Source organism: Bufo bufo, chromosome 7 (assembly GCF_905171765.1).
Source record: "Bufo bufo chromosome 7, aBufBuf1.1, whole genome shotgun sequence".
Classification (NCBI taxonomy): Eukaryota; Metazoa; Chordata; class Amphibia; order Anura; family Bufonidae; genus Bufo; species Bufo bufo.
Genome location: NC_053395.1, coordinates 59,638,542 through 59,782,720, shown reverse-complemented (window position 1 = coordinate 59,782,720; position 144,179 = coordinate 59,638,542).

The following is a 144,179-nucleotide window of genomic DNA, read 5'->3' as shown; positions in this document are numbered from 1 at the left end:
TGGATTCCTTCAACTTCTATCAATTTTTATCATGCTTGGTATATGAATTTTTATCATGCTTGGTATATATGAATTTCCTATTTTTAGCAATTATTGTTCCTACTTTTTTATGTTTGATCGACCCCTGTAATTTTAGATAATTATTATTTTATATGTATGTATTTATTCATCCTTTCAAAGTGTCTCCCTTGTGTCCACAAAATATATGTTTAGCTAGTGGGCCATATATACTATTAGCACCATGATACAATTTAGGCCTCTTAGCAGCCCAATTTCTCCCCCCTCTCTGTATTCTATTCCCCTTAACTAAGTTTTGGCCTCCCCCTTATCATCATAATTTTTTTCAATAACTCTCTTGTTTTCCCACCCAAAGAACGAGACACCAACTTGTGATCTTATCATGTGACCTTCCCTAGCGGTGGCCGCAAGCGCTCCCTGGCATTTAAACAACAAACACGAAATCGGTGATCCTTTTGCAGTCCACGGATGCGTTCCACCTACGAGTGGACCGGAAATGCACTACAATACTCCACTGGAAGTCTGGTGCGTTCCACTGATGCGTTCCACCACGAGTGGGACCGGAAGTACTCCTCTGTCCTGCTCGATTTAATCATTAATACGCTCCCTCCTTTTTTAATACCTCCTGTACCCCCAAGAAGACCAGAGACTTTTTTATAATTTACATATGCACCACTCTACCTAGAAAACATCACCAGCCCTCTTACAATAAGTGATTTATGTCTAAAATATGCATTCCATTCTGGAACGCACCCTTCCGGTTTCTACACAGAAAGTGACGTCCCTCTCACCTCCACCGCAGCACATGGTGTTGTAGGATCCAGTATATAAGGCCCATTGTTAAGCCTAATTACTATGACTGTATTTGTTGTCTGTGCACTTACTTTTACTGCTCCTGAAGAAAGGGATATTTATTGTTAATCCCCCAAAATGCATTGAGCCCATCTGTGATTTTTTTAAAAAACAAAAGGAAAGTACCAGAAGTTCTGGATAATGCCGTGTTATTCCCACGAAATTACAAAGGATCCTGGCAGGGGGGGTGTCCTTGGGTGTCTTCAACTTTATCCCATTGATCTCCTCCTCAGTTAAGTAAGTTAACTCTTCTGATTTTATTGGATTTTATCTTCATTATACCAATGCCGGCCCTTTGCTATATTTATTTATTTATCTATAATACATTCTAATCCCTCTTCTAGGGATTACACTAGGTTTGGCGCCATCTTGGTGATTTGCCACTTTTTCTCTTTTTCCCTTTCTCTGATTACTGAATAGCCGTGCTTTTAGAAGCACGCTACCAAGGCAAAATAGCGGAAGGTTTCTCACAAAAAGGGAGGCCAAATTACGTTCCAGGAAGCACTGTGTACGCAGCTTGCCACAGCTTATGGAGCGCAGATGCCTGCTGCCAGCATATCTAAAAGAGAGGCCCCTCTCTGCCTCCTTCAGAGTCACTCCCTTCCCGCCACCACGAGCAGCAGAAGCTGCAGTAGCAGCAGCAGCAGCCATTTCAGTTTCCTCAACATCATGGAGCAGTTTTTCCAGGTGCCGCGCCAGGCTAAGGCCACCCAGCAAGCCGACAGCTCCCGATTCAATGCCCAGGTTCAGGTCTACCTTAACTCTGGGCAGTCTCTGGTGCATACACTGTTCCCTGAAGCCATGGTTTTCTAGGCAGGCCAACTGGAACTGTCTTTTTTCTTTCTTGCCCTGACTCCAGTGTCATCTCAGAGAGGGTTTTCAGCACTGTGGGGGTGTGCTGGCACCCAAGTGGACCAAGCTGACCTTCGCCAGTGTCCAAAACATCACTTTTGTCAAAATGAACCAAGCCTGGATTTAGGAGGATTTTCACACTCCTCCAGCTGATTCCGATGAATAGATCTAACATTGCTGGCGGTGCCCCATCCTGCCACTGTTGCTTGCTGCCTGCCTGCCGCTATCATTCCACTTCCGCAACTTGCCTACTATCACTTTCTGTACAGCTGATGCCGCCTCCATTATGCCACTGCTGCAACCTGCCCACCATCATGTTCTGTACAGATGCTGCCGCTGCCATCATGCCACTGCTGTGGCCAACCTACCACTACTACTACTACCACTACCACTACTAGTACTACTACCCATAGACAGCCGACCCACTGCCTTGTATGTTTCATGCTATACTGCTTCTGCTGCCACTACTTTTGTGGTCGCATGCCACTGTATCTGTACCTTACCCTTTCTACATCCACACTGTACAGCTGCTGCTCCCAATTAAAAGAGAGAATTATTTTAGGCTTGTTCACAATGAGCCACTTTTTCTTCTGACAATCAACATTTGTGCGTGTTGTACCGGCAGGCATTCCTACCTTGTCAAGGCATAATTTCTGGTTGCTTGGTCACCCAAGTCACTTTTGTATTTATTTATTTTTCATCCCATAACACAGTTTTTTTAAACACAATCTGCCCCCGATAAGGTACAATTTTTGAAAGCTTTGGAATATGAAAAAGAATAACATATGTGCCGGCACGGTGTGTTTTTAAACACACTGTATGTTAACGCCATCAAACATTTACCCACAGCTATGTAATGTCACTCAGACATCATTTACTATTTCTGTAAATTTTCTTTTTCTTTTTCACAGCCAAGTGTGTCTAAATCCTATGAAACACCTGTGGGGTCAAAACACTCTCTACATTCCTCGATTAAATTGTTTGAGGGGGTGAGGTCTTTTTAGGGGGCCTTCATTGTAGAGGTATCTCAGGGTCTCTGCAAATGTAACACAGAGCCCAAAAACCATGGCAGAATATGTCATATATATTGCCAATGTTATTACACACAACCCAAACCCAAACACATTTGGTTATACCTTATTTTCTATTTATTTAAAATAATACACAACACAGAGAGTGGAGTTAAAGGCCAAGGCCTGTTTATTAACTTAATAAATAACATTATAACTCATAACATTATAACTCATAACAAAGTCCAGTCATAGACTCGGACTTACCTTCAGCAGTACAAACAAATGTACACATAAGCAAGTCCATCCCTATATCGGGGACGACTATCCTTACCACCCACAGCGCCATGACCATTTACCATATTATCATACTTGACAAAAAATTGGGAGGGCGGGCGGGGGACGAACGCTCCACTTGACACGCAGATAACTCCAAAAGGCACCGCTGCCTGCAGCTCCCCATTTTTATCCGAAAATAGCGGCCTCCAGAGACCAATCAGAGCCTATCTCCAAGTCCCCTGCAAAACTGCCCTAGCCCTAGCGTCCTCACAGGCCTACCTAAAAACCAATCATACTCCGGTTACTGGGCAAAGCACCTCTGCCCAGTAACCCTAATCAAAACAGCGGGAAAAAACTCCCGCCTGAATCCTCCTAATCTGCCTAACAACCTCAACCCCAGCACCCAGGGTCAAACATAGTTCATCTGGCCTAATGCCAATTCAGCCATGGATCCCCCTCCTAATGGTCCGGGGGCTATTCATGGCAGAATATGTCATATATATTGCCAATGTTATTACACACAACCCAAACCCAAACACATTTGGTTATACCTTATTTTCTATTTATTTAAAATAATACACAACACAGAGAGTGGAGTTAAAGGCCAAGGCCTGTTTATTAACTTAATAAATAACATTATAACTCATAACATTATAACTCATAACAAAGTCCAGTCATAGACTCGGACTTACCTTCAGCAGTACAAACAAATGTACACATAAGCAAGTCCATCCCTATATCGGGGACGACTATCCTTACCACCCATCCGGCCCGCAGCCGCTTCCCAGAAGTGGCAAGGGCCCCACCCCACCCACAGCTAATTCAATCATAGCCTGCAGGTTTAAATTAAAAATATCATAACCAATGTCCGACAAATGAACCCCGTCCCGAAAAAACAGACCAGCCTCTCCACTCTCAAGATCCACATGCCTAAAAGAAAAACCCCCAACTGACGGCATAAACTTAGCCATAACCCTATTTATCCGCTTCCTTACTTTGTCCTTAAACTGCTGCCCAGCACTTAACCTCCAGCACCTCCTTGGAATAATTTCAGAAAAAATTAACTTAGTGAGGGGAAGAAATCTGCTGAGTTCCAACATGGACTGCTTCATCCGGAAGATCAGGTGCATGGTATCTCCTCCACCGATGTCATTCCCTCCTAAATGAACGATTAAGACATCTGGCGGGGGAAGAACATCATATAACTGCAGTACTAAATCCAACAAACCTGACCATCGAAGACCCCGCACACCGTTCCAGTGCAACTTGACAGCGTCTCCTTGCAAAGACAAATTGAGTCCGTAACATCGATCTGCGGCCCTCCTACTCGCCCAGTGTACAAAAGAGTGGCCCAGAATCCAAACCGACAAACCTGAAACTAGAATAAATTATTCAATTAATAAATGCGGTCTAACATACAATTGATAACGATTGGAAGACCAACGCCCGATCCGTTGTATTACGGATTCATGCAAACCTGCTTGCGCTGCTGACGTTGCTGCCCCAATCCGAAAGGAATGCGAAGAAAAAAACCTATCATTCAACTGCAGCATCTTTAAACATTTTGACAAAACAGCCCTAAATTGAAATTGCAACAGCGGTGACAAGTCCTGATGCGCAAAAAAGGATGTCCCCGCCCCATCAGGGCGATAAGCCAGATAGCGCTTCACCGCCTCTACTGGACATATACCTTTTTCCTGGATTGCCCCAATTCTCAACCTGCAACCCTTACCATCCCGATCCGTTTTTGACTTACGAATGAAAATCAATAACATTGAATCAACAACTACCACATCCCTCCGTGACAATCCCCCTCCGCTATACCTGGACCTGGGCAACAATTCCCCAATACGCAAAGCCGCAAAAAACATTACCACAAAAGCTGCCTTAAACAACACCGATTTGAACTGATCAAAACACAACAACTCAGCCGCATCACATAACTTCAATAATATCCCTGGCGTAATAGGACACCTCCCATCCTGCAAAACACCGCCAGCCTTATACCCCTTCAACAACTGCCGCACCACGAAAACATCCGATAACGCCTTACGCCCACATGCCTTAAGAAAAAACGAAACTCCCGCTAAAACCTTGCAAACAGACGCATAAGCTAACTTTTCTTCCAACAAGCTCAAACAGAAAGACAACGCCACAGCATCATTAACCCCCAGAAGCGACCAAGACCTACCGTTCATAAAACGCTCCCACCTCTGCCATGACGACAAATAACTCCTCCAAGTCGCACTCGCCACCGAACGTCTCAACAGCTCCCAAACTACCGCCAAATCAGCCCCCATAGGTGCTCCGGACATGGAATCCCTAAAGCATCTGCCCACGGAACCAAGCTGAAGAAACGCTGCATCTGTGAACGGGATAACGCATCAGCAATGTCATTATTAATGCCCGGGATATGCACTGCTTTTATCCAAATATTCCAACGCAAACAAACAAGCACTAAATGCCTCAACAGTTTAACTACTAGCTGATTCTTTGACGACAGACAGTTAACCGCAAACATCACCCCTTGATTATCCGTATGCAACCTGATGCGCTTATTCCTAAAGAAACTACCCCATAAAACCAACGCCACCACCACCGGAAAAAGCTCAAGTAACACTAAATTTTTTAAAACGCCATTCCTCACCCAGGACTCGTGCCAAGCCTCTGCACACCAAAGCCCCTCCCAAAATGCCCCAAAACCTACACTCCCTGCTGCGTCCGTAAATAAATTCAACTGAGGGGCATCCACAAACTCCTCCTGCCACATAGAGCGACCATTAAAACTCCCCAAAAAATCCAACCATAACTTCAGATCATCCTGTGCGTCACTGTCCAAACTCACATGAAAACTAGGATTCTTGATACCTGCAATTCTCTGTGACAGCTGCCTGCAAAATACCCGCCCCATGGGCATTACCCTACAACAAAACGCCAACAAACCTAATAAAGACTGAACCTCTTTCACAGTAACCGAACGACGCAACAAAACTCCTTGAATCAAACCCGCCACCTTCTGCACCTTCTCCCTTGGCAACCTCACCTCCCCTAGACCCGAATCTATAATAATACCCAAATACTCAATACAACAAGATGGCAAGACAGTTTTCTCAACAGCTAACGGAACACCAAACTCCCTACATACCTTAAAAAACTCCCCCAAAACCTCAGAACATGCCGAATCCCCTGGAGGCCCCACAAATAAAAAATCGTCTAAGTAATGAACTACACCTCCCTTCATAGCCCGGACTGAAACTACCCACTCTAAAAAAGACGAGAATGCCTCAAAATAAAAACAAGAAATAGAGCAGCCCATCGGCAAACATTTGTCAAAATAAAACCTATCTTTAAAATAAAAACCCAGAGAATTGAAAGCCGCCGGGTGTATTGGCAACAACCTGAATGCGGACTTGATATCCGCCTTGGCCAAAAGAGCCCCCACACCAAACGACTTTACCAGTGACACAGCAGCATCAAAAGTAGAATAACACACTCTAGATAAAGAACTATCAATTTCATCATTCAAAGAACCACCAAACGGGTAAGATAAATGATGAATCATTCTGAATGAATTAGGTTCCTTTTTAGGAACCACCCCCAGAGGAGATAACCTCAAATCCTCAAAGGGGGACTCCACAAAAGGACCCGCCACTCTACCTGCTAAAATCTCTGCCCTCACTTTCTCCTCTACAACATGCGGGTACTGCTCAACTGATGGCAGATTCCTCACAATCTCACAGCCCTGCCCAGAAAATGGCGGAATAATGAAACCTTCTGAAAAACCTGAAATTAACAAATCAGCTATCTGCCGGTTTGGGTACCGACCTAACCAGGGTAGCATGCTCTCCAATTTTACTGGAGTCAACGCTTTTTTGAAAAAAACTCTTTTGCCGACGGCTGCGCCGGCAAACTGGCTTTCTTAAAACATCTAGACATTGGGTGGCCAGCCCCACAGAAAGCACACTCGTGCTTGTATTTACATGTGGCGGGCCACTTACAATGTGATTCATTGTACGCAAAACATACCCCACGCTTCATTACACTTGTAGAAAGAGAAGCCGTCTTTGGCACCGCAACCGGTCTCTGCGGTAATAATAAATTGAGCCATAAGCCCACATCTTTAGTACCCCAACGCAACTGCGGATATACTGCCATTTTTTGCCGAAAATTTTCATCATATTGGAACCAGCCAAAACCACCAAAGTTCTTGTATGCTTCCAATACTATATCCACATGTTGAAACAAACCTGAACACTTCTCCGGCTGCTTCTCACCCACCACACTAGCAAAAATGCAAAACGCCTGAAGCCAATTGTGAAAAGATCTAGGAATGGGACGGTTCCTCTCCTCCTCTGATTTATCATCCCTGCGCTCCATTTTAACAATAAAATCCTTAGAGGCAGGGAGGAGAGACAAAATATCAATGAAATCCCCATTCCAGATCCTTTCCCTAACTGCTGCAGACAGGTGAAAACCCAGTGGAGAGATAGAACATGGCATCACTTCTCTAAAACAGCCCTCCGCTATCCCCTTAGCACGAGCCCGCACAGGGACAGACAGAGGCTCTATCACGCTATCCCCCTCCCCCATCCCCAAACCGTCAGCTGGCAGCCAGGCAGAAGAGACATTACCCAATAAACCACCAGCCGCAGCAGGGGACGAGGGGGGGTGAGCCCGGGGGTGGCCAGACACCAGCCCCTGCAAAGAAGACAGCACTAAAGACAGCGAGGATATTACTGGAGCAAGTTGCCCCGGCCACTCACCAGACTGTTGCACCGGTCCAGGTAGGGATGCCACCGCTGTCTGCGAACTGGTCCCAGGAAGTCCTCCTGCCGCACCTCCAGCCCAGCCACCAGCCGGCTGGCTCTCCACGATCCCGCTCCCAGGCTCCTCCGCACCCTGAGACTCCAAGACAAGAGCCCCCAGGGGGGAGTTAGAAGCCTGCGTCGCCGCCACATTTCCAGGAGCCGGAAGCCGCACAATGGGTGACGTCATCTCCCGGCGCCCTCTCGCGATGCCGTCCACCAGGCTCCTGTTCCCGCGAGATCTCGGCCGCTCCTGCGCAGACGGGGAGGGAGAATATCTTCTGTTGGCCCGCCGGCTCCTCCGCAGACGCGACTCCCGGACCGCACCAGCTTCCACCGGATCCTCCGCTCGCATCGCCACAGGAATCACCCCGTCCACACTCCGGACCGCTTCAGGCACAGGTGGCAGCATGGCAAACGGTACTGCAGGCAACCCCGACGGAACCAGCTCCGGACCTCTCAGACGCAGAAGGCATTCCCCGATCCAGGCAGGAGCTCCATCCTCCACCGCACGGCTCGCCAATTCCTCTATTAACGCCTCCATCAGGTAACAGCAGCTGGGACGAACGCTCCACTTGACACGCAGATAACTCCAAAAGGCACCGCTGCCTGCAGCTCCCCATTTTTATCCGAAAATAGCGGCCTCCAGAGACCAATCAGAGCCTATCTCCAAGTCCCCTGCAAAACTGCCCTAGCCCTAGCGTCCTCACAGGCCTACCTAAAAACCAATCATACTCCGGTTACTGGGCAAAGCACCTCTGCCCAGTAACCCTAATCAAAACAGCGGGAAAAAACTCCCGCCTGAATCCTCCTAATCTGCCTAACAACCTCAACCCCAGCACCCAGGGTCAAACATAGTTCATCTGGCCTAATGCCAATTCAGCCATGGATCCCCCTCCTAATGGTCCGGGGGCTATTCATTCCAGCAAACTCTGCTCTCCAAAAGCTAAATGGCGCTCTTTCCCTTGACAAATTGTGAGGTGCTTTATGAGGGGTACCCCTTGTTATAATGAAAAATTTGGGGCTAAAGCAACATTTTATTGGAAGAAGTAAAATTTTTCATTTTCAGTCAAGTGTCTCTTAATTGTATGAAATGCCACACTCACTACTCCCCACAAAGTGGTGTAGTTTCCAAAATAGGGTCATTTTTGGGGTTTTTCTACTGTAGGCGTACCTCCTCAAATGTGACATGTGATTAAAATACAATGTAATTTTTAATTTCATGTCCTAATCTTAAGAAAATATGTGAAGCTTCTGTGTGGGGTGTTTCTTCTGTAGGGGTACCTCCAGGGTCTCTTCAAATGTGACATATAATTGAAATACAATGTAATTTTTTATTTCATGTCCTAATCTTAAAAAATTCTGTGAAGCACCTGTGGCAATCTGTCAATCACTATACCCCTAGGTGAATTCTGTGAAGGGTTTACTTTTCAAAATGGAAATTCTGGGGGGTTTACACTGTACTAATACCTCAGGGGCTCTGCAAATGTGACATGGCACATGAGAATAATTTCAGCGAAATCTGACCAAAAATCATATGGTGCTCTTTTTCTTCTGAACACCACGGTGTGCCCATACAGCAGTTTATGACATATAGGATGTTTCTATAAACTGCAGAATCAAGGTAATACATATTAAAGTTTATTTTTCTGTTAACCCTTTCTGTGTTACAGGGGAAAAAAATAGAAAATCTCTACAAAAAAATTTCCTTTTTACATTTAAAATCTTTCTTTAGTGTGTTAACAAAGTACCTCAAATCAGATTAAACAGTGTAAAGGATGTAGTTTCTAAAATGGCCATTTATGGGAGGTTTCTTGTAACCTACTTACCTGACCAGGCTCCAGGGACGTGAGTATCAGCTCAGGCACCTGCACGCGAGGAGAGAAGCGTAGCGGGTTGAATGACAGCCCAGCTGTCCAGTTACTACGCATTTTGTATCCTCTCCTATGGAGTGCCAAGTCCATGGACCTATCAAGTTCTGATCCAGGAAATCGGCGCTCTACTTAAATCCCCCTGGCCATACACCATTGCCAGTGACAGACTTTGGACTCACTAGCTGTTCCTGGTTTTTGTTCCTGTGCTTTATTGGATTGCTTGTGCTTCTGACCCGACTTGTCTTCTGACCACTCTTTGTCTTCTGCTTGGTACTGAATAGTCCGTCTAGTTCTGACCTCGGCTTTTCTTCTGACTACTCTCGGTCTCTCATTTGGTACTGCGTAGCCCGTCTGGTTCTGACCCATTTACGTACGACTCTGGTATTGTGTTTTTCTGTCTTTGTTTGTTCCTTGCTGGCTTACATTCAGACCATTTTATGCTCCTAAAACAGGCATAGCAAATGATGAATGAGATGGGCCTGCCAGCCCATCCCGTTCCCCGCCTACGCCACACCCACTTTTTTTAGACCTGGCGTGAGCGGGGAGAAGTCGCAGATTGCAGCACAACTAAACGTTGCGTTTCAATCTGTGTCAGAAATACGCCTAATCAATGACCCCCATAGTGAATGTTAATCAATGACTATTTTGTAAGGTATCACTGTCTGTCTTTAAAGCAGAGAAATTCAAATTTAGAAAATTGCTAATTTAACCAATAAATTGGGATTTTTATGCATAAAGGTAAAACATATTGACTCAAATATAATACTAACATGAGTACTAGAGATGAGCGAAGCTTTCAAAAATTAGATTCGCCTGCTTCACTGAATTTCTCCAAGAAATTTGCTTTGTTACGAATTAATCACGAAGTGCGTTATATCAGGTCTATCCTGGCCCTTTAGGGAGAATTTATCTCAGTCTACATGACTGTGCGTTGCGGCAACATGCATCGCTAGTCCATTCTGGTAGCGAAACCGGACAGGCGGGTCATATACTGTATATGGATACAGCAGCCTTCAGTAAAACAAAAAGAAAAAAAGAAAAAACAATGACTCTTTAGTGGAGCAAAATAAGGACATGGAGGCAACGCCAATAAAGTAATGAAGAAAATAAAGGTTCTTTTAATCCATATTGTGGCAGTGCAAACACATGCTTTTGAATTCCTTCTGCCTTCTGTTTCTGTAGAATGACTGTGTGTCACTATTAGGCTTGGTGAACACTTTTCCTTTTTGGTCAGTTATTCTGATCAGTTATTTTCAGCCCAAAGCTGGTGTGGGTCAAAACCACAGAACAGGTGCAGACCTTTTCATGATACCTCATCTGAGCGTAGGCTTGGCTCCGATGACGTCTTCTCTTTCGGGTTTAGAGGTGACGTCATTGGCGCAGGCGCACTGAGGGAGTGCTGAGGAAGCGAGCATCCTTCTCTCAGAGCGCCTGCGCCGAATGAAGACACGTAAGGCGCAGGCATGGGATTTGAAATGCTGACAGGGCCAGCCGGAGGAGGAGAGCGCTCGCTGGCCCTGTCAATTTTTAAAAGGAGGATGCGGCGGGTACCAGCAAGTAGACGCCCTACTTGCTGGTAGTGAAGTAATTTGCATATTTTAAAAGCTTGATTTTTTTTATGAAACGAAGCCACAGAACAAGGTAAGAGACCTATATAGGGAATAATCGTCCAATAAGGATTTTAATATGCCCAAAAATGAAAAATGAGTTTTGGGGGGTGACAGAAGCCCTTTAACTTTGCAGTGGCCCAAGATTCAAGTAGTGGCCCGATGAAAGTGGGGAGGATGTCAGCAGTAAGGCTTTATTCACATGACTGTTTATTTTTCCGTTGTTCTGATCTGGTATTTTGAGCATTCAGTATTTGGACTAGTAGGAGTTGGTCCAAAACAGAGATAGCATGTGATGGAAATATTTTCATCTGTTCTGTGTTTTGGACCCACTCCTGCTTTTGGCTTCCAAATCATGATCAAATCCAGATGTAAAATACTGACCAGTGGCGGATCCAGGGGGGGGGGGGGGGCAATGGCCCCTCCCAAGCAGGTGGCGGAGGCGGCGGGGCACAGGGAGATGAACGCTTCGTGGAAGCATTGTGGAAGCGCTCATCTCCATAGTCATCTGTATCGCCTATCAGAGGCCGGCGCAGGTTGCGCGATGACGTCATCGCGCAGCCTGAGCCGTACAGCGCGGGACACAGGCCAGACATGGAGGTAAGTATGTGGTTTATTTGTGTTTTTTTTTTTTTTTTATATATATATACAATACTTTTACTGGCACATGGGGGGCTTTTATCACTGGCACATGGGGGGGCTGTTATTACTGGCACATGGGGGGCTGTTATTAATACTGGCACATGGGGGGGCTGTTATTAATACTGGCACATGGGGGGGCTGTTATTATTACTGGCACATGGGGGTGCTGTTATTAATACTGGCACATGGGGGGCTGTTATTAATACTGGCACATGGGGGGCTGTTATTAATACTGGCACATGGGGGGGCTGTTATTAATACTGGCACATGGGGGGCTGTTATTAATACTGGCACATGGGGGCTGTTATTAATACTGGCACATGGGGGGCTGTTATTAATACTGGCACATGGGTGGGCTGTTAATACTGGCACATGATTGGGGGCACTATAGGGGCATCTACTGAGGCCACAAAGAAGGGGTATTTTATATGGGCGCTCTATACAGTACAATTTTATACTGGGACACATTATGGTGGGTACTATGGGGAAGGGGGGAGAGGAGTACTATGAGGTCATCTACGGGGGGCACTAAGAAGGGGTATTTTATACTTGCAAATTATGGGGGACACAGAGCATCTACAGGAGCATTTTATACTGGTACATTATGGAGGGCACTAGGAGGAAGGAGGGTGTGGAGCACTATGGGGGCATTTACTGGGGGCACTATATAGGGGTATTTTATACTGGCACATTATGGGGGCACTATGGGGACATTAGCTCACCTGGGGGCATTACAAGGGGGTATCTTTTGCACTGTCACATTATAAGGAGAATTATTTCTACTGGGGGGGGCATTATGGTGGGCTTTATTACTCCCCCATGGTATGACCCCCTAGTAGCAGCACAATCCTCTCCCTTCTCTGCTATTCCTCTGCCCCTTCTCCAAATCCTTATTATGAAATCTTTCTCATTAGGATAAAACACATCAGCTCCACCGAGCCCCCCGGTCAAAGTGTTGAAGTGGTGTCCGAGATCCCCAAGGGCCAAGTCAAGTAATTGTAAGTTTTCATGTGAAATATGTTTGTTATACACATATAGCCTACACTGTGTAGTCTGTTCTATAAGCACCATTGTCTTGTGGCGGCAGACACAAATAATCTGAAAGTGCCCCTCCCAAGACCAGGCTCTGGATCCGCCACAGTTTCAGACCCACTCCTGCTTTTGGCTTTCAAATCATGATCAAAACCTGATGCAAAATACTGACCGTGAAATAGAGACCTTATGGATGCTCAAGCAACAGGACCTGTTTCTTTTGTTATTTTGCAGATAACTTCTGACGAATCAGAATGGAAAAATAAATGGTGATGTCGACACGGCCAAACAGGGACACCACTGTCCCTGTAACAGAGTGGTGATGGTGGCAACAGCATGAAAAGTCACAATAGTTGCCCCGGGACAGAGTGGTGAGGGTGGCAACAGCATGATGAGTCACAATAGTGGCAGCAGAACAGGGTGGGGAGGGGGGAGCAACAGCAGTGGCATTGACAGCACAAGATGGTGGCAGATCACAGTAGGAGCAGATGGCAGTACAGGCAGCAGATGTGTGGCAGCAGCACGTAAGCAGAAATAACGGGCCATTTGTCATAATGTTCCGGTGTGGCATCACACTACAATCAGATCATTACTGCCAGAATGATCTAGTCTGTTGCATTAGACACGGTGTCTGAAAATCCTGGTTAATTTAAAACTATTCATCTTTATAAAGGTTAGTCTCTCAATATTTTGTGTTGAAAGGTAAATTCTCTTTGGGGTAACTATGCCACCCGCTGCACTAAATACCCACTCTGATGCCACCCTACTGGCTAGCCAGTTTCGGCCACAATTCAAGTTTGGCTGCCCAGTAGTTCAGGGGATCTTGTATCTGGGGTGACAGGGTGCAGTCTACGTATGCCACCACCTGCTGGTTCAGGTTCTTCTCCATGTCCTGCTGCTGCTGGGTGGCTTCTTCAGAAGGAGGCAGAAGAAAACTGCTCATCAGAGACTTAAGACTTAAGTTGCTGCTGATGGAGCTGGTTGCAACTTCTACCTGCCCACCCACCTACAGCAGTCATAGAAGTGAAGCGTGAGCTCAGAGCGTCCCCGATCAAACCTTCGTGAGAATGGGCGATGGCATGTGTAGCCAGCAACCAACAAACTACAAAGGATGTCTCGATAGTAGTTGAGTTTTTTATCCCTCTCAGAAGGTGTAAAAAAGGCCTCCATTTTGGACTGGTAGCGAAGGTCTATCATTGTGCAGAGTCAATAGTCATCCCTCTGCCTAATGGTTATAATGGGGCTATCACTACGCAAGCAACTTAGCATGCATCTTCCCATTTGCGCAAGGGACTGGGAGGGACTCCCTGCCTCTATCTCCACTGGTTACTGCCATGGTCTGTCTGGGTCATCTGTGTCGTCTTCGTCATTGCCCTTTAGCTCCTCCTGCTTCTTTCCTGTCGCTTGGGCAGATAAACCACATAGTTTTGTATAGAATTCCTTATTCTCGTCTTCGTCCTTCTCCTGTGCCAGTTCAGCCTCCACAGGGCTCAGATGGCCGTGAGATGTAGGCACCATGTCTTCTGTCCACTAGCCAGTCAGAATTATCAACATCCCTTCCAGGACGTGAAGGAGTGGAATGACACCATTCATCCCATAGTTCTGCCGACTGACAAATAAAGTGGCCTTCTCAAAGGGTCTGAGCAAACGGCAGGTGTGAGACATGAGCTGCCAGTGTCTAACATCAAAGTTACACTGGGGAGTAGTCCTTTCTGTCTGCATCTTCAAGAGATCGGTCACGGGTTTCCTCTGATCATACAGTCAGTCCAACATGTAGAGCGTGGATTTCCAACGTGTGGAAATATGAGACAATGTAGGGTAACACCATTCTGCCTTTGCATGTCAAGGAGGGCATGTTTTTCATGGTAAGAGTGGCTGAAGTACACGTATAGTTTGCTTGACATTTTCAAGATATCTTGCGGTTAGGTGGAAGACTTAAGGAACTTGGTGACAACCAGATTGAAGACATACACCTTGTAGGGTGCATGGGTCAGCCCTAGCTGATGCAGCATAGACAGCATGTTATTTTCTATATCGGTGACCATGGTTCCTATCTCCAATTGGTGAGATGACAGCCAGGATTTTATTTCTTGGTTGATGACAGGGAGCAGTTCCTCCCTGGTGTGACAACGTTAGCCCAGGCTGACCAGCTGCAGAACTGCGTGACAATGTCGTGCAGACCAAATAGGGGATGAAGAGGCAAAGAAGGACATTGCCACAGAAATCCCACAATTACAACGCAGAGGCAGCATTGCCATCACCTGGCCAAGTTGCTGGGGCGCCTGGGTGGCAACCCCCTTTACACAGTGGGCTGTAAAGGACATATATTGTCCATGACCGCAGTTACAGCTCCACACGTCGGCTCTGGCAAAAACTGTACCAAACTGGTCAAGGACCGTCCCACCTTCTGCTCAACATATGTGTACAGGGCTGGTACAGCCTTTTTAGAGAAGTAGTAATGGCTTGGGACTCTCCACCTTGGGTGGGTACAAGCTATTAGTTCTCTGAAATGTGCAGTGTCCATGATATGGAAAGGGGGGGACTGTAGTACCAGTTACTTGGCCAGGTGCACGTTCAGCTTCTGTGCAGTTGGATGAGTGCACGCATACTGGTGTCTCTTTGCAATTGCCTCGATTATCAATTGCTGGCGAAACACGTGACGAAGAGTAGGAGGAGCATCAGGAGCTATAGGCGATAGGAAGGAATGACAGCTTCGTTCTCCTAAGGTTGAGGAGCCCTGACTGTTGTAGAAGGGGTGCAAGACACTGGAAGATGCAGCGGTTGCTGCATCAGGCTGTACCACCACATTAGTGCCATGGTTTTCCCAGGCCATTTTATGGTGATGCTCCATGTGTTGACACAGGGCTTTGGTGCCAACATTGGCACCCTGACTGTACTCCACCTTGTGCCCACATATTGCATACCACCATGTTAATGTCCTCCAGTGACTTGATAAAAAATTCCCACACTGCCGCAACACTCCTTGCTGACTGCCTGCCACTTATGAACCTGTGCACAGCTAGTTCTTTCCTGACAAGTAGGCTCCTGAGAAGCAGACGGTCTACCCGGGCATGTTTGGCTCCAGATTTCGCACTGAAAAAGGCAGTTGCAGGACAGGTGAGGGAGGTTGTTCCTGGGCCATGCCAACCAAGTATGGTGTCAGAGGAACCCATCAATTCCTGGCTGTGTGTATCTGATGTCACTTGAAATGATGTTGAAGACCGAGTCAACCATTCCAGTACAGATGGATTGTTGGTCAAAACACGACTGCTGGATGACAGTGGCAGCACTGGCCTGTTGCTGCTGCTGCTGCCACCACCACCCCTTCTTCTGCTGCTAGTTGTGCTGGCTACAGCAACATTTTTTCCACTGCCGGTTCTTTTTTTGGGTCCAAGCAACTGTCTGTTGGCCATGGTGCAGCAGGTGAACTAGATAAACATGCCTATATATTAGACTGCCTGTTGAGACTAAGTCTGATACACAGTAAGTCTATGTATAACAAAACAGATTAAGTATAAATGGCGCAGCAGCTGAACTAGATAAATGGCCTATACATTAGACCGCCTGTTGATAATGAGTCTGATGCACAGTAAATCTAAAATCTAAATCTAACAGAGCAGATTAAGAATGAATGGCGCAGCAGCTGTACAAGATGCACAGGGCGATTACACTGAGCCTGCACTGTTCCTGCAGCCTCCCTAGCCCTATGCTCAGTTCACAGTGAAATGGTGACCTTGCGGGATGAGGCTTTTATAGGGCTGTGACATCAGAGGGGATGGCTATCTGCTGATTGGCTGGCTGCATGGCATTATAGGTGATCTCGCGTACATGGTGTCATGGGAAAACAATCTCAGAATCGGTTTGATAATTAAAAGCATTCCTAAGGTATTACCACTGGTGTTAAGCCAATTTGGTTTTGAACCCGATTCTTTTCAAAAATGTGTTTATAATATGCACTCCTCACCACAGTAAAATGTATGGGCTCCGTTGAGGCCCTCTTCTTCTAGCCACAAGTAACATGAGACTTGCTTAGGCTCTTGCCTGTCTCGGCTTCATTAATGAGGCTTCGGATTTGGAAACAGTAATGTATGCGCAGAACCAAACTGTAACGTCACAGGCACTTGACTAAGCAAGTCTCGCGTTACTTGTTGCTAGAAGAAGGCCTCAGCGGGGCACATACATTTTACTACGGTACGGAGCGCATATTATAAACAAAGTTTTGAAACAAATCGGGTTCAGATAGAACATGATTAGATCAACACTAATTACCACATAAAGTGACGCATGTCAGATTTGCAAAATTACTCTCGGTCCATAAAGTGAAAACTGGCAGTGTCCTGAAGGGCTTAAACAAACACGTGTGAAAACAGCTAAACTGTGTCCTGAAATCCAAAATTACCCCGGGCTTAAATCAAGAGTTACTCTACACGGGAGATGAAATATTAATATATTAATAACATTACAGAAGTTTATCCTTTCATTTGCTTGTACAGACAGCACATGGCGCTAAACTGCTGAATCCAGGCAGAGGTTTTATTATACAGAATTGGCTTTCTCCGGTACATAAAAGTGGCGGCGGGTATAATAGTGACTTTTTAACAGCACAAAATAAAAGTATGTTCTCTATACATAACCACACATCAAACTAGACTAGGCGTGATGCTACCCCTCCTGGTAATGGCAGGGACAATGTTGGGATTTTTCTAATAAAGACGTTTCTGATCATTATCTGTATGACAGAAGGAGACGGCTGTAGAGAAGCAAATTTATTAGCGATGGTTCACATTGTGAAGACATTCTGTATAACCACTAGAAAGAATTTCACAAAACCTCTTTTTCTCCGGTAAGCTTATTAACTATTTCCTGACAGACAAAGAGAAAAATATTACTGTGCAATATTTAAAGGGCCTCTGTCAGCAGATCTGCTCCTAGAACAGGGACCAGCAACCTTCAGCACTCCAGCTGCCTTGAAACTATAAATCCCAGCATGCACATTTATTTGGCTGTTCTTGTTCCTCCCATAGAAATGACAGGAGGATTCTGGGAGTTATAGTTTTAGAACAGCTGGAGAGCCGGAGGTTGCTGATCCTTTTCCTAGAGGCTCATTTGCATATATTAAAACATCATTTTTTCAGAAATGCGGGCACATATGAACATGGGATCAGCACAGAAGCCTTCAGATGCCAAGCACACATGAAACAGGTCAGACAGTTTCATAGCTACAAATCTGCTGACAGATGCCCTTTAAAAGTACTAGCAGAGTCACTAGTCTTCTAAGATCTATGAGGCAGATTCATCAAAACTGGTGTAAAGCAGAACTGGCTTAGTTGCTCATAGCAACCAATCAGATTCCACCTTTCATTTTTCAAAGGAACTGTGAAAAATGTGGAGATGGAATCTGATTGGTTGGTATGGGCAACTAGGCCAGTTTTCTTTTGCACCAGTTTTGAAAAATCTCCTCCTATTTATGACTTTTTCATTTTGAGCACTAAAGATTGTGGGGATCTGGGGAATATTACAGATGTGGAGCAGTTCAAAGAGAGAGTTTACTTTTTTGCCCAAAAAATTCTACATGAGAGGAAGGTACAATATAAAGAAACAATTCTCTTCATTTTCTGGTATTTTAACCCATAGCCACCCTAGATTTAGTGTACTGGTTTTGGAAAGCAAATATGGGGCTCCAATTGTCCCTTCATGCACCCCACATAGAATGTTCTTAAAAAAAATGCTCTACAGAAGGATCTGTTTGATTTTTTTCATAACATGGGGCAAAATCCAGACTGATGGAGGCCCGTGGACAAAATAATTACGAGAGTGACATCTCCAGTTATCATCAGTTGATATGAAAAGAAACATAACATTTTATTTAACAACTTCTCAATTATTTTAGTTTTCTACATGGGAGATCAAGATGTGGTGGCTGAAAATGTATGGCTTTTGCACAAATTTCTATTGTCATAGTTGCAGGTCTATTTGTTAATAATGCAGAGGTTCAGTCTATCCAGGTTGTGTGAAAAGAGGAACACAACCTCTATGAGCATCACGTTGACTGACCTTGACACCCAAGGCCTCTTACCTGTAAAGAGCGCTAAAATGGATTCCAATTTTAGAAACCCCTTTTTCACAGGCACTATTTGGAAACTTACAGAGGGAGAATCTTCTATTCACAATCCTCATTTCTTGATCAGAGCATAGATTGGCTCCAAAGTAACCAATCAAACCTATTAACTTGAATGGCTACAGTGCAATGCTTCATTTTGTCTGTAGTGGCGCTGCTGAGAACCTGAACACACGTCGCTCGATTTCCTACAGATTACAGCTGATTGTTGGGGGTTCCAGCAGGGGACACTTTGCGATCAACTTATTGTCGAGGGACCCTCCTAATAAATGAGGATTGTTTAAAGTGCAGAAACCCTTCAAAACCACTTAGGCTACTTTCACATCTGCGCTTTTGTTGGATCCGTCATGAATCTGTAATGCTACCAAACCACAGGGTAAAACATGTGAGGCTCACGGTGGGCCGATGGGTGCAATAGTTAATGTACTCACGGTTAGCAGATGCCTCCCTGGGCTGGCGTACAGTGGATGGAAAGACAGCACGAAATCCTCCGGGGCACTCTCGGTTGCAGGGAACACCAGCCAGATGGAAGTTAAGGTGCCCTTGATGGTAATTGGTGTAAGGTGCTTTTGCGGCTGGGCCCCTGGTTCGTGACGCCAGCACCATTAGGTGCAAATCTTGAGAGTAGTAGTAAGAATGAAATCTGTTGTTGTAAACCAGTTGAACATTTACTGCAAATCAATAGTCCCTGGACAGTTGGTACAGTTCATTAATGGAAAGCGTTTTGTATAGCATAAGTAATAATAGGTTCACTGGTAATCCCTCACACCCACCATTTGCTGAAAGATGGCAGAGGAAATCAAGCTCCACAGGGGGGCCCTGCTTCAAAGCCACACCCAGATTGAGACGAATACCACCCCTCGTGCCCGCTTGATTTAACCTACGTCGAGCTCACGAGACGCAGTATGGTCACTTGTTACCAAAACGTGATGTTACGCCCTCCAGAGGAGCAGGTAAGGTCGGCTTGGTACAGGTTACACAGACACCTCTTGTCCATGCGGGTACAGAGAGGCAACAAGCTGAGAGAGCCTTTTCACTGCCGCAGTGAAAACAGCGCTGTCTCAGCCCGGGTATCTGCCACCAGCTTCTCGTTTGATATAAGCCTGGTCTACTAACGGGATTATATAGGGTGAGAAACCAACCCGGGGTAGCTTATAACTAGGCCGAAACACGGACGTGGGGATTCGTGATGGAGATACAAGATAGCACAAGATAAAATTATATATTTAATCGCCTTAAGGGCACACTAGATATAACACTATACACACAGAGAATATATACAGTGGTCTAAGGTTACATATACAGGTAAAATAGGTACAACAGGGTTAAGCAGAACAATAAGTCATTTTACAAGATATATGAGTCCTTTGGGTAGTGATGAGTTCTTAGCTGTATTCACGTCAGAGGCAGTGATGTCCCTCCAAACACATTGCACGATGTGACCCACTTTCAGAGAAAGACACGCCCGCCTGCTGGCACAAGCCTTTTAACCTGTAGCCGATCCCTCCCCTCCCAGCCTTTAGGAGGGGTCCACCCCTCCCTCTTGCTGGGCTGGCTGCAAATAACCCACAGGGTTTATAGCTCCCGTCCAGAAGGTCACAGGCAGATGGTTCTGGGACCAACGGATCTGCCTGGGTTCCGGCTACAACTAGAGTCCAAACATGGTTCCGGTTTCTGTGGGGAGATATGGATATCTCCCTTCCCTGGCATCCCACCCCCAAACAAAGACCATGGGCATGTTCATCGGGACAAAATATGTATCCGGTTTGCGCCTGTGATGGCCGGGCGATTCATAATTCCTTATGAAATGTAGGTGCCAACATGTCTGGGAGGTGTCATTGATCCTGGCAAGGGCTGATACCTCCTGCTGGGGGGTTTCCTGCAGGATCCGTGCTGTCTGACTGGAGGTGTGAAATCTAACCAAATGTGGCCTGCTAGGAGTTTTCTGCTATCTGGCTGCGGCTTTGAAGCAGGGCCCCCCTGTGGAGCTTGATTTCCTTTGCCATCTTTTAGCAAATGGTGGGTGTGAGGACATGGCTGACAGTAAATATTAATCCATATTCCTCACAATCAGGTAGTGGCAGTTGTCAATGGAGGGATTCTTCTAAGGCCTCATGCACACGACCGTTGTTTGCTTCCGCGTCCGTTCCGCCGATTTTAGCGTTTCAGGTGCGGACCCATTCATTTCTATGGAGCCTTTGAAAATGCGGATAGTGCACCATTTGCCATCCATGTCCGTGATTCGTGTTTCCAGTCCGTCAAAAAAATATAACCTGTCCTATTATTTCTGCGGAAAACGGTTCGCGGACCCATTCAAGTCAATGATACCGCTAAAAAACGCGGAGGCACACAAGATTGTCATCCGCGTCCGTGCGTCCGTTTTTTCCTATCATTTGCATGGCAAACCTGTCTTAGACTTTTTTTTACATTCCTTTATGTCTGGTGGTCCTCCAAAAATAAAGGAAGACAAACGGAAACAAAAATGGAAATGGATCACGGAAAACAACGGAACCCCATTTTGCGGAACGGAACACAACAATGGTCGTGTGCATGAGGCCTAATGCTGATACTTTACAGGCAAACTGAAGATTTACTTTAAGTTTCAACTCTAGCACTCTGGTATTGAATATGATATTTGTGAGTTATCCAATTAGGGTATCCCCTGGCAGCAGGCAAACACTTCTACCACATCATTTACAAGATACTCTTCTGAAAAGGTTTTCTGCTTTCATTACTACCCGGAAGGTTTAGTTAGTGATAAAGACAATTCTGCGCACTAACTGTCCATTTGTGTCCTGGCATTTGGAAAGTTGCCCTCAGACACTTGTGCTAATGAGGTCCATGAGCTAAGTTTAGCTGTTACCCTCGCTAGTCTCTTTCCATATCCAGACATAGACTTACTGTCTTGTGCTCTGCTTAGGTTTACTCCCTTAGCCTGGCCATGACCAAGGAGTAGAAATAGCAGATCACATGTTGGACGATGCCTGTTCCTCTCCTCCATGAACTTGCTTCTCCTCCTTTCACACTCCAACTTCCACTAACTCTGACTCCAACTAACTTACTTCCTGTCTAGACACACCCAAGCTATATGTATTATGTGGTGCCAGCACCACCTAGGGGCGAGTGGGTGCAAATGACATTGCCAGTCTGATAAATGGAAATATCATACAATGCAAATAAACACATGCATATATATTAAGATGTTTGAAGTGTCTCATTTACACACATATGTGGGACGCTGCAGATCAGCAGAAACGCTTCTGTTAGAATGATACAACCGACTGCATCCATTATGAACAGATCTGGTTGTATTATCTGTAAAATAGCCATGACGGATCTGGAACTAAAATCACTGTAAGTCAATGAGCGCCAGATCCGTTTTATTTTGTATCCGAGAAAACTGATCCGGCACCATTCACTTACATTATGTTTCATGCCGGATCTGTCTATGACTGATCTCAATACCGGAAAGGTAAAGCGCAGATATGAAAGTGGCCTTAGAAATAGACAAATAGAATTTTACCGCTAGCCATATTTTTTTTTAACTTTGTGAAGTAAGTTCTCTATAAATGTTAATTGCCCCTTGGTTAAAATATTTTCCCATTCAAGTAAGTGGCATCATTTGAACTAAAATAAGTTCAAGAGCTTTTACGAGGCAAAACGGTATTGATGTCAGCCCTTAAAAGCTGTGAGAATATTTGAAATCAGACATGAAATGTGCTGACGTACATCAAACATTACTGTGTCATGAATTAAGAAGAAAAAAAAAGCAATCTGACTCAGCAGGAGGGATCATAAAATACATACTCAAACATGGTGTAAGTAGCAGTCATACAATGCACAGTATAACAGGCGCTGGCAGACAGTAAATTACCTTAATAGTTCTAAAATAATGATTCCAACACTGTCATCATACCGCTTTGAGGCCTGTGAACAATATGCGCCAGTCCCTGCCTTCGTATGATTACTAATTCTAACTGGTGAAAGCAGAAATAATACAAGTTACTGCATGATTCAAGCTATCATTTACTCTGCATGCTTTGTCTGTGAAAAACAGCTTGGCAGCATTTCGCATCTTTTAACTTCTACCATTTCAAATCAAAAGCTTTCCCAGGAGTGAGAGCTGACATCTGGTAAAATTATTGAAAGAAACACACCCAGGACTAACCCATGTTTATACATCACCGGGAAAAATTAATATCTGCTCCTGCAGAGAACCATTTTATCTTGTGAGTTTCGAGGCTGATATTTAGGGTAAATATTCCCAGGTGCGGTCATATGTGATGCAAATGTCATTACATTGGTTTGTAACATGGTATAGTCATATGTGTACGGCATGGTCGTTTTGAACATCTCCAGTATCTGTAATACCGTATGGTCATATGTGTGGGAGTCTTAAGCATTTGCAATACGGTATGGTTTTATATGTGGGCATCTCCAGTAAATGTAATATGGCATGGTCATATGTGTGGGTGTACCCAGAAAGTGTAATACGGCATGGTCATATGTGTGGCCATCTCCAGTAAATATAATGCTGCATGTTCATATGTGTGGGCGTCTTGAGCATTTGTGACATGGCATGGTAGTATATGTGGGTATCACCAGTAAATGTAATATGGTATGGTCATATGAGTGGGTGTACCCAGTAAATCTAATACGGCATGGTCATATGTGTGGGTGTCTCCAGTAAATATAATGCTGTATGGTCATATGTAGTGATGGACGAACATCTGCCGGGATGGTGCGCGAATGCGATCAAATGTTCGCGAACCGCAAGTTCGCAGCAGGTCCCAATAATTTTAATGGCAGGCGAACTTGAAAAACCTTCAGCTCATATTGGCAGCCAAGAAATAATTACTAGAAGTGCACAAATAGTCCCGCAACATGGACAGTGACATACCAGATGTAGTATTCGAATTTGCGATCTCCATTCATAATTTTTTTCAATGCGAAATATCGGCAATATAATTTTCGCGTACGCGCATGCGCAAATGCGCTATATAGTACCCAAATGCACTATAAAGAAAGTATATTGGTATATAACACCCAGCTTCAATCAGATTTTTGGGTGGGCGACTGGTATATCACACCAGTAGAAATTAATTGTTCCAATAACGCTTGTCCCTCTATATACCTGCAGTATCGCAGCAGAACCGCACACAACTGCCGCACAATACAAATGCACTATAATATACTTTCTAACATAGAAAGTATATTATAACATTGTACACGGAAGGCAATCCATTAGAATATACATAAAGATAAAATGTAACCTTTAATAATGTTACTATGAGGGTCCATTCACACGTCCGTAAGTGTTTTGCGGATCCGCAAAACACGGACATCGGCATTGTGCATTCCGCAATTTGCGGACCGCACATCGCCGGCACTATAATAGAAAATGCCTAATCTTGTCTGCAATTGCGGACAAGAATAGGACATGTTCTATTTTTTTACGGAAACGGAAGCACGGATGCGGAAGTGTGGATACGCAAATGCGGATCCACAAATGCGGTTGCGGACAGCACATTCCGGCCTCATTGAAAATGAATGGGGCTACACCCGTTCCGCAAAATTGCGGAACGGATGCGGACCCATTTTGCGGATGTGTGAATGGAAAAGATATCCCTCAAAATGAAAATAATATATTATACTATACTATATACTATACTAGTGCTTAAAAAGACTTTTGTGGCCCTATTAGCTAGAGTTTGGTGTCCCTAACAGTCTGTCCCTGCTCCACACAGCAACCTCTCCCTACACTGGCAAAACACTGAATGTAAAATGGCGGCCAGATCAGGTTTATTTATAAGGTAGGGGGTACATCCATGTGCTGAAAAGTCTCAATTGGCTGTCCTGTACCACCTCATGGATGTGTCATGGGTCAAAGTTCTTCACAATGTAAAAGAATATGGGGGGCGCGAATATCTCCATATGTTCGCATGTCCGGCGAATCGCGAACACGCAAAGTTCGGTGCGAAGCGACCGTCGGGCGAACCGCAAGGCCATCTCTAGTCATATGTGTGGGCGTCTCGAGTATTTGTAACATGGTATGGTGGTATATGTGGGTATCACCAGTAAATGTAATACTGTATGGTCATATGAGTGGGCAGCTCCTGTAAATGTAATGCATTATGGTCATATATGTAAGCGTCTTGAGCATTTGTAACATGGTATGGTGGTATATGTGTGCATCTCCAGTAAATGTATTACAGTATAGTCATATCTGTGGGTGCAGTGGCTTGGTTTAAGGTGGCCCCAATGCTATGCTGGGTACCCGGGACACCATTGAGGTGTCACCATGTGTTGCTGCTCTCCGGAGGGGATTGTAAGGCATAGTGCATCCCAATGGGAAATAAGTCCAGAGAGTCAGGGTCTGCAGTTAACCAGTGTGCTTCTGTACTGGAGGAACTCAACTGCAAAACAATACAGGAAATGCACTGAGCTGGCTTCTCCAGTCTCTTCCCAGGCAGAGGAAGGTTCCATGCTAGGGAAAGGCCTGAGCTAGCTGTCCCACTCTCTCTTAGAAAGCTGATACCCTGGCTGGGGGCCCAGGGTCTGTGGCTCAACTGTATCAGAGTATCGCCATCTCAACGTCTTCAACTGGTCACCTGTGCAGTCTGGCACAGTGTCTCCTACTAAACACTAGTCCCTATTTTCAGACCTATAGGGGCTCTTACTGCTCTATCTTTATACAGTTTACAACTGATCCAGAACTTTCTAGTGTGTGTGTGTGTGTGTGTGTGTGCGTGCGTGCGTGCGTGTGTGTGTGGGGGGGGGGGGGGAGGGGGGGGGGGAGGGGGGGGGGGTGAAGCTGGAAAAGCACAGCCTAACAGTAACAGTGTTGCAGTTTATGGCTGCCACAGACTTGTATTGTGCCTCAATACTAGTATGTGGAATGACTAACCATTTTCCTGGACATCAGCTGTCTGACAGAGCTTAACCAGATGGTCAAAAGTTCACTGTGTCTGTCTTTTCACCTTCCAAAACTTACCTTTGCATAGACTCTTATGGTAACTGGAAAACTACCAGCTTCTCAGCACACAGGCTGGAAAGTCTCAAAGTTTAGCTGGCTGTGCATTAACCCTTTCCACAGTATAGTGCAAAAACTGTGCAAATGAACAGCATATATTACAATAAACATGTAAAATGCAGCTCAACAATATAAAACAGTATAAACAATGGCATAACTCATATTGCAAGTTAACCCTTCAAAGTGCACTAAAGTAGCGTGCTGATAGCTTTACTATGCATAGTAGCAACAAGAGCAAATGTCCACAAACCTTCAGACTCCAAAGTACCCTTGCTGCAAGGCACTACATGGGCATCTCCAGTAAATGTAATACAGTATGGTCATATATGTGAATGCCTCCAGAGAATATAATGATATGGTCATATGTGAGGGCATCTTCAGTAAATGTAACACGGTATGGTTATATGTGTGGACGTCTCAAGTATTTGTAGCATGGTATGGTGGTATATATGGGTGTCTCCAGTAAATGTAATATGGTATGGTCGTATGTGTGGGCATCTCGAGTATATGTAATAAGTAATAGTGGTTTACCGTATTTTTCACCCTATAAGACGCACCGGCCCATTAGGAGAACAATAAGAAAAAGATATTTTTCATTACACCTCTGGTCAGACCACCAATCAGACCCCCAATGTTAATCAGACCTCAGATGACAGCCCCAATAAGACCCCCAATGTTAATAAGACCTGAGATAAGACCCCCAATTAGACCTCAGCTCAGACCCCAATGTGAATGACCCCAATCAGACCTCAGATAAGAGCCGCATGCCTCTCATCAGCCCCCATATGCCTCATATCAGCCCCCCATATGCCTCTCACCAGCCTCTCTTCAGCCCCTATTACCTCTCATTAGCCCCCAGCAGCCTCATATCAGCCCCCATTGCCTCTCATCAGCCCCCATTGCCTCTCTTTAGCCCCCAGCAGCATTTCTTCAGACCCCAGCCATGTTATATTAGCCCCCATCAGCCTCTCTTTAGCCCCAAGCCATGTTATATTAGCCCCCATCAGCCTCAATAAATAAAATAAAAACCACTTACCTCTCCTGCTGCTAGACGCCGCTGCTCCTCACCTACATTGCGATCCTTTTCCTCCTGCTGTCGACTGTGCTGTGATCTTACGCGCACAGGGTGAGGTCACAGAGCGCCCTCATGCTGTGCGCAGCCTTTACAGCTGAAAGCCGAGGACCAGGAAGTGTTGAGCACAGAGTCTTCACCGCTTCCTGGTCCTTCGGTACTAATGAGTGTTTTCATAATAGAAGCGCTCATTAATATTCACCCAATAAGATGCAGGGACATTTTTCCCCACTTTTTTGGGGGAAAAATGTGTCTTATGGGGCGAAAAATATGCTATCTGGGCGTCTCAGGTGAATGTAATATGGTATGGATGTTTGTGTGGGTATCTCCAGTAAATGGAATTTGGTATGGTTATATTACTGGGTGTCTTTAGTATTTGTAATATGTATGATCGTACAGTGCTGAAAAAAGTATTCCTACCCCTTGAACTTTTCCACATGTTTTCACATTACACCCACAATATATATGTGATAGACAGATACCATAGAAAACCATAGAAAATGATACATGGTTTCAAAAAATAAAAAATAAATCTGGAAAGCGTGAGGTGCCGTTGTAGGACCACCTTTTGTTGCAATTATAGCTGTAAGTCTTTTTTGTATGTCTCTACGATCTTTGCACATCTTGAGGCTGAACTTTTTGCCCATTCTTCTTTGCAAGCTCAGCCAGATTAGATGGAGAGGGTCTGTGAACAGCAAGTTTTAAGTCTTGCCACAGATTCTTAAAGGGATTTAGGTCTGGACTGTGACTGGACCATTCTAACACATGAATTTGCTTTGACCTATACCATTCCATTGTTACTCTGGCTGTACGTTTAGGGTCTTTGTCCTGCTGGAAGGTGAACCTCGGCTCTTGTCTCAAGTCTTTTTCAGCCTCTAACAGGTTTTTCTCCAGGATTGCTCTGAACTCAACTCCATCCATCTTCCCATGATCTCTGACCAGCTTCCCTTTCCCTGTGAAAGAAAAGCATCCCCAAAGCATGATGCTGCCATTACCATGTGGTGTGTTCAGGATGATGCGCAGTGTTTGTTTTCCTCCATACATAGCGTTTTGCATTTAGGCCAGGAAGTTCAACTTTGGTCTCATCTGACCAGAGCACCTTCTTCCACATGTTTGCTGTGTCCCCTACATGGCTTGTGGCACACTGCAAATGGGACTTCTTATGGCTTGCTTTCAAACAATGTATTTCTTCTTGCTACTGTTCCATAAAGGTCAGATTTGGGGAGTACACAACTAATAGTTGTCCCATGCACATTTTCTCCCACCTGAGCTGTGGATCTCTGCAGCTCCTTCAGAGTGGCCTCTTGGCTGCTTCTCTAATTAGTGCTCTCCTTGCCTAGGCTGTCAGTTTAGGTGGACAGCCATGTCTTGGTAGGTTTGCAGTTGTGCCATACTTCCATTTTTGGATGATGGGTTGAACAGTGCTCCATGGGATGTTCAGAGTTTGGGATATTTTGTTATAACCTAACCCTGCATTATACTTCTCCGCAACTTTATCCCTGACCTGTCTGGTGTGTTCCCTGGTTTTCTTGATGCTTTGATCACTAATGTTCTTTAACAAACCTCTGAGGCCTTCACAGAACAGTTGTAGTTATACTGAGAATAATTTACACACAGGTGGACTCTATTTACTAATTAGGTGACTTCTGAAGGCAATTGGTTACACTGGATTTTATTTAAGGGTATCAGAGTACAGGAGGCTGAATATAAATGCACGCCACACTTTTCAGATTTTTATTTATTAAAAATTTTGAAAACAATGTACCATTTCTTTTTTACTTATTTGATACTTTATGTTGGTCTATCACATAAACCCCAATAATATATATTTAAGTTTGTTGGTGTAACGTGAAAAAATTTGGAAAGTTAAAGGAGTATGAATACTTTTTCAAGGCACTGTATGTGTAGACATCTCCAGTATTTGACATACAGGTTGGTCATATGTGTGCGCATCTCCAGTATTCCTAAATAAAAAATAAATAAAAAAATGGGAAAATATCGATGTAAATTGCTGTGACTCAACTCCTGAATGTGTTTATCATGAGCACATTATTTTTGTTAGCTAAGGAAAAACTTTCCAATGGCAGCTGAATGAAGCAGTGATTAGAGCATGATTTGAGTGGTACTTTTGGGCCAATTCAGATACTGCTTGACCTTTATGAGTAACAGATGGATTTCTGAGTTAGGCTCTGATGTACTTCACTGGAATTTCTTCTTCTACAAAATAATTGTATTTGACTTATACAGTGATTAGTATGAGAATTATATAAGTTATTCACAGACTTAAAGTAAATCTTTATCTGAAAGCAGCGTATGGAAGAGACACTAAAGATTGTGATATATAGGTTTATATGATATTGAGCAAGCCCCCATTCATACAACTGTATTTTTGGTCTTGTGCTGTCCGTATCCATATGTCTGTTCTGCAGTCCCGCAAAAAAGTGTTTACAATGGGTCCACAACACAACAGATGCAACATGGCTGTCAACCGAATTTTTGCAGATCTGCGTTTTGCGCACCAAAAAATATGCGTAGATTACTCCGCAATAGGATTTTCTCTTTAGACACAAGAAGCCCTAAGGCTCCTTTCACACGGGAGAGTTTTCCATGCGGGTGCAATGCGTGAGTTGAACGCATTGCACCCGCACTGAATCCGGACCCATTAATTTCTATAGGGCTGTTCATATGAGCGGTGATTTTCACGCATCACTTGTGCGTTGCGTGAAAACCGCAGCAAGCTCTATTTTGTGCGTTTTTCACGCAACGCAGGCCCCATAGAAGTGAATGGGGCTGCATGAAAATCGCAAGCATCCGCAAGCGAATGCGGATGCGGTGCGATTTTTACGCACGGTTGCTAGGAGACGATCGGGATGGGGACCCGATCTTTATCATTTTCCCTTATAACATGGTTATATGGAAAATAATAGCATTCTGAATACAGAATGCATAGTACAATAGGGCTGGAGGGGTTAAAAAAATAAATAAAAATATTTAACTCACCTTAATCCACTTGTTCGCGCAGCCGGCATCTCTTCTGTCTTCATCTGTGAGCAATAGGACCTTTGATGATGTCACTACGCTCATCACATGGTCCATCACATGATCAATCACCATGGTGATGGATCATGTGATGGACCATGTGATGAGCGCAGTGAGGTCATCAAAGGTCCTATTGCTCACAGATGAAGACAGAAGAAATGCCGGCTGCGCGAACAAGTGGATTAAGGTGAGTTAAATTATTATTATTTTTTTTTAACCCCTCCAGCCCTATTGTACTATGCATTCTGTATTCAGAATGCTATTATTTTCCCTTATAACCATGTTATAAGGGGAAATAATGCAATCTACACATCCTTGAACCCAAACCTGAACTTCTGTGAAGAAGTTCGGGTCTGAGTACCACATTCAGTTTTTTATCATGCGCGTGCAAAACGCATTGCACCCGCGCGATAAAAACTGAACAACGGAACGCAATCGCAGTCAAAACTGACTGCAATTGCGTACCTACTCTCGCGGGTTTGCCGCAACGCATCCGGACCTTATCCCGACACGCTTGTGTGAAAGAGGCCTAGGGGTATGAACAGAAGACAAGACTTGATTCCAGAATATTGATGCAGTTACTGCTAATATGTTTGTTACATCGCATTATACTATGCTTGTGTTTTAATATACCACTGGGAATGTCGCTACCTTTGAGTCGATTTGATAATTATGCAGCACCTGAGAAGGGGGCTTGCACCCAGCGGGGGAGGATTTTTAAAAGGATAATGTGGATTATGGTAATGATTAAGATGCTTTGTCGAAACACGTACACTGTTGTATACTCCGAACAGCCTATGGATCTTAAAAGGATATAATAAAGAAACTGGATTTTATTCGCAACTTGGTTGCTGGATCTTACTTGGTGAGATTTATGACAGTATATTTCTGTATATGTCTATGTCTATTTGCAAAAGTTCGGTGACAACCGATCTGGCCCCCAGCACTGTGACCACAGGGAAAAAAAATATACTAAGTATTTATGACATTTAAATATTGCAAGATACATCACTTACAATAATACACCCTTAAAAGGGTATACCCATCTCAGACATTGATGGCATATTGCAAGGATATGCCATCAGTTTCAGATAGGGGAGGGTCCCAACTCTGGGATCTGTTCCTATCTCCATAACCGAGCCACCCCCTCTTCCTTCCCCCGCCCTGAAGTGAAGGAGAGCACACTGCACAATCAGAGTTTCAAAAATAGCCGAGCATTATTTTGGCTATTTCCAGAAGTCCCATATGTTTAAAAGGAGAGGTAGCTATGGGGCATTCAAAAATGGCCAAGCACGCTCTCTTGGATATTATTGTAGGTCCCATAGCAGTGAATGGATGTGGGGTGTGCTCATCTTCACTTCCAGGACCCCATTCTGAATATAGGAGAGGGTCTCACAGATGGGACCTGCATCTATCAGACTTTGATGGCATAGATGGGTCAACCATTCCTAAAGGGTAGCGGTGGGGTTTGGACTAAAGAATACATACACGCTGCTACTTGCCAGGTGACACTTGCTAAAAAATACATATACAGGTTTGGCCCGGCAATTAGTAATCTGCGTACGGATCCAGTGGCTAGGCTACAACATGCACAAGCACCTTGAGAGAGTCTTTTTTAATACAGTGATATAAACAGTAGCCAGAGTTTTGGAAAAAGAATGAGAAGTAGCAGTAGAAAAGCACAAGATGGGAAAAGAGTGATACATGAGAGCCAGGTTTATCATAATCTATGTGTTTGCACCATTCCCTCTTTATGCATTCCCTATTCCCAGATTCTGCAATGTCTGGGGAATGTATAAAACAAGCCACTTAAATATCTAGGGAGTGGGACTTATTGAGGATTTCCAGGGTATCAGAGTAATGGAGTCGTCATCTGATAAGCTTAACTTCCATAGTTTTTATATTCAGTTTTTATTCATCCCTTAAAAGGAATGTGTCATCAGAAATGTCCTGTTATCTAAATCATGGTTTTATGTTCAACATATGTTTAAGAATATTTGGTGAAATTTTTTTTTAATTCTCCTTGACACTATCTACTAATATGTCAACACTTTCTGTTCTGTAGATATCACTTGTCAGCAGTCATCTGATTATCATCGCAGGCAGGATTAGAAGGACAGATACCATCTATGCATAGATAATGCAGAATTCATTATTCACAATAGGTGATGTCACAGTTTATCTACTCCCCCTCTCTGTACAACGACCTCTGCACAGATCACATAGTATATCTTGAAAGTCTTAAATCAGAAAATAAAACAGAAAAAAAGAATGTTTCATTATCTGAATTTACTTAGTAAAAAATATTTTTGACACATTCTCTATAAAGTGAATGTGCCTCGTTGAACAACAATTATCTTCATGCATTTCTTAATATTTCTTTGTAAGGGTTTAGACAAAGGGATACATGATAAAAAAATCTCTACAGCAACCTGTAAAGGGGTTTTAGGTGCTTTTTATATTACAATGTGCATATTAGCACATCCTCAGAAGTCATAGTTACATATCAGAATAATATAAGTTTCAAACAGTATACTTACATACACTGATCACAAAACAAATAGTATGCAGTAAACTCATAAACTCCCCCTAGTGGTGGATGTAGGCAGCCAACATTTTATCATTTCTGTCTGTGCTGAAAATGTTGAAATCAACTGGTTATATGGCTGCTTCCAAATATCTGCTGCATAATAAAACAGGGTGGGGGTTATTTAGTAAGTCACTGGTGTAAAGATAGGTAGAGTACAAATAAATTAGTATTTTTTAAGAGGCTTAGCTAGCAGGGTAAGCTCGGCTTATTTATGGTGTGGTGAAGTCCCATCCATCCCATTCTTTTCTGGTGTTAAAAAGGTTAACCTATGAAATATATTAGGATGCAATGGATAGAGTTTTTCAAATGAAGTATTTCTGCAATATACATCACGCAATGAAAATATTGTTAATTTTCATTTTTTTTATGTGCCTTACATTCTCCTCTCTGGTAGCTCCCCCTGCTGTTTTTCCTGTAGCCATAATTCTGGTCCACCGTATTCTGCATTCAGAGGTGGACTAACATGCTCAGGAGCTTCCCTACTCTCTTTCTCCTCTCAGTGCTAGCATAGTGAAGCAGCCGAGACACATTTTATTAATTTATTTGCCCGTATATATAGTAATATAAAGGAAACTTTGATGGGCATTACATATTATAGTGCGATTTATTTTTAGGGGAATCACTGAGGCTCTATGTAAGGGATATATTTTTCTATGCCAGGGAGAAAGACAGAAATAAAAAGCTTAAGAGGAACCTGTCATCAACTTTGTGCTGACCACACTGAGGGCAGGATAAATTAGTGACAGAAATGCTGATTTCAGTGGTGTCTCACTCATGAGCTAATAATAAGTGGTTGCTGAGAACCAGCATCATAATCATTGCAGCTCAGGCCTTGAAAAGAGTCAAATCTACCTGAGAAGAGTCCTGGTTATTCATAATCTCCTGCTCTCTCCGTCCATCTGCTGATGATTGGCAGTTCTCTCCTAGAGAGAAAGGGAGAAAACTAGGTAGAAGACGGTCAGTCATCAGCAGGTGGGCAGGGAGAGCAGGAATTTATGAATAACCATGACTCTTCTCAGGTGGCCATGACTCTTTTCCAGGCCCAGTCTGCAATGATTGTGATGTTGGTTCTCGGCCACCACTTACATTTAACTTTTAAATGACAGACCTCTGAAATCAACTCACCTGTCTCTACTTTATTCTGCCATTAGTATGGGCAGCATAAAGGTGATGACAGGTTCCCTTTAAAGAGGACCTTTCACTACTGTACAAACTAAAAACTAACTATATCAATGGGCAGAGCGCCCATGGGTCCCCCTGCACTTACTAGTATGTCTGGGCGCCGCTCCGTTCGCCCTGTATAGGCTCCGGTGTCTGCACTCCCTCTGACTGATTTTTTGTATGAGGCGTGTCCCTTGCTGCAGCGCTGGCCAATCGCAGCGCACAGCTCATAGCCAGGCTATGTATTCACCCCCTTGTATTCACCCCCTTTGTTAGGAAGCCCATAAAAAGCTCTTGTGCAACCAATTACCTTCAGAAGTCACATAATTAGTGAATTGATGTCCACCTATATGCAATTTACATATACACACCTTTTTTGAAAGGCCCCAAAGGCTGCAACACCTAAGCAAGAGGCATCACTAACCAAACACTGCCATGAAGACCAAGGAACTCTCCAAACAAGTAAGGGACAATGTTGTTGAGAAGTACAAGTCAGGGTTAGGTTATAAAAAAAATCCAAATCTTTGATGATGCCCAGGAGCACCATCAAATCTATAATAACCAAATGGAAAGAACATGGCACAACAGCAAACCTGCCAAGAGACTGCTGCGCACCAAAACTCATGGACCGGGCAAGGAGGGCATTAATCAGAGAGGCAGCACAAAGACCTAAGGTAACCCTGGAGGAGCTGCAGAGTTCCACAGTAGAGACTGGAGTATCTGTACATAGGACGACAATAATCCGTACGCTCCAAAGAGTTGGGCTTTATGGCAGAGTGGCCAGAAGAAAGCCATTACTTTTCGCTAAAAACAAAAAGGCAAGTTGCGAGTTTGCGAAAAGGCATGTGGGAGACTCCCAAAATGTATGGAGGAAGGTGCTCTGGTCTGATGAGACTGAAATTGAACTTTTCGGCCATCAAAGAAAACGCTATGTCTGGCGCAAACCCAACACATCACATCACCCAAAGAACACTATCCCCACAGTGAAACATGGTGGTGGCAGCATCATGCTGTGGGGATGTTTTTCAGCAGCCGGGACTGGGAAACTGGTCAGTTGGAGGAGTTGAGGGAAAGATGGATGGTGCTAAATACAGGGATATTCTTGAGCAAAACCTGTCCCACTCTGTGCGTGATTTGAGGCTAGGACGGAGGTTCACCTTCCAGCAGGACAATAACCCCAAACACACTGCTAAAGCAACACCTGAGTGGTTTAAGGGAAACATGTAAATGTGTTTGAATGACCTAGTCAAAGCCCAGATCTCAATCCAATAGAAAATCTGTGGTCAGACTTAAAGATTGCTGTTCAAATGCGCAAACCATCCAACTTGAAGGAGCTGGAGCAGTTTTGCAAGGAGGAATGGGCAAAACTCCCAGTGGTAAGATGTGGCAAGCTCAAAAAGACTTATCCAAAGCGACTTGGAGCTGTGATTGCTGCAAAAGGTGTCTCTACAACGTCTTGACTTTAGGGGGGTGAATAGCTATGCACATTGCCTTTTTCTGTTATTTTGTCCTATTTGTTGTTTGCTTCACAATAAAAAATAAAATAAAAATCTTCAACGTTGTGGGCATGTTATGTAAATTAAATGATGCAAATCCTCAAACAATCCATGCAAATTCCAGGTTGTGAGGCACCAAAATGCGAAAAAAGTCAAGGGGGGTGAATACTTTTGCAAGGCACTGTAGGTTCTTTTTCTTAGGGGTTATCGCATGACTAAGGCTCTATTCACACGTCCGCAAAATGTGTCCGCATCCGTTCCGCAATTTTGCGGAACGGGTGCGGACCCATTCATTCTCTATGGGGACGGAATGGATGCGGACAGCACACAGTCTGCTGTCTGCAGCCGCAATTGCGGAGCGCGGCCCCGATTTTGGGTCCGCAGCTCCGCAAAAAGATAGAGCATGTCCTATTCTTGTCCGCAGCTTGCGGACAAGAATAGGCATTTCTATGGGGGTGACGGGCTGGTGTGTTGCGGACCCCCAATTTGCGGGTCCGCAACACACCACGGACGTGTGAATGTAGCCTAATATAAAAAAAAATATCAGGAGAGATCTCCCCATTCATTGCTCTGCTAGATTTATATCAAGCTGGCAGCTGAAGGGCGGTGTCTTTTCTGCTGCAGCTCAGGGGCGTGTCCATTCTGCTGTAGCTCTCTCCCTATCACAGCTCAGGAGGCGTGTCCATGCTCTCCCTATCACAGCTCAGGAGGCAGATGAAGGATGAAACTGATCATGTGCGGCCATCTCAGTGAGCCTGACAAAAAAATAAGAAAAAAAACAGCAGGGGGCGCCATACAGATGCATTCTATTAACCCCTTAAGGACCCAGGACATACCGGTACGCCCTATTTCCTGAGTCCTTAAGGACCCAGGACGTACCGGTACGTCCTGACTTAAAATCTGTATTCCGGCGCCCCAGGGGTTAATCGGAACGGGATTTCGGCTGAAATCATTCAGCCGGCATCCCGTAACAATGCAGGGGGGGGTCGTTTGACCCCCCCGTATCGGCGATCGCAGCAAACCGCAGGTCAATTCAGACCTGCGGTTTGCTGCGCTTTTTGCAGTTTCTGATCCCCGCGGGCCCTGACCGCGGGGATCAGAAACTTTTGAGTGCCTGCGGTGCCTGCATGCGGTGGGGGCGTTGCGCCCGCCTCCCCATGAATGATCGTTGGCTTCTAGTGGTTATACCAGGGTGCCAGCACATTGCTGGCACCCTGGTATAAACGGCTGACATCTGTGTAGATGTCAGCCATTTAACCCTTTCCATACCGCGGTCCGTACGGACCGCTGTATGGAAAAAGTTAACTGTCATCGGTCAGGGAGCTCCCTCCCTCTCCATCGGGGGGCTGCTGTGCCTTTGCAGCCCCCCGATGGAGAGGGAGAGAGCCCCCAGAGAGCCCCCCTCAGCCCTGTGCTCACCCTTCCCCGTCTGCGAAGTTCTGAGCAGACGGGGAAGGTTCCCATGGCAACATGACGCCTGCTCAGGCGTCCTGCTGTCCATGGTGCTGAACAGATCTGTGCTAAAAGCATAGATCTGTTCAGTGTAAGTAAAATACAGTACAGAACAATATATATTGTACTGTACTGTATTATACAGACATCAGACCCACTGGATCTTCAAGAACCAAGTGGGTCTGGGTCACAAAAATGTAAAAAAAAGTGAAAAAAGTTAAGATAAAAAAAAAAACATTTATCACTGAATAAAAATTAAAGAAATAAAATACACTACACATATTAGGTATCGCCGCGTCCGTAACGACCTGATCTATAAAACGGTCATGTTACTTTCCACGCACGGTGAACGCCATAAAAATAAAAAAATAAAAACTATGAGAAAATTGAAATTTTGCCCACCTTACTTCCCAAAAAAGGTAATAAAAGTGATCAAAAAAGTTGCATGTACGCCAAAATAGTACGAATCAAACCGTCATCTCATCCCGCAAAAAATGAGACCCTACTCAAGATAATCGCCCAAAAACTGAAAAAACTATGGCTCTTAGACTATGGAAACACTAAAACATGATTTTTTTTGTTTCAAAAATGAAATCATTGTGTAAAACTTACATAAATAAAAAAAAAGTATACATATTAGGTATCGCCGCGTCCGTATCGACCGGCTCTATAAAAATATCACATGACCTAACCCCTCAGGTGACCACCGTAAAAAAATAAAAACAAAAACTGTGTAAAAAAAGCCATTTTTTGCCATCTTATGTCACAAAAAGTGTAATAGCGAGCGATCAAAAAATCATATGCACCCCAAAATAGTGCCAATCAAACCGTCATCTCATCCCGCAAAAAATGAGACCCTATTCAAGATAATCGCCCAAAAACTGAAAAAACTATGGCTCTTAGACTATGGAGACACTAAAACATTTTTTTGGTTTTAAAAATGAAGTTATTGTATAAAACTTACATAAATAAAAAAAATAGTATACATATTAGGTATCGCCGCGTCCGTGACAACCTGCTCTATAAAATTACCACATGATAAAACCTGTCAGATGAATGTTGTAAATAACAAAAAAAAAAAAGTGCCAAAAAAGCTATTTCTTGTTACCTTGCTGCACAAAAAGTGTAATATAGAGCAACCAAAAATCATATGTACCCTAAACTAGTACCTGCAAAACTGCCACCCTATCCTGTAGTTTCTAAAATGGAGTCACTTTTTTGGAGTTTCTACTCTAGGGGTGCATCAGGGGGCTTCAAATGGGACATGGTGTCAAAAAACCAGTCCAGCAAAATCTGCCTTCCAAAAACCGTATGGCATTCCTTTCCTTCTGCGCCCTGCCGTGTGCCCGTACAGCGGTTTACGACCACATATGGGGTGTTTCTGTAAACTACAGAATAAGGGCCATAAATAATGAGTTTTGTTTGGCTGTTAACCCTTGCTTTGTAACTGGAAAAAAAATATTAAAATGGAAAATCTGCCAAAAATGTGAAATTTTGAAATTGTGTCTCTATTTTCCATTAAATCTTGTGCAATACCTAAAGGGTTAACAACGTTTGTAAAATCAGTTTTGAATAGCTTGAGGGGTGTAGTTTCTTAGATGGGGTCACTTTTATGGAATTTCTACTCTAGGGGTGCATCAGGGGGCTTCAAATGGGACATGGTGTCAAAAAACCAGTCCAGCAAAACCTGCCTTCCAAAAACCAAACCGCGCACCTTTCACTCTACGCCCTACTGTGTGGCCGTACAGTAGTTTACGGCCACATATGGGGTGTTTCTGTAAACAGCAGAGTCAGGGCAATAAAGATACAGTCTTGTTTGGCTGTTAACCCTTGCTTTGTTAGTGGAAAAAATGGGTTAAAATTGAAAATTAGGCAAAAAAATGAAATTCTCAAATTTCCTCCCCATTTGCCAAAAGCTCTTGTGCAACACCTAAAGGGTTAACAATGTATGCAAAATCAGTTTTGAATACCTTGAGGGGTGTAGTTTCTTAGATGGGGTCATTTTTGGGTGGTTTCTATTATGTAAGCCTCGCAAAGTGACTTCAGAGCTGTAGTGGTCCCTAAAAATTGAGTTTTTGTAAATTTCTGAAAAATTTCAAGATTTGCTTCTAAACTTCTAAGCCTTGTAACATCCCCAAAAAATTAAATATCATTCCCAAAACAATTCAAACATGAAGTAGACATATGGGGAATGTAAAGTCATCACAATTTTTTGGGGTATTACTATGTATTACAGAAGTAGAGAAACTGAAACTTTGAAATTTGCAAATTTTTCCAAATTTTTGGTAAATTAGGTATTTTTTTGTTCAAAAAAAACAATTTTTTTGACTTCATTTTACCAGTGTCATGAAGTACAATATGTGACGAAAAAACTATCTCAGAACGGCCTGGATAAGTCAAAGCGTTTTAAAGTTATGAGCACTTAAAGTGACACTGGTCAGATTTGCAAAAAATGGCCTGGTCCTTAAGGTGAAAATGAGCCTGGTCCTTAAGGGGTTAAATAACTCAGTTGCCATGCTAAATTTTTAATTACATGCAATTACAAAAGAATTCAGATTCAGGTGCTGGTTTGAAAACTGTACCCCTTTACGATTGAGTGCATCAACATTCCCAGCTATCTTGCGCAGTAATTACTGCATTGCAGACAAGTAGTAAGGAAACAGCTTTATAAAAATCCAGAATCAGTCAAAGAACATTTTAGAAAAGAAAGATGAATCCTTGATAGGAAAGTCATATCTTGGCTGGAAGATTCAGAAAGACAGGTGCTAATCTGCCTATCCACATTGCGGCTAAGTATCCACAGGTCATAGGATTTATGTGCCTGAAAGCCGACAGAGTTATCTCAAGGAATTACTGGGTGTTCAAAATCTGAGGATGTGATGATTTGCATTACTTCTGTCCTTTAGTCTTATCAGGCATATCTATTATAGGTATTTCCAAAATATAAAAAAACACCCACCTCACATAATCTGTCTTTGTCATTTGCAGGAAAAACACAGTAAAAACAACAAAACTATTACTGAGATGTGTAATTTACAATAGCTGCTGCCAAATAATCAAAGAGCACGGCTAACTAATAGGTGTTCTCTTTTCATCTAATCAACAAGCTCTGCTCTAATTTTTGTGTATTGATGTTTTAAGCCAATTTACTTAATCTCCTCCAGAGTTACTCGGTTTCTCTTCGGGTGTCAGGTCAGACCTGAAATTATGATTATTCGTCGGTTAGGGAGAACTTGGCTATTGCTTTTGTTTGAACCTATACTTACAGTTAATTACTTCCAATAGACCTTGGTGATACTGCCGGGATCCTGCATCCAAACTAGCTAATTAAATAATGCTTGTCTAAAGTGACTTTACTGAGAAGATGAAAACTATTACTGCCGTACTGCGTCTATCTGGCATGTAATAATAGACATTTCTCACGTGGAGCTAATTAAAATGGAGTTAACCCTTCAGCATATTAGTGAAATGCACACATATTCTAAACATTGATTTATTTTCCAATGGTAAAGCAGATCTGTCACCTGAAAATGCTGCTCCTTTTAGTTATTTTTATCGAAGTAAAATCAACTGTGCCACTGAACAGATCTGATTCTGGCTACTCCTAGGGGCATTATCCTGACAGCTCCCTGGATCTGGGATCTAGACTTCACTGCAGGGGAACCACTAGGCTGCTAGACCTTGGAGTAGTTTCTGTTCAGTGACTGCTGACCCACAGGTCGACAGCCATTGGATGGCAAATATTAAGGTGTGAACGCAATGGCCCTTTAAGAATGAGAGGGAGCGTGCACACTCCACAGGCAGTGAGAGGCACAGCAGGAAAGAGACAGGCCTCAGCCTATATGGAGTAGCATAGCACTTCTCCGGCAGACAACAGGAGGAAGCAGCAAGATGCCGATGGACCCCGACTGCCGGGGAATTATCAAGAGAAAGCAGGTGAGCACTCTGGACTCTGGTGGCTGGAGGTGTAAAGTGGTGGGTATAGACTACAAGTATAACAGTTATATACTGTAGCTATTTACTCATAAGTCCACTGTATGAGCACTCATCAACAACATGCAAATAAAAAAAAATACAGCATAAATTGACCTGCAGCACAGATTTTAAATTTATGCTGCTGTTTTCCACCATGAATTTCACCCTTTGCTAGGCAAATCCACAGCAAAACCTGCAACAATTTTTTGTCCCATATGGACATACCTATTAGAGATGAGCGAATTTTTCAAAAATTCGATTCGGCCTGTTCACAAAATTTTCTGAAACAATTTGATCCAAATTTATTTTAAAACTACTAAAAAACTGCTATTTCCTGGCTGCAGAGAGCCTTTATAGTGGTGTAGAACACTGTATCTTGCAGTAACACACATAGGGAGTCTGCTGTGGTTGTGAAACAATACTGTGAGTCAGTATGACATGCAGATAACAGGCGTCACTCTTAGAATCACTGCACACTTCCTTATTTGGGCAGTTACGGGGCCAAAACTGACCAAATAACTTAAGTATGAACTCAGCCTTACAGGTTGATGTTAGCGTCAAGATGAAGTGCACTCCTTGTACACAGTCGTCAGCTGATTCCACATAGATATCTACAGAACCTGTTCTGTTAAACACTAATACAAGTAGAGCCCCCCGACAGATTGGAGAGGGTGTCAGAAGTAAAATTGTGTTGATGTCTATGATCATTTTGCCCTTCCTCTGATCCGTCAGAACAATAACCCCAAAAAACAGATCCTGTCTGTGGAGCATCCGCCTTCACTCGGTCATCATTTGGTCAGTGATCCATCAGTATTGCTAATGCCAAAAAAAACAGGAGTGGATCCAAAACAGAGATGAAACGTGACTGGAATATTTGCATGTCTTCTGTGTTTTGTACCCACTCCTGCTTTTGGCTACCAAATCATAAGGCAATTCTGATGGGACCATACAGGCCTTACAGCTGTTACACAGACAGGATCCGTTGTGCGTCTCATTTTTCCTTCCTTAAGACAGATCAGAAGAAGGGTCAATTAAAAGGTGATGTCATCTAGGCCAAAAAGGCAAAATAGTGGCCCAGTCATGGAGTGGGGAGGGTAAGAGAACAGCTTGAGAAGTCCACAGAGTGACCCAATGATATAGTGGTGAGGTGGAAGCAGCATGAGCAGACCACAGAGTGGCACTATGAAATAGTGTGGAGATGGAAGCTGCAGCATAAGGAGGCCACAGAGTGGCACAATGACAGGGTGTGGAGGTGGCAGCAGAAGCATGAGGAAGCTACAGAGTGGCATGGTGACATAGTGTTGAGGTAGCAGCAGCATGAGGAGGCACAGAGTGGCACAATGACATAGCGTGGAGGTGGCAGCAGCAGCATGAGGAGGCCACAGAGTGGCAAGGTGACATAGTGTGGAGGTGGCAGCAGCATGAGGAGAACACAGAGTGACAGGGTGACAGAGTGGGTAGGTGGCTGGCAATAACAGTACCCGCTGACGATGGTGGGTGTAAGAAGGAGCACTTGGCATCAGATATGTGCCATCTGGCAGGTGGCAGCATCAGAATAGTAGCTGAGGCAAGTAGCCAGCAGAAACCGGTCTCTTTAGTCAAGGTTTGGGTGAGGCAGCATGGATGATCTAATCTGATGCATCAGGCATTGGTGGGTGGAAATCCTGGCTGATCCACGCCTGATTCATCTTGACAAAGGTCAGTCTCTCCACATTTTGGGTGGACAGGCGATCTCTCCTTGGAGTAACTAGGCCCCTGCCGCACTATGCACCGGCTCTGATGCTACACTACTGGCCGGGCAAGACAGCTTTTCCAGGGCAAACTCGGCCAGTTGCGGCCACAAATCCAGTTTGCTGCCCAGTAGTCCAGCAAATCTTCAATGACGGCTGGCAGGGTGCACTCCAGTATGCCACCACCTGCTGGTTCAGGTTCTGCTCTATGTCTAGCTGCAGGTGAGTAGTTTCTTCACTATGAGGGTGAATAAAGCTGCTCATCAGCGACTCTAGACTCAGGCTGCTGCTAATGGAGCTGGAACTGCTCCTGCCACCCCACCTACCCCCAGCAGCCATGGCAGTGGAACGTGAGTGCAGAGGGCCCCCCTGTTCAGACCTGCGAGAGGATGGACGATGGTGCAGATAGACAGCAGCCAACTGACTTCATAGGATGTCTCTATAGTAGTTTAGTTTGTCCTCCCTCTCAGCGGGTGTAAAAAAAGCCCCCATTTTGGACTGATAGCGAGGGTCTATGGTGAAGAGCCAGTAGTCATCCCTCTGCCGAATTGTGACAATTCGGCTGTCACTACGCAAGCAAGTGAGCATGCATCGGGCCATTTGCGCAAGTGACTCGGAGGGACTCACTGCCTCCATCCCCACTGCATACTGCCACGGTGTGTCTGGGTCATCTGCCTCGTCTTCCTCATCTCTCTCTTTCTCCTCCGGCTGCTCCTGCTTTTCCACTCATGTCACCTGTGTAGGAAAAAAACACCCATTTTGCTATACATTGCTTGTGCTCCAATGACCTCCTCCTCCAGTTCAGCCCCCACAGGGCTCATGAGGCCGTGAGATGTAGGCGCCACGTCTCCAGTCCCCTGACCAGCAAGATTTACCAGCATCTTTTCCAGGATATGAATCAGTGGAAAGATGTTGTTAGATCAAATAGGTAAATAAAAAGGAAATTAATACATGCCAAAAAGGGCTGTAATTTCCTCACTTCACCACACAACGGTAGGATTGAGCGGAACCGAACTGTAAAGTTCGGGTTCGTACCTAACTTTAGGATTTTTGGACCCCGGACCCGAACATTTCAGTAAAAGTTCGGGTTCGGGTTCATTATTCGGCGATTTCTTGGCGCTTTTTGAACGGCTGCAGAGCAGCCAATCAACAACCGTTTAACTGTGTGACCTTAGAAGCCATCACAGCCATGCCTACTAATGGCATGGCTGTGATTGGCCAGTGCAGCATGTGACCCAGCCTCTATATAAGCTGGAGTCACAGAGCGCTGCACGTCACTCTGCTGTTCTTAGTGTAGGGAGAGGATGCCGCTACTGTGAGGACAGAATCTGTTATCAGAACTCCAATTGAACTCAGTGATCTACATTGATTTAGTTGTGTAGGTGCAGTGCACAATTTTTGTACCCTGCCTTGAGCCCAGTGACAGAAAAAAATTATTTTTATCCGTCTGTTAGTTAGGTGGGCGGCGGCGGCCATTTTATGCAAGCTCAGTGCACCAGCACTGCATCTGTGCTTTTGTGACATTCAAATCCAAGCTTGAAATACTGCACTAATAATCTGGTTTTAAGGCAATATACAACATCTGGTGCCTTTGCAGGATTAGTCAGTGTGCAATTTAAGCTAGAAATACAGCCATAATTTTCTGGGTTTTAAAAACACCCTTTTTTGGCAAAATATACTATTTTACAGCCCTTGCTGCATCTGCACGTGTGAAATTCAATCGTTATATACAGCTTTCATATTCTGTTAGTAAAAAAGCACACTTTTTTGGCAATATACAACATCTGGTGCCTTTGCAGGATTAGTCAGTGTGCAATTTAAGCTAGAAATACAGTCATAATTTTCTGGGTTTTTAAAACCACCCTTTTTTTGGCAAAATACAAAATTTTACAGCCCTTGCTGCATCTGCACGTGTGAAATTCAAGCGTTATATACAGCTTTCATATTCTGTTAGTAAAAAAACACACTTTTTGGTCAATATACATCTGGTGCCTTTGCAGGATTAGTCAGTGTGCAATTTAAGGCTACTTTCACACTAGCGTTCAGAGCTGGTCCGTCTGGTGTCTGCACAGACGGATCCTCTCCTATAATGCAGACGTTTGGATCCGTTCAGAACGGATCCGTCTGCATTATAGTTTAGAAAAAATTCTAAGTGTGAAAGTTGTTCAGATGGATCCGTCCAGACTTTACATTGAAAGTCAATGAGGGACGGATCCGTTTGAAAATTGAGCCATATTGTGTCAACTTCAAACGGATCCGTCCCCATTGACTTACATTGTAAGTCTGGATGGATCCGTTTGCCTCCGCGCGGCCAGGCGGACACCCGAACACTGCAAGCAGCGTTCGGGTGTCCGCCTGCTGAGCGGAGCGGAGGCTGAACGCTGCCAGACTGATGCATTCTGAGCGGATCCACATCCACTCAGAATGCATTGGGGCAGTACGGATGCGTTCGGGGCCCCGAACGCTAGTGTGAAAGTAGCCTAAGCTAGAAATACAGCCATAATTTTCTGGGTATTTAAAAACACCCTTTTTTGGCAAAATACACAATTTTACAGCCCTTGCTGCATCAGCACGTGTGAAATTCAAGGGTTATATACTGCTGTCATATTCTGTTATTAAACAAACACCCATTTTGGGCAAAAAACGTTAATTGCGGCCTAGTCTGCATCTGTACGTGTAAGATACACCCTTTACATATTGTGGTTCTATTCAGTTATTTTAAAAACAGCCATTTTGTGCAGAAAACTTAAATTGCGGCCTAGTCTGGATCTGCACGTGTGAGATACACACTTTAGATACTGTGGTTATATTCTTCTATTAATAAAACACCCTTTTTGTGCAAAATACACAATTTTTCAGTCCTTGCTGCATCAGCACGTGTAAAATTCAAGGGTTATATACTGCTGTCATATTCTGTTATTAAACAAACACCCATTTTGGGCAAAAAACTTTAATTGCGGCCTAGTCTGCATCTGTACGTGTGAGATACACCCTTTACATACTGTGGTTCTATTCAGTTATTTGAAAAACAGCCATTTTAGTCAAAAAACTTTAATTGCGGCCTAGTCTGCATCTGTACGTGTGAGATACACCCTTTACACTTTACATACTGTGATTCTATTCAGTTATTTGAAAAACAGCCATTTTAGGCAAAAAACTTTAATTGCGGCCTAGTCTAGATCTGTACGTGTGAATACACACTTTAGATACTGTGGTTATATTCTGCTATTTGAAAAACAGCCATTTTGGGCAAAAACACAATTTTACAGCCCTTGTTGCATCAGCACGTGTGAAATCCAAGCGTTATATACAGCTTTCATATTCTGTTAGTAAAAAAAAAAAGAACTTTTTTGGCAATATACAACATCTCGTGCCTTTGCAGGATTAGTCAGTGTGCAATTTATGGTAGAAATAACACCATAATTTTCTGGGATTTTAAAAACACCCTATTTTGACAAAATACACAATTTTACAGCCCTTGCTGCATCAGCACGTGTGAAATTCAAGGGCTATATACTGCTGTCATATTCTGTTATTAAACAAACACCCATTTTGGGCAAAAAATGTTAATTGCGGCCTAGTCTGGATCTGTACTTGTGAGATACACACTTTACATACTGTGGTTCTATTCTGCTATTAATAAAACACCCATTTTGGCAAAAATCTTTAATTGCGGCCTAGTCTGTATCTGTACGTGTGAGATACAACCTTTACATACTGTCGTTCTATTCTGCTATTAAATAAACACCCATTTAGGGCAAGATCCTAAATTTGAGAAATATGAGGAGAGCGTCAAATAAGGGACGTTGCCCAGGTCGTGGTGCTGCTGGTGGAGCTCCTGTTGCAGGGAGAGGATGTGGTCGATCTGTGCCAGCTACATGCACAAGTGAAATCCCTTCCTTAGGTGCAAGTAGGCGACAGAACCTGTAGAGGGTATTTGGTTGGGCCTAATGCGGCTCTACGAATGGTGAGACCAGAACAAGTACAGGCAATAGTAGATTGGGTTGCTGACAGTGCCTCTAGTTCTTTCACATTGTCTCCCACCCAGTCTCCTGATGAAAGGTCTGAGTTGGCAACTGCAGCGGATGTCCATCAGTCTTTCACCTCACCCCCTTGCAAATCAGCCAAGCAGTCTGAGCCCCAAGTCATGCAGCAGTCTCTTCTGCTAGCAGGGTTTTCCAGGGCCATCCACCAAACCCTGCCCCAGAAGTGGAACAGATTGAGGGCACTAATGCCCAACCACTTATTTTTCAAGATGAGTACATAGGAGGACCACACGTCTCGGATGATGACGAAACACAGGTGCCAACTGCTGGGGCTTTCGAAAGTGTGCAGACCGACAAGGAGGGCAGGGGTGAAGACTGGGTGGAAAATGATGTGGAGGACGATGAGGTCCTCGAATCCACATGGAATCAAGGTCATGCGAGTGACCTGTGTAGTTCGGAGGAAGAGGCGGTGGTCACACAGAGCCCCCAGCACAGCAGAAGAGGGAGCAGGGTGCAAAAGCGGAGCGGCCGTCCCCTAGACAGTAGGCCTTCTACTGCCCACCGCAGCAAGGGAACGAGCACACCAAAGCCAGCTCCAAGGAGTTCTTCAGACAATGTGCTGACGACAAGACACGAGTGGTTTGCACGCTGTGCAATCAGAGCCTGAAGCGAGGCATAAACGTTCTCAACCTGAGCACAACCTGCATGACCAGGCATTTAAGTGCAAAGCACGAGCTGCAGTGGAGTAGACACCTCAAAAACCAAGAAAGGTCTCTGGCTCCTCCTGCTTCCTCTTCTGCTGCAGTCTCGGCCTCTTCATCCACCTCTGGAGTGACAGTGCCACCTGCCACCCCGCAAACAGAGGATCTGCCAGCAACTCCACAATGTCCCACGGAAGCGTTCAGCTCTCCATCTCCCAAACACTAGAGCGGAAGAGGAAGTACCCCCCTTCCCACCCGCGATCCCTGGCCCTGAATGCCAGCATTTCAAAATTACTGGCCTTTTAAATGTTGTAATTTCGTCTGGTGGAGATGGAGAGTTTTAAAAGCCTTATGGCGATGGCTGTCCCACAGTACGTCGTGCCTAGGCGCCACTACCCTGCACAACCAAGTGGGGGACAAAATCAGGTGTGCACTGCGCAACGCCATCTGTGGCAAGGTGCACCTCACTACGGATACGTGGACCAGTAAGCACGGTCAGGGCCATTATATCTCGATAACAGTACACTGTGTAAATGCAGTGGTGGCTGGGCCTGGGCCTAAGGCGGATAGCAATTTGGCGCATGTCCTTCCACCACCGAGGATTGCAGGGCGCTTCAGTTTGCCTCCTGTTGCTTCCTCCTCCTACTCTGCTTCCTCATCCTCTACTGGCTTCTCATCCGGTCAGCGTAACACCTTCACCACCATCTTCAGCACAGCCAGGGGTAAACGACAGCAGGCAGTTTTAAAACGTATCTGTTTGGGGGACAAACCTCACACCGCGCAGGAGCTGTGGACGAGCCTTGAACAACAGACCGATGAGTGGTTGGTGCCAGTGAGCCTCAAGCCTGGCCTGGTGGTGTGCGATAATGGGCGAAATCTCGTAGCAGCTCTGGGACTAGCTGGTTTGACGCACATCCCTTGCCTGGCGCATGTGCTGAATTTGGTGGTGCAGAGATTCCTTAAAAATTACCCCGATATGTCAGAGCTGGGCTGTCTGTGCGCGCTTTCGGCGTTCTCACCCATCTGCTGCTTGCCTGCCAAGTTTTCCCTGGAAAAGCTGTCTTGCCCGGCCAGTAGTGTGGCATCAGAGCGGGTGTTTAGTCCGGCGGGGGCCATAGTTACCCCAAGGAGAACTCACCTGTCCACCCAAAATGTGGAGAGACTGACCTTTGTCAAGATGAATCAGGCGTGGATCAGCCAGGATTTCCACCCACCAATACCTGATGCATCAGATTAGATCATTCATGCTGCCTCACCCAAACCTTGACAAAAGAGACCGGTTTCTTCTGGCTACCTGCCGCAGCTACTATTCTGATGCTGCTACCCGCCTGATGCCACATATCTGTTGCCAAGTGCTCCTTCTTACACCTACCATCATCAGCGGGTACTGTTATTGCCACCCACATCCCCACTCTGTCACCGAGTCACTCTGTGGTCTCTTCATGCTGCTGCCACCTCCACACTATCTCACCTTGCCACTCTGTGGCCTCCTCATGCTGCTGCTGCCACCTCCACACTATGTCATTTTGCCACTCTGTGGCCTCCTCTTACTGCTGCTGCCACCTCCACACTCTGTCATTAGGCCACTCTGTGGCCTCCTCATGCTGCTGCTATCTCAACACTATGTCACCTTGCCACTCTGTGGCCTTCTTATACTGCTGCTGCCGCCTCCACACTCTGTCAATGGCGCACAATAGGGTAATAACGTCATACATAAATGTATTGAAAACTCCAAAATTGGAGGCTCTGTAATGAGGGGCAGGCGGCACGTGCTTCCTTCGCAGCACCGCCGGCAACCTGCGCAAGGAGAGGGGCAAGGACGTAGCCTGCGTCCTCGTCTCCATGGCAGCAAGCGAGCAGCAGGGGAGCCGACTGCTGATAATGATGATCGGTGCTCGGCTGAGTTGGGCTGCTGTGAGTCACGTGACGCTGGCCACGTCATGTGACTCACCAGCCAGGCCTATTTAAAGGGAACCTGTCATCGGGATTTTGGGTATAGAGCTGAGGACATGGGTTGCTAGATGGCCGCTAGCACATCCGCCATATCCAGTCCCCATAGCAATGTGTGCTTTTATTGTGTATAAAAACCTATTTGATACATAAATTAACCTGAGATGAGTCAGAGCTTGAGAATATGACTCTTCTCTGGTCACACAAGTGAGATATGACTCTTTTATGTTAATTTGCATATTTATCAAATCGGTTTTTTTTACACAATAAAAGCACACAGAGCTATGGGGACTGGATATTACGGATGTGCTAGTGGCCATCTAGCAGCCCATGTCCTCAGCTCTATACCCAAAATCCTGGTGACAGGTTCCCTTTAAACAGGCAGCATGCTGGACACAGATTGCCTGTGATTAAGGTCTTTATACACTCCTGTATTCCTAGCATTGTGTTCCTGAATCCTGACCTCGGCTCTGCTCGTTTGACCTCGCTTCTGATCATCCCCTGTTGCTTGTCGTGATCTCCTGGTACTGGCTTCCGGCTTGTGTTTGGACTCACTCTTGTTGCTCCCTTGTACTGATTTGACTTCCTGGTATTTGACTTCGGCTAGTTTGACTTGCTTTGTGTTCTGTTTGTCCTGTCTTTTGTTTTCCCCTGCACTTACTTAAGTTACCAAGGACGGATCGTGCAAGTAGGTAGGGGCAGAGGCGTGGGTGGCAGTCAGGGGTGCACGCTTCCCTACCCCCGTCCGTGACAGGCTCACCTTGCTAGGTTGTGCAAATGATAGGCACAACACTAGTGTACGCTTGTTGGGGGGTGAGGAACACCCAATGGTCGGATGGTCGTGCAGCCAGGGATACGAACACTTCCACACGGGGATGCCTGGGGTCCCCAGGAAGGTAAATGGATTCAAAGGATGAAGTGGATGATCCTGCGGCGCAAAGAACCAGACTTAGTTATCAAACAGGAGACACGTCATTGTGCCACTCTGTGGTCTCCTCTTGTTGCTTCCACCTCACCACTATGTCATAGGGCCACTCTGTGGACTTCTCATGCTGTTCCCACCCTCTCCACTTCATGACTGGGCCACTATTTTGTGTTTCGGCCTGGCTGACATCATCATTTATTTGACCCTTCTTCTGATCTGTCAAAAGAGAGTTCACTGCCTGTGTAGATACTAAAATACAAAAAATGAAAAAACTTTATGAAGAAATATATATATTAAAACTTATGATGTGCGGGTGCCCTTGTATCACAGGCTCTAATCTCCAAACTGATGAATCCCTGTAAGGGGGGTTACAAGATGTGTACAACAATACAGTTAATGCATTGTTGTATGTTTGAAGGTATAGACAATTCAATGTTGGGGCTAGATTACAATATTGGTAACGTGTTTGTACATACACTAGGAGAATTGGAATCTGAATCCCCAGTAATGTTTGTAATCGTTAGCCCATAAGTTCAATGTGCTTAAAGACCACATGGAGGTCAGGTATTTATATACAGTATGGTGTCTGCCTGGGATAGCTCAGGTGTCCACTAATACAGATCCCATATGGATGATTGATTAAATGCATTAACACAAAATGTGTATATAGTATTTGTCGCTCAAAACACTTATATCTGTATTAGTGGACGCCTGAGCTTGTTTCACTACCACAGCAGACTCCCTATGTGTGTTACTGCAAGGCACAGTGTTCTACACCACTATAAAGGCTCTCTGCATCCAGGAAATAGCCATTTTTTTAAGCGATTCGCTGTAAATAAATTCAGATCGAACCAAATTTTTTCAGAAAGCTCGGGAAACCGGCAAAATCGAATTTTTGAAAAATTCGCTCATCTCTAGTTATCAGCATATGTACATTTATATTATATGATTACCATATGAAACCAAATACTTGAGAATTCATGTATTAATGAACTGTGCGGCATCGTATTTGGGTGCTTGTCCAGCTGTTGGACTCACGTGTACTGTACTTGTTATTGTATCAAATGGCCAGTACAGTTTCAGCCCAGCAGTCTGAATCCACATCTCATACTTCACTGCTGCTCTATTGAACTCCTCTTGGGATGACATTAGTTGGACCCACACTGATCTTACAGATATTCCATATTTAGTGGATAGAGGATTATATTACAGGACTAACCCTTTAATGTACACATGGCAAATTGTCACAAGATAGCTTTAAGACGTGACCATTAATGTATTGGAAAATCACATACAACCAGTGCCCTTTACATACATTTTTACATAATAATGTATTTGTGGATAGGCGCATTTAATAAAAAAAATTGGGAACATCCAATGTAGACAAACATGATCGGTATGCAGATCAGATAAACAAGGGAAGGGCTAATGCTAAAGGGATCATTAGTTCTTGCATTCTGACACATGTTCTTGTCTGATGAACCTTGCTGCTCGGTGCCAAGAAAGGAAAAGTGATCATATTCATCCGGTATTTTCTCAAGCAATTAAAACTGCTGCGCGCCAACATTTTTTGACCAGCAATAAAGGTGTGGTTATGGTAACATAGAAAAAAATTCCACACAATATTTAGAGTGATGAGGTTCCAAATAAAGTCATCATTCATAAAATAAGTTTGAAGTGACTTGTCGTGTCCTCTGGGGATTGAAGCTTCATGTTTTAATCTCTTAGTAAAGAGCACAAACCGTTGTAAATCACATGCAGCTGGGAATTATTGTTGCTTATCCACTGGAGGTTCTCCAAGTGATGCTCCAGTAGTAGTTTATCTCCTTTTTTCATTTTTTATTGGAATTGATAGCCATGGTTAGTAATGCTATTATGGCAAAACCTTGCTAGAAGACGACCTATTTGTGAAGACCACCCCTGATTTAGACCACATTTTTCTCGGATGGATATTTTTGGATCATAGTTATTCAGCCTTTTCTTTGAGAGTCTAAGAAGATGAGATACCCCAAAAGCTGTGATAGGGAGTAAGTTGAGACAGAAATGACATGCCCCCTGAGAAAGGACACAACCCTAAAGAGAATCTAACAGAGCAATAATAGGAATACATGGAAGGATCTCTGGATCCATGTGAGGTACGGGGCTGGTTCTAGCTTGCTTAGAAAGAGATTGTCATGTACTATATGATGTCTGATGTCTGTTTGAGCTCTAGAATTATAATCTAGCGATCATCCTTTAGAAGGCCAGAATTCTTAATTTTTTTTCTTTTTAGCATTTATATATTCACAAGTTTTAGGGATTTATTTTAATGTTAGAAGTTTGTTTGTTTTTTGTGGCTAATTTAGCTTGCTTTATTTTATTTTCCTATTTGCAGCAAACCTCCAGGGAGCTGGTGCAGAGGAATTAACGTAATAAAGTCTCTTTTACTAAGTGCAAGTACACATACATTCAATAGCAGCTGATTTTAAATGCAATCTTTTGGCACCAGTAAGGATAATAGGCAAGTTGGTTTGCTGCAGTTTAGCACTTGTATTGTACTGGCCTAGTAACATTCTAGGTGATGGATTTATTAGCTGTAGCCCCTCACCTGACATCAGTGTCTTGAAAAGCTGGTTGTGTTGTAGTGCCCTGGAGCATGGATACTTTGAAGTCTAAACATTTGTGGACATTTGCCCCTGCTTCCCCTATGTAAAGTCCTCAACTCATTATTTCACTTTAAAGGGTTAACTTGCATTGACCTCTACTGTTTAATACTTTGTAACTACATTTTATAGGTATGTTGCAATATATATCCTGTTCATTTGCACTGTGTTTTGTATGGCACTGTGGAAAGGGTTAATAAAAACTAAGAGACTTTGTAGTTAATAATGAAAAGTAGGTAATTTTCCACAGCTACCATAAGGTTTAAAGGGTTTCTGTCACCACAATTTTCGCTATTAAACAGGCTGACATTATAGATGTGAAAATGTCACCTGAATTTAACTCTGCATTTATTTAATTTAAGTATGCTCCCTTTTTTTTGTAATTTTAACTTTTATTATATGCAAATGAGCCTCTAGGACCCGGGGGGCGTTGCACCTGCTCCTAGAGGCTCCATTCGCCCCCACCTCATTTCCACACCCTTCTGTCTTGATTGACAGGGCTAGGCCAGCCTTGGTTCTCCTGCTGACCCCATCTGCCGTGTAAATCTCGGCGCAGGTTCAGTGAGAAAGCCGGCAGCCCCCCTTGCTCCTAGAGGCTCATTTTTATATAATAAAAGTTAAAATTACACAAAAACGGGGGCATACTTAAATAAAAGAAATGCAGAGTTAAATTCAGGTGACATTTTCACATCTATAATGTCAGCCTGTTTAATAGCGAAAATTGGGGTGACATAAACCCTTTAAAGAAAAGCATGTTTAGGAGGGAAAAAGCCAGACTTGTTTACCACCAAAACTCAACAGACTGACCTTTTGAATGTCTGGTTTAGCTCTGTTATTATGTCATTGGCATTGAGTATCATTGAAGCTCTAATGCAAGTCGGGAGTTGTCAGATTTTATTTGTTTGTGCTGAGTTTCTCCACTCCACCACTGTGTTCTGCAGTTAAGGAACAGTGCTTAGAAGAGGAGACTCTGCCAGACTATTGAGCGACCAGAAGAAGACTCTGAAACAGGGATACTCTACCACAGATCCAGTATAACCAGCCTTTGGCCAGGATACCAGCCTTTTGAGAGAGAGGGACAGCTAGCTCAGGACTTTCCTGAGCATTAAACCTTCTTCTGCCAGGGAAGAAACTGTCTGTATTGTTTTGCACCTGAATTCCTCCAGTAAAGAAGCACACTGGTTTACGGCAGACCCTGACTCTCTGGACTTATTTCCCATTGGGCTGCACCATCCCCTCTGGAGAGCAGCAACACATGGTGACACCTCGACAGTGTCCGAGGGACCCAGTGTGGCGTTGGGGCCACCCCAAACCAGGCCACTACAGTAGCTGTTCACTCTACTGTCTGGCTTTTCAAGAATTTAGTTTGATCTCTCTGGAGAATCTGCTCTTAGGAGCAGGAGCTCAGCAGTATGCTTCCTTTTCCTTCTGTTTCTTCATAGAACTCTCCCTCCTGGCAGAAAGCAGGACCAGACCACTCACACCAAGAGTGGAGGAACAGAGTAGTTAGCCCTTTTCCGGTCAACCATTGCCATCAATTACCCTACTGGTAGTTATGGCCGAACATATAAAATACATAACAATATAAAACATTAACTACAGTGCCTTGAAAAAGTATTCATACCCCTTGAACTTTTCCACATTTTTTAAATATACACCCACAAACTTAAATGTATTTTATTGGGATTTCCTGAGATACACCAACACAAAGTAGCAAGTATGTGTGAAAGGAAAATGATATACAGTTAATAAATAAAAAATCTAAAAAGTGTGATGAACATTTGTATTTTGCCCCCCTGACTTTGTAGGACTACCTTTTGTTGCAATTATACCTGCAGAACCGACGAGGCAGCAGTGGACCAGAAACCAACGGGATCAGATAAGTAATGTTATCACTGTGGGTCCAGCCACTTTGGTGGGCTTGTAGAAAAAGTTCCCAGGGGTGAATAACCCCTCTAAATCTCGGGACAACCCTTTAAAAAAACTGAAAAGCTCAATATTGTACTGAACCCTGCTAGTTTATTCAATTACATCTCATAGAATTGTGTCAGCAAGTTACAAAATAAATTTTGACTCTTATACTGCACTAGCTGAAGGACCTGGCTTTGCTCGGGTATATTTAATCTATTTCATTTAATGTTTGTGTGTGTCGTTAAAAGATATCAACACAATCCACTGTAACAGTGACATCTACAGCACCCTGCCCCCAAAACAGTGACCTCCACAGCCCCCCACACCTTAACACTGACCCCCCCACAGTGCCCCGTCCCTTAAAATTCGACCACCACAGCAGGACACCCCCTTAACTTTGAACTTTACAGCAGCCTTCCCCTTTAACCGTGACTTTCACAGCATACCATCCTCTTGACAGTGACCTCCACAGGGGCCTGCCCCCTTAACAGTGGCCTTTACTGGATTGGGGGCATGTCCTTTTGAACAGCTCACTCTAAGACAGAGGAACTCTACTGTCTGAGTGTGAGCTGCAGGGAGAAATTCACCCTCCCTCCCACCTCTGCAGCTGACAGAAGTTACATTTTACCTTCATTTTTTCAATCCCTGTTGGCTGAGTGGAGGGGGCGTGGCCTAACCAAATCGGTGCGTGGCTTAGCGTGACCTAGAAGTTGATTTTTAACTTAATTTTTTTCAATCTCAGTCGGCTGAGGAGTGGGAGGGGGCGTGGCCTAACTGGATCGGGGCGTGTTCTTTTGAAAAGCTCACTGTCACGGCCTTTGGTTTGCGCTGTGACACTGTTGCCACACTTGCAGTTGCCCGCGGCAACATGTAGCTGTGAGAGCATGCGGTGGCATGCGTGGGTTATGTTCAGGGTGTTGTATGTCTTGTGTTGTGTTACATGGCTGGTGATTTTTGGTGTCCAGCATATTTGCTAGACATTCCCCTGTATCACGTTTATGGCAGCTATGGGTGTCCTGGGTTCCTGTGTGGTTGTGGTTTGTGCTGTGTCCTTTAATGTTGGTGTGGACAGCAGCAATTGTGCACGGGTTCTAGTCAGTGTGTCTGTGGCAGGTAAGTGTGTTATGGGTTTCACTTACCTGCCAACGCCATATTCTGTATGGGTTCCCCTCTCCTTGCAGCCTGGCCTCATATAGAGACTCCTGTTCCTCCATGACTGGGATGAACAGGTCGTCTCTTCCCAACTCCTTGGTGAGGGATTACCAGGGCAACTCAGGGTCTCTAGGAATCCAGAGTATGAGCCGTCCTACCATCGGGGTCCGCTCATACAGTGAGGAGTCAGGGAGAGGATTAGGGATGCTGTAGGAGGCGACCTGCTCTCTTATTACTCCCTTTGGCAAGGCTAATACCCTTTTACCCTTTGACACCGCATGGTGGGAGGTTTCCCCCACTCCCCACCGTGACACTCACTCTAAAACAGCAGCACTGTGCTGTCTAAGTGTGAGCTGCAGGGAGAAAGTCACCCTCCCTCCCAGCCCTGCAGCTGACAGAAGTTGATTTTTACCTTCATTTTTTTATTCCCCATCGGCTCAGGAGTGGAAGAGGGCATGGCCTAACCATATCTGTGCGTGGCTTAGCGGGACGTAAAAGTTGATTTTTAACTTAATTTTTTAAATCTCAGTCGGCTGAGGAGTGGGAGGGGGCGTGGCCTAACCGGATCGGGGGCCATGTATTTTTGAACAGCTCACTCTAAGACAGCAGCACTGTGCTGTCTGAGTGTAAGCTGCAGGGAGAAATTCACCCTCCCTCCCACCCCTGCAGCTGACAGAAGTTGATTTTTACCTTCATTTTTTTAATCCCCGCTGACTCAGGAGTGGGGGGCGTGGCCTAACCAGATCGTGGGCATGGCTTAGCGGGACCTGAGGGCGATGTTTTAAGTCTTTTGAGGGTGGACACATTGTGGCAGGGGGCGTGTCTGGGCTCCTTCCTGCAAGAGTGACGCCCCTCTGGGCACCTTACTGGCTCTTTTGCATACCAAATAAACTGGATTTTCAGAGGATAAAAACATCTATTGCTGGAACAAAGGCACATCTTGAAATAAGGTACTAAGTGCTATTGTCACGGCTGTATGTGAGCAACAATAGTATACACAGTAAAAGAGCTACTGACCGGACCCAAACTAGGGAGGATAAAAGGTGACCCCTGTCAGACCCTCAAAGCTCTCCCTATGCTGCTAAAGCACATGCCCGGATCCAAATGGCGGAACGAGGCATGCCCACGTGCCTAAGACTGATGACCACTGTAACCCCCACAATAGTGGAAGGGGGACGGCCACCGGTACCCTACTCAGTATATGGAGGGAACCGTGGCCACCTCAGATCCAGTCAGAAAATAATCAGGTACACAACAATGTCTGTACACTTAGCTGAAGGTGTTGCAGCCGCAGAGAAGACGGATCCAAGGACAGCTGGCACTATCCGGAGTGCTTGCTGCAGCAGAACACAGGTCCAGTGAACTGATAGCTACAAGTGAAGATACTAAAGCCAGAGCTACAACTGAAATGAGAACTATAATCCACGCCCTACAATAGGAGGAGGGGTGATATAAAGAGAGGGAAATCAAACGCATGAGGAACAGCTGGGAGGAAGGAAACCAAAAGTAAACAGAGCAGTGAGAACTCCTCCCAGCTCTAGTAGTGACATCATCACAGGGGTGGAGAAACAGAGCTGTGAGAACGTCCCAAAGCTCTGGTAGTGACAGCTATTAGGCCATGGCTTTACTTAAATAGCAATTATCCTGGTGACAGATTTCCTTTAAAGCTCTCCTACAGCAGTGAAAATAAATGGCTGGGTTGTTATGGTAACCTGGCGTAAAACTGTGTATGTGGAGGCTAGAGGACTTGCGAGCTTCTATTGTCTGATAAGGGTCATGTGCCAAGCTTCTATTGGCTAATGCATTTTTGGGGAATATCTCAGGAACGGTACGTCCTAGATAGCTGAGACCTGGTCTAAAACCTTCCCGGTCACCTGATTTACCTGTGTGCCAAATTTCATGATTGTAAATGCGACGGTACGGATTCCTTTAGTAGACATACATACATACACTCAGCTTCATATATTAGATTATTAATTTTAATTCCAAGAAAAATTTGTAGTTTGACGGTGCAATAAAACATTTATATTGGTAATATTGTACTGTCGATAGGGTATTGACTTTGCATTTTTAAGCATAAAAAATTAATGGCACTTGCTTCATTGTTTGGCAGTTTTATGCCCCTGACTTTTGTCATTACTAAGGGAAAAACAAATTAGTCAAGGGTTATGCATACCAAGGAAAGAGAGGGGATAGCACTGCATTTGTCTTGTTGTCCTTTCATTCAATAAGGGCTTCAAGTGGCTTACAAAGTAAATATAAGTTAAGTTTGACTCCAACTCATTTTTCTAAATGAGTATTACAGCAAGCAGAGATTTTTTTTTATTAAAGGAGTTTCTTTAACAATTAATCCTTAGGGCATAATTCAGACTCCTACGTAATTCAGAATGTTGCTGAGAAATGGCATGACTTCATGACCCAGTAGGGCCGACTTCTCGGACCCTCACCCAGGGGCAGACTGGGAACTTAAAGAGTAATTACACTCATTTTAAATTTTTGATATGTCATAGGGACATATCAGAAGTGTTGATCGGTGGAGGTCCCAGCTTTGAAACCCCCACTGATCACTAGAATGAGGGGTCAGAAGCACTCAACCGAGCGCAGCTTCTCCTCGCTGCTGAGCGCGAGACTGTAGACAAGCTTATAAACTTTCTATTGAAACTGTCTACTGTCTCACGCTCAGCAGCGAGGAGAAGCTGTGCTCGGCTGAGGTGTTTCTGACTTCTCGTTCTGGATATATATATATACACACGTGATTACTGCAGCGATACTCACGGTGTGGCAGCAATCTACCTGTGTGTATTAAGTTGAAACTGAGCGTCAAGCCTCAGTGGTCCATTTATGTATTTTCAGTTTCCACACAGTTGCAATTTAAATCGTTTTTGGGGGAAGTTCAATTTAATTAAGCAGCATATATACACTCACCTAAAGAATTATTAGGAACACCTGTTCTATTTCTCATTAATGCAATTATCTAGTCAACCAATCACATTGGCAGTTGCTTCAATGCATTTAGGGGTGTGGTCCTGGTCAGGACAATCTCCTGAACTCCAAACTGAATTTCAGAATGGGAAAGAAAGGTGATTTAAGCCATTTTGAGCGTGGCATGGTTGTTGGTGCCAGACGGGCTGGTCTGAGTATTTCACAATCTGCTCAGTTACTGGGATTTTCACGCACAACCATTTCTAGGGTTTACAAAGAATGGTGTGAAAAGGGAAAAACATCCAGTATGCGGCAGTCCTGTGGGCAAAAATGCCTTGTGGATGCTAGAGGTCAGAGGAGAATGGGCCGACTGATTCAAGCTGATAGAAGAGCAACGTTGACTGAAATAACCACTCGTTACAACCGAGGTATGCAGCAAAGCATTTGTGAAGCCACAACATGCACAACCTTGAGGCGGATGGCTACAACAGCAGAAGACCCCACCGGGTACCACTCATCTCCACTACAAATAGGAAAAAGAGGTTACAATTTGCACGAGCTCACCAAAATTGGACTGTTGAAGACCGGAAAAATGTTGCCTGGTCTGATGAGTCTCGATTTCTGTTGAGACATTCAAATGGTAGAGTCCGAATTTGGCGTAAACAGAATGAGAACATGTATCCATCCTCTGATGGCTACTTCCAGCAGGATAATGCACCATGTCACAAAGCTCGAATCATTTCAAATTGGTTTCTTGAACATGACAATGAGTTCACTGTACTAAAATGGCCCCCACAGTCACCAGATCTCAACCCAATAGAGCATCTTTGGGATGTGGTGGAACGGGAGCTTCGTGCCCTGGATGTGTATCCCTCAAATCTCCATCAACTGCAAGATGCTATCCTATCAATATGGGCCAACATTTCTAAAGAATGCTATCAGCACCTTGTTGAATCAATGCCACGTAGAATTAAGGCAGTTCTGAAGGCAAAAGGGGGTCCAACACCTTATTAGTATGTTGTTCCTAATAATTCTTTAGGTGAGTGTACATGATTACTGCAGCAATACCCACACTGTGGCAGACATCTACTTGTGTGTGTTAAGTTGAAATTGAGAGTCAAGCTTCAATTGTCTGTTTAATTAAACCAGCATAATTATGTTATTACTACAAGACACAAGGTATAGCAGCAGTCTACCTGTGTGAATTAACAAGCAAAAGAGCTTGAAGCCTCAAACGTACGTTTACGTGTATTCTGTTTCCACACAGTTGAAAATTTTACATTTTTTGGGGGGTGGTTACATTTCTTTAAGCAGCATAAATGTACATTATTAATAACTGCATCAATACTGACACTTTTTCATAGTCCAGGCATCATATTACAGTCCTGATCAAAAGTTTAAGACCACTTAAAAAATGGCAAAAAATCATATTTAGCATGGCTGGATCTTAACAAGGTTCCAAGTAGAGCTTCAACATGCAACAACAAGAAATGAGAGTGAGACAAAACATTTTTTGAGCATTCAATTTAATGAAAACAACGAATAAGCTGAAACAGGCTGTTTTTCAGCTGATCAAAAGTTTAGGACCACATGCCTTTAAAAGGCCAAATCTGTGCAAAGATGTGGATTCATTGTCATTTTCTGTCAGGTAGTCGCACGTTGTGATCACAAAGGCAACAAAAACTCTCCCTTTTTGAACGTGGTCGGGTTGTTGAATTGCATAAGCACGGTCTCTCACAGTGCACCATCGCTGCTGAGGTGGGATGCAGTAAGACAGTCATTTGGAATTTCTTAAATGATCCTGAGGGTTATGGAACAAAAAAGTCAAGTGGAAGACCCAAAAATATTTCATCAGCACTGAGCCGGAGGATCCAATTGGCTGTCCGTCAAGACACTGGACGATCCTCGACCCAAATTAAGGCCCTTACTGGTGCTGACTGCAGCCCCATAACCATCAGACGGCATCTGAGACTGAAGGGCTTCAAAAACAAAAAACATTTTCAAAGACCTCGTCTCCTTGAACGCCACAGAACTGCTCGTTTGGACTTTGCAAGAGAGGACCAAACATGGGACATTCAAAGGTGGAAGAAGGTGTTATTCTCTCATGAGAAAAAATTTAACCTTAATGGTCCTGATGGTTTCCAACGTTACTGGCATGACAAGCAGATCCCACCTGAGATGTTTTCTACGCGCCACAGTGGAGGGGGCGCCATAATGGTCTGGGGTGCTTTTTCCTTTAGTGGAACAATGGAGCTTCAGGAAGTGCAGGGGCGTCAAACGGCCGCTGGCTATGTCCAGGTATTGCAGAGAGCATTCCTCATGACTGAGGGCCCTCGTCTGTGTGGTAACGACTGTATTTTTCAACAGGACAACGCTACAGTACACAATGCCCGCAGGACAAGGGACTTCTTCCAGAAGAATAACATCACTCTTTTGGCCCATCCTGCGTGTTCCCCTGATCTAAATCCAATTGAGAACCTTTGGGGATGGATGGCAAGGGAAGTTTACAAAAATGGACAACAGTTCCAGACAGTAGATGGCGTTTGTGCGGCTGTCTCCACCACTTGGAGAAATGTTCCCACTCACCTCATGGAAATGCTTGCATCAAGCATGCCGAAACAAATTTTGGAAGTGATAAACAATAAAGGCGGAGCTACTCATTACTGAGTTCATGTTTGGAAGTTGGATTTATGTTTTGGGGGGGTTTAGTTTTTTTTTGGAGGTGTGGTCCTAAACTTTTGATCAGCTGAAAAACAGCCTGTTTCAGTTTATTCGTTGTTTTCATTAAATTGAATGCTCAAAAAAATTTTTTTGTCTCACTCCCATTTCTTCTTGTTGCATGTTGAAGCTCTACTTGGAACCTTGTTAAGATCCAGCCATGCTAAATATGATTTTTTGCCATTTTTCAAGTGGTCTTAAACTTTTGATCAGGACTGTATGATGTATAGACCTTGCCTTGCTAGCAGTTAAAAAAGTTATTGCTTTTGAAATATGTTATCGAAAAACCAGAAACAAAAATGCTGTAGCGTTTAGTATCAAACTAGGCTGCATCCTTAAAGAGGTTATACAGGAAAATATATTTATGACTTATCCTTAGGATAGGTCAGCAGTATTAGATCAGCGGGGGTCCAACACCCAAGATCCCGGCCAATCAGATGTTAGAAGAGGTCTTGAACGTTGCAGACTCTTCTTAGGCCATTAGTATCACTGTACATCGGTCACATGGCCTAGTTGCAGCTCAGCCCCATTCAAGTTAATGGGGCTGAGCTGCAATACCAAGCACTTCCACTATAACACATACAGTGCTGTCCTTGGAAAGCTGCTGGGAACATGCATTGCTTATCAGAGCTCCGCTGAGCACAGCAGCTCCCTGATACAGCTGACCGGTGATGGTGCTGGGACTTGGACACCCACTAATGTGATACTGGTGACCTATCCAGAGGACAGGTCATCATCATAATTTACCCAGATAACCCCTTTGTGCAAGAAGTTGTGCAAAAATGGATGGGGGTTGACAAACTCCCCCCACTTAGCCAGACCTGTAAATGGAAGCCTACTTGCCTGCTTCCTGGTGCTGAATTCCCGCTACTTCTTCTCCTGGCCTGCGATGCTCCATTGGGCTCCCTTGCTGAAAATGTCCGGTTTGACATGGCTACAGCCAATCATTAGCTGCAGCGCTGACTGGATCCCCTTGCATTATGTGACCATTTGTTATGACATAAGGAAAGCCGGTCACTACCACTTCCAGTGATTTGCTCCAGCCATGTCAAACTAGATGTTTTCAGTGAGGGAGCCTAGCGGAGCATTGCAGGCCAGAAGAAGTGGGAGCGAGAATCCATCGCTGGAAGGCAGGTAAGTAAGCTTCCCTTTTTCAGGTCCAACCAAGTGGGGGGTGAGAGGGTTGCCAAAATACCCCCATTTGTGCACAACCCCTTTAAAGTATAGCACATTAATATCTGATCTGTAGGGATCCGACAACCATCACCCCTGCCAATCAGCTGCTCTGCAGTAGCTTAAGTGTCAGAAGTAGGCATCAGAACTAACATAACAAAATGGGTTGTACTCACCTTTCCAACACCACATTTGTGCACTGGTATTTGTTTGGTCTCCCATTGGACTTTGTTTGCCTGACTCTAGTGATAACATGTCATATTGACACATGACCATTGTGGCCAGTGTTTAAAGGGGTTGTGCAGTTTAAAGATATTGATGACCTATCCTCAGGATAAGTAATCAATATCAGATCAGTGGTGGCCCAACTCCCAGCACCCCTGACAATGAGCTGTTTAAAGGGGCAGAGGTGCTCGCGCGGGTGTGCTTCTGCTTCATAATTACCTGCATGTTGTTTTTCTTCAAGTAAAAGGGATGAGCAATTTCAATTACACAGCACGGCTGTTGCAAATGAGACATCACAGAGGTAATTTTGAAGAGGAGTGAGTACACACACATGAGTGCCGCTACCCCTGATCAGCTGGGGTGCTGGGAGTCAGACCACTGCCAATCTGATATTGATGAACAACCCTTTTAAACCATATGTCATAACTAGGGTTGAGCGAACCCGAACTGTAAAGGAATTTTGGACCCCGAACCCGAACATTTCAGTAAAAGTTCCGGGTCGGGTTCCGTGTTCGGTGCTTTCTTGGCGCTTGTTGAAAGGCTGCATAGCAGCCAATCAACAAGCGGTTAACTGTCTGACCTTAGAAGCCATCACAGCCATGCCTACTAATGGCATGGCTGTGATTGGCCAGTGTAGCATGTGACCCAGCCTCTATATAAGCTGGAGTCACGTAGCGCTGCACGTCACTCTGCTGTGCTTAGTGTTGGCAGACTAGATGGGCCAAATGGTTCTTATCTGCCGACACATTCTATGTTTCTATGTTTCTAGGATTCTGCTGGTGATTTCAGGGAGAGAATGGGAGAGAGTCTTTGCTCAAAATCTGAATCTAACTCAGTGATCTACAGGGCACAATTTTTTTTTTCCTGCCCTGAGCCCAGTGACCAAAAAAAAATAACTTTAATAAGTCAGTTAGGTGGGCGGCAGCGGCGGCCATTTTATGCAAGCTCAGTGCACCAGCACTGCATCTGAGCTTTTGGGACATTGAAAATCCCAATTTTTTTGGCAATATACAACATCTGGATTAGTCAGTGTGCAATTTAAGCTAGAAATACAGCCATCATTTTCTGGGGTTTTAAAAACACACTTTTTTTGATAAAAAATTGTTTTTTTCCTGATCTGCAAGTGTTAAATTCAAGTTTAATATATACAGCTTTCATATTCTGTTACCAAAAAAACACTTTTTTGACAATATACAACATCTGGATTAGTCAGTGTGCAATTTAAGCTAGAAATACAGCCATAATTTTCTGGGGTTTTAAAAACACACTTTTTTTTGCCAAAAAACACTATTTTACGGCCTTGCAGCATCAGCACGTGTGAAATATACAAGCTTATATACTGCTGTCAAATTCAGTTATTAAACAAACACCTGTTTGGGCAAAAAAAGTTTATTTGGCAACCTTTGCTGCATATGTCATTGTGAGATACACCCTTAATACATTTGGGTTAGATTCAGAGATTTGAAATACCGCCATTTGGTGCACAAATGTTTAATTCAGGCCTACTGTGGGTCAGGCCGTGTGAGATACATCCTGTATATACAGGGCTTATATTCTTTCATTAATAAAACACCCTTTTTGGGGCAAAATACACAATATTTCAGGCCTTGCAGCATAAGCACGTTTGAAATTCCTGGGTTATATACTGCTGCCATATTGAGTTATTAAACAAACACCCGTTTGGGCAAAAAAAGTTTATTTGGCAGCCTTTGCTGCATATGTCATTGTGAGATACACCCTTAATACATTTGGGTTAGATTCAGATATTTGAAATACAGCCATTTTGGGCAAACAAATCTTTCATTGAGGCCTACTGTGGGTCAGGCCATGTGAGATACACCCTTTACATACAGGGGTTTGATTCAGGCATTTGAAATACAGCCCTTTTGGGCAAAGAAATCTTTAATTGAGGCCTACAGTGGGTCAGGCCGTGTGAGATACACCCTTTACATACAGGGGTTTGATTCAGGCATTTGAAATACAGCCATTTTGGGCAATGAAATCTTTAATTGAGGCCTACAGTGGGTCAGGCCGTGTGAGATACACCCTTTAAATACAGGGGTTTGATTCAGGCATTTGAAATACAGCCATTTTGGGCAAAGAAATCTTTAATTGAGGCCTACAGTGGGTCAGGCCGTGTGAGATACACCCTTTAAATACAGGGGTTTGATTCAGGCATTTGAAATACAGCCATTTTGGGCAAAGAAATCTTTAATTGAGGCCTACTGTGGGTCAGGCCGTGTGAGATACACCCTTTACATACAGGGGTTTGATTCAGGCATTTAAAATATTGCCATTTTGGGAAAACAATCTTTAATTGAGGCCTAGTCTGGTTCAGGCCGTGTGAGATACACCCTTTACATACTGTCGTTCTATTCTATTAAACAGCCATTTAGGGCAAGATCCTAAATTCGAGAAATATGAGGAGAGCGTCAAATAAGGGACGTGGCCCAGGTCGTGGTGCTGCTGGTGGAGCTCCTGTTGCAGGGAGAGGACGTGGTCGATCTGTGCCAGCTACACGCGCAAGTAAAACCCCTTCATTAGGTGCGAGTAGGCGACAGAACCTGCAGTGGTATTTGGTCGGGCCTAATGCGGCTCTACGAATGGTGATGCCTGAACAAGTACAGGCGATAGTAGATTGGGATGCTGACAGTGGATCCAGTTGCTTCACATTGTCTCCCACCCAGTCTCCTGCTGAAAGACCACAGTTGGCACCTGCAGCCGATGTCCATCAGTCTTTCACCTCAACCCCTTGCAAATCAGCCAAGCAGTCTGAGCCCCAAGTCATGCAGCAGTCTCTTCTGCTTTTTGATGACTCTGTTAGCAGGGTTTGCCAGGGCCATCCACCTAGCCCTGCCCCAGAAGTGGAAGAGATTGACTGCAACGATGCGCAACCACTGATCTTTCAAGATGAGTACATGGTTGGACCATTGCAGCACGTCTCGGATGATGACGAAACACAGGTGCCAACTGCTGGGGCTTTAGGAAGTGTGCAGACCGACAAGGAAGGTAGGGGTGAAGACTGGTTGGAAGATGATGTGGAGGACGATGAGGTCCTCGACCCCACATGGAATCAAGGTCATTCGAGTGACCTATGTAGTTCGGAGGAAGAGGTGGTAGTCGCACAGAGCCACCAGCACAGCAGGGTGCAAAAGCAAAGCGGCCGTCCTCTAGACAGTACGCCTGCTACTGCCCACCGCAGCAAGGGAACGAGCACACCAAAGCCAGCTCCAAGGAATTCCCTGGTGTGGAAGTTCTTCAGACAATGTGCTGACGAGAAGACACGAGTGGTTTGCACGCTGTGCAATCAGAGTCTGAAGCGAGGCATAAACGTTGTCAACCTGAGCACAACCTGCATGACCAGGCATTTAAGTGCAAAGCACGAGCTGCAGAGTGGAGTAGACACCTCAAAAACCAAGAAGAGGATCTTCCAGCAACACCACCACCTCGGTCACCAAGCATCTCCACAATGTCCCACGGAAGCGTTACTCTCCATCTCCAAAACTCTGGAGAGGAAGAGGAAGTACCCCCCCTACCCAACAGCAATCACTAGCCCTGAATGCTAGCATTTCAAAATTACTGGCCTTTGAAATGCTGTCATTCCGTCTGGCGGAGACGGATAGTTTTAAAGGCCTTATGGAGGTGGCTGTCCCACAGTACGTCGTGCCCAGCCGCCACTTCTTTTCCAGGAGAGTCATCCCTTCCCTGCACAACCAAGTAGGGGACAAAATCAGGTGTGCACTGTGCAACGCCATCTGTGGCAAGGTGCACCTCACTACGGATATGTGGACCAGTAAGCGCGGTCAGGGACGTTATATCTCCATAACAGCACACTGGGTATATGCAGTGGCGGCTGGGCCTGAGGCGGATAGCATTTTTGTGCATGTCCTTCCACCACGGAGGATTGCAGGGCGCTTCAGTTTGCCTCCTGTTGCTTCCTCCTCCTACTCAGATTCCTCATCCTCTACCAGCTCCTCATCCTGTTAGCGTAACACCTTCACCACCAACTTCAGCACAGTCAGGGGTAAACGACAGCAGGCAATTTTAAAACTTATCTGTTTGGGGGACAAACCCCACACCGCGCAGGAACTGTGGACGGGCCTTGAACAACAGACCGATGAGTGGTTTGTGCCAGTCAGCCTCAAGCCCGGCCTGGTGGTGTGCGATAATGGGCGAAATCTCGTAGCAGCTCTGGGACTAGCCGGTTTGACGCACATCCCTTGCCTGGCGCATGTGCTGAATTTGGTGGCGCAGAGAATCCTTAAAAATGACCCCGATATATTAGAGCTGCTGCATAAAGTGCAGGCCGTCTGTGCGCGCTTTCGGCGTTCTCAACGTTACTATCCCACTTCTATGCCTCCTTGAAAAAATGCTCCTGGCGATGATGGAAGAGGATGTGGCACAGGAGGAGGAGGAAGAGGGATCATTTCGTAGGGTTTCCGGCCAGTCATTCCCAAGTGGCTCCGAGGGTGGGTTCCTGCACCCACAAACCCAAGGTACACAATTGTCCAGCCAGGGCACAGTTCTGGAGGATGAGGAGGTGGAGGATGAGGAGGAGATGGAGGAGGAGGAACCATGTTCACAGCAGTGTGGCACCCAGACCAGCTCATGGCCATCACTGGTGCGTGGATGGGGGGATACAGAGGACACAGATGATACACCTCCCACAGAGGACAGCTTTTCGATGCCTCTGAGCAGCCTGGCACACATGAGCGATTACATGCTGCAGTGTCTCCGCAACGACCGCCAAGTTGCCCACAATCTAACTTGTGCTGATTACTGGGTGGCCACGCTGCTGTATCCCCATTACAAGGACAATGTACCATCCTTAATTCCGTCACTGGAGCGTGATCATAAGATGCGCGAGTACAAGCGCACGCTGGTAGACGCGCTGCTGGTGGCATTCCCACCTGACAGTGGGGGCACAGTGGAAGCACAAGGCGAAGGCAGAGGATGAGGAAGAGGTCGCCAACGTAGCTGGGGCACCACCAGCACCTCAGAAGGCAGGGTTAGCATGGCCGAAATGTGGAAAAGCTTTGTCAGCTTGCCACAACAAGCAGCACCACCAGCTGATATGGAACGTCTTAGCAGGAGGCAGCATTTCACCAACATGGTGGAGCAGTATGTGTGCACACGCCTACACATACTGAATGACAGGTCTGTCCCCTTCAACTTCTGCGTCTCCAAATTGGGCAAATGGCCTGAGCTTGCCTTTACGCCTTGGAGGTGCTGGCCTGCCCTGCAGCCAGTGTATTATCTGAAAGTGTGTTTAGCACGGCAGGGGGCATCATCACAGACAAGCGCAGCCGCCTGTCCACAGCCAATGTGGACAAGCTCACATTCATTAAAATGAACCAGGCATGGATCCCTCAGGACTTGTCCGTACCTTGTGCAGAATAGACATGCATACCGGCACTAACCAGCCATTGTTATACTGCAGCGCAATTGCTCCGTCTTGTATTTTGGATATTTCACACTCTTTTAGAGTGTACCCTAATTTTGAAAAATTTAATTAAAACCAAAAACCTGTGTTGGCTACCTCGTCCTCCTCCATCGCCGCTTCCACCTACACCGTAGTGCCTCCTTAAACTCCTACTCCATATGGAACTCCACCTCATAAATCAATTTTTATTTTTATTTGTACGTATTTTATTTTATATCATTTCACTACTTTGTCAGTTAATTTTTCTGGTGAAATTCACCAATTTTTGGGTGTATAGTACCACTGTTATACCTAGTAGACAGGTTTAAAAAAAAGAATAATTTTTATTTACATTTTCGGGTGAAATTCACCAATTTTTGGGTGTGATGTATCACTGCTATACCTAGTAGGCCGGTAATAAAAAAAAAAAGAATTGTCATTTAGATTTTCTGTTGAAATTCACCAATTTTTGGGTGTGAAGTACCACTGCCATTCCTAGTAGACCGGTAAAAAAAAAATTAAAAAAATTGGCAGTTACATTTTCGGGTGAAATTCACAAATTTTTTGGTGTGATGTGCCACTGCTATACCTATGAGACCGGAAAAAAAAAAAAACATTTGTCAGTTACATTTTAGGGTCACATTCACCAATTTTTGGGTGTAGTATACCCCTCCTCTACCTAGTTGACAGCTTAATAAATTTCAATAATTTTTATTTTACATTTTCGGGTGACAATAAACAATTGTTTTCTGTCATAGATCCCTGCTCTACCAAGTAGACAGTTTAATACATTTCTGTAATTTTTCTGTTACATTCTTGGGTTGACATTATACAATTTTAGACGTGAATAAACCCCTGCTCTGCATAGGTGACAGGGAATAAAATTTCTGAAATGCTTCTTTAATTGATGCGCGCCACCTCCTTTGATTCAATGCTTAAACTTAAACAAGTTGTACTACATTTGCACTTCAATAATTTGTCCCACATTTCCGGTATACTCTTTAGGCCAACATTTGTGTCTCAATAGCTTTTCCCACATTTTTTGCTTAACTCTTTTGGCCCACATTTGGGCTTCTATAATTTTTCCCACATTTGCGCCTCAATAGCTTTTCCCACATTTCTGCTTGATACTAAATTTTTTTTATAAGTTTATCTCCCTTAAATTTGGTCTCTTTTTCTCACGCTCCCTCTCCGTCCTGGAACCCTGATTCCCCGCCACCCGTGATCACCATGGTATGCGCATAAAAGAACATTGAAAGTTGATAGAGCAGATATCAAATTGGATCGTGAACATCACGGGGACGTGCGACATGGTGGGGCAGTAAGTATGCACATGCCTACACAAACTAACTGACAGGGGTCAGCCCCTGCAACTTCTGGGTCTCCAAATTGGGCACATGGCCTGAGCTTGCCCTTTACCCCTTGGAGGTGCTGGCCTGCCCTGCAGCCAGTGTTTTGTATGAACGTGTGTTTAGCACGACTGGAGGGTGATATTTCCCAATGTTTTGGGTTGTACCCTAATTTAAAAAAATATAAATACATTTTAAACCAAAAATCAGTGTAGGCTACCTCCTCCTCCTCCACCACCGCCACTTCCTCCTCAACCTCCTACTCCATATGGACCTGGTCCTCCTAGATCAAGATTATCATTTTTTTTTACGTATTTTATGTTATTTTAAGTTATTTTCCTATCCACATTTGTTTGCAGAGCACTTGCCATGCTCCTAACCACATTTTGATGACATTTGCAGCCCTCTAGCCCTTTCCATGACATTTTTGCAGCCATTTTAGTGCTCAAAAGTTCGGGTCCACATTGACTTTAATGGGGTTCGGGGTCAAGTTCGGGTCCCGAACTCGAACTTTTTTCCGAGATTCGGCAGAACCCGTCGAACCCGAACATCCAGGTGTCCGCTCAACTCTAGTCATAACTGACTTAGGAAAACAATGCCCAGTGGGGGACCAGGGTAATGGTGTGGGAGTAGCAGGGGATGGGTTAGGTGAGTATAGCTACTTGGGTTATTTTATAACATTGGCATCTTTTTCTAGAGCTATTTCTGGGGCTGGAAAAGCTATTTATGCCATATCTGGCAAACACTTATCTATTTATGTAATTACTTATGACATATACATATATACAAAAGCAATACAACATCTGCAATGTATTATACAGTGCCTGCACTGATCTTTTTAATTATTTCCAGTGTCGATGGCCCATTCTTCTTAAATCTTTAAATGCTTTGTTATGGAAACTTTCCTACTAGTTTTTCTGTAGCATGATGCTGATCTTATTTTTTTGTTGTTAAGGTCCTCCTGGAGAGGTGCAATTTAATTCTATAGGGTATGGTAGGGGTGTAGTTTTATTATGCTTTTTATATTTCAGAACTAGAGCTCTTCACATGCTATTCATATGTCCCCAGTATACAGAACAACGGGTTTGAAGCAAGTCCATTATCTCCTAAATGGAAAATATGACAAGATGCAGAACTTTGTAGATGTATGAGGAATGTGTTATCTTTATTGGATTCATTAGATTCTCTGTGTGAGGTATCTTGCAAATTATTCCTAGCAGTGAGATCATTTTTGTTTATCTGGAAATGTAAAAAAAAAAACTGTTTAAATTGAAAATAGTTATAAAATGCTTACTAATACATTATGTTTAAACTGTTTTATTCAGTTCATTTCCATTTTTCATACATGTAACATGTCCACGTTTCATCTGATGGTATACATAGTTTGCATATATATCACCAAGAATACATGTCAGCAAAAATATATCTTTAGTATGACACGTTTGTATGACGTGGGGGATTAACCCCTGCTCTTTCTATGAAAAGAAAACACTAAGCATATAAGAAAAAGAACTAACAAGAGAGGGAAGGAAATGTGAAGATAGAGAGACAAAAGAGAGGGGGGCAGAGGGAGGAGGGGAAGGGAGAAGACAGCGAGGGGGAGTATATGACGTGAGTGCCAGTCACTTACGTTTTGAGTATTGATAAGAGTTCTGGGGATTCCTGAAAGTCGATCCATTGCGACCACACCTTATGAAATTTGCTTGATTGGCCAGAGGCCTCAGCAGAGATCTCCTCCATTCTAGTTATATGCAACATTTTTTGATACCATTCTCTAATGTTAGGCGCATGCATGGTGCGCCAATGTCTAGGGATCACAGACCTAGCCGCAGAGATATAAAATCTCAATATGTTACGTTTTTGAAATGCAATGGAGCCTGGTAAGATGGAGAGGAGCGCCACTTGAGGTGTGTTTTCTATTGACTTCTTAGTCATCTTTCTATATATATCGAAGATTTTGTCCCAGAAAGGTTTTACCTTACTACATCCCCACCAGATATGTAGCATAGTTCCTTTCTCCGTACCACATCTCCAACAGGATTCTGGGACAGAAGGAAATATCCAATGTAGTCTGGCTGGGTACCTGTACCATCGTGCCATAATCTTATAGTTTTTTTCCTGCACTGAACAGGCCATCGATAATTTGTGAGAAAATATAAACGCTTTCTGTTGGTCCTCTTTTGTTATAGAGGTACCTAATTCCTGTTCCCAACCCGAGATAAAACTCGGTTTGCCCTTGTGCGTGTCCTCTATCAGATTCCTATATAGCGAAGAGATCAGGTGGGTCGGCAGAGATGACATCACGAATAACTTTTCAGTTTCAGATAAGGATGTCCCAAAGGAACATTTCTCTCCCTTTGAGGAAATATAGGATTTCACTTGTTCATATTCCAACCAGGATATACGAATATTTGGATTTTTAGCGGACAAGTCATGAAAAGGTGGCAAAGGAGCTTCTGATAAGAGGTGATAAAAGCCTGAATCTGTATAAACCTGTAACCCCAGAAAAGAATCTCTGTTGATACTGGCTGGGAAGGCTGGATTGTGGAAAAGTGGTGTCAGGGAACTAAATTTTCTGGAGCATATACCTTTCCGTACGAAGGAGTCCCATAATTTCAGGGTTTATTGTGTCATTTTGCTATGGTTTTTGAACTGGGGGCGAACTTCCATGTCAATCCATGGAGCATGATTAAGGGGAAAAGAGTAAAGGGACTGCTCTTATTGGACCCACTGTTTAGATCTACTGTGGTGTTGCCAGTCAAAGAGTCTGAGAAAAGAGGAAGCTGCGTGACATAGCTTAAAATCTGGTAAACCCGCCCCCCCAGAGGGTTTAGGTCTGTTCAATGTGGTGAGTGCGATTCGAGGGTTTGAAGAGCCCCATATAAATTTGGTAATAGTGGCCTGCACCGTGCGAAAAAATGAAGGAGGAGGTGTTAGTGGGACTGTTTGGAAGATGTATAGGAATTTTGGCAGGATGTCCATTTTTAAGACATTCATTTTTCCAAACCAGGATAATCCTTTTTTATTAAAATTGGATAGTTCTTTTATTGTCCGAGATAATTTAATGTATACAATAAGTCTGGATCCACTGGAATCTGCACTCCCAAATATTTTATTGATGAAGGTTGATGTTTAAATTGGAATGACGTGAGTAAATTGCTGAATTCTTGTTGTGGGATGGATATGTTAAGGATATCTGATTTTGTATAATTGACCTTGAAGTTGTTTAGGTGTCCAAAGCGTTCAAATTCCTTTAGGATTAAGGGAAGGGAGATATGTGGTTGAGAGACATATAGCATTAGATCATCTGCATATAGGGCCGCCTTATATTGTGGTCCCATGTATTGAGGGATTCATGCGGATAGCTTTGGCCAAGTGTTCCATCACAAAAACATACAAGAGGGGGGATAATGGGCACCCCTGTCTAGTGCCATTGTGTATCTTTATCGAAGGTGACAATAGTCCATTTACCTTTACTCTTGCCGTAGGAGTAGAATATAACGCACGGATTCTACTTATGAATTTAGAGCCTAGCCCTATTTGTCTCAGGGAAGCGTCCATTAAACTCCAATGGACACGGTCAAATGCCTTTTCGGAGTCAATCGACAGTAGGCATAGAGGAGAGGAATCGTATTTTGCCACATTGGCTAGTAGCAAAGTCTTAATTGTGTTATCTCGTGCTTCTCTGCCTCTCATAAAGCCTACTTGATCCGAGTGTATTATTGATGGAAGTAAAGGAGATAGTCTATCTGCAAGAATTTTGGAGTATATTTTGATATCTATGTTAATTAAAGATATGGGTCTGTAGTTTGAGGGGACAGAGTGATCTTTACCAGGTTTAGGTAAGATGCTAATGTGAGCTTCTAAGGATTGAGTGACGAATGGCGAGTTTGTATCAATGCTATTAAAGACCTTCGTCAAAAATGGAGACAGGAGGTCTCTAAAGTGCTTGTAAAATGCAGGTGTAGAGCCATCGGGGCCGGGGCTTGTCCCTGTGGGTGATACAGCAATGGTATTTGTGACTTCCGTAGTTGTAAAATCCGAGTCGATGGCCTCCTTATCCTGCTCTGGTATTGTAGGGAGTGCTGTTTCTTTTATGTATTCATCTATATGGGTGTTTAGAGCCGCAGAAGGTAAATCTGAGAATTGTCCTTTTATGTTATATAATTGGGAATAATATGAATGGAACACTTCCAGTATTTCCGTGGGATTATGGGTTTTATGGCTATTGTTTTTTTTTATGAAAGGGATAAAGGTTTGAGTTGTCCTAGGGTGTATGAGTCACGCTAGCAGTCTGCCGCATTTGTTGGAGAATTCATAAAAGAAGCCTTTCTCTTTATCTGTATATCTTTTATGTTTTTGGTCAATTAGACACTTAATGGAATCTCTGACTTTTAGTAGTTCTATGTGTGTTGTAGGTGATAAGGTTCTTTTATGTTGTATTTCTAGATCATGAGCCTGTGTTAGTAATGTGACTAATTTGTGGGCCTTTTCTTTCTTTAATCTGGCACCATGTTTGATAAATGTTCCTCTCAGGACACATTTTAGTGCCTCCCACTGTATCGGTAAAGAAGTGTTATCTGTGGAGTGTACCTGAAAGAAGTCATCTACTGTCTTTTGGATATCTGCAACACAAACTGTGTCTTTAAGGAGATTATCATTCAGTCTCCAGTTCCACGGTTTATGGGCAGAGTCAGGTAGTTCCATAGAGACATAAATGGGGGCATGGTCTGAAAAGAGAATATCTCCAATGGATGCTTTAGGCTTCCATGCCAGTGTATGATGGCTGACGAGGAAAAGGTCAATGCGGCTGTATGATTTATGAGGAGATGAGTAAAATGTGTAATCTTTACCTTGTGGGTATAGAATTCTCCATACATCCACGAGTTGTAGAGAATGAAGCTGCAAAAGTAAAGATCAACTGCCGTCTGGGAGAGGAGCCCTGACCCGCACTTGAATCCATAGCTGGATCTAGTGTGAAGTTAAAATCTCCGCCGATCAACACCTGTCCCTCCGCAAACTCAGATATCTGATCCAAAAAAAGATCTACAAATAGAAAGCTGTTTTTGGTTAGGCAAGTACCAATTGACTACAGTGAATAGGCTAGAGTGTATCCTCAATTTGATGAAAATGTAGCGCCCCTCTCCATCTATTTTAACATCCTCCACCGACCCCTGCACGGATTTGTGCAGTGCTATTGAAACACCTTTGGACCTAGAGTCCGAACTCGGACTGTGAAACCATTGTGAATAATATCTATCTCGGATAGATGGTATATGACCCTTTTTAAAATGCGTTTCCTGTAATAATAATACCTGTACTTTCTGCTTGTGCATGTGATAAAGAATCTGCGACCGCTTCTGAGGAGTGCTACATACCCGGACATTTAAAGACCCTAATTTTAAGGTAGCCATCTTTCTTCAGTACTGGGAGGGGGGGGGAGGGGAAGGGATGGGGAAGAGTAAGTAGGTGTATAGAATTAGGTTAGGAAGAAATAAAAAGGAATGAAGAAAAGGAACAGTAAAAGCAAGATAAGGTAGGGTACCAAACACGTCTAGTGAGGACACAGAGAGAGGTGTGACCCCGCTACAATGAGACGTTATCCCTAGGTGGGAACGGACTTTCAACAGAGGAGCAACTCCCCTCTGATCATCATGGAGAGACCAAGAACAAATTTTCTGAACATATTATGGGTAATAACAAGAACATCACATGAGATGTATTAATTAAGTGTAACGGACCTGTACTGCTCTAACAATAGGACAGAAAAAAGGTTAACAAACTTACTTATAAGTAACTAGACCCACTCGTCTTGAGTTCCTGAGCTAAATAGGCCTACTTTGGCACAATATGAAGTAGAGTATACAGATTTACATGCCTGGAGCTGATATACTAACTAGGAGAATACACATTGAGTGTGTTATATCTGGAATCCCTTTCAGCTAACATTCCACCTCTAACCGTGATCACGGGAAACCATCCCCAGGTGGTCCCCCCCCCTCCTGGAGGGTAAGCCGAAGAGACTCCAAGGAACGGATCCCCGCGAGGTGGCCAGAGATGGTGAACCTACGTCACAAGAAACATATACCAGGTCTCCAGCCTTTTTGTCTATGATATTAGGTTGTGTGCTACCAACCGTCAGTTATCAGCAGCCCGTAATATGACAACCCTCGTATGTATTTTATAATGACATAAACGCACAATGTCACCGTCCAGGCATCTCCTGGTGCCCATGAGGAGATTCTCATCATTGAAAGGTGGTCTTGTGCGAAAAGTCAGGCCAGTTACATAGCTAATGATGTGCATTGGGCACGGATTCTAATGTCTCACGACATAATGGTATGGAGCTAGCCTCTTGATCTAAACTATTTAAAGGGAATCTGTCACTAGCATATTATCAATTTTTTTTTTTCATGAATCCATGTGTAATAAAGTACCTTATATCCATATGTCTTGTTCTTTTTATTGTGAGTCTTGTCATTTCTTCAAAAAAATGCTTCTTATGATATGCAAATGAAGCTGTAAGGAGCCCAGAGGGGCGTTATTCTTTCTCCACGGTGCCCAGGAATGCCCCTCTGAAGTGCCGTGCCCGCCTAAATTTGAAAACTAATAACTCCACATGGATTCATTAAAAAAAATTTTTTGCTAATATGCTAGTGACAGATTCCCTTTAACATAGGCAATTCGTCTGGCAGTATAAATGGATTACCTCTTAAATAGTCTAACATCTATGGCTAATATATTGGGTACACATGCTATCGAATATAGTTGGCTGGGGCACCTAAAAGTTACACATAGGCCTTCATAGACAAGGCAGACATATATCTGTATGCCGGAATAATCACAGGAAACTGTGACCTAACCACCAAATCCCCTGTGTGTCTCCTTAGGATTACGCGATCCTGTGGGACTTCCCATTACATATTCGATGCAGTCCCATAGGCGGTTTCTTAGCATACATGTGGCCTCAGGTGGGATATGTCCACAATACCAGAAAAGGTAATTAAGCAATCATAAAGCTGACTACAGTTAGCCTGGAATATACAGAAAAGCTACTGCTCTCAGGATTCGTGTCCCAAAGTTAGGGGTTTTGGGACATGCTGTGCAAGTCCAGTGGGTCTTGAATTAGGTGATAGATCAAGCATGGCATGGATCTATTCTGCGGGGGATCCGACATCCGCATTCAAGATTCTGGGTGTGCAGTGCTTCTTTTGGCGAGGAGATCTGGATGCTCTCTGAGGAAGTGGTGCTGTTTCCCTCGTGGGGCCAGTTGGCAGAGATGGCCAGTCAAGTACCCTCACCGGGGTAATATCCAAGGATGCCGCAAAAGATGGTATGTCTCTGGGGTGGCATAGTGTCACCATTTTGCCATTCAAGCGGACTTGTAGGCAGAAAGGAAATCCCCATGTGTATGCAATCTTGTGCTGCTGCAGCACAGCCAAGAGAGGGCATAGGGCTTTCCTCTTCAGCAGAGTAATCCTGGACAGGTCTGCCAGTATTTGAATTGGTGTGTCATTATAAAGCACTTGACCGGCCTGTCTAGCTTTATTCATAATGGCTGCTTTCAGTTGGTATGGATGAACGCGGCATATAACGTCTCTAGTAGAGTTGAGCGAACACCTGGATGTTCGGGTTCGAGAAGTTCGGCCGAACTTCCCGGAAATGTTCGGGTTCGGGATCCGAACCCGAACCGAACTTCGTCCCGAACCCGAACCCCATTGAAGTCAATGGGGACCCGAACTTTTGGGCACTAAAAAGGCTGTAAAACAGCCCAGGAAAGAGCTAGAGGGCTGCAAAAGGCAGCAACATGTAGGTAAATCCCTTGCAAACAAATGTGGATAGGGAAATGATTCAAAATAAAAATTAAAAAAATAAAAATGAACCAATATCAATTGGACAGAGGTCCCATAGCAGAGAATCTGGCTTCATGTCAGCAGAGAATCAGTCTCTTCATGCCATAGCAAAGAATCTGGCTTCATGTCAGCAGAGAATCAGTCTCTTCATGCCATAGCAGAGAATCTGGCTTCATGTCAGCGCAGAATCAGTCTTCATGTCATAGCAGAGAATCAGGCTTCACGTCACCCACCACTGGAACAGGCCACTGTCACACATTTAGGCCCAGGCACCCAGGCAGAGGAGAGAGGTCCCGTAACAGAGAATCTGGCCTGATGTCAGCACAGAATCTGTCTTCATGTCATAGCAGAGAATCAGGCTTCACGTCACCCACCACTGGAACAGGCCACTGTCACACATTTAGGCCCAGGCACCCAGGCAGAGGAGAGAGGTCCCGTAACAGAGAATCTGGCCTTATGTCAGCGCAGAATCTGTATTCATGTCATAGCAGAGAATCAGGCTTCACGTCACCCACCACTGGAACAGGCCACTGTCACACATTTAGGCCCCGGCACCCAGACAGAGGAGAGCGGTCCCGTAACAGAGAATCTGGCCTTATGTCAGCGCAGAATCTGTCTTCATGTCATAGCAGAGAATCAGGCTTCACGTCACCCACCACTGGAACAGGCCACTGTCACACATTTAGGCCCAGGCACCCAGGCAGAGGAGAGAGGTCCCGTAACAGAGAATCTGGCCTTATGTCAGCGCAGAATCTGTATTCATGTCATAGCAGAGAATCAGGCTTCACGTCACCCACCACTGGAACAGGCCACTGTCACACATTTAGGCCCCGGCACCCAGACAGAGGAGAGCGGTCCCGTAACAGACAATCTGGCCTTATGTCAGCGCAGAATCTGTCTTCATGTCATAGCAGAGAATCAGGCTTCACGTCATCCACCACTGGAACAGGCCACTGTCACACATTTAGGCCCAGGCACCCAGGCAGAGGAGAGAGGTCCCGTAACAGAGAATCTGGCCTTATGTCAGCGCAGAATCTGTATTCATGTCATAGCAGAGAATCAGGCTTCACGTCACCCACCACTGGAACAGGCCACTGTCACACATTTAGGCCCCGGCACCCAGACAGAGGAGAGCGGTCCCGTAACAGAGAATCTGGCCTTATGTCAGCGCAGAATCTGTCTTCATGTCATAGCAGAGAATCAGGCTTCACGTCACCCACCACTGGAACAGGCCACTGTCACACATTTAGGCCCAGGCACCCAGGCAGAGGAGAGAGGTCCCGTAACAGAGAATCTGGCCTTATGTCAGCGCAGAATCTGTCTTCATGTCATAGCAGAGAATCAGGCTTCACGTCACCCACCACTGGAACAGGCCACTGTCACACATTTAGGCCCAGGCACCCAGGCAGAGGAGAGAGGTCCCGTAACAGAGAATCTGGCCTTATGTCAGCGCAGAATCTGTATTCATGTCATAGCAGAAAATTAGGCTTCACATCACCCACCACTGGAACAGGCCACTGTCACACATTTAGGCCCCGGCACCCAGACAGAGGAGAGCGGTCCCGTAACAGAGAATCTGGCCTTATGTCAGCGCAGAATCTGTCTTCATGTCATAGCAGAGAATCAGGCTTCACGTCACCCACCACTGGAACAGGCCACTGTCACACATTTAGGCCCAGGCACCCAGGCAGAGGAGAGAGGTCCCGTAACAGAGAATCTGGCCTTATATCAGCGCAGAATCTGTCTTCATGTCATAGCAGAGAATCAGGCTTCACGTCACCCACCACTGGAACAGGCCACTGTCACACATTTAGGCCCAGGCACCCAGGCAGAGGAGAGAGGTCCCGTAACAGAGAATCTGGCCTTATGTCAGCGCAGAATCTGTATTCATGTCATAGCAGAGAATCAGGCTTCACGTCACCCACCACTGGAACAGGCCACTGTCACACATTTAGGCCCCGGCACCCAGACAGAGGAGAGCGGTCCCGTAAAAGAGAATCTGGCCTTATGTCAGCGCAGAATCTGTCTTCATGTCATAGCAGAGAATCACGCTTCACGTCACCCACCACTGGAACAGGCCACTGTCACACATTTAGGCCCAGGCACCCAGGCTGAGGAGAGAGGTCCCGTAACAGAGAATCTGGCCTTATGTCAGCGCAGAATCTGTATTCATGTCATAGCAGAAAATCAGGCTTCACGTCACCCACCACTGGAACAGGCCACTGTCACACATTTAGGCCCCGGCACCCAGACAGAGGAGAGCGGTCCCGTAACAGAGAATCTGGCCTTATGTCAGCGCAGAATCTGTCTTCATGTCATAGCAGAGAATCAGGCTTCACGTCACCCACCACTGGAACAGGCCACTGTCACACATTTAGGCCCCGGCACCCAGACAGAGGAGAGGTTCATTCAACTTTGGGTTGCCCCGCAATATAATGGTAAAATGAAATTAAAAATAGTATTGAATGAGGAAGTGCCCTGGAGTAGAATAATATATTGTTAAGGGGGGGTAGTTAATATCTAATCTGCACAAGGGATGGACAGGTCCTGTGGGATCCATGCCTGGTTCATTTTTATGAACGTCAGCTTGTCCACATTGGCTGTAGACAGGCGGCTGCGTTTGTCTGTAATGACGCCCCCTGCCGTGCTGAATACACGTTCAGACAAAACGCTGGCCGCCGGGCAGGCCAGCACCTCCAAGGCATAAAAGGCTAGCTCTGGCCACGTGGACAATTTGGAGACCCAGAAGTTGAATGGGGCCGAACCATCAGTCAGTACGTGGAGGGGTGTGCACAGGTACTGTTCCACCATGTTAGTGAAATGTTGCCTCCTGCTAACACGTTCCGTATCAGGTGGTGGTGCAGTTAGCTGTGGCGTGGTGACAAAACTTTTCCACATCTCTGCCATGCTAACCCTGCCCTCAGAGGAGCTGGCCGTGACACAGCTGCGTTGGCGACCTCTTGCTCCTCCTCTGCCTTCGCCTTGGGCTTCCACTGGTTCCCCTGTGACATTTGGGAATGCTCTCAGTAGCGCGTCTACCAACGTGCGCTTGTACTCGCGCATCTTCCTATCACGCTCCAGTGTAGGAAGTAAGGTGGGCACATTGTCTTTGTACCGGGGATCCAGCAGGGTGGCAACCCAGTATTCCACACACGTTAAAATGTGGGCAACTCTGCTGTCGTTGCGCAGGCACTGCAGCATGTAGTCGCTCATGTGTGCCAGGCTGCCCAGAGGTAAGGACAAGCTGTCCTCTGTGGGAGGCGTATCGTCATCGTCCTGTGTTTCCCCCCAGCCACGCACCATTGATGGGCCCGAGCTGCTTTGGGTGCCACCCCGCTGTGAACATGCTTCATCCTCATCCTCCTCCACCTCCTCCTCATCCTCGTCCTCCTCGTCCTCCAGTAGTGGGCCCTGTCTGGCCACATTTGTACCTGGCCTCTGGTGTTGCAAAAAACCTCCCTCTGAGTCACTTTGAAGAGACTGGCCTGAAAGTGCTAAAAATGACCCCTCTTCCTCCTCTTCCTCCTGGGCCACCTCCTCTTCCATCATCGCCCTAAGTGTTTTCTCAAGGAGACATAGAAGTGGTATTGTAACGCTGATAACGGCGTCATCGCCACTGGCCATGTTGGTGGAGTACTCGAAACAGCGCAACAGGGCACACAGGTCTCGCATGGAGGCCCAGTCATTGGTGGTGAAGTGTGTCTGATCCGCAGTGCGACTGACCCGTGCGTGCTGCAGCTGAAACTCCACTATGGCCTGCTGCTGCTCGCACAGTCTGTCCAGCATATGCAAGGTGGAGTTCCACCTGGTGGGTACGTCGCATATGAGGCGGTGAGCGGGAAGGCCGAAGTTACGCTGTAGCGCAGACAGGCGAGCAGCGGCAGGGTGTGAACGCCGGAAGCGCGAACAGACGGCCCGCACTTTATGCAGCAGCTCTGACATGTCGGGGTAGTTGCGAATGAACTTCTGCACCACCAAATTCAGCACATGCGCCAGGCAAGGGATGTGCGTCAAAGCGGCTAGTCCCAGAGCTGCAACGAGATTTCGCCCATTATCGCACACCACCAGGCCGGGCTTGAGGCTCACCGGCAGCAACCACTCGTCGGTCTGTTGTTCTATACCCCGCCACAACTCCTGTGCGGTGTGGGGCCTGTCCCCCAAACATATGAGTTTCAGAATGGCCTGCTGACGTTTACCCCGTGCTGTGCTGAAGTTGGTGGTGAAGGTGTGTGGCTGACTGGATGAGCAGGTGGAAGAAGAGGAGGAGGAAGCTGAGTAGGAGGAGGAGGAGACAGGAGGCAAAGAATGTTGCCCTGCGATCCTTGGCGGCGGAAGGACGTGCGCCAAACAGCTCTCCGCCTGGGGCCCAGCCACCACTACATTTACCCAGTGTGCAGTTAGGGAGATATAGCGTCCCTGGCCGTGCTTACTGGTCCACGTATCTGTGGTTAGGTGGACCTTGCCACAGATGGCGTTGCGCAGTGCACACTTGATTTTATCGGACACTTGTTTGTGCAGGGAAGGCACGGCTCTCTTGGAGAAGTAGTGGCGGCTGGGAACAACATACTGTGGGACAGCAAGTGACATGAGCTGTTTGAAGCTGTGTGTGTCCACCAGCCTAAATGACAGCATTTCATAGGCCAGTAGTTTAGAAATGCTGGCATTCAGGGCCAGGGATCGAGGGTGGCTAGGTGGGAATTTACGCTTTCTCTCAAATGTTTGTGAGATGGAGAGCTGAACGCTGCCGTGTGACATGGTTGAGATGCTTGGTGACGCAGGTGGTGGTGTTGGTGGTACATCCCATGTTTGCTGGGCGGCAGGTGCCAACGTTCCTCCAGAGGCGGAGGAAGAGGCCGAGGCGGCGGCAGCAGCAGAAGAGGCAGAGGCAGCAGCAGCAGAAGAGGTAGCAGGGGGAGCCTGAGTGACTTCTTTGTTTTTAAGGTGTTTACTCCACTGCAGTTCATGCTTTGCATGCAGGTGCCTGGTCATGCAGGTTGTGCTAAGGTTCAGAACGTTAATGCCTCGCTTCAGGCTCTGATGGCACAGCGTGCAAACCACTCGGGTCTTGTCGTCATCACATTGTTTGAAGAAGTGCCCTGCCAGGGAACTCCTTGAAGCTGCCTTTGGGGTGCTCGGTCCCAGATGGCGGCGGTCAGTAGCAGGCGGAGTCTCTTGGCGGCGGGTGTTCTGATTTTGCCCACTGCTCCCTCTTTTGCTACGCTGTTGGCTCGGTCTCACCACTGCCTCTTCCTCCGAACTGTGAAAGTCAATGGCACGACCTTCATTCCATGTGGTGTCTAGGACCTCATCGTCCCCTGCATCGTCTTCCACCCAGTCTTGATCCCTGACCTCCTGTTCAGTCTACACACTGCAGAAAGACGCAGCAGTTGGCACCTGTGTTTCGTCATCATCAGAGACGTGCTTAGGTGGTATTCCCATGTCCTCATCATCAGGAAAAATAAGTGGTTGTGCGTTAGTGCATTCTATCTCTTCCACCCCTGGGGAAGGGCTAGGTGGATGCCCTTGGGAAACCCTGGCAGCAGAGTCTTCAAACAGCATAAGAGACTGCTGCATAACTTGAGGCTCAGACAGTTTCCCTGATATGCATGGGGGTGATGTGACAGACCGATGGGCTTGGTTTTCATGCGCCATCTGTGCGCTTTCTGCAGAAGACTGGGTGGGAGATAATGTGAACGTGCTGGATCCACTGTCGGCCACCCAATTGACTAATGCCTGCACCTGCTCAGGCCTTACCATCCTTAGAACGGCATTGGGCCCCACCAAATATCGCTGTAAATTCTGCTGGCTACTGGGACCTGAGGTAGTTGGTTCACTAGGACGTGTGGCTGTGGCAGAACGGCCACGTCCTCTCCCAGCACCAGAGGGTCCACTAACACCACCACGACCATGTCCACGTCCGCGTCCCTTATTAGAATTTTTCCTCATTTTTCCCGTTCACCACAATTTTTTTGCGCTGTGTGACAGGTATAGGTTTAATCACAGAATCAGATTTCTATCAGCACGCTAGCGTGTGTCTTAGGTTTTTCTGAATGACACTATCACTAGCTTCAATGTAAGATATTCTTTTTGGGATAGATTTCAAGTAGGCCTCAAATACCAGAAACTAGTTATTTTGAGAATGGCAAATTTGGGAATGGTTTTTCAACCCAGAAAAAAAAGTGTGCTTTTACGGTCACTACAAATAACTTGACCAGCTAAAACAGTAGAGATTTGGTTAAATAGAGATGTGAGGCCTGTTTTTTTTTGCGCTGTGTGACAGGTATAGGTTTAATCACAGAATCAGATTTCTATCAGCACGCTAGCATGTGTCTTAGGTTTTTCTAAATGACACTATCACTAGCTTCAATGTAAGATATTCTTTTTGGGATAGATTTCAAGTAGGCCTCAAATACCAGAAACTAGTTATTTTGCGAATGGCAAATTTGGGAATGGTTTTTCAACCCAGAAAAAAAAGTGTGCCTTTATGGTCACTACAAATAACTTGACCAGCTAAAACAGTAGAGATTTGGTTAAATAGAGATGTGAGGCCTGTTTTTTTTTGCGTAGTGTGACAGGTATAGGTTTAATCACAGAATCAGATTTCTATCAGCACGCTAGCGTGTGTCTTAGGTTTTTCTGAATGACACTATCACTAGCTTCAATGTAAGATATTCTGTTTGGGATAGATTTCAAGTAGGCCTCAAATACCAGAAACTAGTTATTTTGAGAATGGCAAATTTGGGAATGGTTTTTCAACCCAGAAAAAAAAGTGTGCTTTTACGGTCACTACAAATAACTTGACCAGCTAAAACAGTAGAGATTTGGTTAAATAGAGATGTGAGGCCTGTTTTTTTTTGCGTAGTGTGACAGGTATAGGTTTAATCACAGAATCAGATTTCTATCAGCACGCTAGCGTGTGTCTTAGGTTTTTCTGAATGACACTATCACTAGCTTCAATGTAAGATATTCTTTTTGGGATAGATTTCAAGTAGGCCTCAAATACCAGAAACTAGTTATTTTGAGAATGGCAAATTTGGGAATGGTTTTTCAACCCAGAAAAAAAAGTGTGCTTTTACGGTCACTACAAATAACTTGACCAGCTAAAACAGTAGAGATTTGGTTAAATAGAGATGTGAGGCCTTTTTTTTTTGCGCTGTGTGACAGGTATAGGCAGTGGCGGCTCTTCCATTAGGCCACTTAGGCCACCGCCTAAGGCCTCGCGCTGGTGGGGGCCTCGCTCTGGCTCCCACCCGACACCGCCACAAGTACTTGCGGCGGTGTCGGGTGGGAGCATCCTTAGGTCAAAACATTCCAGGCCCCGAATGGTATTCCCCACGCCCCTTGTACTTGTCTGTCCACTAATCTGCTAGGCTGCTGCGCTGCACTGCGCGGTCATGAATTCAGTCACTTGACGGCGCAACCCAGTCATGCGGTGCGTTACGTGCGTAATCTCGCGAGGCCGGGGGGAGGTCACAGGTCTCGCAGGATTACGCGCCACAGGATGGGGTTGCGCTGTCAAGTGACTGAAGTTGAACTCATGCCCGCGCAGCGCAGCAGCCTAGCAGATCAGCGGACAAGTACAAGGTGGGGGGGCCGGGGAATTTCATAATATGAAGCAATGTGTGGGCAAATTTGTGAGGCAGTGTGGGGGGACAAATTACTTAATGGGGGCACTGTGGGGGGACAAATTACTTAATGGGGGCAGTGTGGGGGGACAAATTACTTAATGGGGGCACTGTGGGGGGACAAATTACTTAATGGGGGCAGTGTGGGGGGGACAAATTACTTAATGGGGGCAGTGTGGGGGGACAAATTACTTAATGGGGGCACTGTGGGGGGACAAATTACTTAATGGGGGCACTGTGGGGGGACAAATTACTTAATGGGGGCAGTGTGGGGGGACAAATTACTTAATGGGGCAGTGTGGGGGGACAAATTACTTAATGGGGGCAGTGTGGGGGGACAAATTACTTAATGGGGGCACTGTGGGGGGACAAATTACTTAATGGGGTCAGTGTGGGGGGACAAATTACTTAATGGGGGCAGTGTGGGGGGACAAATTACTTAATGGGGGCAGTGTGGGGGACAAATTACTTAATGGGGGCACTGTGGGGGGATAAATTACTTAATGGGGGCAGTGTGGGGGGCAAATTACTTAATGGGGGCAGTGTGGGGTGACTACTTAATGGGGCAGTGTGGGGGGCAAATTACTTAATGGGGCAATGTGGGGGGCAAATTACTTAATGGGGGCAGTGTGGGGGGCAAATTACTTAATGGGGGCTGTGTGGGGGCAAATCACTTAATGTGGGCAGTGTGGGGGGCAATTTACTTAATGGGGGCAATGTGGGGGACAGTATTACTAATGAGAGCATTCTAGAAGGGAATTACTATTGGTGGGACTATGAGGAGTACTATTACTATGGGGGGCACTAATATTTCTTCAGGATAGTATTTGGGGGCACAGCGAGCAGCAGGATAACACTGTGGGGGCTCCAGTTTGGGGGATGATGATATAAATGTGAGGACACTAAGATATCCGTGTGTTACACTCTGCAGAGACGAGGCGGCTGAGAGAAGTGTCCGGGACCGAATGGAGAAGATCTACATCGGAGGAGATGTCACCTGGAGGCACCGGATGTGACAGGTAAGTGCTGCTGTATAGCAAGTACAGCACAATGTGGTGTGTGGGGGGAGGGTCGATTTAGAGAATTGGGCCAGGGTTAATGCAAAGTGTTAATATGCACTGTGAATATAAGCCCTGTACTGTGTTGTCACTGTGCATATTAACCCTTTACTGTGATGTCACTGCATATTAAAGGGGTACTCCAGGATAGGAAAATAAATCCCCTATCCAAAGGATAGGAGACAAGTGTCTGATCAGGGGGGTCTGGCCGTTGGGATCCCCCACGATCTCCTGTATGGTACTCCGGATCTCCTTGTGCCCAAAGCGGTGGTCAACACTCCCTCTCCATGTATCTATGGGAGAGCCGCAGATACAACACTTGTGTATCTCCGAGTCCTCCATAGAGATACATGGAGGGGGAGTGTTGACCACACCACTGCTCCGTGCGGTGGTTGACACAGCCTATTTCTTGAGGATTGAGGCGGGGCGCCGTACAGGAGATCACGAGCATCCCAACAATCTTTGTGGGGGCCTCATGTTCGAGTTTCGCCTAAGGCCTCACAAAGTCTAGAGCCGCCTCTGGGTATAGGTTTAATCACAGAATCAGATTTCTATCAGCACGCTAGCGTGTGTCTTAGGTTTTTCTGAATGACACTATCACTAGCTTCAATGTAAGATATTCTTTTTGGGATAGATTTCAAGTAGGCCTCAAATACCAGAAACTAGTTATTTTGAGAATGGCAAATTTGGGAATGGTTTTTCAACCCAGAAAAAAAAGTGTGCTTTTACGGTCACTACAAATAACTTGACCAGCTAAAACAGTAGAGATTTGGTTAAATAGAGATGTGAGGCTTGTTTTTTTTTGCGCTGTGTGACAGGTATAGGTTTAATCACAGAATCAGATTTCTATCAGCACGCTAGCGTGTGTCTTAGGTTTTTCTGAATGACACTATCACTAGCTTCAATGTAAGATATTCAGTTTGGGATAGATTTCAAGTAGGCCTCAAATACCAGAAACTAGTTATTTTGAGAATGGCAAATTTGGGAATGGTTTTTCAACCCAGAAAAAAAAGTGTGCTTTTACGGTCACTACAAATAACTTGACCAGCTAAAACAGTAGAGATTTGGTTAAATAGAGATGTGAGGCCTGTTTTTTTTTGCGTAGTGTGGCAGGTATAGGTTTAATCACAGAATCAGATTTCTATCAGCACGCTAGCGTGTGTCTTAGGTTTTTCTGAATGACACTATCACTAGCTTCAATGTAAGATATTCTTTTTGGGATAGATTTCAAGTAGGCCTCAAATACCAGAAACTAGTTATTTTGAGAATGGCAAATTTGGGAATGGTTTTTCAACCCAGAAAAAAAAGTGTGCTTTTACGGTCACTACAAATAACTTGACCAGCTAAAACAGTAGAGATTTGGTTAAATAGAGATGTGAGGCCTGTTTTTTTTTGCGCTGTGTGACAGGTATAGGTTTAATCACAGAATCAGATTTCTATCAACACGCTAGCGTGTGTCTTAGGTTTTTCTGAATGACACTATCACTAGCTTCAATGTAAGATATTCTTTTTGGGATAGATTTCAAGTAGGCCTCAAATACCAGAAACTAGTTATTTTGAGAATGGCAAATTTGGGAATGGTTTTTCAACCCAGAAAAAAAAGTGTGCTTTTACGGTCACTACAAATAACTTGACCAGCTAAAACAGTAGAGATTTGGTTAAATAGAGATGTGAGGCCTGTTTTTTTTTGCGCTGTGTGACAGGTATAGGTTTAATCACAGAATCAGATTTCTATCAGCACGCTAGCATGTGTCTTAGGTTTTTCTAAATGACACTATCACTAGCTTCAATGTAAGATATTCTTTTTGGGATAGATTTCAAGTAGGCCTCAAATACCAGAAACTAGTTATTTTGAGAATGGCAAATTTGGGAATGGTTTTTCAACCCAGAAAAAAAAGTGTGCTTTTACGGTCACTACAAATAACTTGACCAGCTAAAACAGTACAGATTTGGTTAAATAGAGATGTGAGGCCTGTTTTTTTTTGCGCTGTGTGACAGGTATAGGTTTAATCACAGAATCAGATTTCTATCAGCACGCTAGCGTGTGTCTTAGGTTTTTCTGAATGACATTATCACTAGCTTCAATGTAAGATATTCTTTTTGGGATAGATTTCAAGTAGGCCTCAAATACCAGAAACTAGTTATTTTGAGAATGGCAAATTTGGGAATGGTTTTTCAACCCAGAAAAAAAAGTGTGCTTTTACGGTCACTACAAATAACTTGACCAGCTAAAACAGTACAGATTTGGTTGAATAGAAATGTCAGGTCTATTTTTTAGGCGCTGGGTGACAGGCTCAACTTGCCCCTGATGTAATATATGGCCAAAAAATAACCACACTGTTGATGGTTAAATGCACTTGGGTGACACAGGCTCAGCCTGCACCAGATGTAGTATATGGCCAAAAAATAATCAGACTGTCGATGGTTAAATGCACTTCGGTGACACAGGCTCAGCCTGCAGCTGATGTAGTATATGGCCAAAAAATAACCAGACTGTTGATGGTTAAATGCACTTCGGTGACACAGGCTTAGCCTGCAGCTGATGTAGGATATAGCACAAAATAACCACACTATCGATGGTTAAATACACTTGGTGATAGCTTGTGCTGGCGCACCACAAGTCACAAAATGGCCGCTGATCACCCCAGAAAAAAAGTGATCTAAAAACGCTCTGGGCAGCCTCAAAAAAGTGAGCAAGTCAATAATAGCACTTCAATGATCCACAGCTGCAGATCGATCACAGAATGAAGTCTTTTGGAGGAGTTAATCTGCCTAATCTCGCCCTAACGTCGCAGCTGCATCCTCTCCCTATACTGATCATAGCAGAGTGACGTGCGGCGCTATGTGACTCCAGCTTAAATAGAGGCTGGGTCACATGCTGCACTGGCCAATCACAGCCATGCCAATAGTAGGCATGGCTGTGATGGCCTCTTGGGGCAAGTAATATGACGCTTGTTGATTGGCTGCTTTGCAGCCTTTCAAAAAGCGCCAAGAAAGAGCCGAACACCGAACCCGGACTTTTACGAAAATGTTCGGGTTCGGGTCCGTGTCACGGACACCCCAATTCGGGTTCGCTCATCCCTAGTCTCTAGCCCTATCCGTACTATCTGGTTTAGGTCCTAGGGCTCTATGGGCCCTATCCAATTCCAGCGGATTATCAGGCGGTGCTTGTAAAATATCATTAAAAATGAGACGCAGGGTAGTGTCTAAATCTTTAGAGGCCACAGATTCAGGTAGTCCCCTCACTCTTATGTTATTGCGACGCCCTCTATTTTCAATATCATCAAGTAGGTCTGCTAGGTATTGCAGTTGGTATGTGTGGGACTCCATCTTAGAATCCTGTTGATCTTGTGTAACGGTCACAGCCACCATGTCTTTTTCCACGCAGGTTACTCTTTCCCCCAGAGCGAGTATTTTGCTCTTGATGTTATTGACCTCGTTCTTGTATCCCGCTTCCAGTCTAGAAACGTAAGTCTCCATGTCATCTTTTGTGGGGATGGAGGAAACTCTAATGAGGAGGTCTCTCAATTTAACAAGGGTGGGTGAGTCCTGGATGTGTTGGGAAGCTGCAAGTGACACATTAAAGTCCCCAGACATAGGTGAGGCTGAAGGCGCCTTAAGGGATGGAGGGTTAGAAGTGAAGTTTTCCTGTGCTGAGACATTTTCCCACTCTCCCTCTCCCCATGTATCAGACGGCTCCGCCGCTATGGCGATTTCCCGCTCTTCCTGAGGCTGATGGCAGGGCAATGTGGTGAGTGACCCCCACGTCTTGCTCCCTCCCGTTACCTCTGTAGCCATTGCTATGCTGTTTCGAGGCAACGTCTCCACTTCACCTGGCTCCCGGGCCGCCGACTTTTCAAGCGGAGACCAAGCTCTGCAAGTCTCTGTTTTTCTATCCTGTTGGGGATCCCAGGAAGATGGCGCCGGTGAATCGCGCTGTGGTTCGGGGGTTAGAAACTTCTCGATCCCCTGCGGAGTGAGGTGCTGGGGTTGGCTGGATGGTGCAGACACACTTTTCTTTGCTCGTTTAGGTCCCATTTCACTAATATTAGCGATGCTTTAGCTGTATTTAGGTCTCTCCAAAGATCCAAGGGCAGGAGCCGAGGTAACGTGCGTCTCTACTCCTCCATAGCCAGGCCACGCCTATATGATTTCAAGGGAAAAAGTCACAATATCTGCAGACAGCATGTTATAGAGCAAGACTTACTGAGCAGATTGATATAGTTTGGTTAGAAAAGTTCTAGTATAAATAATTTAAATCTCAGCTCATTTTGGGCTACGAATTAAGTGGGCGGTCCTAATCCGTAAACTTCCCTGTATGAGTGTGTATACAGTTTTTAATGACTGATAAGACAGCGAACTAGACTCCAAAGCTTAAAGGGCATCTGTCTGCAGATTTGTACCTATGAAGCTGGTTGACCTGTTACATGTGCACTTTGCAGCTGAAGGCATCTGTGTTGGTCCCATGTTCATATATGTCTGCTGAGAAAAATAAAGTTTTAATATATGGAAATTAGCCTCTAGTCGTAACGGGGGCATTGCCGTTACACCAAGAGGCAGGGGTGCGCTGACAATGAGGCAATGTGAGGCGATTGCCACAGGCAGCACCAGGTAGGGGCCATAGGGGGCAGGAGAAGGGCCATGGGCAATGAGCGCTTACATTTTGGAAACGCTCATCTCTACATATTCAACTGCATTGCTGTACTCAGGACAGCAATTCACTTGAATGCTGGCACTGGAGCGATGTCTCCCTGACCCACCGTTTCTTTTAATAGGCTTTCATCCTAGTTCCCGTAGCCTATCAGAGACCGGTGTCACCATTATCACACTGCCTGAGCCGGGCTGCATAGAGCTTAGGGCATAGACTAGAAGAGGTCTGTGTCTTGCACTGCATCGCTGACAGCAGAATGGGGGTAAGTATTTGACTTTATTATTTTTATTTGGCAGCACGCTGTTTAGCCACATTGGGGTGGGGGTCATTATTTTGTAACTGGAGACAGCACTATGGGGACATTGTGGCTGTAAAAAGGAGGATATTTTTTTACTGGAACACATTATAAGGGGGCCACTATGGGGACATCCATTCTATTGGGGGCACTAAAAGGGGGTCGTTTTTGGTACTGACACATAAGGCGCCATTTTTTGTTCTTAGTGCACATTATAAGGGGGTATTTTTGTATTGGTGCACATTCTAAGGTCACCACTATTCTTTTGCACTGGCACACGCTATAAGGGAACATTTTGTGTACTGACACACATAAGGGGTATTTTTGTACTGCCACACATAATAAGGTAGCGTTTTTGTACTGGCACACATTGCAAGGGGGAAATATTTTACTGACAAACATTATGAGGAGTCACTTTTTGTACAGGTACACATTATAGGGGGAATTATTACTACCGGGGGCACTATGGGGGCATTATTACTACTGGGGGCATTATTACTTTTGGGGACAAAGTGAGGGACATTATTACTATTGGGTGCACTGTTGCCACCAATTGCACTCTGGCAGAGAATTATTACTATTGGTGGAACTTTTCAGGGGACTGTTACATTAGGAGGCACCCTGGCACAGTATCAGCTTAGCACAGTTATTTTTGGAGGACACTATGTTAACGGTATTATAAGGGACACTATTTGCAGGGAAATGTTATTTTTTAGGGCACTGTGTGCCAATAATTATTGAAGGGCAACTATCTGTGCGGTACAAGTATTTTCAGGAGGATTATCTGTTTCTGCAGTATAGTATTCAGGAGCACAGTGGGCACAGTATTAGAGTTGACAGGATGAGGTATTTAGAAGGTGGGGAGGAGGATGGAAAGTAGGAAACTAAGATGTCTGTTTGTCAAACTGAAATGGTTAAAAAGAGATGGCTGAAAGAACTTATCATGGCGGTCTGGTCTGAATGGAGAAGATAAAGAAAGACAACGTCTACATCAGAGGACATGTCACTGGATGTAAGAGGTATGTGGCGCTGTATTACCCTGTATGTTTTGTAGCGCTGTATGTAATGTTTTCAAAGTATGTGTTTAACAGTAGGGCTGGAAGAAAGTGGGGTTAGGTTAAGAAATTGGCATGGGGGGGGGGGGTTAGGGCGCCATTTCAGTTTTCACCTCAGGCAGCAGAAAGGCTAGGTGCACCCCTGCCTAGAGGCTCAGCTCTCTCTGCAACTGCTGTGCCCTCTGCACTTTGACAGGGCCAGGTATTATGATGTTTTCAAAGTGCAAAGGGCACAGCAGTTACAAAAAGAGCAGCGCCTCTAGGTGTAAAGGCAACGCTCCAGTTCTCTTAAAGGTTAATTTGCATATATGAAAACGTAATTTTTCTCAGCAATGCGGTCACATATGAACATGGAACCAAGACAGCTGACTTCAGCTGCCAAGCGCCCATGTAACAGGTCAGCCAGTGTCATAGGTACAAATCTGTTAACAGATGCTCTTTAAAATGAGCTGAGATTTCAGTTAACAAAAATATGTTATACTGGAGTTTTTCTAACAAAAACATATTAATCTGCTCAGCTCCACCTGCTCTGTAACATGCAGCCTGCAAATCACACTGCATTTTCAATGTGGCTGATTCACCTGAAGAGGTAATATTTTTAAGCCTGATGCCTGTCTTAACATAAAGGGAAAATTCTTATTTCATTGGTAAAGTCCTTAGGAAACTCACTGGGATTATAAATCTATAATCATGGGTTGTGCAGTATTCATGATTCTATTTACACGGATACTTTTGAAATCAGAATTTTGCCATGGATTCCACACTAAAAAGCCACTGAGGACGCGTGGAATCCGCCTTCTAGTCTCGATGGGATGCCGTTCTGCTGTTCTTGTGGCCAGTGTTTCATAGCCACGACAGTGCCAAGAAAGGGCATGATTTTTCTTGGGATGGTCGTGACTAAAGATGAGTGAATCGAACATGACGAAGTGGAATTTGTTCCGAATTTCAGGCAAAATTGAATTCGCACCGAATGCGAATTTCCTCGCTCTTTGTGGTAACGAATCACATTTTTTCCTAAAATGGCTGCTGCACGTGTGAGGACATGGAGAAATGACCTCTGGGAAGGCAGGATCACCCATAATGCCATGCATGCAGCCAATCAGCAGCCAGTCAGCCCTGTGATGTCACAGCGATATAAATAGCCTCAGCCATCTTAGATTTTGCCATTTACCAGTGTACTTAGTGCAGGGAGAGACGTCAGCAGGCGCTAGGGACAGTGCTAGAAAAAAACTATATTGTGCTAAAAAAAAAACGATTTACAAGTGCAGGGAAAGATTATTCATGATGTAGGGAAAGAATAGGGAGGAATCACTCCACAGCATTTCTGTTGAACAGGGTTCAGTCGGGGAGGTTACAGCCTGGGTTACAGGAATTACACCTTGCAGAACTGACTGGGGATCCAAATTGCCATTACACAGCTCTGTCATTCCATCAAACCGTTTTTATTAGGGTGCAAGTGCTGTTTGATACAGGCATTAACAGGCGTTATTACAAGGAAATATTTCTACGTTTTATTTGCCCTTGTGCGGTGCAGTTATATGTTCTAAAGCATTTTTTGTCTTGTATTAGTGAGAAAAAGGGGCTTATTAGCCGTTGTGTGGTGTAGTGCGAAAATTACAGCCCTTTTTGTCGTGTATTAGTGGCAAAAGTAAAATATATTTGCCGCTCAGCGGTGCAGTTACATATCTGTTCTAAAGCCCTTTTTTCCGTGTATTAGTGGAAAAAGAAAAAATATATTTGCCGCTCAGCGGTGCAGTTATCTGCTTTAACCTCCTCAGGACCGCCGTACGCAGGATTGCGTCTTTGCGGCGGCCCTGCTCTTCTGGGTGGACGCGCCGGCGCGTCCTCTCGCGAGACGCGAGATTTCCTGTGAACGCGCGCACACAGGCGCGCGCGTTCACAGGAACGGAAGGTAAGAGAGTGGATCTCCAGCCTGCCAGCGGCGATCGTTCGCTGGCAGGCTGGAGATGTGTTTTTTTTAACCCCTAACAGGTATATTAGACGCTGTTTTGATAACAGCGTCTAATATACCTGCTACCTGGTCCTCTGGTGGTCCCCTTTGTTTGGATCGACCACCAGAGGACACAAGTAGCTCAGTAAATATGTTGCACCAAGCACCACTACACTACACCCCCCCCTGTCACTTATTAACCCCTTATTCACCCTTGATCACCCCTGATCACCCCATATAGACTCCCTGATCACCCCCCTGTCATTGATTACCCCCCTGTCATTGATCAACCCCCTGTAAAGCTCCATTCAGATGTCCGCATGATTTTTACGGATCCACTGATAGATGGATCGGATCCGCAAAACGCATACGGACGTCTGAATGAAGCCTTACAGGGGCGTGATCAATGACTGTGGTTATCACCCCATATAGACTCCCTGATCACCCCCCTGTCATTGATTACACCCCTGTCATTGATCAACCCCCTGTAAAGCTCCATTTAGATGTCCGCATGATTTTTACGGATCCACTGATAGATGGATCGGATCCGCAAAACGCATACGGACGTCTGAATGAAGCCTTACAGGGGCGTGATCAATGACTGTGGTTATCACCCCATATAGACTCCCTGATCACCCCCCTGTCATTGATTACCCCCCTGTCATTGATCAACCCCCTGTAAAGCTCCATTCAGATGTCCGCATGATTTTTACGGATCCACTGATAGATGGATCGGATCCGCAAAACGCATACGGACGTCTGAATGAAGCCTTACAAGGGCGTGATCAATGACTGTGGTGATCACCCCATATAGACTCCCTGATCACCCCCCTGTCATTGATTACACCCCTGTCATTGATCAACCCCCTGTAAAGCTCCATTCAGATGTCCGCATGATTTTTACTGATCCACTGATAGATGGATCGGATCCGCAAAACGCATACGGGCGTCTGAATGAAGCCTTACAGGGGCGTGATCAATGACTGTGGTTATCACCCCATATAGACTCCCTGACCACCCCCCTGTCATTGATTACACCCCTGTCATTGATCAACCCCCTGTAAAGCTCCATTCAGATGTCCGCATGATTTTTACGGATCCACTGATAAATGGATCGGATCCGCAAAACGCATACAGACGTCTGAATGAAGCCTTACAGGGGCGTGATCAATGACTGTGGTTATCACCCCATATAGACTCCCTGATCACCCCCCTGTCATTTATTACACCCCTGTCATTGATCAACCCCCTGTAAAGCTCCATTCAGATGTCCGCATGATTTTTACGGATCCACTGATAGATGGATCGGATCCGCAAAACGCATACGGACGTCTGAATGAAGCCTTACAGGGGCGTGATCAATGACTGTGGTTATCACCCCATATAGACTCCCTGATCACCCCCCTGTCATTGATTACACCCCTGTCATTGATCAACCCCCTGTAAAGCTCCATTCAGACGTCCGCATGATTTTTACGGATCCACTGATAGATGGATCGGATCCGCAAAACACATACATGCGTCTCCCTGGAGCCTTCCAGGGGGGGTGATCACCCCATATAGACTCCCTGATCACCCCCCTGTCATTGATCACCCCCCCCCCCTGTCATGCTGCATTCAGATGTCCGTATGATTTTTACGGATCCACGGATACATGGATCGGATCCGCAAAACACATACGGACATCTGAATGGAGCCTTACAGGGGGGTGATCAATGACAGGGGGGTGATCACCCCATATTGACTCTCTGATCACCCCCCTGTCATTGATCACCCCCCTGTCATTGATCAAAAAAAAAAAATTGTGCCAAAAAAAAAAAATTCTATGAACTCGCCATGCCCCTCATTGAATACCTTGGGGTGTCTTCTTTCCAAAATGGGGTCACATGTGGGGTATTTATACTGCCCTGGCATTCTAGGGGTCCTAAAGCGTGAGAAGAAGTCTGGGATCCAAATGTCTAAAAATGCCCTCATAAAATGAATGTGGGCCCCTTTGCGCATCTAGGCTGCAAAAAAGTGTCACACATGTGGTATCGCCGTACTCAGGAGAAGTTGGGGAATGTGTTTTGGGGTGTCATTTTACATATACCCATGCTGGGTGAGATAAATATCTTGGTCAAATGCCAACTTTGTATAAAAAAATGGGAAAAGTTGTCTTTTGCCGAGATATTTCTTTCATGGGTATATGTAAAAAGACACCCCAAAACACATTCCCCAACTTCTCCTGAATACGGAGATACTAGATGTGTGACACTTTTTTGCAGCCTAGGTGGGCAAAGGGGCCCACATTCCAAAGAGCACCTTTAGGATTTCACAGGTCATTTACCTACTTACCACACATTAGGGCCCCTGGAAATAGCCAGGGCAGTATAACTACCCCACAAGTGACCCCATTTTGGAAAGAAGACACCCCAAGGTATTCCGTGAGGGGCATGGCGAGTTCCTAGAATTTTTTATTTTTTGTCACAAGTTAGTGGAAAATGATGATTTTTTTTTTTCATACAAAGTCTCATATTCCACTAACTTGTGACAAAAAATAAAAACTTCCATGAACTCACTATGCCCATCAGCGAATACCTTGGGGTCTCTTCTTTCCAAAATGGGGTCACTTGTGGGGTAGTTATACTGCCCTGGCATTCTAGGGGCCCAAATGTGTGGTAAGGAGTTTGAAATCAAATTCTGTAAAAAATGACCAGTGAAATCCGAAAGGTGCTCTTTGGAATATGGGCCCCTTTTCCCACCTAGGCTGCAAAAAAGTGTCACACATCTGGTATCTCCGTACTCAGGAGAAGTTGGGGAATGTGTTTTGGGGTGTCATTTTACATATACCCATGCTGGGTGAGAGAAATATCTTGGCAAAAGACAACTTTTCCCATTTTTTTATACAAAGTTGGCATTTGACCAAGATATTTATCTCACCCAGCATGGGTATATGTAAAAAGACACCCCAAAACACATTCCTCAACTTCTCCTGAATACAGAGATACCAGATGTGTGACACTTTTTTGCAGCCTAGGTGGGCAAAGGGGCCCATATTCCAAAGAGCACCTTTCGGATTTCACTGGTCATTTTTTACAGAATTTGATTTCAAACTCCTTACCACACATTTGGGCCCCTAGAATGCCAGGGCAGTATAACTACCCCACAAGTGACCCCATTTTGGAAAGAAGACACCCCAAGGTATTCCGTGAGGGGCATGGTGAGTTCCTAGAATTTTTTATTTTTTGTCACAAGTTAGTGGAAAATGATGATTTTTTTTTTTTTCATACAAAGTCTCATATTCCACTAACTTGTGACAAAAAATAAAAACTTCCATGAACTCACTATGCCCATCAGCGAATACCTTGGGGTCTCTTCTTTCCAAAATGGGGTCACTTGTGGGGTAGTTATACTGCCCTGGCATTCTAGGGGCCCAAATGTGTGGTAAGGAGTTTGAAATCAAATTCTGTAAAAAATGACCAGTGAAATCCGAAAGGTGCTCTTTGGAATATGGGCCGCTTTGCCCACCTAGGCTGCAAAAAAGTGTCACACATCTGGTATCTCTGTATTCAGGAGAAGTTGAGGAATGTGTTTTGGGTTGTCTTTTTACATATACCCATGCTGGGTGAGAGAAATATCTTGGCAAAAGACAACTTTTCCCATTTATTTATACAAAGTTGGCATTTGACCAAGATATTTATCTCACCCAGCATGGGAATATGTAAAAAGACACCCCAAAACACATTCCTCAACTTCTCCTGAATACAGAGATACCAGATGTGTGACACTTTTTTGCAGCCTAGGTGGGTAAAGGGGCCCATATTCCAAAGAGCACCTTTCGGATTTCACTGGTCATTTTTTACAGAATTTGATTTCAAACTCCTTACCACACATTTGGGCCCCTAGAGTGCCAGGGCAGTATAACTACCCCACAAGTGACCCCATTTTGGAAAGAAGACACCCCAAGGTATTCCGTGAGGGGCATGGCGAGTTCCTAGAATTTTTTTATTTTTTGTCACAAGTTAGTGGAAAATGATGATTTTTATTTATTTTTCATACAAAGTCTCATATTCCACTAACTTGTGACAAAAAAGAAAAACTTCCATGAACTCACTATGCCCATCAGCGAATACCTTGGGGTCTCTTCTTTCCAAAATGGGGTCACTTGTGGGGTAGTTATACTGCCCTGGCATTCTAGGGGCCCAAATGTGTGGTAAGGAGTTTGAAATCAAATTCTGTAAAAAATGACCAGTGAAATCCGAAAGGTCCTCTTTGGAATATGGGCCCCTTTGCCCACCTAGGCTGCAAAAAAGTGTCACACATCTGGTATCTCCGTACTCAGGAGAAGTTGGGGAATGTGTTTTGGGGTGTCATTTTACATATACCCATGCTGGGTGAGAGAAATATCTTGGCAAAAGACAACTTTTCCCATTTTTTTATACAAAGTTGGCATTTGACCAAGATATTTATCTCACCCAGCAGGGGTATATGTAAAAAGACACCCCAAAACACATTCCTCAACTTCTCCTGAATACAGAGATACCAGATGTGTGACACTTTTTTGCAGCCTAGGTGGGCAAAGGGGCCCATATTCCAAAGAGCACCTTTCGGATTTCACTGGTCATTTTTTACAGAATTTGATTTCAAACTCCTTACCACACATTTGGGCCCCTAGAATGCCAGGGCAGTATAACTACCCCACAAGTGACCCCATTTTGGAAAGAAGAGACCCCAAGGTATTTCGTGATGGGCATAGTGAGTTCATAGAACTTTTTATTTTTTGTCACAAGTTAGTGGAATATGAGACTTTGTAAGAAAAAAAAAAAAAAAAATCATAATTTTCCGCTAACTTGTGACAAAAAATAAAAAGTTCTATGAACTCACTATGCCCATCAGCGAATACCTTAGGGTGTGTACTTTCCGAAATGGGGTCATTTGTGGGGTGTTTGTACTGTCTGGGCATTGTAGAAGCTCAGGAAACATGACAGGTGCTCAGAAAGTCAGAGCTGCTTCAAAAAGCGGAAATTCACATTTTTGTACCATAGTTTGTAAACGCTATAACTTTTACCCAAACCATTTTTTTTTACCCAAACATTTTTTTTTTATCAAAGACATGTAGAACAATAAATTTAGAGCAAAATTTATATATGGATCTCGTTTTTTTTGCAAAATTTTACAACTGAAAGTGAAAAATGTCATTTTTTTGCAAAAAAATCGTTAAATTTCGATTAATAACAAAAAAAGTAAAAATGTCAGCAGCAATGAAATACCACCAAATGAAAGCTCTATTAGTGAGAAGAAAAGGAGGTAAAATTCATTTGGGTGGTAAGTTGCATGACCGAGCAATAAACGGTGAAAGTAGTGTAGGTCAGAAGTGTAAAAAGTGGCCTGGTCTTTCAGGGTGTTTAAGCACTGGGGGCTGAGGTGGTTAAAGCCCTTTTTTGCGTGTATTAGTGGAAAAAGGAAAAAATATATTTGCAGGTCAGAGGTGCAGTTATCTTTTATAAAGCCTTTTTTTGGCGTGTATTAGTAGAAAAAGGAAAAATATCTTTGCCGCCTAGCGGTGCTGTTATCTGTTTTGCATGTATTAGTGGAAAAGGGAAAAAATATATTTGCAGCACAGCGGTGCAGTTATCTGTTCTAAAGCCCTTTTTTTCGTGTATTGGTGGAAAAAGAAAAAAATATCTTTGCCGCCTAGCGGTGCTGTTATCTGTTTTAAAGCCCCTTTTTTGCGTGTATTAGTGGAAAAAGGAAAAAAATTATTTGCAGTTCAGCGGTGCAGTTATCTGTTTTAAAGCCTTTTTTTCTGTGTATTAGTGGAAAAAGGAAAAATATCTTTGCCGCATAGCAGTGCTGTTATCTGTTTTAAAGCCCTTTTTTGCGTGTGTTAGTGGAAAAAGGAAAAATTTATTTGCTGCTCAGCAGTGCAGTGATATATTCTAAAGCCCAGTTTGCCCTGTATAAGTGGAGAAATAAAAATATATTCGCCGTTTAGCATTGCACTTATCTGTTGAAAAGCCTTTTGTGTAAAAGTAGAAAAAAAATAGGGCCTAATTGCCCTTGTGCGGTGCAGTAATATATTCTAAAGCCCAGTTTGCCGTGTACTAGTGGCAAAATAAAAAAATATTCCTCGTTCAGCGTTGCACTTATCTGTTGAAAAGCCTTTTTGTGTAAAAGTAGAAAAAAATTAGGGCCTAATTGCCCTTGTGCAGTGCAGTAATATACTCTAAAGCCCAGTTTGCCGTGTATTAGTAGCGAAATAAAAATATATCGAACCAAATTTTTCCCAAAAAATTCAGCGAACTGGCGAATTTTTATTTTTATTTCGGTCAGCTCTAGTCGTGACTATAAACCACATGAACAGCCACACAGCCTCCTATTGAGAACAATGGGAGGTGGATTCTGCCTGGCCACCAGAACAGGACTTGAGGCTTCCCATACACCTTAGATAGCTGTCAGCCGATGCCTGACATTATTTCCTGACAGTTCAACCATGTAATGGGTGCTTATGGAAAGCAGAATAATCCTTTGCCAGTTTCCTTTGGCAGCCATTTATCTCCTGCATGACCATAGGAAAGAAAACAGGCAGAGTTGGGACACTCCTAAACCTATAGGTGTAACCTCTCATAATCTTGCCCTTCAAACTGTATTCTAGTGCAAAAAGCATCAAAAAAGTATCTAATACAAGTATAGATGAAACTCGAAAATTTGAATATCGCGCAAACGTTCAATTATTTCAGTAATGCAAATTAAAAGGTGAAACTAATATATGAGATAGTCTCATTACATGCAAAGTGAGATATTTCAAGCCTTTATTTGTTATAATCTGGATGATTATGGCTTAGGGTACTTTCACACTTGCGGCAGGACTGTTCACCCTGTCGGATCCGTCCTTCCGTTATTTCGCTGTGCCGCCGGACCGCCGCTCCGTCCCCATTGACTATAATGGGGACGGGGCATAGCTCTGGCGCAGTACGGCAGTTCGCGGTCAGAGGCTGCCGGACTAAAAAGTTGGACATGCAGGACTTTTAGTCCGGTGGCCTTTCGCCGAGCACTGCTCCGCCCCCATTATAGTCAATGGGGACGGAGCAGCGGTCCGGCGGCACGGCGAAATAGCGGAAGGACGGATCCGACAGGGTGAACAGCCTGTCGGATCCGTCCTGCCGCAAGTGTGAAAGTACCCTTACAGTTTATGAAACCCCAAATTCACAATCTCAGAAAATTAGAATATTACATGAAATCTATAAAAAAAGGATGTTAACTAGAAAAATGTAGGACCTCTGAAAAGTATAATCATGCATATGTACTCAGTACTTGGTTTTGGCCCCTTTTGCATCAATTACTGCCTCAATGCGACGTGGCATGGATGCTATCAGCCTGCTGAGGTGTTATGGAAGACCAGGATGCTTCAATAGCAGCCTTCAGCTCTTCTGCTTTGTTCGGTCTCATGTCTCTCATTTTTCTCTTGGCAATGCCCCATAGATTCTCTATGGGGTTCAGGTCAGGCAAGTTTGCTGGCCAATCAAGCACAGTAATCCCATGGTCTTTGAACCAGGTTTTGGTACTTTTGGCAGTGTGGGCAGGTGCCAAGTCCTGCTGGAAAATGAAGTCACCATCTCCATAAAACTTGTCTACGGAGGGAAGCATGAAGTGCTCCAAAATCTCCTGGTAGACGGTTGCGTTGACTCTGGACTTAATGAAGCACAGAGGACCAACAGCAGCAGATGACATGGCTCCCCAAATCAACACAGACTATGGAAACTTCACACTGGACTTCAAGCATCTTACATTGTGTGCCTCTCCATTCTTCCTCCAGACTCTGGGTCCTTGGTTTCCAAATGAGATGCAAACGTTGCTCTCATCAAAAAAGAGGACTTTGGACCACTGAGTAAGAGACCATTTCTTTTTTTCTTTAGCCCAGGTAAGACACTTCTGACGTTGTTTGTTGTTCAGGAGAGGCTTGACAAGAGGAATATAACATTTGAAGCCCATGTCCAGGATCCGTCTGTGTGTGGTGGCTCTTGATGCACTAACTCCAGCCTCAGTCCACTCTGTAAGAAACTCTCCTGTTTCGCGGTCCACTGGGGCCCCCAGGAATTCAGGAATTCTCGTGGGGCTCGGCCGTTCGGAGGACCCCATTGGAGTAGCGGGACAGGTCACGCATGTGCCTGCGGAATCTTCGGTTCCGACTCTTTGTGGGCGGACACAGTTCCGGCGTCCGTGCCGACGAGATCCCGTATCCATGCTGGGCCGATTGAGCGTCCGTGCACCCGTTTGAGAGGAGGTTCGCAAAGGGTTACGCGGCCGAATGTACGCGCATCTTATTTGCTATGCCCGGCCACTGACGGGGAATATACCTGTACATAAACTCTAGTAAATTAGAGGGCAGGCATGGGTTAAGTGACCAATGACCATCCAAGGCCGCACAAGTGTCAGGGATTAGGATAATCATATGGCCTATGAGGAATAGACTCATGGCACTCTGTGATTGACTAGTAGGTGTTTAAGAGGTGATATCCCTGGCTGGTCAGTGCCCACTGTTGTTTTGACAACCCAGGTGTATGTTGCTGTTCACATCTTTCCAGACTACCTGTGCATGATCTCTGACTTCCTCAATCCATCTCTAGAGACTGCCTGTGGGAAACTTCTATGCGGAACAGTTTGTCTCGTGTTGGACCTCGGATCGGACCCTGGAATTGTCTCGTCCCTAGGTACTATGTTACACGGACTAATTATGTGCATATGAACTTTGGCCTGGTCTGGCTGTCCCTTGAGAGTTTTCCTGCACAAGTTATTATTTGGATTGATTACCTGCATATGATTTCTTGTCTGGACTGTACTGCCGTCATTTAATAAATCCACCATTGTTTAAACTCTGTCTGGTTGTTTGGGGTTCTGCACCATTACAAACTCTTTGTGAAAGCTCCCAACACTTTTGAACGGCCTTTTCCTGACAATCCTCTCCAGGTTGCGGTCATCCTTGCTGCTTGTGCACCTTTTTCTTCCACACTTGTCCCTTCCACATAACTTTCTATTAATGTGCTTTGATACAGCACTTTGGGAACATCCAACGTCTTTTGCAATTACCTTTTGAGGCTTTCCCTCCCAATGGAGGGTGTCAATGATGGTTTTCTGCACAACTGTCAGGTCAGCAGTCTTTCCCATGATTGTGATTCCTACTTAACCAGACTGAGAGACAATTAAAAGGCTCAGGAACCCTTTGTAGCTGGCCAGCTAAGACCTGTCCTAGGTTGCTAATATAGCTTATACAGTCAGGTCCATAAATATCGGGACATCAACAGAATTCTAAGATTTTTGGCTCTATACGCCACCACAATGGATTTGAAATTAAACAAACTAGATGTGCTTTAACTGCAGACTATCAGCTTTAATTTGAGGGTATTTACATCCAAATCAGGTGAACGGTGTAGGAGTTACAACAGTTTGCATATGTGCCTCCCACTTGTTAAGGGGCCAAAAGTAATGGGACAATTGGCTTCTCAGCTGTTCCACGGCCAGGTGTGTGATATTCCCTCATTATCCCAATTACAATGAGCAGATAAAAGGTCCAGAGTTCATTTCAAGTGTGCTATTTGCATTTGGAATCTGTTGCTGTCAACTCTCAAGATGAGATCAAAAGAGCTGTCACTATCAGTGAAGCAAGCCATCATTAGGCTGATGAAACAAAACAAACCCATGAGAAAGATAGCAAAAACATTAGGCGTGGCCAAAACAACAGTTTGGAACATTCTTAAAAAGAAGGAACGCACCGGTGAGCTCAGCAACACCAAAAGACCCGGAAGACCACGGAAAAAAACTGTGGTGGATGCCCGAATAATTATTTCCCTGGTGAAGAAAACACCCTTCACAACAGTTGGCCAGATCACTCTCCAGGAGGTAGGTGTATGTGTGTCAAAGTCAACAATCAAGAGAAGATTTCACCAGAGTGAATACAGAGGGTTCACCACAAGATGTAAACCATTGGTGAGTCTCAAAAACAGGAAGGCCAGATCAGAGTTTGCCAAACGACATCTAAAAAAGCCTTCACAGTTCTGGAACAACATCCTATGGACAGATGAGACCAAGATCAACTTGTACCAGAGTGATGGGAAGAGAAGAGTATGGAGAAGGAAAGGAACTGCTCATGATCCTAAGCATACCACCTCATCAGTGAAGCATGGTGGTGGTAGTGTCATGGCATGGGCATGTATGGCTGCCAATGTGACTGCTGACAAAAGCAGCAGGGTTAATTCTGAAGTGTTTCAGGCAATATTATCTGCTCATATTCAGCCAAATGCTTCAGAACTCATTGGACGGCGCTTCACAGTGCCGATGGACAATGACCCAAAGCATACTGCAAAAGCAACCTAAGAGTTTTTTTTAAGGGAAAGAAGTGGAATGTTATGCAATGGCCGAGTCAATCACCTGACCTCAAACAAATGTCCATTAGGACTAACTTACACCTATTATCCTACACCTCCTAGATTCTAAAACATAACCTTTAATAGTTGATCTTTAATATCATCTATAATAATTTATTAAATTGACCCCAAAATCCAAGTTCACCCCGCCATTCGGAAAATACGCAAATATACAAACATTTGTGGACGTGGTAACTAGAGACCTACAGCGAATTAGGTCCTCTAAACAAAACATGCACAAAAACCTGACCCCAGAAGAGCAGGGAGCAATGAGAGACCTAATGGGAAATGACAATCTAGTAATAAAACCGTCGGATAAAGGGGGAAATATTGTACTAATGGAAAGAAAATACTATGAACAAATGATTATGACCCTTTTGAATGAGAACAGTACATACAAGGAACTAGATACTGATCCCACTGAAAAATATGTGTCGGAACTCAAGCAATTACTTAAAAATGCAAAAGAGAAAAATCTCATTACAAAGGAAGAATATAACGTTATGTTTAGACCACGACCCACGAGAGCAACATTTTATGCTATCCCCAAAATTCACAAACAAAGGGAACCTATCCCGGGCAGGCCTATAGTATCGGGTAACCAAAGCCTGTGCGAAGGCATCAGTGAATATGTGGAACAGGTCATCTCTCCATTTGTTAAAACACTACCATCATATCTGAGGGATACAAAAGATACTGTCGCCAGGTTGCAGGAGATCCAGGTAAATTCACATACGTATATAGCAAGCCTCGACGTAGAGGCTCTATACACTAGTATTCAACACCATTTGGGAATACAGGCAGTCCAATATTATTTGAGCACCAAAGGGATCCAATATCACGAGCACAATTGTTTTGTTGTTACACTTCTAAAATTTTTGTTGGAGCACAATTATTTTACGTTTAATGGGAAATATTATTTACAGACAACTGGTACCGCTATGGGCACTATTTGTGCACCAAGTTTTGCTAATTTGTTTCTAGGGTGGTGGGAAGACCGTATAGTTTTCACAGAGACACATGAGAGATACACACAGCACATATTATTTTGGGGTCGTTATATTGACGACATTTTGATTTTTTGGGATGACACAGAGGCACAATTTCATGAATTTGTTTGTCAATTGAACGACAATCAAATTGGAATGAAATTTACCGCTGAAATACACAAGAGCACAATTAATTTCCTGGATCTTAAATTGGTACTGCAACCTGACGGCAGTATCCAGACAGAAATCTATCGAAAACCGACATCTACTAATAATTTGCTGCATTGGCAAAGCCACCATCCTGAACCCCTCAAAAAGGGAATCCCTGTGGGGCAATATATAAGAGCTAGGCGCAATTGCTCCACAGAGGAAGCATTCCAAAAAGAATGTAATATACTCTATCCACGATTCCTGAGTAGAGGATATTCCAAGAAATGCCTGCATAAGGCGTACAATAAAGCAAGGAAGTTAGAAAGGCAGCAGTTGCTAGGCAGTAGAACTCAGAAAGGAGGTGAAAAAATCATACGCTGCATTGGCACCTATGACACTGAACATAATGCCATTAAACAGGTGTTGAGACGACACTGGCACATATTACAAGCTGATGCCGACATACAGAAAGTAATACCTAGTTACCCGGCAATAACCTATAGAAGAGGTAAAAATCTAAGAGAAATGCTGGTTCACAGCCATTATCAACAGAATAAAATAACAAAAACTACCTGGTTAAATCATAAGGGATCATACCCATGTGGGGATTGTATATTTTGCGGCCGGATGGCAACTACAAAAATGTTTGAGAATCCAGCAGATGGGAAAAGTTACGAAATAAGAGATTACATTAATTGTAAAACAAAAGGAGTGGTGTACGTCATCAGGTGTGACTGTCCTAAGCTGTACGTGGGGAAGACCACCCAAGAACTAAGAAGGAGAATATCTAGACACCTGAGCAGTATCAACACAGGGGAGGACACCAGCCTAGCTAGACACATTAGAGAAAAACATAAAGGAAACAGCTCAGGGATAAAATTTTGGGGAGTGACAAAGGTGAACCCAGGTCCACGTAAAGGGGATATAGATAGGAAACTCCAACAAGAGGAGACCAAATGGATTTACCTGCTCAACAGCTTATCCCCAAGAGGCCTCAACGAAGGGTTCACATATTCATCCTTTCTGTAGATTATATCCCCACCTAAAAAGAAAAGGAAAGTAAATGATAAGATACCACTAACAAATGATAAATACAGTAAACAACAAACTAAGAAGCATACTTGGCAAGGCTAAAAATAAAATATAGGGAAATAAAAGAACCCAGATAGGCAATAATGGCAAATGGGGGAGTTCATTCCCCCCCCCCGAAGATTGGGGCCCTACAAAATGTAACATAGCCAGATGACTACTAGAAGTGTCATAAGGGATGGACAAGTCTGGTTGAGAGAGGAAATTGCGATCACAGTGTATACAGAGTGGCCTAAATATGGAAGAACTTAAAGCCAATATGTACACTATTGATAGTAGTGGTAAGGCTACCTAAGCGCGATCCCTCTAACAGCCAGACAATCATCTTGGGATATTTAGATCAGAACCCACTGTAAGTGACAAGAAGCAGAGGTGGAAGTATTACATTATTAGTATTTATCTCGATGATTGGTAAATATACCAGATAAACCCTGACACAACAACATCTGTAATTGGATGCAGAGATCACAGCACGCTGGCATGTAATACCCAACTAGCATATGATATTAGACTAAAATACTATCAAAATCATGGATGATCCTACCCCATCTCTGCATATTATAGGCATGGGAGTACACATAATGAAAAAGAAGAATATTGGATCATCAAGGAATGGAGGTCCTAGTGATAACAACTCATAACATAACATCACACTAGATGGGGAAGTGGTTAATACTTACAAAGTCCGGAGACAAGCGCCGCATCACGGCTAAGTATTCACGCAGGCGCACTTTGGTATCCGTCGTGGAGAGCGCCGAAAGCTAAGTGCTCTGACATGCGCAACAGGACGCATTGAGCCCTGGGACGTAAGTCCGATAACTAAGTATTGGCGCATGCGTAGATGGAGTATACCAAGTAGATGCGGCGGCGACCAAGTCAGAGGACATGCGCAGTGAAATGGGTCAAAGATAAGCCAGCGTGCAGTATCCCAAAGTCTATGTTTACCAGACATGCGCCGCGCAATTTGATGACACAGCACGGCGCATATCAAGTAAGGGTTAAAGTTGGAGGGGGCGTAGACATCAGCTGACAAGTGGCCTATCAGCCACTGGGAGACGGACGTATGCACCCTCCTAAGCCAGCCCACAATCTATGACATCACAAACGGAAGTGATATACCGTATTTTTCGCTTTATAAGACGCACCTGATGATAAGACGCACCTAGATTTTTGAGGAGGAAAATAAGAAAAAAATTTTTTTAACCAAAAGGTGTGCTTTTGGAGGGGTTTTGAACTAATGGTGTGCTTTTGGAGGGGTTTTGAACTAATGGTGGTCTGTGGATGACGCACTGTTATGGGGGGACCTGTGGGTGACGCACTGTTATGGGGGGACCTGTGGGTGACGCACTGTTATGGGGGGACCTGTGGGTGATGCACTGTTATGGGGGGACCTGTGGGTGACGCACTGTTATGGGGGGACCTGTGGGTGACGCACTGTTATGGGGGGACCTGTGGATGACGCACTGTTATGGGGGGACCTGTGGGTGACGCACTGTTATGGGGGGACCTGTGGGTGACGCACTGTTATGGGGGGACCTGTGGATGACGCACTGTTATGGGGGGACCTGTGGGTGACGCACTACTACGGGGGATGTAGCATCATATATAGCATCTTATGTAATGGGGGTCACTATTCACACAGGGACAATATACTGTGACACATCTGATACTGTGACCTCACAGTATCATGTGTCACAGTATATTGTCCCTGTGTGAATAGTGACCCCCATTACACCACAGGGCACATAGTAGACTTTATATGTAAAATCTTTTAATGGCTCTGCTTTCTTCTATAACAGTACTCACTATAAAAGCAGCAGTCCGGCCAGCACGTGACGTCACTCACTCAGTTAGTCACGCTCCTGCCAGCTTCATTAATGAAGTGGGAGGAGCATGACCGAGTGAGTGACGTCACGCGCCGGCAGGACCGCTGCTTTCATAGTGAGTACTGTTATAGAAGAAAGCAGAGTGTAATGAAGCCGTTTTCATATGTAAAGTCTATAATCTTCAAGCAGTGTCTCTGCTTTAAACTAGGGCAATCCTCTGTAGTGCAACTCACTATGAAAGCGGCAGGCAGAGCGGCAGCGTAACCTCGCGATGCTCACTCATTAATGCTCCTCCCACTTCCTTCCCATGAATGAGTGAGAATCGCGAGGTTACGCTGCCGCTCTGCCTGCCGCTTTCCTAGTGAGTTGCACTACAGAGGATTGCCCTAGTTTAAAGCAGAGACACTGCTTGAAGATTATAGACTTTACATGTGATAATTACCGTGACCGGGGTCCGATGTATTACAGTACAGTGACTGCATCGGGCCCCGCCGCGAGTGTTGCCAGCCTCCGTCCCCTCCTCCCACCCCTCTGATACATCGCGGCTTGCGATGTATCAGCGTGACCAAAGTAAACATGGCAGTGTTCGCTTTATAAGACGCACTGCCATTTTCCCCCCACTTTTGGGGGGGAAAAAGTGCGTCTTATAAAGCGAAAAATACGGTAATCCAGCCGAGCCAGTATACGTTCACACTCTGCCCAAACCCCTGAAGACGCCGGAGCACGGCGAAACATGTCGGGGGGCAGTGTGGACATTTAGTTTTTAAGCAGTGAGGTCACCTAGCCTATTTATATAGGAAGACATATCACATTGTGCTTATACCAATACTGGCAGCGCGCAGCCAGTTAAGCCAATTAGTCTCACTCCAGATAGATATCATAGGCAGGAGGCTAGTACTAGTATAATATAAGACTGAGTGACCGCTGATCATTTTAATAAATTATTATAGATGATATTAAAGATCAACTATTAAAGGTTATGTTTTAGGATCTAGGAGGTGTAGGATAATAGGTGTAAGTTAGTCCTAATGGACATTTGTTTGAGTTATTGAATAAAACACCACATCCTAACACCATAAGGGAAATATAGCGATTTTGCAATCACCTGACCTGAATCCGAGTGAGCATGCATTTCACTTGTTGAAGACAATACTGAAGGGAAAATTCCCCAAGAACAAGTAGGAACTGAAAACAGTTGCAGTAGAGGCCTGGCAGAGCATCACCAGGGATGAAACCCAGCGTCTGGTGATGTCTATGCGTTCCAGACTTCAGGCTGTAATTGACTGCAAAGGATTTGCAACCAAGTGTTAAAAAGTGAAAGTTTGATTTATGATTATTGTTATGTCCGATTACTTTTGGTCCCTTAACAAGTGGGAGACACATATGCAAACTGTTGTAATTCCTACACCGTTCACCTGATTTGGATGTAAATACCCTCAAGTTAAAGCTGACAGTCTGCAGATAAAGCACATCTTGTTTATTTCAATTTAAATCCATTGTGGTGGTGTATAGAGCCAAAAAATTTAGAATTGTGTCAATGTCCCAATATTTATGGACCTGACTGTATGTTTATACAGCTAGACCTGCCAATAACCTTAATACAGTTCCTATGTTTGTGTGTTAAAGACAAAAGCAGAGTTATTTACAGTGAATTCATGTTTGAATGTCATATAAATGTTATATATATTGTGCTCACAGAAGCAGAAAATATAATATGCCTCTAAGATTCATTATATGGATGTGAGGTAAGCTCAATGACATAGCAGAAACAACAGAAAGCATAGAGTTAAACTGTTGTTGCTGAGCAGGAGTCTAGACCAATCACAGCCAGCCTCACACACAGCAGGAGTTTTGGCTAATCACAGCCAGCCTCACACACAGCCTGTGTGGGAAATTCCCTAGCAGGAGCTGCTAGATATTATTATTCACCAGAGAGAGAAGCTGAACAGACATTCACTCCACTAAGAGCTGTGTTTTATGGAACCAGAGAGGCCAAAATAGCTCCACCAAATTCAATTGCAAATACCATACAATTGCAAACTACAAAGTTCACAATCCAAATTCAAGTTCCATATTGCAATCCAAATGGCATACAACCATACCAGATCATACTCAACCAATCTGCAAATAGTTACTGTTAACTGCATCTGCCTTATTGCAACCAAATTCAGCAAGTGAACTATTAGTTAGACCTCCGATATACAGTCTGGTTAGACTAAAAAGTCAGAGATATCAAAATTCTTCTAATGCCACAGCGTAAAAGGCACTTCATAGTGCTGCACCTGCCACAGTGGAACTATTACCCTCAGAGGGCGAAGTGATAGCGCTCCTCAACTTGCACAGTAAAGAGCGCATTAGAGAAGCAGAGCGCCAACATATACCGCCGCGCAGCAACTGTTCCCTGAGTAACCAAACAAAGACACCTCAGCGGAGCTACCATAGAGGCCATAGAATGTGTATTAGTCAAACTGTAGCCAACTCTTAAAGTGGCAGAACGGCAAAGGCAAAATAGTCAGAGAAAGAGTGCCAACCCTCCTGCGATCCCTAGAGAGAGAAAGAGACACATGGTGGGAGGCCAAAGTCCAGAGCTAGAGTGCCCGCACCGCTATCCACAAAGAGTCCATGTACTGCAGCCAGCTAGTTCCCCGCCACTAGGCCCAAAGCCTGCAACAGCGTATCCAAGCCAGCGCATTGCAAGTCTGCAGAGAGCATTGCAAGTCATCACAGAGCATCGCAAGTCATCACAGAGCATCGTAAGTCATCGCAGAGCATCGCAAGTCATCGCAGAGCATCGCATCATCAAGAAAAGACACGTCTCCTTTAAGACAGACATTTGTTCCTGCTCTTCAGAATAAAGGTCAGAGCTTTCCTTTTATTACTTATCATTGCATATAGGTTTTGGTATAAAGAGACATTTTCATGTTCAGGAATAAAAGACAAAGGACAGTTTGTAATACATGGACTCTATTGCATTTAAAGTGAAAGTCATTTATTTCCTGCATTTATCACTGTTACATTTAAAGTGAAAGTCATTTATTTCTGCATTTGTCAGTATTGCATTTAAAGTGAAAGGTTCTTTAATATTCATATTCATTGTTATAGCATTTAAAGTAAAATGTCTGAACCTGATATTACTATGCCACTGTTAGAGAATGCAAAAATAGACAGAGTAGAGGGGGAAGAGCAAGAGAACCTGTCTGAGTTAGAAGAGTCTGATGCAGCATTAGTCTTGCCTCAAACAAATATAGCCCAAAAAGATGAACTAAGACGTTCATCACGTGCCAGAAAACTGACCCCAAAGATGCTGGAAAATTTGGAGCAAGAAGCAGCATTAAAAGGAAAAAAGTTTGCCAGAATGTATGGGAAGTGGAAATTATACATTACTGGCATTTGTGTAAAGCTAAAAAAAGAAAGTATAAAAGGGAACTCTAGTGATATGGTAGAGACAGTAGAAGAATCTGAATCAGAGCTTATGGCAGCATATGTCAACCTGTGGTCGCTTACGGCACCTTCCCAGGACATTGTAAGGAACATGGACACATGTACTGAGGTCACTAAAGATTTAGTAAAGCTTACGAGAGAACTATCATCTTCAGAATTAAACTGTTGTTGCTGGGCAGGAGTCTTGGCCAATTACAGCCAGCCTCACACAGAGCCTGTGTGGGAAATTCCTTAGCAGGAGCTGCTAGAAATTATTATTCAACAGAGAGAGAAGCTGAACAGACATTGACTCCACTAAGAGCTGTGTTTTATGGAAGCAGAGAGGCAAAAATAGTTTCACCAAATTCAATTGCAAATACTATACAATTGCAAATACCATACAATTTCAAACTACAAAGTTCACAATCCAAATTCAAATTCCATGTTGCAATCCAAATTGCATACAACCATACCAGATCATACTCAACCAATCTGCCAATAGTTACTGCTAACTGCATCTGGCAAATTGCAACCAAATTCGCAAGTGAACTATTAGTTAGACCTCAGAGAGATCATAAAGTGCTTAAATAACTTAAAGTGAGAGTACAGATACTCAAGAGAGAAATATATCCACCATTTTATGCATACTGCCATTTTGTGATATCTTTTCAACACGTGTTATGTACATGGACTCTCTGCTGCGGAGGCGGCAGTGTTATATATGTAGAAAAGTTGAAGTTAATAAATAAGTTATTTCAAGCATTTGGTGTGCTCTTTAAACCTACTGTTTCCATAGAACAGTGCTAGAGGAATTACAGAGTAATAGACAGTCTGGTTAGACTAAAAGTCAGAGATATAAAAATTCTTCTGATGCCACAGTGCAAAAGGCACTTCATAGTACTGCGCCTGCCACACCCTTTGCAGGTGTTATGGATTAAAAGTGTGACACTTTGAGCCTAGAATTTTGAACCTTTTCACAATATTCTAATTTTCTGAGATTGTGACTTTGGGGTTTTATAAGCTATAAGCCATAATCATCCTAATGATAACAAATAAAGGCTTGAAATATCTCGCTTTGCATGTAATGAGTCTATCTCATATATTAGTTTCACCTTTTTAAGTTACATTACTGAAATAAATTAACTTTTGCACAATATTCTAAATTTTCCAGTTTCACCTGTACATCAATGCAGCTGCAACCACCTTTCTTAAACACCTTTCTGAAACATATGTCTTGCCTAGTATTCACGTATTTTCTGACTTCCCATTTGCAGTGTATACTCACTGCATATTTTAAACTGATCTTAAGGGCAATCAACACTTTAACTAGCTCACTGTGGGTGTTTAAGCACATATTAAATGCTGCTGCTTCATGCTTAGAATAAAGTAATTGGAGTGTAAGAATATTAACTCTTAATGAGGTTGACCCATCTCTTGATATTGATGGCATATCACTAGGATATGCGAACAGTGTCAGATAGATGCTGGTCCCATCTCTGGGTTGCCATCTCCAGACTGGGACCCCAATAATGAATCAAAAGTGGAACTATTTTCAGAACTCCATAGTGATGAATGGAGAGCTTGTCAGACATGATGAGTGTGCTCTTCTTCACTTCAGGGGCCCGACTCTGGAGATAGGAGCAAGTCTCAGAGGTGACATCATAGCGAGGGGCCAACCTCTTTAAGCACAAGCTCTATTGCACTTACTGCCCATATAACACAATAAAAAGTGTGTATCAGGAAAGTCAAACATTAACCAGGTTTGTTATGATCTTTAAAGGAAGTACAGTATGATACTTTATATCATTTCCACCACGAGTTACAGAAACTGAAAAAGCCTGAACGGTGATCCTTAGTAAAACAACTTTTAATCAATGATATTAATAATCCCTTAGGATGTATCAAAACAGAAACAATATTCAAATATTCAGAGTACTGGATAAAACTCCAACATAGAGGTGCAAGGTGGAACCAAAAAAATAACAAAAACGATAGTCCTACCAGATAATATGGTTCATCCGCACCAAAAATAATAATAACCGATAGTCCTACCAGATAATATGGTTCATCCGGACATCAAAGAATCACAGCGATGAGTATGATCCTGTAAAATAGAGCAAGTACCAGACAGGTGCAGAGAGGGGGGAAGGGGGGCGCTAGATCCCTAGACAGCCCTAAGGTACGGGTGCTGTGCTGGCCCTAACGTCCTTGCCACGGAGCACCCGTCCGGAGAAGAGCGACCCTGTCCGGAACCTTGCCCTTGGACAGGAAAAGACACCATATCCAGGAGGGCAAAAAAGTTAAGTCAATGTACAAATGGATTCTAGTACATATTGTGAATAGATGCCAGAAAGATAGTTCGGGCTGTTTCAATAGAAGTGGTAGCCCAAAATGTAAGCTCCACTTCTAAATGCTGGGCCTGTACAAGTATCAACGATGTGGGGAACTTGCCAGAAAGTGGGGGAACCTTGTGATGAGAAGGAAACAGCCAGCCCGGTGGGCCGGTGCATCTGTTGAGGCAGTAAGATAACCTGTCTGCCAACAGCCGCCCACCCGGGATTTAAATACAGACCCAGTCTCAGCACCTCTATGTTGGAGTTTTATCGAGTACTCTGATTATTTGAATATTGTTTCTGTTTTGATACATCCTAAGGGATTATTATTAATCTGATTGATTAAAAGTTATGTTTTACTAAGGATCACCGTTCATTCTTTTCAGTTTTTGTTATGATCTTGCCAAAATTTTGTCTGCCAGAAGATGATGAAGCTTTTTAGGTTTGCTTCAGATGAATCCAGTAAAACAGCACTCAGAACAAGAAGGATGTTCATATGACCCTAAGAGGAAGTAGGGGGAAGGCTTTACCTGATTGGCTCACAGGCCGACAGACAGCCTGGATGAGCTAATCAATGCTGCAGCAGGCAAGGAGATGCCCTTGCAGAACCAGCAGAATGCCATTCTGTGTTGGGCAGTGAATGAGGGTGGATGGGTCTATGCAGTGTCTGACAGAGAACAACAAATTGGGACAGTGTACAGTCACAATCAAGCTTCTATTCTTGTGTCAGAGACAGTGCAGGGAAAGACTTATAAAGAAGAATTATGTAGAAAAAGAAATGGCAGGGAAAGCTTTCACGGAGGGAGAAGTGAGGAGCTGAGGCTCGGTGTACCTGGGAGTGCCTTCTAGCTGCAGTTACTGCCTTGTGACACAACTGCAGCTGCTGCAGAACCTGAAAAGCAGCTACCTACAATAACTTTTTTCCTCCATTTGAACAGAAATACAGCTTTTTTGTGTGGAGGGAATAACATAGTAACATAGTACATAAGGCTGAAAAAAGACATTTGTCCATCCAGTTCGGCCTGTCATCCTGCAAGTTGATCCAGACGAATGCAAAAAATAAGGCAATAAGTTCAATACAACTGTACAACATGTGTTTTACCATCCAGAGGATCGCTAGCATTTGAAATCTCAGTGAAAACACCTGAAATACTAGACCAAAATATATGCCTGGGTATTTTCAGACAGTTTAAAGGTTCTCTGGGGGTGGGGGAGGTGTAGGAATGGAAATATAAGTGTGCTACGTGTGACTTACAATACAGCAATACAGAGGGTAGCATAAGGCCTCATGCACACACATGTTTAGGAAAAAATAGCAATACAAGTGTACTACATGTGTTTTACAATACATAGGGTAGCATTTGAAATCTATGAGTAAGGCCTCATGCACACGACCATGCTGCTTTTTTGCGGTCCGCAAACCGTGGATCCGCAAAAAACAGAAGCCGTCCGTGTGCCTTCCGCAATTTGCGGAACGGAACGTGCGGCCCATTGTAGACATGCCTATTCTTGTCCGCAAAACAGAAAAGAATAGGACATGCTATATTTTTTTTGCGGGGCCTCGGAACAGAGCAACGGATGCGGACAGCACACGGAGTGCTGTCCGCATCTTTTACGACCCCATTGAAGTGAATGGGTCCGCATCCGAGCTGCAAAAACTGCGGCTCGGATGCGGACTATAACTACTGTTGTGTGCATGAGGCCTAAAAATGTGAAATACCAGACTGAAATACTAGACTGCCAGGGCATCTCCAGACAGTTCAAGAGTTTTGGGTTTTGTGAAAAATAGCAATACATGTGTGCAAGGTGCATTTTAAAATACAGAGGGTAGCATTTGAAATCTCTGAAAATACTAGTCAGAAATCTGTCATATAGAAGAAACCCCAGCACTCTCCTGTCTTCAATTCAGTGGAATTTATTTCACCAGCAAAAAAATGCGACGTTTCGACCGTAAAGGTCTTTCTCAAGCCTGCTTGAGAAAGACCTTTACGGTCGAAACGTCGCATTTTTTTGCTGGTGAAATAAATTCCACTGAATTGAAGACAGGAGAGTGCTGCGGTTTCTTCTATATGACGCATCCAAGGGGGAACTTCTGACTGGCTCCCAACACGGCTGGCACCACCACAAGATAAGACTTTAATTTTTCGTTGTGCTGCTATACGCATTTTTTCTTAGTCAGAAATCTGTGTCATGGCATCTCCACACAGTTCAAGTGTTGGTGTGTGTGTGTGGGGGAATAATCTCATAGTAGGTTGACAACTTGTGTTATACACTAGAGAAAGCTTTTTTCAGAATCTGCATATTGAAACGCACATGATACGCACAGATATTGGGCCCAAATCTGTTAGTGGCGCACATACCGCATTATTTCCAAAGCCAATTGTCTATAGCATTGTCTTCAGTGTAAAAGAAGGTGGGTTATTGGTGGCTCACCTGATCAATACAATGTGTAGGTGCTCTGGTTCTGAACTGATTCACCCAATCAGAAAAGAGGTTTATGACAATAAAGGTATATAGTGAAAAACCGTCACTCTACATCTATCAGTAATACTAAGGAAGAAATATACACAGATGATAGTAAAAAATATGTATTTATTTTTATGAAAATACGTTAAGAATGGAGAGTAAAAAGTAGAAGTTCGAAAAATGTAGAAGTTCTAAAAAAAATGAAGTTCTAAAAAATGAAAAAATGATGATTTGCAATATGCAGCGGTGGAGGTGCACAGTGGAAAAAATGTGCAAAGGGGATGTGACAATGCGGTGATTGTCTGGTGGTGATTTCCACCTTCAGTAGGTACAGTAGAACGCTGTGTCCATTTGTGTGCAGTTCATAAAAAATTGTCTTTATATATCACCGGTGTTGGTCACATAGAAAAATATATATGGTATATATATAGAACGGTAAAAAGATAAAAAAAATATGTATAAATGGTATGTCAGTCGGGTGCTGTACTTAGTGTGGCGTCCCACACATTAGAAAAGACTGCACCCTGACTGTTTACCTCCTTTGTGAGGTGTAGATGTCCTGGCTGTTGGAGCGACCTTGCTGCGCTCTGCGGTGTCTGTTTCCCGGTCTTTTCGGCGTGCCGCGCGGGTATGACGTCACTTCTCTGGCGTCTCACGTGTCTTTGCCGGACTTAGTTTTCTGATTTTCGCTAGTGGTCTTTCTCGATCCAGAGGACTTGGATGAAGTCAGTTATTTGGAAGCGCTTCCAGGATAAGATTCTTAGCAGGTTTTAGAGGGAGGTCACCAGACGCGTTTCGAAGGACTTAGATGCCTTCTTCATCAGTGGTAGCCCTCTGACTGCCGTTGTATTGCCTTTTATGCTGCTGGTGGATCTTTCAAAGACCTGGACTGGATCTCATTTTGTATGGTCCAGACTTTTGGGTGTGATGGTTCCATCAAAAATCTGGATAAGTGCTGGTTGGGTGTCTTCTTTTATTTGCTTTTTTTTTTTTTATATATATATATTTGCTTTTTTGCTGCTATTGACGGTGTGATGTGTTTGCTGGTTATTGCTTTGGTTCTTTATTAAAGGGTTTCTATCACTTCGTATGCCATAATTAGCTCTCAGACACTAGCGATCCGCTAGTGTCTGCTCTGGCCAATCATCCTAATATAAGAGCTTTTTGGGCAGCCGTTTTGCAAAAAAAATAACTTTTATAAATATGCTAATGAGCCTCTAGGTGCTATGTGGGCGTCATTAGCACCTAGAGGCTCCGTCTACCTTCATACACAGCCACCGCCCAGCGCGTCCCTCCAGCCCGCCCATCTCCTAATGAATGCGATCCTCCGTGTGACGCAACGGACGAATTCTCGCGCATGCGCCATGCGCGGCTGTATTCGGCGCATGCGCAGAGAATGTCTGACCGCTTCCCTGCTCAGACATCTCCACTGCGCCTGCGCCGATGACGTCATAGTGCTCCAAGGAACAGGCGCAGTGGAGATGTCTGAGCAGGGAAGCGGTCAGACATTCTCTGCGCATGCGCCGAATACAGCCGCGCACGGCACATGCGCGAGAATTCGTCCGTTGCGTCACACGGAGGATCGCATTCATCAGGAGATGGGCAGGCTGGAGGGACGCGCTGGGCGGTGGCTGTGTATGAAGGTAGACGGAGCCTCTAGGTGCTAATGACGCCCACATAGCACCTAGAGGCTCATTAGCATATTTATAAAAGTTATTTTTTTAGCAAAACGGCTGCCCAAAAAGCTCTTATATTAGGATGGTTGGCCAGAGCAGACACTAGCGGATCGCTAGTGTCTGAGAGCTAATTATGGCATACGAAGTGATAGAAACCCTTTAACTTATGGTTTCTAATTGAATCTTAGTTCTACGGTTTTTGCATTGTTTGTGTTTTCTGCGGTACCGTTGCGTTTTCTGCTGGTTGTGCGTTTTTATATTTGGGCCTATTTGGGGACCCTGATTTGGGTTCTGTGGTTTTTCTTTTGCTACCGCTCTGTATTTTCAGTGGTTTGTTCTTTATTAATTTGTGGTCTCTAATTTGATCTGGATTCTGTGCTTTTGGTCTTTCTATACCCTTAAAAAGATATGACCACCACACTCCCCAAAAAACGCACCATTGAAGAAACGTAGCAGTACCGCAGGGTAACAAAAACCACACAAGGTTTCTTAGATACTAAAAACGCACCACGGACAAAATACCGCAGGAAAGACCAAAAGCACAGAATCCAGATCAAATTAGAGACCACAAATTAATAAAGAACAAACCACTGAAAATACAGAGCGGTAGCAAAAGAAAAACCACAGAACCCAAATCAGGGTCCCCAAATAGGCCCAAATATAAAAACGCACAACCAGCAGAAAACGCAACGGTACCGCAGTAAACACAAACAATGCAAAAACCGTAGAACTAAGATTCAATTAGAAACCATAAGTTAATAAAGAACCAAAGCAATAACCAGCAAACACATCACACCGTCAATAGCAGCAAAAAAGCAAATATATATATATATAAAAAAAAGCAAATAAAAGAAGACACCCAACCAGCACTTATCCAGATTTTCGATGGAACCATCACACCCAAAAGTCTGGACCATACAAAATGAGATCCAGTCCAGGTCTTTGAAAGATCCACCAGCAGCATAAAAGGCAATATAACGGCAGTCAGAGGGCTACCACTGATGAAGAAGGCAGCTAAGTCCTTCGAAACGAGTCTGGTGACCTCCCTCTAAAACCTGCTAAGAATCTTATCCTGGAAGCGCTTCCAAATAACTGACTTCATCCAAGTCCTCTGGATCGAGAAAGACCACTAGCGAAAATCTTAAAACTAAGTCCGGCAAAGACACGTGAGACGCCAGAGAAGTGACGTCATACCCACGCGGCACGCCGAAAAGACCGGGAAACAGACACCGCAGAGCGCAGCAAGGTCGCTCCAACAGCCAGGACATCTACACCTCACAAAGAAGGTAAACAGTCAGGGTGCAGTCTTTTCTAATGTGTGGGACGCCACACTAAGTACAGCACCCGACTGACAAACCATTTATACATATTTTTTTTTTTTTATCTTTTTACCGTTCTATATATATACCATATATATTTTTCTATGTGACCAACACCGGTGATATATAAAGACAATTTTTTATGAACTGCACACAAATGGACACAGCCTTCTACTGTACCTACTGAAGGTGGAAATCACCACCAGACAATCACCGCATTGTCACATCCCCTTTGCACATTTTTTCCACTGTGCACCTCCACCGCTGCATATTGAAAATCATCATTTTTTCATTTTTTAGAACTTCATTTTTTAGAACTTCATTTTTTTAGAACTTCTACATTTTTAGAACTTCTACTTTTTACTCTCCATTCTTAACGTATTTTCATAAAAATAGTATTACTGATAGATGTATTACTGATAGATGTAGAGTGCCGGTTTTTCACTATATACCTTTATTGTCTGCAGTGTATTTTTGGAAAGGGGAGGCCATTTTTTTGTGCCTCTATGTCTTTAAGATCCAGAAAACAGACTTGAAAACAGGTCCATACTTTGTATGACTGTGTACATTAGGCCAAATGTCTGGAAAACAGAAGGGTTCCAAATGAAAGACCAAACAAAACTCCACCATGTCCTAAAGCAGACAGTCAAAGTCTCCCTGTTGGCGACTTGTGTGAAACCAGTCACCATTTGGACTTTCTTAAAAAGGAGGTTCAGGAGGAGGCTGAGGAACCCCTTGCATAGCTGTGTTGGTGGTGGTAATAGCAGCAACCATAGCCATGGTATTGGCAATGGGGGCGGCAACAGTGGCAGTCAGGGCAAATACAGAGCAGGGAATGGGGAGGGTGGCCAAGGAACTCACATGATATATCACAGTCTGATGAAAGTGGCAGGGATGGAGAGGACTTTGGCAGGGATGGAGAAGTGTGGTGGCTATGGTGGTAAAATAAAGTGGAAGCAATGTATGGCCAAAACTTCCCAAAGATCTGGCAGGGCCAGAGCTGCTTATATTGTGGTCAACTTAGGGACTGGTGATGCCACTAATACTGTGGGTGTAGGTGCAAAATATGCCAGACCTGCTCCAAGCTCGGCTTGTGCTAGCTCAGTGCGAGCATGTCACGGTCACTCCCAGGCTAGGTGTTAGAAGGTCAGAGAGGCTGTCTGCACGTGATGTCATCTGACAGCCTCTTTTAATTTCACTTTGTTGTTGATGGTAATGACCACACCTCTAGTCAAGTGCAGCATAGTGGTCATTACTATTTAAGTCTGGCTACTCCCTTCACCCCTTGCAGTGTATAGCTTCATTTGCAAGTGGGAGAGTTGGTGTGTGTTGTCTCCTCTGGTGTTCCTGCTCTTTCTTCTACTTCAGGAGTTAAGTGTCTCATTCCTTTGTATTTGCTTTGTGTTGTTTCCTCTGCCTTCCGGTATCTGGTCTAAGTCAAGAACCCTGTTCCTTCTGCTTAAGGAACGGGTCGTCTTTGGGCCCTACCACTACCTCAGGGCATTACAGGGTCAGTCAGGCTTTAGGTTCCAGTGAATGAACGGTCCTACCACTGAGGTCCGTTCATTCAGTTAGCAGCCAGGGCTAGGGTTAGGATTCATTAGGTGGTGACCTTTTCCTCTCCCTAGCTTCTAGGCCAGATACCTTTTCCCACCCCTCTCGTGTTTGGTGTTCCCTCCCACACATCATCGTGACAGAGCAACACCCATATGGTGTTTTTTTCTCCACAAGGCAGGCACACAAAACCATAGCCATGTAAAGATCTGTAGCATTAAAATCCTGGACATTCAAACAAAAATATAGGTATCAAAGCTCTTTTGCACCACATGAGGCAGCATCACCTGATGTCATGGACGTACAGAGACATACGGACGTCCCTGAGACAGTAAGTGGCAGGAGATCCTTGAGACTGGCAACACGTGGTTTGGTTTGACATGTTTACCTCATGGATCAATAGGCGTCTGTGTTGTTTCTGGTACTGGCCACACCCTTAACCTCCAGGTGTTGCTATTGTGGTCATTTAACGTTGCCTATTTATAGTTGCTTCTCCCACAATGCTGTACTGTTTATAGCTTCAGTTGGACCTGTGGATAGTTGGTGTTTGGATCTCGGCTGAGTTCCTGGTGCTGCCATAGCTACTTGGAAGTTAAGTGTTACCTTTCCCTTTGTATTTTGGCTTTTCTGTGTTTTGCATTTCTTTGTTGTTTTGTATTAGGCCTTAGGGAGACCACCGTTCATACTTCCTTTTGGAGGAACAGGATGTCTCATTCCTGTAATTAGTACCAGGGTCCTTTAGGGTTAGATAGGACGTTAGGTATTCCTGTGTATGAACTCACCTACCTCTGGGGTCTGTTCATACTGGTAGTCAGTCAGGGCTTTCATTAGGGTTTTCACTAGGTGTCCATCTTCCTTCCCTAGTTTTCAGGCTTTATTTCCTTTTCCCTTTCCCTCCTATGTTCGGTGTGGGGGTTTCCCTCCCACACTAAAGCGTGACACTGGATCCTTTGGGAAAATACAACTGGCCAGCATTCCTAATGAGAACAAGTCTGTCCTCTTTCTCCTGATCCTGTTTGTGGCAGGCAACCCCAAGCAATACAGTGTCCTTGTCATCATTATCAAATTCTTCTCCTTGTCCTTCACTTCATCATGAGACATCCATAATGGAATGTGTGGCCATGAAAAACATTCTCAACCAGAAATTAGCTTGTCTACAAGCTGAAACCCACCTGGCCAAGTTGGTGGTGGTACTTTTGCTGCCATACCATTTAGTAGAGTCTGCTCTCACGTGACTGTGGGATAGAAATGTGGGCCATGGAGCAGCTGTTACAAGCAGGGACAGTACATGTCTTTCACAGTCCACTAGGTCAATGTTTTTTGCGGGACAGGAGGCAGCACCCGAGCAACAAGGCCAGGTCTTTTTGACCCCCCACCCTAGTGTCAGCCAGGCTCCTACACCAGGTACTGCCACCACCCATAGAGTCACCCAGCTCCCGCTGCCACAAGCAGCAGAAGCCACAGCAGCATCCTGTTCAGTTTCCTCAATATGATGGAGCAGTTTTTTCATATGCTGCACCACGCTGAGGCAAATCAGCAAGCAGAAACCTCCCACCTCATAGCCCAGGTTCAGGCCTACCAACACTCGGGCCTGTCTCTGCCACATACCTTGTTCCCTGACCTTATGGATTTCTGGGCAGGCAGACTAGAACAGTGGCCTGAACTGGCACAGTATGATCTCTGCCTTCTTTCTTGCCTTGCCCAGCCTCCAGTTTCATCAGGGTTTTCAGCACCAAAGGGTGCATGGTGACACCCAAATGGACCAAATTGTCCTCCGCCAGTGTCCAAAACACTGTCTTTCTGTCAAAATGAACCAAGCCTGCAATCGGGAGGATTCCCACACTGCTCCCGCTGAGGGTGATAAATAGACCTGGCCTTGCTTGACGGTGCCCCATCTTGCCACTGTTGCTGTCTGCCTGCCTACCTTCCTGCCTACCATAATGTTGCCTGCCTACCATCATGTTCCGTATGGATGATAATGCCTCCATCATGCCAGTGCTGCTGCCTGCCTACCATCATGTTTTTATACGACTGCTGCTGCTTCTATCATGTCACTGCCACCATTATGCTGCTGCCTGCCAACCTACCATATGGCTGCTGCTGCCACCACTGAGACTCAGCTGATACTCTTTATTGCTCTTCCCCTACTGCCACCATTATTAATGCTAGGCATCCTCCACTACTACCACTATAACTACTGATACAATCCATAGACAGCTAATCTACTGCCTTGTATGTTCGATGCTACGCTGCTTCTGCTACTATTGCAGCCACATGCCTCTAATACCCTATCCTTTCTGCATCCACACTGTACTGCTGCTGCTCCCAATTAAAAGGCAGAATTTCTGTTGGGTCGTTCACAACAAACCACTTTTTCTTCTGACAATTAATACTTGTGTTGTATAGACAGGACCCATCAAGACATAATTTTTGGACACTTGGTCCCTCAGCAATCTCATTTTTTCCCCCATAGCACCGTGTGTGTTTAAACACCATCTGCCGATAAGGGACAAGTTTTGAAAGCTTTGGAATATGAAAAAGCTTAACACATGTGATTGCACAGTTTGTTTTTAAACATGCTGTTTGTTAACGCCGTTAAACATGCATTTACCCATAGCTATGTATGTCAGTGTCACTCGTGATTTACTATTGCCGTCATTGCTTTCAAGAGCTTAGGGAGGTGGGAGAGGAAAAGCAAAAAATTCATAAAAAATTTATGAAAAGAGATAACATATTTTCCTATAAATTCTGAATCCTAGGAGACTAGATGGTATTATATATCAATTTCCAGGACAATTGGAGACAATTTGGTTCAGCCAAAATTAATTCTGGCCCGAACCAAACTTTTAAAAAAATTCAGCACACTTTATAAGACACACTTTTTCCCCCAAATAGTGGGGGGAAAATGGAGATGCAGTATCAAAAGTAAAGTATAATTATATCGTGGCTCACCCTTATCTGTTAGCGTGGTTAAGGTGCTCTGTTTTTTGGATGTCTCACCCGTTCATCCAATGTAACAAATGTACTTCAAATGCAAAAATAAAAATAAAAATAAAAATAAAAACAGGCACTCACCAGCTGGTATGTCTATAGTAGAATGTTTATATAAAATATCACATAAAATATCACATAAAATATAAAATACAAAATAAAATGCAATGTATCATAATATGCACTGGGGTTGGCACATATATTATATCACATCCGCTCTGTTGCGCAAAATACAAATATTATAGCGATATATTTCAGAAGAGTTGCTTCAATATGATGGAAAAAGAAAAAGAAAAAAAGTGATACTATGTATGATAAATAAGATCAAAAATCTGTGACAGAAATGTCCCGTATAAGGATTAATACCTGTGAATGAAGGGTTATTCAAAAGTGAAAAAAACTGCTGAATGAGCAGCTGTAAAGAACTTGCATGTGTCTTCTTAGGTGATAATTGTGTCCATGTAGATTGATGTAGCAACTAATGTAGCGTTATTATAGAGATGTGAACCATCCGGTTTCACCAGCATACAAAGTCCGCACTCAGGGTTCAGTATATATTGAAGTAGACGGGTTTTATGAATGGGGCGTCCCCCTATCCGTGAACCCTCTTACCTTGCCCTTTTAGAATGCCTGTGTGATTTATGCTGCCAATGGTCGCTGGATCCTTTATGTCACGATGTGGGATCCGGTACTTTAAATTCACTGCTTACTGCCCTCCGGTCTCGGCGTTCCACGTGATGTCTTTGCGTGTCGCCTTCCAGGAAGTAATGTGCAGGGATCGCGTAGTCTCGCGATAAGTCTAACCAGTTTCGCTTTCACTGGTATCCAGATCACCAACAATGTGCTTGTATTGACCAACGATGTATAGGTCTCTTTCCTCGGGTTAGGGTGGGTAATTTGTAGCTTGCAGGCTGGTCCTGGAAGGCGACACGCAAAGACATCACGTGGAACGCCGAGACCGGAGGGCAGTAAGCAGTGAATTTAAAGTACCGGATCCCACATCGTGACATAAAGGATCCAGCGACCATTGGCAGCATAAATCACACAGGCATTCTAAAAGGGCAAGGTAAGAGGGTTCACGGATAGGGGGACGCCCCATTCATAAAACCCGTCTACTTCAATATATACTGAACCCTGAGTGCGGACTTTGTATGCTGGTGAAACCGGATGGTTCACATCTCTATATTAGCGCTACATTAGTTGCTACATCAATCTACATGGACACAATTATCACCTAAGAAGACACATGCAAGTTCTTTACAGCTGCTCATTCAGCAGTTTTTTTCACTTTTGAATAACCCTTCATTCACAGGTATTAATCCTTATACGGGACATTTCTGTCACAGATTTTTGATCTTATTTATCATACATAGTATCACTTTTTTTCTTTTTCCATCATATTGAAGCAACTCTTCTGAAATATATCGCTATAATATTTGTATTTTGCGCAACAGAGCGGATGTGATATAATATATGTGCCAACCCCAGTGCATATTATGATACATTGCATTTTATTTTGTATTTTATATTTTATGTGATATTTTATGTGATATTTTATATAAACATTCTACTATAGACATACCAGCTGGTGAGTGCCTGTTTTTATTTTTATTTTTGAAAATGGAGATGCGTCTTATAAAGCGAATACTAGTGAGCGCTTGCATTATGGATGCGCTCACTAGTATGAATTAGGTGCCATGAGTTGGGAGTGAAGCGCCGCAAGCGCTTGTAGTACTCACCGTCCCTGGTCTTCCTTGCTGGGGCAGGTGCTTCACTGTCCTGACCGTGACAGCATCAGGACGTAGTGCGCGCACTATGACCTGAAGCTGCACACAGTCAGGGGACAGAGCAGCGCAGGCTGGGAAGACAGCGAAGCGCAACTTCTACCAGAGGTAAAGAGGAGCCGCGGCGTAGGATAGGTAAGAGGAGGTTTTTATTTTAATCTGATCTAAGGTCTGAAGGGGGTCTAACATTGAGGGCTGATCTGAGGTCTGATGGGGGTCTAACATTGAAGGCTGATCTGAAGTCTGATGGGGGTTTGACAATGTGGGCTGATATAATGTCTGATGGGGGTCTGACAATTTGGGCTGATCTGAGGTCTGATGGGGGTCTGACAATGTGGCTGATCTGAGGTCTGATGGGGGTCTGACATAGAGAGCTAATGTGATATCCTGATAAGGGGGTCAGATGTGATGACCTGATATGGGGGCCTTATCTGATGTCTTGATATTTATGGGGGCCTGATCTGATATCCTGATATTTATGGGGTCTGATCTGAGGATCTGATATGAGGTGTGATGCAAAAATTTTTTTTTTCTTATTTTCCTCCTCTTAACCTCTTGGGGACACAGGGCGTACAGGTACGCCCTGATGTCCCTGTACTTAAGGACACAGAACGTACAGGTACATCTTGTGTATTTCCGATCACCACCCGGAAATCATTCAGCAGGCACTCTGTGACAATGCCGAAGGGGGTCCTGTGCCCCCCCCGTATCGGCGATCGCAGCAAACCGCAGGTCAATTCAGACCTGCGGTTTGCTGCGTTTCCGGGTTATTCGTGTCTCTGGTGACCCGATAACCTGGAATAGGATGGAGATCGGTGGTGTGATAATACACCACCAATCACAATCCTTAGATCCTGAGAGGTGATGGTGACATAACCTCTCAGGATCGCTTCTGATATGCTGGACAGGAGGGCGGGGGTTAACTTCCCCCAGCTCTGCTCTCCTCCTCCACACTGCTTCCTGGAGTGAGAGAGAGAGAGCAGCCCGTCGTCCAGCTCCTGAGCCCAGCACCCCCACTGACCCACCATAGTGCCATCTGGCACTAAAAAGGTACCTAGGGACAGATTAGGGAGAGCTTAGATTAGGCAGGGATACTCAGGGAAAGTTTTATTTTTGCATTACCCTGATCGGGTGTCTGGGGTCCACAGCACACCCAGCTGTGTGACCCTAGACCCCCCAGGGGTCCTGCAGCTTTCCCCCCTGCCCCCCACCCCCTCCACACAATTTTTTTGGGCACAAGCACTTTTTATTTTTTGTGCGTGCGCTAACTGTGGCCAGCACTCTTAGCGTCAGGCCAGTGTTAGCGCATCGCCCACCCCACCGCTGATCAGCGAGTTTGAATTTTATTTTTTATTTTTTTCACATTTTTTTGGGCTTTCTTTTCTTCTTCTTTTTTTTTTTTCTGTTAGCTTTAGGGTAAGTACGCGAACACCCGTGCCCCCACACACACGCACACTAAATAAAGTTTTCCACACACATACACACACGTTCTTGGCCGAGGAGGCATACGCCCTGCTTGCCTCCGACTCTGAGAGCCCCAGTGAGGACGAGGATGACCCCACTTTCCTCCAGGCATCCGCGCCCTCCTCCTCATCTAGTGATGATGATGAGCCCCCAAGGTGGCGGAGACGCTGCCAGGCGGAGCAAGGGGACCCCCATACCAGGGACCCTGTGGCCCACACTAGTACGAGCAGCTCTGGGGCTCGTACTAGTTTTTCGGCCCAACAGATAAGTCCACTTGAGCCCCCTACCGGTGAACTTGCATGGTGTACCCCAGAGGATTTTGAGCCCGTGAGTCCTGATTTTGTTGGCCAACCAGGAATCCAGATTCCCACAGTGGGCTTCACTGAATATGACTATTTTAGTTTTTTTTTCAGTGACCACTTTGTGAATCTGATGGTGGAGCAAACCAACTTGTTCGCCCAACAGTTCATTGCTCAACACCCAGGCTCCTTTTTGGCTAGGTCCGGTGGCTGGACTCTGGTCAGTGCAGCCCAGATGAGGATGTTTTGGGGCCTCGTGCTGCACATGGGCCTATTCAAAAAAAAACAGTGTCAGGCAGTACTGGAGTGGGGACGTCCTCTACCACAGTGGTCCCCAACCTTTTTTGCACCAAGGACCAGTTTCATGCAAGACCATTTTCCCAGGGACCGGGTGGGGGGGAAGGGGTCGGGGTTCTGGGGTGGGGATTAGGGGGTGGGCAGGGCTTAGGGGGTGCTAGTCGGCGCTGACTGACTCACGCGCATAACAAAACACAAGGTGCATATTAAAATATATAACACTATAATGACTATATAAACTGACTAGGGTCTCTGCTGCACCTGGTCTCTGCTGCACCAGATCTCTGCTGCACGTGGTCTCTGCTGCACTGTACCGTATTTTTCACCCTATAAGATGCACCTAGGTTTTAGAGTAGAACAATAAGAAAAAAATATTTTTCATTACACCTCAGGTCAGCAATTACACCCCCAATGTTAATCAGACCTCCGATCAGACCCCCAATGCCTCAGATCAACCCCCCAACCTTTAGCCATCTATCAGCCCCATGTCAGCCATAAGCCCCCCATGTCAGACATCAGCCCTTATATCAGCCATCAGCCCCTTATGTCAGCCATCAGTCCCTTATGTCAACCAGCAGCCCCTTATGTCAACCATATGTCAGCCCCCAGCCCTTATGTCAGCCATAAGCCCCCACATGTCAGCCTCGAGCCCTTATGTCAGCCATAAGCCCCCCATGTCAGCCCCCAGCCCCTTATGTCAGCCATAAGCCCCCATGTCAGCCCCCAGTCCCTTATGTCAACCATAAGCCCCCATGTCAGCCATAATCCCCCCATGTCAGTCATAATCTCCCATGTCAGCCCCCAGCCCTTATGTCAGCCCCCAGCCCCTTATGTCAGCCATAAGCCCCCGTGTCAGCCCCCAGCCCTTATGTCAGACATCATCCATATGTTAGCCCCCAGCCCTTATGCCCCCCATGTCAGCCCCCAGCCCTTATGTCAGCCATGAGCCCCCCATGTCAGCCATCAGCCATATGTCAGCCCCCATGTGCAGTACGCCAGTCCTGCGGGGTGAGCGAATATGAGGTCACAAGGGTAGTTAACAAACCGAGGGTTGCTCTTGGTACTCACAGTTTTTATTTACCCTGGGCAGGCATACAGCAGTGATGGAGAAGCTGGCACATGAATCCTCTGGGGCACTCTCTGTGTATAGGGACCAGGCCAGGTGGTAGGTGAGGTGCCCTGGGTGTTGAAAGTTTAATGTGCCGGTGGCAAGATCCCTTATAGTTCGTGACGCCAGTGCCGGTAATGGTGGCACACCAATTTGTTGTAAGAATAATTGAGGCACACAAAGTTGCAGTGAACCAGAACTTCTTTTTACTGAACAGTTCAACTATTTACAGGTTTCAGTTAGTTCCACATGTACAATGTTGGTCACAGGCAGGCTTCACATAAGTGGCAGGCAAAGTCTTTGCAAGATACTTTGCAAGATAGGGAATAACACTTACAGATCAGGCTGTATTTTCCTCAGATCCTGTCTGGCTTTCTCCAAGGCCCATATGCCCTATAGCTGACTTTATCCTTGGGTAGGGAAACCTTCCTCTGGTGTAAATCCTCTTGCTGTAAATATCCTTCTGCCCTTCAGCTTTCTACTTAGCTGGATAAAAGTGGCTCTGCACTGTACTTTTCAAGGTGCTAGATATCTTCAGGAGGCAACTTCTTCTCCTGGGTTAACTTCTAAGCTTTTCTTACTCAGGAAACTCAGGCAGGCTAGACTGAACTACTTAGCCTCCTGGACTGGACTGAACTAACTCTTTCCTGTCTGGGCCTAACTATATATACTAAGGGGTTCCCTAACTCCCTCTACAGCTTGGGAGAAGAAACTACACCCCTAACAGGCCTGGTACGCAGGAAATAACATGAAAATATGCATTACAATGCAATACAAAACACAATAGCAATTTCCCACAGGAGGTGGGGGCAACATGTCCCTTAGTAGTGCCCACCCTTACGTAGTGGGACACTACACATGTCAACCCCAGGTCAGCCATCAGCCCTTATGTCAGCGCAAATAAAAAAACAAAACACTTACCTCTCCTTCTCCTGGTCACCATCGCGATCCTCTTCTTCCTGCTGTCTGCTGTGTATCGCAGAGTGACCTCATGCTGTGTGCAGCCCTACACAGCCGATAGCCGAGCCGAGGACCAGGAAGCGGCGAGTACAGATCCTTCACCGCTTCCTGGTCCTCCTGTACTAATGAAGCGCTTCCATAATGGAAGCGCTTCATTAGTACCGCGATAAAGACGGCCCTGATCGCCCCAGCCCGGCTAACAATCTTCCACGGCCCGGTCCTGGGCCGCGGCCCGGCGGTTGGGGACCGCTGCTCTACCAGACCCCACTCTACTGTATGGCCATAACATGTTCCCGTTTTGAGGCCATCCGGAAATGCCTGCATTATGCAGATAATCCTGCCTATGACTACCTGTACAAAATCAGGCCGGTCATTGATCACTTCGGGGCCAAATTTTTGGAGGCCTATGTACCTGGAAGGGAGGTCACTGTTGATGAGTCTCTCATTGCTTTCAAGGGGAGACTGATTTTCCGCCAGTATGTTCCCTCTAAGCGGTCGAGGTATGGCGTGAAGCTGTACAAACTTTGTGAGAGTACCTCAGGATACACTTACAAGTTTTGTGTGTACAAGGGGCGAGATTACCGTATTGAACCCCCAGAATGTCCCCCCACTTTGGGTGTTAGCGGGAAACCTGTGTGCGACCTTATGCACCCACTGCTAGATAAGGGTTACCACCTGTACATGGATAACTTTTATACTAGTATCCCTTGTTCCATTCCCTCGCCGCCAGATCCACGTCCGCTTGTGGGACCGTGCAGAAAAATCAACGCGGCCTCCCTACCCACCCCCTCAAGGTACCTATCCCCAGAGACCCGTGCCCTTACCAGTGGAAACCTGTTGCTGGTCAGATATAAGGACAAGAGAGCTGTCTTTGTACTGTCCACAATTCACAGTAACGGCATCACCCCTGTCCCTGTGCGAGGTACCGCGGCAACGGTCCTCAAGCCCGATTGTATCATCGATTACAATCGGTATATGGGAGGAGTTGATCTCTCTGATCAAGTCCTCAAGCCATATAACTCCATGCGCAAAACCCGGGCATGGTACAAAAATGTTGCGGTCTACTTGGTACAGGTTGCCTTGTACAACTCTTTTGTGCTGTCCCGGAGCGCTGGCAACACAGGGAAATTCCTGCAGTTCTATGAGGCAGTCCTCATCCTCAAGGCCCTGATCTTTTCTGACCGGGAAAGAGCAGGCCGGAGTACCTCTGGAACTGAAAATAGTGCGTCACAGGAGTGGGGATACGGAAGGACACCACCACTCAGTGTGACACTTGCCCCGATCATAAGGGCCTCTGCATTAACGGTTGCTTCAGGGAGTACCACACTTCCATGGAGTACTAAATTTATAATCCCCTTCCCAATTTTAATTCTATTTGGCCACAGACAATTGCCCAGAAAACAAAGTGTAATGGCAAGAGATCAAAAAGTCATATACACCCCAAAATAGTGCCAATAAAACCGTCCTCTAATCCCGCAAAAAATGAGCCCCTACTTAAGACAATAGGCTGAAAACTTTAAAAAAAACTGACTCTCAGAATATGGAGATACTAAAATGTTGGTTTTTTTTTTTAAAAAAAAGGATATTATAATGTAAAACTTAAATAAATTTAAAAAGTAGACATATTAGGTATTGCCGCGTCCGTACGAATCTGCTCTATGAAAATAAGGCTACTTTCACACTGGCATTTTGGCTTTCCGTTTGTGAGATCTGTTCAGGGGTCTCACAAGCGGTCCAAAATGGATTAGTTTGCATTCTAATGCATTCTGAATGGAAAAGTATCCGCTCAGAATGCATCAGTTTGCATCAGTTCAGTCTCCATTCCGCTTTGGAGGCGGACACCAAAACGCTGCTTGCAGTGTTTTGGTGTCCATCTGATGAAACTGAGCCAAACAGATCCGTCCTGGAGAACAATGTAAGTCAATGGGGATGGATCCGTTTTCTATGACACAATCTGGCACAATAGAAAACGGATCCGTCCTCCATTGACTTTCAGTCGATGTTAAAGATAATACAAACGGATCCGTTCTGAACGGATGCAGAAGGTTGTATTATCTGAGCGGATCCGTCTGTGCAGATCCATGATGGATGCGCAACAAACACGAGTGTGAAAGTAGCCTAACACATGACCTAACCCCTCAAATGAACACAGTAAAAAAAAAAAAAGTGTAAAAAAGCCCTTTTTTACACCGTTTTTATTTTATTTTTTTGACTGTGTTCAAATTTTTGCCAAATTTTCAATTTTAATCCATTTTTTCCATTAACAAAGCAAGGGTTAACAGTCAAACAAAACTCTATATTTATTGCCCTGATTCTGTCATTTTCAGAAACACCCCATATGTGGTCGTAAAATGCTGTATGGCCAAACGGCAGGGCGCACAAGAAAATTAGTGCCATATGGTTTTTGGAAGGCAGATTTTGCTGCATTGGTCCCATTGGAAGCCCCCCTGATGCACCCCATGAATAGAAAATCCATAAAAGTGACCCCATCTAAGAAACTACACCCCTCAAGGTATTCAAAACTGATTTTACAAACTTTTTTTTAACCCTTTAGGTGTTCCACAAGAGTTTTTGGCAAATGGAGATGAAATTTCAAAATTTTTATTTTTTGTAACCTTGCCTCACAAAAATTTTATATAGAGCAACCAAAAATCATATGTACCCTAAAAATAGTCCCAACGAAACTGCCACCTTATCCCGTAGTTTCCAAAATGGGGTCACTTTTTTGGAGTTTCTACTCTAGGGGTGCATCAGGGGGGCTTCAAATGGGACAAGGTGTAAATAAACCAGTCCAGCAAAATCTGCCTTCCAGAAACCATATGGTTTTCCTTTCTTCTGCGCCCTGCCGTGTGCCCGTACAGTAGTTTATGACCACATATGGGGTGTTTCTATAAACTGCAGAATCATAACAATAAATATTGAGTTTTCTTTGGCTGTTAACCCATGCTTTGTTACTGGAAAAAATGGATTAAAATGGAAAATTTGCCCAAAAATTTTTATTCAGAAATTTCATCTCCATTTGCTAATAACTCTTGTGGAACACCTAAAGGGTTAACAAAGTTTGAAAAATCAGTTTTGAATACCTTGAGGGGTGTAGTTTCCAAAATGGGGTCAATTTTGTGGAGTGTCTACTCTAGGGGTGCATCAGGGGGGCTTCAAATGGGACATGGTGTAAATAAACCAGTCCAGAAAAATCTTCCTTCCAGAAACCATATGGTGTTCCTTTCCTTCTGCGCCATGCCGTGTGCCCGTACAGTAGTTTATGACCACATATGGGGTGTATCTATAAACTACAGAATCAGGGCAATAAATATTGAGTTTTGCTTGGCTGTTAACCCTTGCTTTGTAACTGGAAAAATTGATAAAAATGGAAAATTTTCCAAAAAAGTAGTGGGCTTTTATTGTGGGCAGTCTAAGGCACACCTGTGCAATATTTATGCTGTCTAATCAGCACCTTGATATGCCACACCTGTGAGGTGGCATGGATTATCACGGCAAAGGAGAAGTGCTCACTAACACAGATTTAGAAGGATTTGTGAACAATATTTGAGAGTAATGGGTCTTTTGTGTATGTAGAAAATGTTTCAGATCTTTGAGTTCAGCTCATGCAAAATGGGAGAAAAACCCAAAGTGTTGCGTTTATATTTTTGCTCAGTGTATATATATATATATATATATATATATATACAGTACAGATCAAAAGTTTGGACACACCTCATTCAAAGAGTTTTCTTTATTTTCATGACTATGAAAATTGTAGATTCACACTGAAGGCATCAAAACTATGAATTAACACATGTGGAATTATATACATAACAAACAAGTGTGAAACAACTGAAAATATGTCATATTCTAGGTTCTTCAAAGTAGCCACCTTTTGCTTTGATTACTGCTTTGCACACTCTTGGCATTCTCTTGATGAGCTTCAAGAGGTAGTCCCCTGAAATGTTTTTCACTTCACAGGTGTGCCCTGTCAGGTTTAATAAGTGGGATTTCTTGCCTTATAAATGGGGTTGGGACCAATAGTTGCATTGAGGAGAAGTCAGGTGGATACACAGCTGATAGTCCTACTGAATAGACTGTTAGAATTTGTATTATGGCAAGAAAAAAGCAGCTAAGTAAAGAAAAACAAGTGGCCATCATTACTTTAAGAAATGAAGGTCAGTCAGTCAGCCAAAAATTGGGAAAACTTTGAAAGTAAGGGCTATTTGACCATGAAGGAGAGTGATGGGGTGCTGCGCCAGATGACCTGGCCTCCACAGTCACCGGACCTGAACCCAATCGAGATGGTTTGAGGTGAGCTGGACCGCAGAGTGAAGGCAAAAGGGCCAACAAGTGCTAAGCATCTCTGGGAACTCCTTCAAGACTGTTGGAAGACCAATTCAGGGGACTACCTCTTGAAGCTCATCAAGAGAATGCCAAGAGTGTGCAAAGCAGTAATCAAAGCAAAAGGTGGCTACTTTGAAGAACCTAGAATATGACATATTTTCAGTTGTTTCACACTTGTTTCTTATGTATATAATTCCACATGTGTTAATTCATAGTTTTGATGCCTTCATAGTCATGAAAATAAAGAAAACTCTTTGAATGAGAAGGTGTGTCCAAACTTTTGGTCTGTACTGTATATATATGTATGAATGGGACAAAAATGAATTGTGATATGATCCATTGGATGTCAGATTTCAGAAGTATTATCCACTATAACCCATGTATACCCATATACCAGCCATAGATGCCCCTGGACATTTAGGGGCACATTTATTGCACTGGCGGTGGGTCGACTGCAGTTATGTAGAGGTGTCGGCTCCACCTCCACTTTTAAATGTAAGGCCCCTTTCACACAATTGAGTTTTCCACGTTGGTGCAGCGCGTGACCTGATCGCATAGGACCTGCACTGAATCCTGACCCATTAATTTCAATGGGTCTGTGTACATGAGAGTTTTTTTTACGCATCAGTTCGGCGTTGTGTGAAAAATGCAGCATGTTCTATATTCTGCGTTTTTCACGCAGCCCTGTCCCCATAGAAGTGAATGGGGCTTCAGTGAAAAACAAATTGCATCCGCAAGCAAGTCCGGATGCAGTGCGTTTTTCACTGATGGTTGCTAAGAGAGGCCTCATGCACACAACCGCTGTGTGTTTTGCGGTCTGCAAATTGCGGATCCGCAAAACACGGATGGCGCAGACAGCCATTAATGTAACTGCCTATTCTTGTCTTCAAAACAGACAAGAATAGGACAGGTTATATGTTTTTTTGCGGACCACGGAATGGAGCAACGGATGCGGAAAGCACACGGAGTGCTGTCCACATCTTTTACGGCCCCAGTGAAGTGAATGGGTCCGCATCCAAGCCGCAAATACTGAGGCCAGATGTTGTTTGTAAGCCTTCAGTTTTTTATCACGCGCATGAAAAACGCATCAAAACGCATTGCACCTGCATGGAAAAAACTGAACAACTGAACGCAATCGCAGACAAACTGACTGAACTTGCTTGCAAAAATCCTCCTATCTTCATTCAGCAGGACCTGCGCTGACGTCACCACGCTCACCATGTGGTGAGCGCGCTTATGTCATCAAAGGTCCTTTAGCAGGTCCTGAAAGAAGAAGACGATGTCGACTGCACAATCAAATGGATAAGGTGAGTTAATTTTTTTATTTTTTAACCCCTCAATCGACATTTTACTAAGCATTCTATATTCAGGATGCTGTTATTTTCCCTTATAACCATGTTATAAGGGAAAATAATACAGTGAATAGACTTTAATGGGGTCCGGGGTTGCTCATCCCTATCATCTCCTAGCAACCATGCGTGAAAATAGCACCGCATCCGCACTTGCTTGTGGATGCTTGCGATTTTAACGCATCATTATTCATTTCTATGGGGCCTGTGTTGCGTAAAAAAAGCACAATATAGAACATACTGTGATTTTTACGCAACGCACAAGTGATGCGTGAAAAACATTGCTCATGTACACAGCCCCATTGAAATGAATGGGTCAGGATTCAGTGCGGGTGCAATGCGTTCACCTCACGCATTGCACCCGCGTGGAATTCTCACCCGTGTGAAAGGGGCCTTAGACAGCTTCCTAGCTGTCTTACATTTATCTACATGCACACGGCCGTTGTTTTGGTCCGCATCCGAGACGCAGTTTTTGCGTCTTGGATGTGGACCCATTCACTTCAATGGGGCCGCAAAAGATGCGGACAGCACTCCATGTGCTGTCCGCATCCGTTGCTCCGTTACGTGGTCCGCAAAAAAAATATAACCTGTCCTATTCTTGTCCATTTTGCGGACCAGAATAGGCAGTTATATTAATGGCTGTCCGTGCTGTTCCGCAAATTGTGAAACACACACGGACGCCATCCATGTTTTGTGGACCGCAACGCACACAAAGGTCGTGTGCATGTAGCCTTAGACCATTTCCAACGCCTAAACAGGCATAGAAAATGGTAAATGAGACGCGCCTGCCTGGCTCGTCTCCTTCCCCATCCATGCCACTCCCACTTTTTTAGACCTGGCGTGAGCGGGGAAAAGACGTTGATTGCGGTGCAAAGGACCTTTGCGCTGCAATCTGCGCCAGAAATATGCCTAATATATGGGTATTTCTGTTTCATAAATGGCCCCCTTATGCCTCGTTTCCACTGAGAGGATCGGTTCGGGTCGGCACAGTTTGGAAGATTTTTAATGGTCCGGTCTATTTAGGTGAGCGTTTCCACTGCAACTCGGGCCGCTGGGTCCATACGTGGTTTAGAAAAAAATGCGTCACACTAGTGCGACAACAAACGCGATGCTACAAACAACAAAGATGGAGGTCATCAAGCAGCTCGTGTTTTATGTTGCGCTTACGTTTGACCTTATTCAGGCCGCCAATCAGGAGAATGTATTGTGTGACGCAAGTAGCTCCGCCCTAACCGAACCGTTCCATTTTTCTATGGCCCTACATCTGAAGCAGGACCCTGAATGGTGCGGTACGGTTCGCTTGTATGGATCGCTTTCATAGTGGAAACACCCAAAATAGCGAACCGTACCGTACCGTACCGGACTGATCCGCTCAGTGGAAACGAGGCATTAGTGTCTGGGTGCAGGTGACACAATAAGGTGACGTTGTTGCACTGCCTATGCTGGTTACATCCTCTGCTTGGCCTGCAGCCTACAACATAACATGTGTTAGGCCAGGAAACATATACCTCTTAGCTCTACCACAGAATTTAACTGTATCAGCGTCCTGCTGTGGTGTTTGTGAAGGGATTGCTAATCCTTCCCAGGTGGGCCCCAGTGGTCTCGAGGATGCCCCACCCCACTTGCAACCCTGCAAGCAATCCTCTGTGTTTGAGAAAAGTCAGGAGGCCCTCATACACATTAGATTGTCAGCCTTTCCTACCAAAATCACGAGGTTCAACCTAATGTGTATGGCCTAAGTCATTCATATTATTTTTCGTTTTAGATGTTTGTTTGTTTTTTGCTGTCATAAAAAAATCGACTTTGGTTTTCTATATGATCAGGTGTAAACACTTAAGGTGTATTTAAGCGCCATTCTCTGGTCATCAAATCCAATTATACATTAGACATTCATGCTCATAAGCTAGACCATGATAATGGCATCCTAGTAATAGATTCATCTACTCAATCAATCCTTCTAGTATAAGTTGTTGATATACAGTATTTATGATTGTTCCTAATTTGTGCAAGTATGAGTCTGTGAAAAAGCCTGTAATTGGTTTCGATGTTTAATGACCAATTTATCCTTTCAGAGATTATGAGAAAAGAAGGAAGCAAGGATATTGTGATATGACTCCTAAGAGAATATATTAGGATTGCATGTATTGAACATGATGCAATTTTTTTTTATCGAATCCAGAATTACAAAGCATACCAAGAGGTGTAGCTTCACTTACGCTTTAATGTTTTAAAATTGTCCTGCATATGAATAATAATTTTCTGATGTCATCATGTAGATGAATAATAATGTACTGATGATGTCATGTATGAAAGCCATTGATATGAATGTACTGCAGCAGACTCCAGCATTTTAAGCTTTTGATAATATGCCTTTGCCATCCTGGTTCTAAAAATCTATCTTTATACCCAAACCTGTAAACATAACATGGTGGCATCCATTAGATGTACATAAACTCTCTGCCTTAGGGCTCATGCACACTAACGTATTTTTTGTCAGCATCTGATCCGCATTTTTTGCGGGCTGGATGTATACCCATTCACTTCAATGGGACCACAAAAGATGCGGACAGCACACACCACGTGCTGTTTGCATCCTTATGTCCCTTCTGTGGCATTCGCAAAACTATAGAACATGTGCAATTCCGGGATTACATGCAGACCAGTTAGGTGAGCTGGAATATTTTTTCCTATGTCCAATTCTTGTCTGCATTACGGGCAAGGATAGGACTGTTCTATTATTGCCTGGATGTTCCGTTCTGCCAAATCCGTAATGCACATGGCTGGTATCTCTGTTTTGCATATGCGCAATTTATGGTTGTGCGCATGAGCCCTTAGAGTGTTAATTTGTGGAATTTGTAATATACATTTAAATAACTGTCTAAGGCTACTTTCACACTTGCGCTTGATCGGATCCGTTCTGAACGGATCCGATCATATTAATGCAGACGGAGGCTCCGTTCAGTACGGATCCGTCTGCATTAATAACTTAGAAAAATTTCCAAGTGCGAAAGTAGCCTGAGCGGATCCGTTCAGACTTTCAATGTAAAGTCAATGGGGGACGGATCCGCTTGAAGATTGAGCCATATGGTGTCATCTTCAAGCGGATCCGTTCCCATTGACTTACATTGTAAGTCTGGACGGATCCGCTCGCCTCCGCACGGCCACGCGGACACCCGAACGCTGCAAGCAGCGTTCAGCTGTCCGCCTGGCCGTGCGGAGGCGAGCGGAGCGGAGGCTGAACGCCGCCAGACTGATGCAGTCTGAGCGGATCCGCATCCATTCAGACTGCATCAGGGCTGTACGGAAGCGTTCTGCTCCGCTCGTGAGCCCCTTCAAACGGAACTCACGAGCGGACAGCAGAACGCTAGTGTGAAAGTAGCCTTAAAAGACACAATATTACAATTTAGGCTACTTTCACACTAGCATTTTTTGCGGATCCGTCATGGATCTGCAAAAACGCTTCCGTTACATTAATACAACCGCATGCATCCGTCATGAATAGACCTGGTTGTATTATGTCTTATATAGCCATGACGGATCCGTCATGAACACTATTCTGTCAGACAAAAACGATCCTGACACACAATGTAAGTCAATGAGAACGGATCCATTTTCTCTGACACAATAGAAAACGGTTTCATCCCCCATTGACTTTCAATGGTGTTCATGAAGGATCCACACCACATCGTGAACAGAAAAACGCTGTAAGCAGCGTTATTCTGTCCGCGATGGGGGCGCAACCAAACGTAACGGAATGCATTTTGGTGCATTCCGTTTCATTCAGTTCAGTTTTGTCCCCATTGACAATGAATGGGGACAAAACTGAAGCGTTTTCTACCGCTATTGAGATCCTATGACTGATCTCAATAACGGAATTGAAAATGCAGATGTGAAAGTAGCCTTATCTGTAAAAGAGTTTTGGAAAAAGTAAGTTGATCCAGGGATTTGTTCTACACTTATGTCACGACCATGGTTTGCCCGTGACTCCTGAACCGCATGCAGTTGCTTGTGATCTGGGGTTGTTGTCAATCACAGGTGAGGGCTGAAGTATGTTGCCTCACCTGTGGTTGCCGCTGGCAACATTAGGTATGTGGCAGTCGAGCAGCTGGAGCTGGTTGCTAGGCTGCTCGCTGTCATTGCATGCGGTTGCACCTGGCAACCTGTCTATTAGGTGTGCCTTGTGTTTGTTTGTTGTGCACAAGGTTTTTGTATGTGTGCACGTCCCCTTTAAGTGGCTGTTTTCCCTTGCCTGGTGTAGGAAGGGTTAACTCCCTTCTGTGTGTGTGAACACTGGGTGTGTCTGTGTGGGTGTGGCTACTTGGGCCTATATAGCCTCTGCTGAGAGCAGTTGTCAGAGGGGTACTTCAGCCATGGTCTGCTGGAGTCGTCTGCCTACTTTATACCATCTGCCAGTGAGGGCCACCCTTGTGGTCATAGATGTTTATACGTTAAGTTGATGTTGTATTCCTTTTGTTATTTAATGCAGCTATGGTTCTGGGTTTCTGTGTGAGTGTATGTGTGTTGGCTGTGTCCATGTAAGTATTGTGTGGACGTCAGCGTGTCAGCACAGGGAACCAGTCAGCAAGGCTGTGGCAGGTAGGTGGAACTTGTGTAGTTCACCTGCCATATCCATAGGTCTGTTTTTGTATCCTGTTTCCTTGCAGCTTGGCCAGTGAGACTCCTGTTCCTCTGTGTACAGGAGGAACGGGCTGTCTACCCACTTCCTAGCTCAGGGATCGGCGGAGGGTCAGTAGGGATCCGAGGTTCCTGAGCATGAGCCCTCCTACCTTCAAGGTCGGCTCATGCAGCTAGGAGTCAGGGTCAGATTAGGGAAGCTCTAGGAGGTGACCTGCTCCCTATTTCTGTCGTCCTGGCCGAGCAGCCACTAACATCTTCTGGCATCGCATGGCTGGAATTTATTTCACCTTACTAAAGTAATAACTGGAATGGGTGGACTAGAGTATCCTGAAAGATTATCAACATTAGGGTTATTCACTTTAGGAAAAAGACGACTGAGGGGAGATCTAATAACTATGTATAAATATATCAGGGGTCAGTACAGAGATCTCTCCCATCAGCTATTTATACCCAGGACTGTGACTGTGACGAGGGGACATCCTCTGCGTCTGGAGGAAAGAAGGTTTGTACACAAACATAGAAAAGGATTCTTTACGGTAAGAGCAGTGAGACTATGGAACATTGCCTGAGGAGGTGGTGATGGTGAGTACAATAAAGGAATTCAAGAGGGGCCTGGATGTATTTCTAGAGTGTAATAATATTACAGGCTATAGCTACTAGAGAGGGGTCGTTGATCCAGGGAGTTATTCTGATTGCCTGATTGGAGTCGGGAAATAATTTTTTATTCCCCTAAAGTGGGGAAAATTGGCTTCTACCTCACTTTTTTTTTTTGCCTTCCTCTGGATCAACTTGCAGGATGACAGGCCGAACTGGATGGACAAATGTCTTTTTTTTGGCCTCATGTACTATGTTACTATGGTACTTACCTGTTACTATGTTTTTTGTTTTAAAGGGGAACTTAAACCTTTCCTGAAAGCACAAAGCTGCAGCAGCGCTTCTCAGAGAATTCTATTTATTCAATCTTTTTGTGCTAAATTTCCTTTCTGTAGTTGCACCCCTAAATAAAATGCACACTGTCTGCCACTAGACACAATTTACTGTAACAGCCAATTCTCTTTTCCATAGATTAGACATTTACCGTACATGAAAAAGATCAGGTGGGTTAATAGGTTGAATATTAAATGTTGAACTTTCGTTAGCAAGTTGTAGCGCACATCATAGTATAGTGCTTCCAGCAAATCCCACTGACACCTTTGAGGTGCAGGATTAATGCAACATATTTGACAAGGAGCCTATAGTAGATTTCTGAGTAGGGTTGCTTTCCTTCAATAATATGTCAACTCTGAGTCTTTAGTCATGAGAATCCACAACATGCCGCATCTACCTTTACCATTTACATTAAGTGATGGTATATATTTTTTCTATGTTGTCATCTGGATAATGCTAACATTTTTTTTGTATAAAAAAGAAAACCTAATATCAAACCTCAATCCTATGTTTCCTTTGCATATCATCTCAACATATGTCTGGAAAAAATCTGATTAATAATGCAAGATGATATGTGGAATGATATGTTCTGACTGCCACCCAGGTGCTTTTAACCTTTGACGCTGTCAGCATAGTGTCATTCCAAGTTTGATCTGAGCAGTCATTCCTTTCAGACAGACTGGTTGCAAGGGATTTTCTTACTAACAGCTTCAGCCTTTTTATGGGGTTGCACATAATTTCAGATTGCACAGGTCTTTAGCTTTTTGTATAGCCCCAGCATATTAAACAGTGCTGTAATGATATTCGTACCATTTGTGAATTGTGACATCATCCCCAGTGGGGCTCACAATTTCCCTTTCTTGATTTCCTAGAAATCCAATTAACCTGTAATGGTATGTGCTTTCGAGTGCTTCATGCAGATGTTGCTCTTGGTCAGATTCAGAACCAGGTCACCAGCTGCAAGACAGTAAGTCACTGTGCTGCCACATACTGTCTAAATGCATTCTTTAGCTTCTCTAGGTTTCTGGTTAGCATAACCATCAACACAATGTCTTAGGGTACTTTCACACTAGCATTTTTGTTTTCCGGTATTGAGTTCCGTCACAGGGGCTCAATACCTGAAAAAAACTGATCAGTTTTATCCTAATACATTCTGAATGGAGAGCATTGGGTTCAGGATGCCTCAGTTCAGTCCCTCTTACGTATTTTGGACGGAGGAAATACCGCAGCATGCTGCAGTTTTCTCTCCGGCCAAAAACACTGAACGCTTGCCGGAATGCTGGATCCGGCAGTCAGTGTTCTGGCAAAACAGATCCGGCTTTCCGATCTTTAAAAATTTTTATACCGGATCAGTTTTTTCTGGATGACACCGGAGAGACGGATCCGGTATTTCAATGCATTTGTCAGACTGATTCTCATCCGGATCCGTCTGACAAATCCCATCGGTTTGCGTCCGGATTGCCAGATCCGGCAGGCAGTTCCAGTGACGGAACTGCTACCGCAATCCTCTGCCGCAAGTGTGTAGCCTTAGACCAGGAATCATCAACCTCCTGCTTTCAAGCTTTTGTGAAACTACAACTTCCAACTTGGTCCATTCACTTGTATGGTAGTTCAGCAGAGCAAGTGTGCCTGCTGGGTCTTGTAGTTTACCAACAGCTGTAGTTCTGGAGGTTGCAGGCCCTGTTGTAGACTTAACGAGAACATGACAGCAATCCTGAGATATCTAGTAGGTAAATACTTCTATTACCCATGATATAACAAATCTGGAACATCTTTTCTTATGATTCTATATTGTGCCATTCCTCTGTTATTCTTCCTTGGACTTTATGAATAATTTGAAAGCTGGGTGTTACCATTCACCTTGTTATAGTGGATGTGTCTCTACATAGCAAGCCACTGTCCAATCAGTGCTATCAGTATCAGACCTTGTGCAAGGAGAATGATAGGAAAAGATCCTCAGAATTGTTCTGTCATAGGGAATACAAGCCGTAAAACAGACAGGTCAGGAGACCCTCTGTTTCATGGAGTTCATCAGGACTGCAGAATTATAGTCCCCTGCTTTTCATTGTCCTCCCTTGTTTATGAAAATATAGACAGGGTATAATAGGTAGGGTAAACAGTCACTAATATATCATATATGGTATATATATAATTGTGTTTTCTGGCTTTTGGGATGTTCTGCATGCTATAGAGACTGGTTTACTAATATCTGAAGAGGTACATGTTGACAATTTAATTTTGGCTAGATGAATTTTACGTCTCCAACATCCACAAAGAGTTAGGTTTTGCCAAGTTTGTTAGAAATAAAAATATTTTCTGGCAAGTAGTTCAGTATTTACTGCAGTAACTTCACAGATATATTTAGAATTGGCTCACTTCAAATTAACAAGACTTTATTTTTGTGCACTGAAACTTGTTCTTTAGTGGGGGGTTTTAAAGAGTCTGTGAATTTGGACCACATTCCACTTAAAAAACTAAAATGCAAAAAATAGTGATAGAGAAAGACAAAAATGGGCACAATATGATATCATAATGACCAAGAGGTAAAGCTGGATTTGATATATCCAGAGTTGAAATATTACCACCTTAAAGTGTTGTCCCATTATTAAT